Consider the following 144,179-nt stretch of genomic DNA (forward strand, 5'->3'; position numbering starts at 1 on the left):
TATTCCCCCGGAATAACATTTAGGAGATAGGAAACCAACTATACAAAACAGCATACAAATTAGCTAAGGTTAAGTTTTCTCGTTTGAATTATTTCACATTTGTAATATCAGTATCTATTATAGCTGACAATTCGGTATGGGGTTTGCTCATTGTTGAAGGCGTATGATGACCTGTTAATTTATGTGTCATTTGGTCTCTTGTGGAGAGTTGTCTCATTGGCAATCATACTTCATAAATTTGATGCGTACAAAACACTTTTCTGGATTAACCACCACCAGGAACACTCAAAGATAAGGTTCAACTTGTATTAGGGAGCTGGGAATCTTTAGTTAGTAACTTTCTTATAAATGTAGAATTAATTGAGGGCTATCAACCTCAGATTGCCGCATTCGTACAACGTTTCTGTTAAATCTTTCGGTGCGCTGAAATAAATAAATCTTTTTATATAGATAGGCAAAATATATGAAAAGGGGACTTATAAAATCTGATTGAAATCGTCTTTGGTAAGAAAAACTGTGACTTTCTTAACAGCTGTAAACTGTCAGCAAAATTTTTTTTTATCTAGTGAAGTCTAGTAAAATGAATGGGACTGTGTCGTGTGAAAAGCAGTAATGATTTTGGTACTTATTGTGAAGTTCAGAATAAAAGTTTACAGAAGTCCTACCAGTTATTCATCATCTTTATTCAGATGGAAGACTGGAAGACTTAAAGAAGAATACAAGCCAACACACATGTGTTAACGTACGTTTAGAATTTAAATATTGCATAATTTTAATCACACTTATATGTATTGATATTATCATACATCAAAGGAATTTATTTTATTTATAATTTACAATTTTGACAAAATAAAAAAAAAATAAAAATTATGAAAAATAATATGAAATGAAAAAAAAAGCTTCATAACTATATCTTAATCTATTTTAAATCACTGGAACATATGACAAACATTTACATGTATAATAAATATATTAATCATGCTCTGAAAGGATGAAATATTCACAAATAAATAGTAATCCAATCTTATCGATGTATAGGTCATAATTGCTGGAATATTTTCTAAACATACAATGAAGCCAAACCGAAAGAAAGGAAGATAAGGGGAGACTACAACTTTAAGGGATGATCTCTGATCATCAATTATCATAATTTTAAATTAAAAAGAAAGTGGAGTTTTACAACTACTTTCATTGACAAATCGAAATCATACACAAAAGTAAAGAAAGCAGAAAAACAACTAGAACTCTTGTATACTTGACACTATTATATACTTTAAGAACTTACAAATTTTGGAACCCCGTGATATTTATACCAGTAGAAAATAGTAGATAGAAACAAATTTGAGAAAAAAAATCAAAGAATATGTGAACCATCTGATGAAAAGGTAATAGAGAAATTTTATCAAAAGGATGAGATGTAAATTTATGGCTGTGTAAAGAACAGAGTATTATTGGTGAAATTTAAGGAAGTCAAAATACCACATACTTGTCAGAAGTACATCCTAGACTTTACATTTGTTTTTTGCACACTGCAGAAATGGTTAAAAGCGTAATTACCACGAGTACTGTCACCATATAAGATAGTGAGTTTTTATAACGGTTGTAATTCTAAAGGCTTGACGAATATAAAAATCAAGCATGATGCTGGATCGAAAAATAAATAATTAAACTGAAACATACCAAAAGTACGGGAGAGACGGAAGATATAAAACTGACATCACCATGGTAAAATACTAAACAGGAAAAATAACAAAAATACAAACAACAGTATACAAAACACTAAAAACAACACAAACACCACCGAAGATACAATACACACCACCGAAGATACAATACACCACCGAAGATACAACACACACCACCGAAGATACAACACACACCACCGAAGATACAATACACACCACCGAAGATACAACACACACCATCGAAGATACAATACACACCACCGAAGATACAACACACACCACCGAAGATACAATACACAACACAAACACCACCGAAGATACAACACACACCACCGAAGATACAATACACACCACCGAAGATACAACACACACCACCGAAGATACAATACACACCACCGAAGATACAACACACACCATCGAAGATACAATAAACACCACCGAAGATACAACACACACCACCGAAGATACAATACACAACACAAACACCACCGAAGATACAACACACACCACCGAAGATACAATACACACCACCGAAGATACAACACACACCACCGAAGATACAATACACAACACAAACACCACCGAAGATACAATACATGTACCATTGAAGACTGAGTAACAAGGACCCCAACAAAAACAATAACAGCAACTAACCAACTCATAAAAATGACATATAAACAAAGACAGACAAATAGACAGACCCATTGGTTGCCTTCGGCTGTTGTTTGCTCTATGGTCGGATGGTTGTCGCTTTGACATATTCACCATTTCCTTTCTCAATTTTAAATAAAAGATAGTTCCGAAAGCCTGGCGTGAAACAGACAAATAATATGGATTAAACCAGTTTTCGTGCTCAGAAACATTCACATTTGTCGATGTAGACAAAATGTCGCAAAGCTTAAACCAAAACATGCAATAAACAACTGCACAATGCAGCTATCTACGGCTATCAACAGGATAACCGCTTACTTAAACATAAAAGCATATATATTAACAAACTAGGTAAATTTGTATTTGCTTCTCGAGAAATGTACAAGAGAATCATGTTTCCTGAATTAGTGAGTCTATCACAATGTAGCCCTTGCTATTATCTATGTTCTTTCGAATCATACAGCAAAGCAATTTGACATGGTAGATTTTGAAGTTTCTATTAATTTCAAAACTAATGCAAGACATATTTCGACAATATATTCAAAGAGTTTTACAATATACCAAAAAGATATTTTCATAAAAAAAGTTTTGCAGCAAATTTGTTTCCCAATATATTTTAAGATATATTTTTTTCGTGTTTTTTTTTTGCTGTAAATATCGAGCTTTCCCCCGTCTAATCATGATACATCTAAAGTACTTATAGATCATTACTAAAGGTCACAGTTGTCATGACATGTTGAACTAGAAACATACTTATTCGCAATAATTTATGGTAAAATATATTTAATTATATACCAATTGAAGGCTTACAAAAACATAGTCTAGATGTATATATCTTTCTTTTACAGAAAGATGCTTTAAAATATACAATTTGAATTGCTACTTAAGAGTTGAATAATGTGTTTTGTTATGTGAAAAGTACATCCCTACCACTTGCCGGGTCTCAGATCTGGGTATAAGGTCAAATAAAGGTCACATCTTTATATATACTAATCTTGTTCTATTTGTTAGCGTAGACTTATATTAAAGTGACTTGAACAGCATCGTTTAAATTTAACATTTAAATTGTATACTATACTTCAAAATTAATTTCCCATCAACGACCTCCGTGACCTTGAGTTTAGATAATAGAAACCTACAGACCTAAGATCATATGTCCCTGTCATTACCTACGTCTAATCATAGGTCACTATGCATTATAAAGAAATGTGTATTGCTTCTCTTTAGATCCTTTGAAGTCCGACACCGGGTTCTCTAGGTAAAGAAACGTTTAATGGCAAGACCAAGATCTATTTTTTTGTACGTCGACGTCAACAAATGTCAATTGATATGGGACAGATAATTGTCAGTCTGACCGGTGTCCAGCTGGTTTTGAGGTGTTATAAAATGATAAGTATAAGTTGTACTTTCCACATGTTCTCTTTATTGGACAACTTTTCCCAGTAATATACATGATGTTTGAAGACGGCAGAAGATCTACTGTGCACTGAAAAAGATCCCCCCTTCCCCGTTTTGCCATGTAGTATTGCTTATTAAACATTTTCTTTTCTTTTATTCACCGTATTCTATTTTCAGTAACAGCTAGAGAACCTTAGAACTAGGGAAATCACATTTTAAGTATGTGCCCTAATAATAAGTAATAATATGTATGGGTCTATAGTACACGGATGCCCCACTCGCACTTCAGTGTACTGTTAAATGGCATGAGGTAAAAACTCCAATTTGGTCTTAACATTAGTAAGTAGTATCATGGGAAACATTGTACTAAGTTTCAAGTTGATTGGACTTCAACTTCATCAAACACTACTTTGACCAAAAAGATAAACATGAAAAACTTTAATTGAAGCAGGACCGAGTGACGAATACCGGACGAACGAACGAACTCATACTATAATCAATTATGGTTAAGGTCACCTTGAGAGTTGATCATAATGACCAGTTATACTGTACCAGTGTCCAGCTGTCATGATAACAAGCCAGACAATAGATATTGTAGATGATTGTCAAGTTAACAGTTTGAAGTTCAACCATATTTATTTCATATATCTTTGAAAATTTGTTTCTGGTTCAAGTGGACTTAACACATATATCAGAAATATGGCCGTAAGAAAAGTAAATAAAAACAAATTTGATATGTTGTTAACATATAGACACTAAATAAAGTCAGCATAATCTTAATGAGGGGTTTAGTGGATTCTATTTTGTTAGCAATATATAAGCACTAACTTGAGTTCAGCATACATTGTACTCTTAAGGAGGGAGTAAGTGGATGCAACTAATATGATTTATTTCGCCAGGCTCTAACTTCGATTATAGAGTAGCAGAAAAACACCTCTAAAAATGGCAACTCAAAAATATATTTGAACTGGGAAAAAATAAAAAGATATAAATAATATATAATAATAAAATGGTTTTCAAAGTACATGACACAAAAATTCTAACAAAATATCAACACAATGTAAAAAGTAGTACAACAATAACATTCAGCCATTGTATAACCATACAGCTCAATCGTATAGTACTAGTATGGTAGAATCATAGCCATAAAACTTATTGGTTTTGGGGTTATTACTAACGTTTTTTTTTCTTTCATTTTTACGGACTTCCCCTTTTTTGATTGACCTTGGAGTTCGATATTTTTATGTAATTCTTTCTGACGAACGGGCGACAACTCTAACATATTTCTAAATCCCTATCACCGAATACCGCGACTGTCCTGAACATCAAAGAAATAAATTAACATTGGGTTATATAAATTGAATATATCATGTACAACTGTACATTTATTAAGCTGGAGATTGATCAAAAAGAAAACTAAATCTGGACAGCCGCCTGAATATTCCTTTGATGTCTACCTTTAACTAACAAGAGGAGATAATTGTAGGTAATTTATATTGACGAGAGTATCTTGACAGGGATAAAAATCGCATTAATAAATCAATTTTCACCTTTCATCGGATACGAGGACACAGACATACTAATATATCCTGTAACGTAATTAAGGTTCAGACTTTCATATCACCATTTCTATAGGCGTTTGATCGCCACCTAATAAAGTCAGATATATTTAGTCTGATCAGTCCCTCCTTGTCAATTTTCATCAGTTCACATCTGGAGTTCATTGGCTTTATTACCACCTAATAAAGTCAGAAATATTTAGTCTGACAGTCCTTGCCAATTCTCATCCGTTCCCGTCTGGAGTACATTTCCTTTATTGTATACAGAACATTTTATTATAGGAGTAGTGTCAATACAGAAGGCTATTTTTAACTCTAAATCCTATCCCTGACATTCACTTGTCAACATAAAACTCTCAAACATGAATAAAACATAACTCTTACTTCAACTGTTACTACTTACAACTTCAACAGTAGCACAATAATATTGGAAGAATTTCAAATAGTATCAATTTGTTTTTTAGGTACAAGATCATCTCGGATTCTAGCAGTTTACATTTGAGAATCACAGACGAATCTTAGCTGGAAAAGACAAAACATTCGTTTGACGTACTAAACAATAAGTCATGTCGTCACCTTCGATTTCTTTTGATATAAATCAACAGTTAGTGCATACTGTGTATGGTCTTGGTATCAATCCTGTAATTTTGGATTTTAAGACCAATAAAATATCTCATCTTATCTTATCTTACACATACAAATTGAGAATGAAAACGGGAAATGTGTCAGAGACAACAACTTTAAAAGAGCAGAAAACATCCCAAGTCTTTCTTCCTCTATGTCTCACTATATCACTTGGTTTGTACATTTAATTTCAGCCAAAAGAAACAATGTGCACTTGTGGGACACCTCGTATGTCAAAGTTTATCTGTTTATCTGAACCAGTAAAATACCGTACACCTGTAATTATAGTGACAAGGGTGAATGGAAGCTTTAAGCTTAATCAAATTAACATGTACTATTAGTTGACAGAGCTAAACAACTATGCTCCTAGCTGTTCACTAAATCTTTATTTTGTTTGAAGTTTTTCATTGATAAAAATTATCGCTGAGCAAAAAGCAAAGTTGTCTGAATAAATCATGTAATCTGGGATAAATATTTAAAGTAAGTAAGGTATTGATAAAGAAAGTCTAAAATAAACGACAGATTTCAGTGATCAATTGATTGGAACAGAAACTCTAACCTAATGTGTGTATGAGGATTACGAGGAAAGATAATGAAACAATGATGTTATGAACTTATAATCACCGCTTTTTTAATTTAAAACTTTTTCATGGGAAAATATTTTGAGTTATCATGTATCCTAATACAGAAAGGCCACAAGTGCAGAGGTTATGTATACAAGCAATGTCAAGGCACCATTCATTGCATTGCAAGGATCGAGTTTTTTACTTTTAAATATATCCATTAATCTTATTTGCAATTTATATCGGCTGCTGCGGAATGCTTTCGATTTATAAAGATTTCGAATCTTAGATGACATAAGATAAACTTATTCTTAGATGAGGATTTGAAACACGTCTACATTGTTAACTAAAACCAATCAAATATTGATGACTTATGCTAGGAGAAAACATTTAACTAGTTAATTAAAAGCGTGGACGATGAAACACCAGTGCAAAGATGTTAATGGAAAATTAATTGTCTTCTTAAAATAACTGAATTCATAGTTAAGCTATCACTTTGAGGTATACTTTTACGTTTAAATATAGAGACCTCGTCGATGTGAATAGTAGACAAAACAAAAAAGAAATGTATCATGCCAAACTCAAGTTGCCGACACTGTATTGTAGGCAACAGAAGTGAACCACATAACATACTGACAACAATATACCAATGAAACAATCGTTTTTAAAAGAACTTTTACATAGAACATAAATAAAAGCAACAGTAGTATACATGTGTTCAAAAGTCATAAATCGATTGAGAGACAACAAAACCGGGTTACAAAATAAAGCCGAGGGAAACACATCAACTATAAGGATAACAAAGGAACAATACAATACACCAACATAGATAGAAACGAACTATTTGATAACAACTGCCATTTTCCTGACTTGGTGCAGGACATTTTAAGAAAAATGGTGGATTGAACTTGGTTTTATGGCTAGCTAACCCTCCCGCTTATATGGCAATGTTAAATAAATAAACCAGTTGTTCTTATGTAAATTATTTATAGTTTATTATAATGCCTCTTAAATAAATAAAAAATGTGGAAGACTTATGACTTGTATAGACAAATGTTATGGTAGAGGTCTATGATATAATTTATACTTTAGACCCTTGTACACCGACTTCATTTCCTTAAACCTTATATCTACATTATCGAATCCGTGTTTGATACCATGTAACATAATCTGACATGTTCTGTGGGTGATCGGAGATATGTCTGTCGTATTGTCGTAGAGTTCTTCCAAGCTCATCCATTTGCAATGACTGATTTCATTTTCACAATGCATAATATCGAACGTCAGAGGCTTCAATCTACATACAATAAAAATATCTGATCGACCAAAGGCCCCTGGTTGCTGATGTTGCTGACGGAAAGCCAAGATCGACAAGAACTCTGCAATAAATTTTAAGACTAGAAATAAATTACATGAATATTAGTCAAGATTAGTTTACTGATCTATTTTGTAGACTTTAATATCAAAATTCTGCAAGGGTATTTAAAAATGCAAAAAATACAAACGACAGCAAAAATGAATTAAAATATTTTACATATAATAGTATATACAGGTAAGCCAAAATATATTTCGATCTATATATTGTGCAATAAAATTTGGAATTTAATTCATGAAATAAACACCCACGTACGAATCAACGGTAAAACCCATCAATGGAATCAGCTAAATCAGCAATTTAAAACTTTTTATCTTCATTGATTTTTCAAGTATAACTTATGTAAAATTATGCAAACATGAAGAACTAAATCATTTCGACACTTTATACCTTTAATTCAAACACAGACATATTTACTTATATCACATATACTTTATGATATTGGTGAATTGTCACTTCACCTAATAAATATTCTTTCCACTATCTTAATTTGATTTTGTCTACATACAAAGAATGAATGTCATTAAGACATCCTGGTTGTGAACATACCTATGTTCACATCAAACTTTTTATTTCATCCTCTCGTATTTTATGATATACTTGTACAACATTTCTATTGGCCCAATAAAAATGAGCATCGTTCTTATATAATATATTCAATGACCTTGCGCAGAAGTTTACAAGTTTCCGGGATTGGTTTATGATTATTGCAGAATGTAGAGAAGTCGAAGCGCTCGCGTCAACAAAATATATGGTGTTCATAAACTATGTAAAAATCAATTAATCTTCAAAGCACTTTACCAAAAACAGGATTACGACTGAATACGAGTATTCTCCCCTTCAAAAGGTTTAGATATGTTGGTTGCAATAAGGAGCCAAGTTACATGCTGGTATTTGTACCCAGCTTAAGTCTTATATTTTTTGGGGCACATATTTTTGATAATGTTTTTTTTTTATTTCTAAAAATTCTAATACAAAGACGAAGGGCGTGCTCATTCCCAAATCTCTCCTTTCATCAATTTTCTTCTCAGATCCCAATTTTTCAAAACTTTATTATATTCAACATCCCTATTGTTTACTCCCTCAACCCAGCATCCGCTGCTAAGCTCACATGTGCAGTGCGTAAGTATTCTGTCTCTCTAAGGACATACTGGTTTAAATCAACTCGAATCAATATATACTATCAGGGTATATAATATAGGACTTTAGAATATAAATTACGGCATGGTCTATGTTAAATCCTGGGACTAATGAATTCATTGTATTGAAAGAGTACGTTGAATAACTATGGTGAATACTGTCTTCTCAAAATGTTAAAAAGCAGTTTACCTTTTTTATAAAACAAACAAATCACAAGAAGTTGGAAGATACAATCGTATAAATCCGTCTATATATAAAAGTCAGTTCGAATTTTTGAAAATGTCAACTCCGACATGATAGTTATTTATCAAAGATACAAGGCTTACAATTGAATACGCCAGTCACGCGTTTTGGCTACATAAGACTCACCAGTGACGCTCAGATCAAAATAGTAAGAAAGCTAAATAAGTATAAAGTTGAATAGCATTGAGGACCCACAATTCCAAACAAAATGTGCAAAATACGGGTTGTTGTGTTATGTTATGTTACAGTAAAGGAGAGGCGAAAGATACCAAAAGGAACACTCACACTCATAAGTCGAAAACAAACTGACAATGCTGTAGGAAAAAAGACAAACAGCAGAATCAAAACACAACATCGAAAACGAAATGTGCACCAAACAAAAATCAGGAGTGATCTTCGCTGATTAGGGAATCTGAGATTTAAACTATAAATTAAGCGCATAAGCCTCTCCATTTACGAACCCTTTACCAAATACTTTAATTATTTCATTTCATCCAACTTTTTAACGTTTGATTTTGTATAAAAAGAAAGATAACTCAGTTCAAATCAATTCTTTTGACTTTTCAACAAGTTGGATTTAGTCGTACAACAATATTATTTTTTTTCAGCCTTCTTTTTTACCGACACATTCAATAATGTCTTTAGAAATGTTGACATTATATATTGCCTGTTGTTCTATTTGATCATTTTTTTTTAAAGAAAGCAGGAGAGATTACTTCTCTAACCGTACTTGATATCAATGAAAATTGAATACTGGACGTTTTGATCGTTGAGTTTGGTAGACTGGTGACTCAATAGACAGTCGTTTTTTTTTAAGTATCAATTGTGCATCACAACTTGCCACCTTGCTTTTGTATTAACCATACAGACCCTTCTCAAAGACAAAACGAAAAGTCATCTCGTTGAGTTCCTTATCTTTACTTTCAAATATATTATTGATGTTGTCCCTCAATACCCAATACATCTTGTATATAATAGTAGATCAGCGCCATATATATATCATGTTCGCTATTTCAATACTGACTACGAAGGACGATTTCAAATAAGTGATGACTTCTTTTTCCAATTGACACTAATTGAACTTACCATTTCTCAGCGGTTAACTTATATACACTCTCAGGCTCTTAGTGTTTCATCGTGTGATGTTTACATATCTTAGTCAATATGTTACGATGGAGCATGTTCACACTATACGAACTTAATAGGGTTGTGCTCCTGAAGACCAACAGCTCAAACAGAGGAATGGAGATGAACGACTGACATCGACACTCACATGGCCAAATGTATTATATTTTGCGATCATCATAATCACGAACTTGTTTACCGATTAGATGTGGTAATGTCTCAATCATCATAATCACGATCATCATAATCACGAACTTGTTTACCGATTACATGTGGTAATGTCTCAACTCACCATTTACATGTTTCCATGGTCTAAAATCTTTAGATACAAGTATGGTAGTCTGTTTTATAATTTTACCGAGTGTGTACTTTCCCCAATTACTTCACTGATGATTTGCATGGTGGGTAATGCAGACATAATAGACACTTACTATGTAGAAACACGCGGTATTGCTCCTTTTAGAATGCATGTAATTCCCTGAGTTTGTGTCTGTTACCTTGATTGCTCTTCTTAATTGACTTGGTTTATGAAAATGTTGGTTTAAATCATGTTAACTCGAATCAATATATACTATAAGGGTATATAATATAGGACTTTAGAATAAATTACGGCATGGTCTGAGTTAAATCCTGGGACTAATGAATTCATTGGATTGAACGAGTACGTTGAATAACTATGGTGAATACTGTCTTCTCAAAATGTTAAAAAGCAGTTTACCTTTTTAATATAACAAACAAATCACAAGAAGTTGGAAGATACAATCGTATAAATCCGTCTATATATAAAAGTCAGTTATAATTTTACTCAGGTCCTCTAGCAGGGAAGGCATCATCTGCTCCTCTAGTGTTCCATGGCTTTATATAGCTAAGAGTGTACTCAGGTCCTCTAGCAGGAAGGAATCATCTGGTCCTCTAGTGTTCCATGGCTTTATATAGCTAAGAGTGTACTCAGTTCCTCTAGCAGGGAAAGCATCATCTGCTCCTCTAGTGTTCCCTGGCTTTATATAGCTAAGAGTGTTCTCATGTCCTCCAGCAGGGAAATCATCATCTGGTCCTCTTATGGCCCATGGTTAAGAGTGTACTCAGGTCCTCTAGCAGGGAAGGCATCATCTGCTTCTCTAGTGTTCCATGGCTTTATATAGCTAAGAGTGTACTCAGGTCCTCTAGCAGGGAAGGCATCATCTGCTCCTCTAGTGTTCCATGGCTTTATATAGCTAAGAGTGTACTCAGGTCCTCTAGCAGGAAGGAATCATCTGCTCCTCTAGTGTTCCATGGCTTTATATAGCTAAAAGTGTACTCAGGTCCTCTAGCAGGAAGGCATCATCTGCTCCTCTAGTGTTCCATGGCTTTATATAGCTAAAAGTGTACTCAGGTCCTCTAGAAGGGAAGGCATCATCTGCTCCTCTAGTGTTCCATGGCTTTATATGGTTTTATATAGCTAAAAGCGTACTCAGTTCCTCTAGCAGGGAAAGCATCATCTGCTCATCTAGTGTTCCCTGGCTTTATATAGCTAAGAGTGTACTCATGTCCTCTAGCAGGGAAAGCATCATCTGCTCCTCTTATGGCCCATGGTTAAGGGTGTACTCAGGTCCTCTAGCAGGGAAGGCATCATCTGCTCCTTTAGTGTCCATGGCTTTATATAGCTAAGAGTGTACTCAGGTCCTCTAGCAGGGAAGGCATCATCTGCTCCTCTAGTGTTCCATGACTATATATAGCTAAGAGTGTACTCAGGATTCTAGCAGGGAAGGCATCATCTAATCTACTAGTGGCTCCTGGCTTAGAGTGAACTCAGCATTTGCTTTACTAGTGGAACATGGCTAAGGGTGAACTCGTGTGCTATAGCAAGGTTAGGAGCACCTGATCCACTAGTGGCACATGGCTAAGACTGAACTCATGTGATCTTTCAGTGTAGACAGCATCTGCCCTTTTAGTGGCATCTGGCTAAGTGTAAAGTCGGTCATTTAGCATGGTAGGTAGTATCTGTTCTACTAGTTGTATATTCTTGTACAAATGATGATGATATAAAATTGAGAATGGAATACATTTATCATTAATTTATCAATTTGAATATTTAAAAAAAAAGCATTCTTAAAGTTTTTCTTATACTATAAATTGTCCCCTTCCAAATTCTATGCTTATCTAAGTTACATTTGTATCGTTTATGAGACAAGCAAGAGCATAAGCTAAGGTTGTTACTGATGAGCAAGAGCATAAGCTAAGGTTGTTACTGATGAGCAATCGCTGGACTTGAAAAACAGAACTCAAACTATTCTGTAACTTCCTATGCTATAACTGTATACCAAATTCTTATAAATTGATTCAGACATAACAAGAGTGAGCAGGGAAAAGCAGTTGTCCTTCTCCACCAGAACGGTATAGATCAATAAGAAATTTAGTAACACAACCCATGTTTAATACAAAAATATCAATAGTTATGATCTTGACAATAAATTTTGAAAAAAAATGTGTTTGTATTTTGCGGCTGTCAACATCAACAAGAACAGAAATTTGAATTTAATTAGTTGGCAGTCAGTTTAGCCAATTTTTTTTTAAACATTTGTGAAAGCATTGTTTATATTGCCTATTGAACTTTTGTAATCCTGAAATACATTTAAGTATGCTTTAAATGAAAGAGAAGAGGACTGTTTTTGGCCAAAGTAATTCAAGATTTTGATAATTATTTTAAATTTGCACAAATTGGAAGTATTACATCATGAAAGAGGGGCGAAAGATACCAGAGGGACAGTCAAACTCATAAATTGAAAATAAACTGACAATGCCATGGCTAAAAATGAAAAAGACAAACAAACAATAGTACACATGACACAACATAGAAAACTAAAGAATAAACAACATGAACCCCACCAAAAACTGGGGGTGATATGCACCTTTTTCTGAAAAATCTTTATACATAATCTCAAGTTTGATGCAATGTAAAAAGTAAGATCACAAAAATACTGAACTTACAGAAAAATCAATTTGGAAAGTCCATAATCACATGGCAAAAACTGTTAACTTGTAAGATTTATTGTTAGACAATAATGTGTCCAAAGTACATGGATACCCCATTCACACTCTTATTTTCAATGTTCAGTGGACTGTGAAAATGGGGTAAAATCTCTAATTTGCCATAAAAATTAAAAAAAAATCATATCATAGGGAACATGTGTACTAGGTTTTAGGTTGATTTGACTTCAACTTCATCAAAAACTACCTTGACCAAAAACTTGAATCTGAAGTGGGACAGGCCGACGGAAGAAACGTAAGGAAGAGGGAGCAAATGAATGGAGGCACAGATCAGAAAACATAATGCCCATAAATTGGACATAAAAATTTGTCATTGTATGCCTAATGTATTTTTAGAACACATTTTACCTAGTGTAGTTTGAACATATTTAAAAATTGCACTCATACTTGGGCCAACTTAGGTCTTTATTGTCCCTACTCCTGAGAATATGAGAATTTGAGTCAATTGTCAGATTTGAATGTGAATGTTGCTTTATAATGAGAATTTAAAGCTTCATGAAATACAGATTTTAAATTTGTATTGATCTACAATTAAAAATAACATCAGTAGAAATCAACAAGCTCAAATAATTATCAAATCTTTTTGCTCACAAATATTTTTATAAAAAATCCTTCTCACCTGACTTTATCCCTGTTTCTTCTAAAATTTCTCTTTCTGCAGTGTCGGCTACAAAATACAAAATTTCCACTAAAGCATACCTGCCAAGTTTTGAAAGTGCCCATGGGGGTTTTAGTGCGCGACACCAATTTCAAAGGTTACAATTCTTTGCGACGACTAGGGGTATCCCCTCAATGTAAGGACATTAAAAACACTTTTTAAGTAAAAATGTGCACATCTTCTGATATTCATATTATTTGAAGAAACTTTTCCCAAAGAATTGTACATCTTATGATCTACATTGTATCTGGTATAATATGGTCAACACATGTCCAAGAATTTTGGTATGTTCTTGGCCTAATATATCATGTATATCTTCTTTATTTTTCAAAATAATTGGACCCTACATTTAGAAAAAGTAGTTCTAAATATAATGTCAGAATTTCCCATTTTTAAGTTATAAAATCTACATTTTTCACAGAAGTAAAATGCCCCCTTGACTAAGGGAAGTGCCTCATTTAAGGGATTCCTCATGTGGGTTTTTTTTGTTTTGTCCATGTGAAAAATAAAAAAAAGTACATTAAATGATTTGGTATTTTAATCAAATACATATCATTTGTTACAGCAAGAGTAATATCAATAAATTAGTGAATAAACTTCTAGTTATTATCTTAATGGTAGTACTGCATCATTGAAGTTTGTCAATCAGTCATGCTTTTATTCTTATTCTGTATAAGAACCTTGCAGGTAAAAAAACATTTGCCATTTTCACGATTTTAAAAAACAGAGGAAATCAACACAAGTTCAAAATCTAGGATGTTAGAATTATCTTGAGAGAAAACGTTTTTGATTGGCTGATTAATTTGATCATGAGAAACATAGAATTTGATTGGCTGAACACGAATGTCTTCCTTGGACACAGTTCAAAATCGGGAACCATCATATTTTTCGTGTAGATTTTCACAAAATCGTGTTTTAGAGGGTTTTTCACGATCACGATCGTGCAATCGTGACAAAGGGTCAAAATCGTGTAATACACGCCTAAATCGTGAAAGTTGGCAGGTATGCTAAAGGTAAAGATCCTACTATTTGTATAACATATTTTTTGTTGCAATGTCATTCAGGGTAAGCTCAGATGAACTGTTGGCTATACTCTATTTGCAGATAAACTACAACTAAAAATATTTAGAAAGAACAGAACATGTGCCTCACAGTTTTAATACACAGATGAAGCTATTTGCCATAGACTTGTAAAATGTAATGAACATGTTAATGACATTTTTCAGAGATAACTATAGTACATATGGCAAAAAGTAGAGAATTAAAGGAAATGAAAATTTGTTGCACAGTAAGGAGTAACAGGTGAAAATCTATGTCTTGTAAATGCTGTGAAAAATGCTACATTAATGCTAAATAAATGATTTACAGAGAGGTAGACAGCAGTAATCCAATTCAACCACTCATTAGAGCTAAGATATAATAAAAACATACCTGTAACATTCACCACCATTTCATGTCAAAATGTAAATCCATAGATTATTTATTGTATAATTATGATCATATTCAAAATAAAGGCTATCCTTTTGAAATAATGAATACTATAAAAACTTAATAAAACAAATTAGTCTTACCTATATCCTCTTCTAAATCAGACAACCCTCCAGGAAACTTCCAGTACGAAAACTAAAAATAAATCCAAATTTACCGTACAGTGTATATAGTTCAATGTATACAAACAATTCCTGTGTAAAAAATTAGAATGTTCATCCCAAGATATTTCAATCAACATCCTGGTGAACAGTGAAATTTAAAATACCAGCTTGATTTAAAAAAACAATTGCACCACATTCATCACAAAATTTATAAAAGAAAAATTCAGATATCATAATATTCAAGAAATGTAGCATCATATTACCATGATATTAAAAGGCACCTGGAGAGGACACAGTAATGGTGAAAGGAAATATAACTAAACAGCATTCAATGATTTGCAAATAAACTCATCATAGATTTCCTTTTCATCATAAATCCAAAAATTAATTACCATGTTATGGAATTACTCAAAGTTATATATCTATGTAAGGTTAAATATTATTTTAATGCTATAAAAATAATTAAGAGTTATTTCTCTTGATATATTATATATATATATATATATATGAGTATACAATGCCATTTAGATTACAAAATGTGTTCATCATGTCCATTGAAGGTGTGTCTGATTTGGTCTTCTTTCTTGGTTTAAAATTAAAAAGAGTTGTTTAATAAATATATAATTACCTGACTATTTTTGTCTTTTACAACTAAAATTTCTTTTGTTTCTTCTCTATAAACCATCCCTAGGATACATTATTATTATGTGAAAAATACAAAAAAAAAGAAATCTAAATTCTAACATGTCCAATGACAATTATACTTGAACATATTATGTCTGCATGCATTGTACTGAATCTCAAGACATGCATATCATGATAAAGAAGTTTCAAGATAGTAAACAGTAGAATAATAACACCAGTACTGTTCAAAGGTAATAAACAGATAAAGAGAAAACAAATCCGGGTTACAAACTAAACTCAAGGGAAACACATCAACTACAAGAGGAAAGCAACAGAACATCAAAAGCACTGAGAGCTGCAACAAAATCAAACGCCAACTAACTATAGGTTAACAACAGCCATACTCCTTACTTGCTACAGGATATTAAAAAAAAATGGTAAGTTGAACCTGTTTTTTGGCTAGACAAACCTCTCACTTATTATAGGCAATGTTAAAAAAATATTGCTAAAATGACAACATTTAAAACTTGACAGAAATACAGTACAAACAAATGCAAGGATATTCAGCACAGAGAAATGTATAAATATATAACTTAACAGTACATTTCAAGCTGCAATCCACAGAATAACAACAGACATCTCCCATTAACGTAGTTTCTCCATGCAAGTCATCATATAATTTAAACACACACCAGTCATGAGCTTCATTTATCAAGCTAGGAATGATTTCAATCAATAGCATTTTGGCTACTTTAAAAGATTACCATGTGAGTTGTGCTTTCTGACCATCCATTTTCAGCAGGTTATGGGTCAATATAGAAAAATGGTTGACTATTTTTGAAGTGAAATCAATTCTATTTTCTAAATTTTTTTGTAAGAAAAACTAAGCAAATGCCTAGATGTCATGTGATACATCATGTAATATCTTGTAATGTAATATAACTATGTGATATAACTTATAGTTGATTTAACAGCTATTCTAGACAAAGGAAGATAACTCAAATTTTTTAAGATGAGGTTAACAATGACATAATTTATATTTTTAAGAAACATATAGATTTATTATTTAGATTACTGCAATGTAATTTCGTTTTGTGCCTTGAATATCTGAGCATATAGTACATCGATAAATTTCTGGAGATGTTCATGGATAGGATGTATGGAATGTTATGATCAATGCATTAAATTTTGTGTATCAAAAGGGTAGTGACCAGCCTTGGAACATTTAAGTCAGTCCCATAAGGTTTTGATTGCATTTCCTGCAATCTTTACATAAAAATTTCTCACAGTCCTTTATTTACTAAAGCCTGAAGTATACTCAGACACAAGCAGCATTTTATTGGCACCTTAAATAAAATACACTTTTAAAGTTAAGTTTGATATATTCTAAAACAGGTTATGACTTATTTTCCTTTACATTAAACATGTTACAGAAGGTACAACTTACCTGAGACACCTATCTGATGAGTGGCAAATCTTGGTGTTCTATCTTCACAACTGGTATTCAGCCATAACTTTAGCAGTGACATCTGGTGTTCAGCATGGTGGAACAGGAAACCATTATTAGCAGCAGAAGATATGAATGCACTTTTATGTATTGGTACTTTTAACCATACACAGGATCTTCCCTCTTGTCTCCACTTTGATAAAGATTCTGGAATTGATATAATCACTTAATCAAGTTCCTCTATTCCTAAATTGCTAGTTTAAAAGACTAAATAAGAGTTAGCAATTGTTTAATAATGTTCAAAAAAGTAAAACCATTTACAATATAAGAACCAAGGTATAAACTTCAAAAGGGGACATGCGATGAGAACAGAAAGTACCAGAACTAGTGGCAACTTTTTTAAAATGTTTTTTTTAAATACAATTGAATCTAAATTTACAGATACAATGAACATGTTGTTGTTAAAAAAAATGAAAGATAAAAACTAACTATTCAACAATGTAAAGTGACTACACAGTATAAATGTAAATTGGAGAAACCTGTTGTCAGTAGAAAATTTGTGAATGGCTACCATATTCCTTTATTATATGTAGCTTTAATTTTGGCACTTAAACCTTTTTCCTGAAGGACAATACTTTATTCTTTAATACACATACACCAAGTAAAAAAATAGTTATTGTATAGCATACAAAAGTTACAACAACTCTGATCTTTAATTCAACAAATTTATAGTTTTTGTAGACCCTCTATTTTATTGTTTTATTTAATCAATTATTTTATTTTGCTCATAAATGTTCCTGATTAATATCAAATGTATATTTATTTTCAATTGAAAATGAACTTTAATAAGTATGTATAAACATGATACATTTTAAAAGAGTTCTGAGTAAGGTTTTAATGTTTAGCAGTCAGGGGACTTATTGACTTATTTGAGTAGCAAATTCGAAGTTTTGTCAGAAAAAGTGATTTTGTCGTTTTACCAAAATGTTAAACACATAGGTTTAAATAATATATTTTCATTAGTAAAATTGAAAAAATGAACTTTTTGCTTCTTTTTAGTGGCAAGGTTTATGCCTTTGATAATTTAATAGCTGCAAATTCTATTTCAGTTGAAAACATGCTATAATAATGGTTTTACATAATGAAGTGATACTTTCTTAACAGATTTTTCCCAGCAGTGAGAGTATTTTTCCTGTAAAGTTCAAGGTTTTGTCTTTCAGATTAAGTAATAAAACTCTACTGTTTCCTATAAAAATTTCACTGTTCAGGGGTGTTGAAATTAGTGGGGTTATAAAAATAATGATACTTAAAGAAGTGATTTTTTGGGAAGGAAATTGAGGTATGATACTTGAACAAGTGATTTTTATGTCATTATCCTAGATTCAATACAAGGTCATCACCTGAAATGACCTGGTCATCCTATTAACACAGATGTTGGTTCTGATAATTTTAGAAACAAAATTAGTCACTGGATCATTAGTATTCTATATTTAAAGCTACAATAAAATTAAATCACTTCTTCTAGTGATTATTTTGTACTACTTAAACAGGCGATTATTAAAGAAAGACAACTCTTACTTCCAACCATTATAGAAATAATGTTATTTGAATCAGTGATTTAGAAAATCACTCATTTAAGTAAGTCCTCTGACTGTTTAGTACTATACAAAAAAAACATGTTAATATTATTTTGATACTTACCAGTAAGTAGAGAGTTAAATTGTATATCAGTACAATCTTCAGATAGGTCACCAAGGTCAACGGTCAGCCCATTGTGTTTGTCTACCTGACCAGCAGGTAATATGGTATCAGGACCAGTACTCACTTGTCTTACACTAATCAATGGCAAGCTATCTGTCTTGAACTGTGCTGCAAGCATGGGTCCATTAACTGACCATATTGAATTTGAAGTCTGCTTTTGTTTTCCATTTGTATTGAATCTGGTCCCTGAATTTCTACACAAGGTAGAAAAAGTTGATGTATTACAACTTCTGGTTAGTTTAGTCTGTCCTTTGAATACTCTCATTGTAGATATAGAAAACATGGTGTCATAACTGATTCCTTGTATCTGTTTGAGCAGGGATATGTTTTTACATCTGATGCAAACATGTCTATTCATAGCTATGGATATATATATGAAGTCAGCCTTCACAAAACTGTTGCATGTCCTATGATGTATAAAGTTTATTCCTGCCTAAAAATTAAAATAATCATGACAATCATGATAATGCTCATCCTGAAATATCACATCAATATCAAAATTATTTATTAAGTCAGGAGCCTGTAATTCAGTGGTTGTTGTTTGTTGCTAAATGTTACATATGTGTTTTTTCCTTCATTTTTTAACTTAAATTTGGTCGTTAGTTTTCTCATTAGAATTGTTTTACATTTGTAATTTCCGGGTCTTTTGTAGCTGACTAAATCACTATGCAGTATGGGCTTTGCTCATTGTTGAAGATCATACTGTGTCGTATAAGCTATAGTTGTAAATTTCTGTGTCATTTTGTCTCAAGTAGAAAGTTCTCTCATTGGCAATCATACAACAGGTAAATTTTTAATTAATTGAAAATACTTAATTCCATCTCGGATGCTTTCAACATTACTCGTTACCTGTTTGTACAAAATTTATCGTTCGTAATTTAATCGCATTTGATTGGTTAATAGAAATACATTGTACCTGTTCACTTCAGGTAAATTTTCATACAAATATTCCCTGGTCATTTCGAATAGTGTACTGGTCAATTCAACACGTTAAATTCAGCTTTTCACAGTAAAGTTCCTTCCGAGTTAATACAATTTCACGGGGATTGGCGTAGTGACGCATATAAAGTTTATTTAGAGTTTGACTTACATGACAAATTGTCTATTTCACGAGCTATGGCTGATGAAATTCTGAATTAATATTGTTTGTTTACCTTATCTTATTTTATTTTTTGTAGACTTTGTGTCAAAAAATAAGTTTTTGTTGCTGTCAGATTCCACTTGTAAATATGTCAATAATATTAACTGGCTGGATTGCAATGCTATATCTGGTGCTAATATATACACTCTTCAACAATTTGTAAAAGACAACAAATCACTTTTAAGAAAATATTATACACATTTGTTATTGCATGTAGGCACAAACGATGTTGGGAATGGTTTATCCAGTAAATTGATTATTCAATATTATAATAATTTAATTGATTTTATTTGCAATGTTTTTCCTTAGTTAAAGATAATATTTTCAGCAATTTTGCCAAGACCCATAGATTTTGATGACACAAAACAAACTGTAATAGACTGTAATAAAGCTTTGGCAAAGTTATCTTTGAAGAAAACTATTTTATTTGTCAAAACTTATCAGCAATTTGTTCAGCAACCAGGATCAATTTGTAAAAGTAAATGTTTTTGTAAAGATAGATTACATGTAAGTTATTTTGGTGTTTCAGTTTTAAGAAACTTTTTTATAGGTGTAGTTAATCATTTGTAATTATAGAATATTGTATTTACATGTATTTTTCAAGATACTTTGTGGTTTTTAATTTTATTTTTCAGAAGATGATGGTCAAGAAAGCTAGGCTAGACCATTACTTCTACATCTGGTTTACCTGTGAACCTATATTAGTTTGCAGGATTCCAGTAGTTGTTGTTTGTATTATCAGGTATGTTTATATTGTAATGTAGTTTTTTCTTTAACACTGAACACTTTATAGTGGCCGTTGGTTTGGTGCATTTATATATTTTGGAAATTAATAATTATCAAGAATATGGACTTAAAATGAGAAATTATTTATGACATATGTATGATTGTAAATTTTTTATTTATGCCAAAATATGATTATCATTACTTATGTGTTGAGTTTTGTTTTATTACATCGAAATGGGAGTGGAGGGAGTTGGTAAATTTTTAATTAATTAAAAATACATAATTCCATCTCGGATACTTTTGACATTACTCGTTACCTGTTTGTACAAAATTTATCGTTCGTAATTTAATCGCATTTGATTGGTTAATAGAAATACCTGTTCACTTCAGGTTAATTTTCATACAAATATTCCCTGGTCATTTCGAATAGTGTACTGGTCAATTCAACACGTTAAATTTACCCTTCCTCCCGCCCAATTTATTTTGTATTATTTGATTTTGTACATGAGTTATACCTTATTAAATCGAAGAAGTTAGTCTTTTTCAGATAATGCAGATTGATGAATGTGATGTCTGTTTGGGAAGTGACTAGTGCATTTATATATTTTGGAAATAAATAATTATCAAGAATATGGACTTAAAATGAGAATTTATTTATGACATATGTATGATTGTAAATTTTTTATTTATGCCAAAATATGATTATCATTACTTATGTGTTGAGTTTTGTTTTTTTACATCGAAATGGGAGTGGAGGGAATTTCTTTTTTTAATGTAAGCTAAGGCATGTAAGGATGCAATTTTCTTTTGCAAAGTTGACACAAGATATTTTATTTTTGTTCATACATCATTTGTACATGTTCTTTGACCTATAATCATGTAATGATGCCCTGGTTTACTTTTTACACATTTTGGCTAGAATGGAAAGTTGTCTCATTGGCACATATACCACATCTTCTTATGTCTACATGTATGTAGCTGACTTCTTCATGACTTTGGCTGTAAACTCAAACTGTCCACTATAAGGGTTACAAGTAAAGGGGGCAATGCTTTTGATATTCTTTTAAGGATTTTTTTTCATACAGCTTATAATACATTTACTACCAACAGATATTTCATAAAGCATCCTAGTAAACAGTAAGTTTGAAATTGCATCTTGTATCTAAAAATTATAGCATGACATCCAAAGCAAATCTGTAAGAAAATCAATTCATTCAAGACATATAACATCACATTACCATGATACCAAAAAGCCTTTGGGAGAAACTTGTACCAAATTTTGACATGCCATGATGGCTGTTTTCTCCACAATATTTATCTAACTGTATTTTTGTAAAAAATTATCTTTCTGAGCGTTATTTATGAAATTTATTATTCTTATATTTGGTCATGTTAGTGGAAACAAACATCATTTATTCTGTGTATTCTGTAAATTTCACACTTGCCATTGAACAAGCTCATATAATGTCTAGTTCGAGTAGTTGTCTACTTACAGTACTATCCATAAAATTGTTAACAACATGTACAGTCAGGGTGGTACTTAAACAAGTGATTTCAAAATCACTTCTTTGAGTGATATTGGCTGTGAAATATTTAAAATTTTCGCACAGACTTTTCAAAATCACTGAAACAAGTAATTTGAGAAGTTAAAATTTAATCACTTCAATAAGTGTTTGTAACAATTTTAGGATATTTTTCCCACAAGCTTGATTTTTTTATTGGTAAAAAGACCAGAATTCCATTGAAAAAAACAACTATGTACATGCAGAAATTGTCCTTTGCTTAATAAGCCTGCCAGTTTTTACAGTATATTTGAATATGCAAAAACTGGAATAATTTGTAGATTAGGACATAACCTTGAAATTAATTATTCTAATTCTAAAGAAAACCAATCAGGTCACCTAATATTGTTGACCTTTGTCTGATAGTAAGAGTAGTTAATGAATATTTGATTACAGAACAAATCCCAAGGGTACTTTTAAAAGCTTTAGCCACTAACTTACTGCCCAAGCCCACTGGTGAAATTGATATCCAAAGATAAAAGATTTATGAAGCAAAATGAGGATGTTAAATTTGATGTATCCCTTTTTGTGCTTCTTCGTTACATTTGTTGTTTTTATAGTGATTAAGATGATAACACAATATTGACTGCTGTACCCTTATTTTTGACATTTCACTCTTTGAGTATGTTTGTTTTGTTCACGCATTGTTGACAATGTTATGGAATTTGATGCAACTGTCATACAAATGAGAGGTTTAGCTAGCTATAAAACCAGGTTCAATCCACCATTTTCTACTTAAGAAAATGCCTGTACCAAGTCAGAAATATGACAGTTGTTATCCATTCGTTTGATGTGTTTGAGCTTTTGATTTTGCCATTTCATTATGACGTATATCTAGAAATTGACTATGAGGGTCCGTTGAAAACAAAACTTTACGACAAAAGAGATGATTTCAGCTTCCCAGTTGTGAATTTCATTTTTAAACCAAGAGTTCCAAATAGTGAAGTTGAAATCATCACTTTGTAAATTTTACGGACGCCATCACGAGTTGGATGACCGTTATGGAATATCAGTATCACAGATTATAACGGATATGTTCCTTATGTCGTAACTACAATCCTGTTCCCTTTTCACGAATGTGACCTACCGAATTAGACTATTTGGTACCGCTATTTGTGACATTTTTACCTATTATTGTTTTTGTTTGTTTTGTTCACACATCGTTGTCAATATAATGGAATTATATGCGACTGTCATACAAGTGAGAGGTTTAGCTAGCTTTAAAACCAGGTTCAATCCACCATTTTCTACATTAGAAAATGCCTGTACCAAGTCAGGAATATGACAGTTGTTATCCATTTGTTTGATGTGTTTGGACTTTTGATTTTGCCTTTTGATTTTGGACTTTCCTTTCTTAATTTTCCTCGGAGTTCAGTGTTTTTGTGTTTTTACTTTTTTTTTTAATAGAAAAGTTTGTGAAAATATGGAAAATCAATGAAATTAGCATTTGAAGATCAAAGAAAATACCAAAATCACTTAAATAGGTGATAACTGACTATAAAAAGTCACTGAAATTAGGTGATAATGAAATCTCTTGTTTAAGTAGCACCCCTGACTGATGTACATTGTATAATGAAATCTTCTCATAAGATCAGCCATCATTTTTTACATTTAAGGTGGCATGATTTCATATTTTAAGGAAAACTGCCCAGGCGAAGTGACCTTGGTGGGACATTATAAATTGATTATTGTAACAGCATAACATATTTTAAAGAATAAACTTGTAAATTCATATGGAAAGTATTATAACCCATCTGGTCTATTTGTACCAGGTCCAGCGTTGTAACAATGAATAGGGAGCTCGGAAAAGTCTACTTGAAAAGTGTTTACACATAGAATGAATGACATTACAGGTGAATTCATAAAAACATTCTAGATATTGACCTCTTGTTTACTTATGCAATGAATGATTTTAATCAATACATCTACAGTAGTACGCATTGAATAATACTGTGACTTAAATTTTGTCTTCAGATCTTTCAGTTTTTGAAATTTGACAATCTTACCTTCACTCTGCAATAACTGCGAATCAGCAAGAATGTAAACTTTTGTACAATATTGGCTCCACTGAGTGTACTGACAAAGAGAAGTTAACTTAAGGGAGGGAAATTAACTGTTTGTGATCTAATGTTTTGTACTTGACACTTCAACGTCTTAGGAGCACCTCTTACCTAAATAAGAACATAATGTTATGCTTTTTAAGATATATATTTTTTTAAATCTTAAGATACATCATTGTAAATATCAACTAGTTGATGATTAATTACTGCACTTTACATACGTTAAGTTGAATTCCTTATCATTTATATTCATTTTTTCCTAGAACAATAAGGTTGTGGAATTCCCTACCATACCAAGTAGCCTGTAGCCCAGATTTAGAAGCTTTTAAGTCTGGTGCAAAACCACATATGTATTGCTAAACCAAACCATATTTTTATCTATATCCAAAAAAAAAAAAAAATTTAAAAAAAAAATGTTTTTTTGCAATTATTGTAAATATGTTAGTTTAATTTGTTTCCCTAGTATGTGCCTTCTTGTAATCTTCGACATATTGAAGTTAAGAAGTATGATGTAGATGTTAACCAATACATTTTAATTTGATGAAAAATTCAGTCAGCTATTTTCTTGGACTATTATACTAGACTAAGTACTTAGCAGAGACATATAATATGTATTATATGTTTCTGTGCTTAGTATAATAGTCCCAGCTATTTTTATTTTTTTTATGATGTAGACCTACAAATTATTTGACAATGAGTGCAGATGAAGTAAATAGGTGCTTGGATTACAAATATATATTATACAAGAGGTTTTATATTTGATTGAGAATGTATAAAAAAGCAGAAGTGAACCCTAATGGTGTCTACCAAGGAGACTGAATTTATAAAATTCAATATAATGGGTATTGTGTTCCATTGCGGTCTGTAATGTCAACCGGAAAAAAAATGAGTGTCATTGTGTATCTTTGAATGTATATATATGTCACAGTGAATTTGTAAAATCAGAGATTTTGTAAGATCCCTGGAATAATTAGTGATTTTGTAAAATCACTATCAGTGATTTTTATCAGGAATTTTATAGATTCACTGAACATATTGTTAGGGATTTTGTAAAATCCCTCATTAGTAAATTCAGAGACATATATACATATGTATATGTTACAGGCATTTTCTAAATTTAGGCATTTTGTAAAATGCCTGAAAATTTTAGGCAATCTATAAAATGCCTGCAAGATTCAGTCATTTTACATAATGACTAATTTTTCTAGGCATTTTACAAAATACCTGGAAAAGTTGCAAGGCATTTTACAAAATGCCTGAAATTATTTTAAAGAAAGAAATATCAAAAATAAAAACAAACGAAAGCTTTGAACACCAGAACGGTTTTATTTATGATAATTATTACTGAATGAAAAAAGAGGAGTTTAAAAAATCAAGAACAAATTTTACTGAATTATTCCAAAAAACTCGACAATTATTTATCATTTCTCAAAATGTTTGATGACAGAACTGTTACACAATATTTGTCCTGAACTTTTGTAAATACATAATTGTTTGCTGTAAAATCTGGTTTTAGTACTTCAACCATATATGGAGAAACTTGAATCATCACACATTCGCAATAAGCAATTGTCAATTGACACCTTATGGAGTTATTGCTCATTATAGTAAATTTTCAAAATTTTTGTAATCTTTTTCACAAATAAATGTAAACCTAGCCACAATTTCCAATAGGCTATCTTGATTGAAAACTGTATCCGACGACACAACCAACCATATCTTTGCATCACATCAAAACACAGCCTCGTATGACAAAACCCATATTGCACAGGGAAATCTGTTTAGATGTGGGTGTATAACATTAAAATTCTCATTATTTGGGGATATTAAATATTGTCATACGTTAGTAAAATGCAATACTGTTTTCACGTTAAGAATTTTTCATTTTCTTTATTTTTCTTTATGGCTGTTCTGCTGGTGGAATTTTCTGTCCATATCCAAAATACCTTCATTGCAATTGCAAGCGTCTGTCCTTTATTCGGGTCAATCCCCTACAGAACTAACCCATATGGATTATAACCAATTTGTTCTTGTCTAAAAAAGCATTAGACCGTTGGTTTTCCCGTTTGAATGGTTTTACACTAGTAATTTTGGGGCCCTTTATAGCTTGTTGTTCGGTGTGAGCCAAGGCTCCGTGTTGAAGGCCGTACATTGACCTATAATGGTTTACTTTTTTTTTAATTGTTATTTGGATGGAGATTTGTCTCATTGGCACTCACACCACATCTTCCTATATCTATGACATATTTGCGACTGAAAGCAAACAACAAACAATCAGTCAAAAAAAATTTTTTTTCTCTGATATATTCCTATGTTTTATTTTAATTTACTTTTTTTTAACCCAGAATTTCTAAAATTTCTATTGTAAATTTTGTTCTATTGACAGAACAATGTGTCCTGTCATTTTGACAAAATAATCACAAATATACTACTGGTATCTGAAATACAGAGTGAGTATGTACTTTATGTAGTTTCACAAAAAAGTACACATCATCTGATATACCACCCTTTCCAGCTGGTTTTTGGAAAATAAATTAATTCTAATGAACCATAAGTTATTTTCTTTGCAATATATTGTGATTTTGTCCACTTTTTTCAATGATAACCTTCTTCTACAAATTGCCTGAAACTGAACAGGCAATTTGTAGAATTTTGCTTCAAAATTTCAGTCATTTTACAATATGACTAGGTATTTTTAGTCATTTTGTATAATGCCTGTCAAGGTTAGGCATTTTACAAATTGCCTGAATATTCAGTCATTTTACAAAATGCCTAAATTTAGAAAATACCTGTAACATATATATGTCTCTGGTAAATTTAAACTTAACATTAGAAATGTATTTTTCTTCATACACATAAAACCAATGATTTTGAAATACATTTCTTAATAAATAATACTAGTGAAAACTATTGTACAGTAATTATGAATCATATATTGTTATAGGCATAGAAACTGATATAAAAAATTAAAAATTACGTATTATTCTTCATATTTCTCCCAGTTCAATATGTTGGATTTTAACTTCGAGATTTCCCTCAATTGTGTGTTAGACATATTTGCCTCAGCCATGTAAACATTGGTTACATTTATTTGAGTGAAAATATTCCAAAATATTCACCGATAACTTTTTTATGGTATTTATTTCAGAAATAAAGTAATTTCTATTTGAACGTTTCCTACTGTCTAAATGAGCTAATTCAATACTTTTTATCATATCTAATTTTACACATGTATATACATGGGAACTCTTCCGAAACACGGTTGTATTCACATTGACTTTATTTAAAGCAATACACAAGAACTGGTCGATTTATTTCCATTGTTACTTTTATCAGACCTAAATTTCAATTAAGTCGCTAGGAGGAATACAAACAAAAAGTGATTTAATAATTAATTAAAAATTGTGCACATGTTGTGTGTAGGAAATCATTGGCAATGTATTTATCCAGCAATGGTTATGGATAAGACGAATAACATTTATGCATGGATATGATGCTCACCTATTTCCTGTTAGCCAGTCTGGCTTTTGTTTCAATTGGTAAGTATACATTGAGATCGACATAAAACAGATATATTAAATATTCAATACGACTGGTCTTCAGATATATAAATAGATCTATGTATTATCATTTATATTTGCATTTTTTTTGGGCAACTGCACATATAGCTACACGATGCACGACACTTACGAGTGAACCACTTATGAGATAAATGCACCAACAGATGGAAATCACTTAAAATACTCATTTGACAACTTGACGATATATTTGACATCTATTTTATTAATACAGTGATGCATTTTACTATAAGGCATACACAATAAAAAATGGCTAGCTCAATAGAATAAACACCTTTAATTTAATATGCAATAGAAATCATAAAAGACGGCTCTTACTGTACAAAATCTATAATGTATAAAATTGAGAATGGAAATGGGGAATGTGTCAAAGAGACAACAACCCGACCAAATAAAAAACAACAGCCGAGGGTCACCAACAGGTCTTCAATGTAGCGAGAAATTCCCGCACCCGGAGGCGTCCTTCAGCTGGCTCATAGCATGCATAGCATATATGTACACTCTGAAAAAATATCGGACGATGAAGTGAGTGAAATGATATACTGTATATGGTATAACACATCCTGTATGTTGAGCTCTAGATTTTTTTAAAATCTTGTGTTGTTGGGTTGCTGTTTAATTTACCCCATGCCTTCTTTTATTAAAACACTAAATAATGTTATATAATGGTCCATAAGGTATAGAACCACTAATTCGGGACAGGTCAGAAAGAACATAAGTAAGTAGTACATATTTTAAACAGAATAGTTCCTACGCATAGCTGTAACTATCAATTAGTATTTTGATAGATTTGGTATCAAATAAAAACTTTAAAACTTGTGATCAATGCAAGAGCTTTCGGCCTAGCCACAATCAGATGTGCATTTTGTGTTTCACATGAATCAAAAATGAGTATCACCTCAGGGAAAAACTCTTTTGATATTTTGGTTCAAAAATGGTTTTAATTATGAAAAATTGCCATCGTTAGGCTAACACTGGAAGCATTTATATAATTACATGCAGTTTTTGAAAGAAATATTTAATATTTTTATTAAATAAATGGTGTTTAAAAACTGTATAATTTTCTTTAATGGTTGCCTTCAAGACATGGTCACCAGTGACAGATTTTTGGTCAATGACAAAGACAACAAAATATGTTTAGAATTATTGAATATCAAACATTTTAATTGAAAAAAAAAATAACAAGAACATGTTTGACTCACAGTTATTTCATACAACAGTAGCTTTCTTTGATCATTAATCTTATCTGATAAAACTGTATCTAAAATTATCTATAAATAACAAAACTTCCAAAAGAACCCTTTCTTTTGGTGTATAGAACATTAAAATAACTTAATGCATATTCTTACAATAAACAATCAAACTTAGCAATACGATTTATATGTTTTGTCTACGGACAAGACATTGTATTCATATTTAATGAAATGCATTATTAAAACCTAATTTTGATATAGCTGAAAGTGTTATCTTGAAAAAAAAACCATACATTTTATCAGGTTTATCTATCAAATGATGCTTAACTTCGAGGAAAATGGAAACAAATACATTTTGATAATGTCTACGGACAAGACATTTTATTGATATTCAATTAAATGCTTTCAAAGATGATTGTTAAAGTTAAGATTAAAAGTTACTAATTAAGTTTTAAGCGGTGTTTTTTAATTTTGGAAAATATAAAAATGTACCCATAATTCTTTACATATCTCAATAATTTATTGATTAAGCCAAAACGAAGACACATTCTTTTAACTGAAATCCATATATCTGACTGTTTAAAACAATCAAACTATTATTAAAACTCAATTTTGACATAGTTAAATGTGTTCTCTTGAAAAAATAACATACATTTTACCTATCAAATTAGGCTGAACTCAAGAAAATTGGATACAAATATATTGTGGCAATGTCTACGGACAAGACAATTTCAGTTAAAAAAAAATCTGTTAGAATTAATTGTGACTATATTTATGTTGAAAATACTGAGTTTTAATTTGAATAGATAACTTTCATCACCTATAAATAAGATTTAAGTTCCATAAGCAGACAAATATCTGAATTTAATACTTGTTATGTACAAGTGTCTTGTCCGTAGACACTTCCTCATCTGCTGTTAATACTGAAATGCAAAAGATAAAGTTAGAGAGAGAGAAATACTTTTTCTTCATTTGATTTAGTTAATCTTTTAAGGTATGCAGCAACTGGAATAAACAATATTGAAGTAAAATAAGGTTTGCTTTTTATGACTGATAATCTGACACTTTTTAAAATCCACTCCTGTAAAGTAATTTTACAAAAATTGAGAACACTTAAGTTACCATTTATTTATTAAAAATAAGATATTTCTAAGTTTAAACAACACATAGGACTAATTAAGACCCACAAAACCAAGCAATATTGATAAAAAGACATGTCTACGGACAAGACATGTGTCTACGGACAAGACATTCTGACATATTTTTGAATTTTTTCCTCTATTAATAGATGGTAGAAAAAAAATGTTAGTAGTGTTTTCATATCTACAAAAGAACAGGAACTTAGCAATGCAACATTAATGTAATTATGCTTCCAGTTTACTAGGGAATGCATGTCTACGGACAAGACATTTTTTCACTTTATTTGTATATCCAACTTTGATGGCATATATCTCCAGCTAGTGTACTTCAATTGTACTTCAATTTTCATAAATGAGGTAGTTTTTGATAATGTATATACTAGAAGAGAAAACAAAACACATAATAGCATAAATTTGATTTATTTTTCTCTTTTATCACTACACTGAGCAAGCTAAAAACAAAAGTACAAAATTTCATAACAAGCGCATAGTATTCAACTTTTTATCATAACTTTGTAACCACTGAAGATTTTTTGTTGCAACAAACAGTAAAAGAAAGATGAATAAATTGTCTATAGCAATGAACCAATAATGTAGTTCAAACTAAGCTCACTTATTAACTATCAATTGATAAAAACAGCGAAATTTTAAATGAAACAACATAACGTGAAATTTTGCCCATTTTCAGCGTGTATTTTAGTGTTTTTTTTTTTCAAAACGGTAACACCTATACATGATATTTGATATTCATTGTGAAGCCCTACATTCTCTTCTTCAGTTCAAAGATGTATGACTTATGTAAAGTTTATCTTCTTGTCTTTACAAGCCTATAACATAGACCCAATATGAAATGCACATCTGATCTTGGCTAGGCCGTTTGTTAAAAGTTTATTTGGAATAGTACAAACATATAATGAAATTATGATAAAAGGGCACATTTGCCCTGTTGTTCAGCCGGTCCGACGTACATGTTTTTGAACTACCAAACTTCTGGGAACCTAATATGCAATAAAGGTGTGTTGAATTTTTCAGAAGTCAGGATAGAGGATACATTGTAGTTTAAACATAATATAACTGCCAGTTTATTTAAACTTAAAACACAATAGCCACAAATACTTGCAACAAAAACCATATTTGTATTAAACATTCCATTCTCAAATATCTTTTTTTGTAGAGGGTGCCTAGCTGTGCCCCTCTGAATTTAGAAGATATTATACATACATATCTCTTTATTTTGTAGAGAACACATGTGGAGGTAAAATAACAAAAAATATCTAACTCCAAGGTATTCAAAACGGAATTTTCCTTAATAATTGGCAAAACTAACTGTCATATTCCTGACTTGATACATGTATTTCCTTATGCGTTTCCCATTGAAATGAGTGGAGATGAAAGATATATATTTCTATTTTTTATTTTGTAGAGGGCGCCTGTGAGTTTCCCGCTGAATTGAGAGGATATGATTGGTACACGACTAGTAATGGGAAAGTAACAATACCATCTGATGGCAGTACTATAGTAAACTTTGAATCAGCAATACAGAGCGCGACGTTTACTTTAACCTGTTCAGAATATGACAATGACACAGACCGTTATATTAGCACGTGAGTAGAACGTATTCTAATAGGGATTCAAGACTGTCTATTGTTGCTTTTAACTTAACAATCAATATTTTAGGTGTCATACCACCAATTAAAAGTCCCTATCTGTTCAAACAAATTTTACAATTTTCACAGCTTTCTAAATATTTTACCTTAAGTTTAACTTCATAGAAACCAGGTATATCCTGAATCGTACATGTATCAGCTTTATACATGCCAATTTTCAACAGATGTTTAAAATCATACAAAAAAAGAAAAGGTCTTCCGAATAAAAGTAACACTAAAAATAACCCCTGGTTTTCTGGAAATCTTAAATTAGTATACTATGGAGTGCATTAATCCTCAATTTTGAATGCAAACTCATAAACAAGTAAATTTTAGCTCAAAAAGGTGGCATATTAAAGTTTAATTTTTGTGGTGTGAAGAGAAGAGTTATACAGGTATAACACATTCCCGCGTCTTTCTTTAAACTAAAAGTTAATTTCTGTTGGCAAAACTTGAAATGTTAATGATCTATTCCATGCGAGAATTTAGAATATTTAAGAAAACAAAACAAATGTCTAAATTTTTAACATTGTCAATTTAAACCCTGCTTTGTACTAAACTGAGTCGGACACACTGTTCGTACGCACTATATTATACACTCGACTGCGGCTATCATACTACCAAATAAACTCATCATAGATACCAGGACTAAATTTTGCATATATGCCAGACGCTCGTTTCGTCTTCAAAAGACTCATCAGTGACGCTCGAATCCAAAAAAGTTAAAAAGGCCAAATAAAGTACGAAGTTGAAGAGCATTGAGGACCAAAATTCCTAAAAGATTTGCCAAATACAGCTAAGGTAATCTATGCCTGAGGTAGAAAAGCCTTAGTATATCAAAAATTCAAAATTTTGTAAACAGTTTAAATAGACTAAATTTTGCATATACGCCAGACGCGCGTTTCGTTTTATTATTTAGTGTATTGTATTTGCGTTTGTCGTAGAATTTTAAAAACGTTGTGATTTTATCAATAAATTATTGAAATAAACATTTGAAGCATTTGTTAAAAAGCAATACTTTTCGTGCATGCAAATGTCAAAATTTCATCCCAAATTTCATTTCAGGGTACAGTTTAAATTATTTAGTGCAGTGGACAATTTCAAAGCCTTTTTCTGTATGAAGTTTACCAAAATAACGTCAATGAAGTATATTATGACGTATGACACAAGTAAGTTCATTATACATTCAGACATATGGCATTTGTATTCCAGATTGTTGTGGCTTTGTATTCATGACACACGACGTATGATACATTGCCATGCCGTTCGCGATTCCATATTGAAATCTGTATCATACAATGTCATATCCTACGCGATACCCTATCATAGTCTACATAATATTCCAGCAGATTCGACATGGTCTCCGAGCATATTACACTTGACAGTATGTCATATCGTACCTGAAACCATGGTATATCTTACTCAATACCGTGTCATATCCTTCATTAAAACTTAGTATATTTCCTTTTTGATACTCTAATATATCCTTGTTGATACCCTGAATAATTGTTTTACATATATACATTGTACATTGTACTTGTACTCTGACACTCTGGAATATTTAACTTGATAACATGGCATATATTTATGAAATCATTTTACAAATCCTATATGAGTAATGATACACTGAAATATCCTTCATTATACTCTATCACATCTGCTCCTTCGCTTTTTTGTGTGTTTTTGTTGTTGTTGTACATGTTATGTCATGGATGGATGGATTGCTCATATCCTTTTTGGCTCACCGGAGCCCGAAAGGACCCATGTGCGCTTATGCCATCGATTGACGTCCGTCGTTGTCCGTCGTCTGTCGTCGTTAACTATTTCAAAAAAATATCTCCTCTGAAACTACTGGACCAAATACCTTCAAACTTTCACTAAATGTTCCTTAGGGTATTTAGTTTATAAAGTGTATCCGGAGTTTTAATCCATCGACAAACATTGCCACCATGGCTAAAAATAGAACATAGGGGTCAAATGCCATCGAATTGGTAGTTTTAACAAAATTTTGCAGTTTTTGTTATTAGCTTGAATATTATCATAGATAGATATAAAATGTAAACTGCAATAATGTTCAGCAAAGTAAGATCTACAAAAACTTTAATATGACCAAAATTGTCAATTGACCTTCTAAGGAGTTATTGCCCTTTAAAGACAGTTTTACGCAATTTATTTATCAAATTTGCTAATATTTAAAAAAATTTTCATCTGAAATACAGGTGAGCGATTCAGGCTCTTGAGAGCCTCTTGTTATATTTGTTGATAATGTGACATATCCAATTTAATACCTTACAAAATATCCTAGCATGTCCTGCCTGGTACGATGTACATGTACCCAAACATACCTTACAAAATATCATAGAATACCCTACCTGATACCCGAACATAACTTACAAAATACCACAGAATATCCTAATTGATTACAAGACATACTTTACAAAATACCTTAGCATATCCTTCCTAATACCAAAACATACCTTACAAAATACCTTAGCATATCCTTCCTAATACCAAAACATACCTTACAAAATACCTTAGCATATCCTTCCTAATACCAAAACATACCTTACAAAATACCTTAGCATATCCTTCCTAATACCAAAACATACCTTACAAAATACCTTAGCATATCCTTCCTAATACCAAAACATACCTTACAAAATACCTTAGCATATCCTTCCTAATACCAAAACATACCTTACAAAATACCTTAGCATATCCTTCCTAATACCAAAACATACCTCACAAAATACCTTAGCATATCCTTCCTAATACCAAAACATACCTTACAAAATATAATAGCATTTCATACCTGATACCAAGGCAAACCATACAAAATATCCTAGCATATCCAGACATACTTTGAAAAAAATGCACAATACAATATTACAATATTACACTATTTACAATAAATTAACTATATATATACCATATTACCAAAAGACCATTTTAAGACAATTGCTCTCACTAACGACAGTTCATGTACTAGCACGCTACTGTATTATCCTTCTCGTTACTCTGCTATACTCAGCAACACAGAGTGCAACGTGTACGTGGCACAAACTAAGAAAACTGTCAGTGTCGATATTTACTGTTGTTATGTGCTTGCCCAAAAGAATGCAGTATAACTGTTCATCATCGTATGAATACAGTTCGACAAATAATTGCAATGGAAACCTTTCAATAATGAAATCCCACCATGCATCTCTGATTGATTGAGTACCACAAACACTACAACACGCATGTACGTACACATCTAGACCTAGTTGAAGTTCTCAAGTCTAAAATACGCTTGACTATAAAGTGTTGAAAACAATTCAACGTTGGTATATCGTTTGACTTTAAATAAGTCCACATTTCACAACCACACAGTACAGTAGGTAACACAATAGACTTGTACAGTTTAAGTAGAACGCATGGATTTGCTGACTTGAGACATATATCGTTAAGAGCGAAAACTAATTGCGAATACAAAATTCTACTCGGGACAATATTCCCCAATATTCATGCAATAACCCTATAGTATATACTACCTGACACCTAGACATCCCAGCATATCATATTTGAGACCACAATTAAAAATATTTTGGTTTACCCAAACCCTACCCAAGGTTGAGACAGTGGGTAGGTAGGTAGGCATTTTTTTTTTCTTTTTTAAAGAAATTTACGTATCAGATGTTTATTAGTCTTTGCCTATCTGATTAAAACACCTTCCTCAAATCAGGACAATAAAAGAATTTGAGTAGGCAGCTTTTTTCTGGGTATGTAGGGTTTGGGCAAACAAACCTATTCTTTTTTATGGCCTGATATCAAGACATATTTTACATGATACCCTAATATATTCTACATGATACCCTAGTATATTCTACATGATACACCATTTGTATCTTATATAGACTTAGATAATTAAAATAAAAATAGATACATCTTGATATATAGTTTATTTATACTTTTATGAGTACTTATGAATTTACATACTCTTTACTTGTATCTTTACATTGTTCAAATCCGTGCGTTTCTCAGGCTGAGAACGATGTCTATCAACTTAATTCGTTTAATGTGTACTTATTGCTGCTTTAGTCTGATGGATCAGGGCCAATTTATTAGTTGTAAATGGCTTTGTGTCGATTTACTTTTTGTAAGTTATTTCTTTTGATGATCTGTTAGTAAGATGAGTTATTTGCAACTGAATTTACAGTTTATTCTTTTGTTGTGCCGTTAAAAATTGTCTTATGCAAAATGGACGAGAACTCACAAACTTGTTCAAGCACTACACATTATTGGTTTGCCTATTCCGAGTCAATGGGTGCCAATTGTTCGTGTCTGTCGTATATTTATATACAGTTCATGTTGCTCAAACTTCAGTTTTTGTGCAGTGTTTTTTGGACTGCTGTTTGTCTTTTCATTGTTTACTATGGCAAACAATGTCTCTAACAAATTCCAATGACTATCTACGCATACAGTATTGTACATGCTATCACATTCACATATACCAAGCAATGCACAAATGATCTTTTTAACTAATTGATTATTACATCACAAATATATAAGACTATGTGTGGATAATTCGTCTTGTGTCTATGCTATAAGCCACGAATGTAATTTACAGCAAGAGTTCGAGCATTTGATTTTAAGAATGCAATAAGGGAAAAACAGTGAACTTGTTAATTTGTGAAATAACAAAGCTTTGTTCATGCAGAATCAGTAGACTTGAATTGAAAAGTCTGATTTTTATCAAAAACATCTTTTTAGAACTGTTTTAGCCTTTTTATAAAACTCCATAAGGATCCATAAATGCGTAGATGAATGGATTAGCTATATTATTGATAAAATAAGTGTGATACAAAACCAACATTACGGACATGTCCGCACTAGCCAGTCTCTCCCAAAAATCAGGAAAAAATCCTTCCATTAATAAAAAAGTTCCTACTGGCGAATAACACAATAAAAATACCAGTGTAATAACCATAAACATAATAGTTGCTAGAAAGATACATTCCGCTTTCGTCGAAGCTTTGCTTACGTTCCACATCTATATGTCTATCATCGAAGCGTAAACCGGGTAAAGCATTGTTTCGTTTAATAGACAATGGAATCCGACGTCTCGATAAACGTGCGAATGCTTTTCTAAATTTATGCGTTCGTAAATGACCAAATATAAAGCAACCAATTTTGCCGTACAGAGGCACTGGATACTATAACAATGGCACACGCAATGCCATAAGCGTCCCTTGTAATTTTACTGTCATATTTCAGTTTTCTACACCGTTTCCCGATAATGTCTCCATCACTTTCTAAGTCAACATACCATACTTGAGGGCCAGCGGTATTGAACATGCAACTGATAAAACAAATGCCACGACAACTAGTCTTCTTCTCCATTTGATTTCAAGTGTTTGTTTTCTACAAATAGTATGTCATTATTGTTCTATCAGTCACTACTATGCTTATCCAGAATTCTGTTGTATTTCTATTTGTCATAGTTTCTTATGATGTGACATATATATATATATATATATATATATATATATATATATATATATATATTGTTGAATATCATTGCACAAAGATGGAAAAACTGAACAGATGATATAAATTATACAATAATTGCAAATATTTCGGCTCAACAAATGGCCTTCTTCGGTGACAAAAGTTTTCACAATAATGAGATATAATGTATAAGGTGTAAACATAGATCACTAATAATACAGGTAAGTTTTGGTCATTGATTTTAATCCAAAATCCTGAATATAATAATATAAACACTAGACTGTAAATTTAATTATTTCTTTCTATTGATTCCATCTGGATGGATAACAGCTAGTGTTTTTATCCAAAACCTCTCCCGATTTTCTCTTTGCCTATTTTGCCATGTACAATCCTGTTCGATCACAAGGATCTTCATGTGATCAAAATCTTTCAGATTGTGATCTGGTAACCTGAAATGTTGGCTGACAGGAATATACGGTTTTTTTGTGAGGTCACTCCTGTGGCCATTGAGGCGTTTGTGAAATGGCTGCATAGATTCACCAACATATTGGAGACCACATCTAGGACACTCAAGAACGTAAATCACGTTTGAGCTTTTGCAGTTGACATTGCAGAAGATCTTGTATGTCTTTTCTGTGGTCTTACTGTGAAATGTTGATGAATGCTGCAATTGGTTGCAACATTTGCAGCGCTTATCCCCACAAGGCTGACAATTACCTACAGTATGGTTAGGTTTGGAAAGGTCAGCACGGACAAGTATATTTCTCAGGCTGTTAGGTTGTTTGAAGGCAATCATGGGAGGCTCAGGAAAGATTTTGGATAACTTCGAATGTTTCTCGATTGCTGTCCAATGATCACGAATGGTCTTGAAACTATTTCTCAGGCATAAGTTATCCAAAATCTTTCCTGAGCCTCCCATGATTGCCATCATTGATGGCGATCCGATGGATACATCTGTTGTAGAGTTGTCACTGACTCAGACGTACTTATAAATATAATTATTTTCTGTGACTGTATATTACATTAATTTGTAGGATCCTTTACTATAGATAATTTAGCTGATCTGTAACAATAACATCTTCATGCCTTATATATCATATACTGTAGTACGCCGCTAGATTAAAACTGACGAGGAAAAGTAACACACGGCCAGCGAAAGCTCTTTTTTTTGAGAGCCCAGGTGGTCGTGTGGTCTAGCGGGACGGCTGCAGTGCAGGCGATTTGGTGTCACGATATCACAGTAGCATGGGTTCGAATCCCGGCGAGGGAAGAACCAAAAATTTGCGAAAGCAAATTAACAGATCTAACATTGTTGGGTTGATGTTTAGACGAGTTGTATATATATATATATATATATATATATATATATATATATATATATATATAATATTGATGGCGATCCGATGGATACATCTGTTGTAGAGTTGTCACTGACTCAGACGTACTTATAAATATAATTATTTTCTGTGACTGTATATTACATTAATTTGTAGGATCCTTTACTATAGATAATTTAGCTGATCTGTAACAATAACATCTTCATGCCTTATATATCATGTACTGTAGTACGCCGCTAGATTAAAACTGACGAGGAAAGGTAACACACGGCCAGCGAAAGCTCTTTTTTGAGAGCCCAGGTGGTCGTGTGGTCTAGCGGGACGGCTGCAGTGCAGGCGATTTGGTGTCACGATATCACAATAGCATGGGTTCGAATCCCGGCGAGGGAAGAACCAAAAATTTGCGAAAGCAAATTTACAGATCTAACATTGTTGGGTTGATGTTTAGACGAGTTATATATATATAAAAATCAACCTAACAATGTAAGAGTATTTCAGATTCTTTACTTCCTCCATAATATATATATATACATATATTAATATATGTTTATTAATATAAATCAAGATGTCTATATTTGTTTCAAGTACTTGAACAATGAAAATTAACTAGGAAAAAAGTAACAGAAAGGCAACATTAGGTATTTTGATTTATGTAATAATAATACACATAAAATCATACAGTCATACAGAACAAATAATCATGACATTAACTTTTTTAATACCCGAAAGATATATTACGACAAGGACAGTCCCAGTACCATGAAAAGACCAGAACATAATATAAACATATTAGTAAACTCCTTTTGCTGTCTCTCCTCTAATGTCATCTTTTTAATTATCCACCATTGTTTGTTTGTCTTGCTTGATGATGAATGATAGAACAAAGGGTCTGAAAAGTGACGTTTTCCGGATTTGCATATAGTTGTAAATAAAAACTTACGATACTAATCTCCTTATAAATAACTGGTTTTAAGGAGGCTCGAGGGAATAAAAATTTCAGAAAAAAAATAAACATTTGTTTTTCATTACAAATTTTATTTATTACCTTTTGTAGTTGTTACTTTATCATATGGTACAAAAATCATTCAAAGCTATCAATTCGTGTTAGCCCCAGATGACTTTTAAAATGTATACATCATTGAAAAAATTCCAAATTATCTCCCTTGGGTGGAAAAATGCCTTGTTTTGGCTTTAAAATTGAAATATCTTTTTAAACTCATCGGTGACCTATATTTTTTAATATAATTTTCATATAAGATGTACTTAAACTAAATTATTGTAAAATTTGAGCGATTTCTGTAATAAATTTCTTTTTTTATTTCGATATCATCTTTATTTCTCCTATTACTTCAACAGAAAAAAACCACCTTTACAAAAATGTATGCTTCTTTCGAAGGCAGATTGTGAGCGCAAATGAACGGTGACCCCACTTTTTTATTGTATTTTTATATTAACTATAAGATAAAGTTCATTTATAGAAAAATATAGAGAAATCCTATATAAATGATTTAGACCTGCGACCCCCCTTAAGTATAATTAACAAGTATGCGTCAATAGTCTCAGTTCTGTTGGTTTTTTTTTAACTTACACCAAATATAGTTCGTTGAATGGGTAAATGAATAAAGGGATGATCATATATTTTACGTCAACATTGTACTAAAAGCGCGAAAATCACTATGTGATCCGTGTAAACTCATCGAACCTTTAAACAAACTTATAAGTAAAGGATATCTTACCAATGTTGTAATTAGATCTTTGAATATAGTTTACATTGGCACAAATATCGATTTTGTCATCAGCAAATTAAAACAAAACTAAATTAATATTCTTTTCAAGCGGAGTTCATTTTTTTTTATAAAGCAGTTAACTCCTAACTATCCTACTGCCTGTCAATACATCTTTTTTGGCATTGCACAAGTCATGTCTTCTTTGACTGTCCATGACGTCAAAATACTTAATCCCCGGGATGTGTTTTAGTTGATTTAAGTCTCTGATGCTTGAATTCTTTTTATTAATAATTGTTTTTGGCTTTTGAATAGCTGTCAGTAACTGCGAGTACTCTCAAATCGTACTTTCTTGTTAATTTGGCCTGTTGAAATTTTTTTTTTAATTTACTGTTTACTTAATCAGGATTATATCTGTCTATATATCAACTTTGATAAGGGTTTGGTATTACTATGAATTTTCACCTTTTCGTACTATAAACAACAAAATTATTTATTTAATATTTTCAATCTTCATTTAAACTGTTTACATTACCATCAAATTATTTTCATTTACCAGTTTATACAATTTTATGTGGCGCCTTTTTGTTCAAGGTTATTTTTTATGCCCCACCTACGATAGTAGAGGGGCATTATGTTTTCTGGTCTATGCCTCCGTTCGTCCGTGCGTCCGTTCGTCCGTGCGTCCGTTCGTCCGTTCGTCCGTCTCTGCGTCCGTCCGTTCGCTTCAGGTTAACGTTTTTGGTCAAGGTAGTTTTTGAAGAAGTTGAAGTTTAATCAACTTGAAACTTAGTACACATGTTCTCTATGATATGATCTTTCTAATTTTAATTCCAAATTAAAGTTTTGACCCTAATTTCACGGTGCACTGAACATTAGACCGTTGGTTTTCCCGTTTGAATGGTTTTATACTAGTAATTTTGGGGCCCTTTATAGCTTGTTGTTCGGTGTGAGCCAAGGCTCCGTGTTGAAGGCCGTACTTTAACCTATAATGGTTTACTTTTTTAAATTGTTATTTGGATGGAGAGTTGTCTCATTGGCACTCACACCACATCTGCCTTTATCTATAGAAAATGATAGTGCGAGTGGGGCATCCGTGTACTTGGGACACATTCTTGTTTTAAAATTGTTTAACATCTCACATCGGAATACTACTGTTGCCTTTATTTATTCAACCCTTATGTTATTGATTTTGTATTTACATTGTATCATAGATCACATTTATTCGTTAAGTGTATGTTCACTTGTGTTAAATGTGTCATTTGATTGAGTAAAGCCATTTCATTTGATATTTTATAGTATGTCTTTCTTTGTTGTGATCTAACGCGATTGTTTCAGATAAGGGTGAAGGTTTGTACCTTTTAATTACATAATACATATATAACTATCTTTTAAAAAGACGCAGCAGGGCTGCATTGAATTCTGCATCCAAACAAGCATAGACAAAGGGATTAACAATACTGTTGACAATGAATAAATGGTAGAATGGAATGACGATAGCCAGCCCTGTCGGATATAGCCCCTCCCAAAATGTGGGGTTTATACCTTCTAACACAACAATTGATCCAACGGGGAAATAACATAGGAGAGAAACGGAGGTAATGATGATAAACATGATAGAGAAATTCCGTTTTACACGTCTGTTTCTTTTCTCCAAAGGATCTTCCTTTACTTTATTGCTTACAATAGCAACTGCTTCTTTTCCACTACTAGAATCAGTGCATACTTTTGATACTATTTTATGCTGTTTCTTTGAATTCATTTCTATTAGGTTTCCGTTCCTCTCAGAGGCGTTTTCTGTCTTACACATTGTGCCCAAGTTATTCTCATTTTCTGTGCTTTCTATATCTGTATTGACTTGACTATCTGAAACAACATCCTTATCTTCAATATGTGTATCAGGGTTTTCTTCAGATCCCGATTTTGGGGTAGTGCTGTTCGACGGTTGTGTACTCTTACATTTATCGGACTTGAAATGATGGAATATTTTTAAACCAACTTTACCATAGAGAAATGTTAATGCAACAACAGTTAAAATCATCAAAACCCCAAACAATATTGCATAAGCAAATCCAGCTTCATAATAAGCATACTCTTTTAGCCTACCACACTGGCTCCCATACTTAATTCCATCTACAAGAAAGTCATTTGATCCATATAAGACAAGGTATGGAAAACATAGAATAACAGAGATAATACAGATGGATACAACCATGATCCGGCGAACTTTTAAACTTAAGGTATGGTCTCGGCAAATTTTAAAGTATCTTTGTACAGCAATACATTGTAGAAGCCATAAAGATAAGGAGGCCGGTACGGTTAGACCGCAGAATGTTAGTTTACATAAAATGTTATGTGAGAACTTGATCTGATTTACGTCCCAGATAATAGCTGCCACCGAACACACAACGGACGCAAACATGTCTGCAATTGCTAACTTTGGAATGAAATATCTTTCATCTGAAGTACCTTTCATCTCATATCTATAGACCAATAGAACTACGGAATTTCCAATAATTCCAACGATGATATACAGCAAAAGTAATGCCATATCAGGTATAAGGTTTCTTTCAACTAATTTTATCCAGTCTTCTACAATTTTGTCAGTCATATTGAGCTCTTTTGCATCTGAATTCTCCGGCATGCTTCCGTTAGCATTTGTCAATGAACGCATGGTTACTTTGGTCCACAGTGTCCTAGAAACAAAACAACATGCATAAAATACAAGACATTAAGAAATTAAATCTTAAAACGTGAACGTTGTCATGAGATAAGGGCTAAACAATGTAGAAAATGTATGATTGTTTGTTTCGCATCACGGTGCGAAGCTATTAGTTTCAGTCGACATACACGCCATCTTGAATTAATCACTTAATATCACATAAAGGTTCTGATTGGTTGCAATATGATGCGGCTGCGATATAGGAACAGCTATTGGCTTAAACGAGATAAAGAATAATTTGCTTTTCCCGTCTGAGAATGAGACATCAAATGCCCGAAAATTTACTATGTGTATTTCAGTTCCGATCAACTGTTATTAATTCATGTTAATTTTTTTCATGTTTTTTTATGCATATATTTCACAGATAAATTCAATATCGAAATATCAGTTTATTTGCTTTTTTTAATCTGCAATATGCACGATTTGCTTTGCTAAACAATTTTCATATACAATGTTTGCAAAAATGCATTTCATAACTGTATTTTATAACTTCTGACAATCTAGGCACACCTCCAGAGAGGAACACCCAAGAGTCGTTTCTATTTGTAATTATTTTAATTTTCAGCAAGTAGTTACAAAATCTTTAAGGCACACTCTTAAAGTAAATCTGTTTTGTATTAATCAATATCTAAAAATACCACATTTTCAATACTAAATCAACAACCATATGCACACACATTTTACCTTAAATTATGATAGAACGAAGCAGTCCATGGCTTTTTAGAAAGCTCAAACTTGTTGCTTCATTACTTTCAATGCAAACAGCTATGACGGCTTAGTTTGATTACATTAATCATTACACAGGCGTAAAACCGCATATCCTGTTTATTTTAATTCATTTTTTGCACATCTTTAAATCCTAATATGTGAGTTTAGTCCACATACAATTTATAAATTCCGGGATCATTGACATTGTATTTTCGTGTTTTGCTGGACAGGATCTATTAGGAAATTTAACAACTAGTATTTATAAGTTATTTAAATATTTATGAATTTTGTATTTAATGTGAAATAATAATGAAAAATGGTTCAAAGAACTAGAATATTCATTATAACTTTCAAATTGCTTTAGGCCACTAGGGTCGGTAATTTATTGATATTAATATATGATTTAGTTTATTCAATCCGTGAGTGTACGAATTCAAATCCCCTGGCAAGGTCCTTCAAGGTTACAAGAGATGTATTAAATGCGTAACACCTCCATCAGGAGGGAGGTAAAGGATTTGCCGTTGGTACAGGTCTTTCTTTTGAGGAATCAACCCGAACGATACCAAATTTCATTTTTGGTTTAAGAAATAACATAAAACCCTGTGTAAGATCATTATTTTCTTTTGATTAAAATTTACTTGAACATTTTATTCATTTGATAGTGTTAGTGTGTTGTGGATTAAGGCAAAACAATCCGTTTATGGTCTACCCCGCTTCAGATTTTATTTAGAATTTTCCCGTTTTTATTCACGTTGATTATCATCTCTTTACTAGTTATTGGATAAAACCGAACTAGTTTTTTTATTGTTTTCGTAGTCAGTTTTTGTTTTATGATATGTACAATGTATCAACATCTCATAAACTTTTATGTCTTTACATAAATAATTAATGTTATGTAGTTTTGAATTTTTGCATTTATTATATTTTGCAATATCCGTAAAAGACGATTTTCACAGTCTTGATATCTACATTTAAGAAAAATAAGGACAGTATATTTTTTTAGAAAACACGGTTTGTTTATTAGTTGTAATTGGCTTTCAACTAGCTGCTAGTAACTGCTAGTATTCTAATTTCGGTGTATTGCGTATTTTGTGTTTTGTAAGTTGTATAATCTTTTCTGGCTAATTTCGGTGTATTGCGTATTTTGTGTTTTGACTTAAGAAGAACAGGTTTTGATACTGCTATTTATTATCAATGTGTTTGTTGTTTGATATTTTAATTATGTTTTGGCTCTGATTCTGAATGCGCCTGTCCAAAGTCAGAAGACTGTAATACAATGGTTATCGTTGTCTGTCATAGTTGTAGTCGTTAATTGTTTTGTTATAAATTAGGCTGCCAATTTTGTATAATTGAAATGTTTAACATCTTTTATGCTGAGACCTTTTTTAGCCGACTATATGGCCTTTCTCGGTGTTGAAGGCCATACCGTTGTCTATTATTGCTTACATCTACCTTATTTAAACTTTGGTGGATAGTTGTTGCATTGGCAATGATACCACATCTCATAATATGTGAATAATAGAAAGTACTTACTTGATGGCCAAGAATAATCATCCACAATTTCGAAACGATATAGCTGAGTTTGAAGCAGAAAATTTATTTTATTTTCTCTATGGACCTTATTATATGTAAATGTATATTGGTATTAATGAAATTGATTTCAGTGAATCACCGTTCTTGGTAAAAGCTTGTTTGCCCTGTAGAAATGCATATCAACAATCTATAGAAACTGATGACTACTTGCTTATTTACTAAGTTAGGCAGGATTTTAGCGTCACAATCAATGACGACATTACAGCCCACTTATCACTCATAAAACAAGATAACACTGATTAAGTAACAACTCAAGCCATTGATATCAATTTTTGAAATAACAAGTCAGATTGAATACGGAAAATCGTAGATATAGGTGTCTGAATTAGATACATTAACATGATTAAGTTCATATTTATTGGAATATTTTTTGACTGTTTTGATAACATGATAACAAACTGAATTAATATCATCTGTATCAAGTAGTTCATATTTTGATATTTTCTTCGGTGGATATATTTTTGTGAATAAAATGTTTATAAATTAGACATGGTTTTTCAAAAAAACCTTGCACAAAGAGCTGGAATCAATCTGCGTATATAATAGTGCTTACATAATCTGTTGAGGTAAATATCAAAATAGGCGTTGTGTGTATAGAAATCAACTTTTAGTGACTGTTCTTTTTTTAAAGCCTCTGAACTATAATATTATTGTGCGAAATAGATTACATATACATGTAGCAAGGAAAACAATATTGTTTTTTAGTATTGCTGTTCGTTCCAAATATAAAAAAATCAAAGACAGGATAACAATAAGTAAGTTTTAACATTTATTAGTAAAACAAAATAATCAATAAAGCACCCTGGATTCTGTTGGATACTTGACAATCATACATCATGTCCTTAATTCATATTGTCCGTCTAAGGAAGAATTTACAATCATACATCATGTCCTTAATTCATATTGTCCGTCTAAGGAAGAATTTACAATCATACATCATGTCCTTAATTCATATTGTCCGTCTAAGGAAGAATTTACAATCATACATCATGTCCTTAATTCATATTGTCCGTCTAAGGAAGAATTTACAATCATACATCATGTCCTTAATTCATATTGTCAGTCTAAGGAAGAATTTACAATCATACATCATGTCCTTAATTCATATTGTCAGTCTAAGGAAGAATTTACAATCATACATCATGTCCTTAATTCATATTGTCAGTCTAAGGAAGAATTTACAATCATACATCATGTCCTTAATTCATATTGTCAGTCTAAGGAAGAATTTACAATCATACATCATGTCCTTAATTCATATTGTCAGTCTAAGGAAGAATTTACAATCATACATCATATCCTTAATTTATATTGTCCGTCTAAGGAAGAATTTACAATCATACATCATGTCCTTAATTCATATTGTCCGTCTAAGGAAGAATTTACAATCATACATCATGTCCTTAATTCATATTGTCCGTCTAAGGAAGAATTTACAATCATACATCATGTCCTTAATTCATATTGTCCGTCTAAGGAAGAATTTACAATCATACATCATGTCCTTAATTCATATTGTCAGTCTAAGGAAGAATTTACAATCATACATCATGTCCTTAATTCATATTGTCAGTCTAAGGAAGAATTTTAATCGTTAACATTGACAGAGTACACGTATTAATCATTCATTTCTGCCAATGGAAACATCCATCGACAATACGTTTGTGGTGAAAGGTATAATTGCATATTGTCCTTGAAACCATATGGTTAAGTTATGTTCCTGTGATTTGTGTGGTGCAATTCAAACTAACTTAGAAATGAAAACGGTTGTTTCGTAGTTTGAGAATAACTATCATGTTAATTTTCTAATAACTCTGTCTTCCTAATCATCACATGTTCACATGGACTATTTCCTGACGGAGGAAATAATTATACGAAAAATAAAGAGAAAACATGTAATGAAATGTATATCTCATCAATTACTCGGTGCTTAATTTGAAAATAATGAAAAATAATTAACCAGACAGATGTTTTGATATTAGGATTCATTGCAGCTTAAAGTACATGTATTTGAAACCCCTTGTAGAAAACATGATGTAATAAGTAACATGATACGAATAAGAATATAACGCTTACAGTGTAAAACGATCGGTACTTTTCTATAAAACAAACATATAGGAACCTGTTGTTTGAAATGGTTGTCGTAGTTTTTTGGGGGTTGAGGATCATAAGCGATTTCGTTTTTTCTTTTTTTTATATAGATTAGACTGTTGGGTTTCTTGTTTGAATTTAATTGTTTTACACAATTCTTTTGGAGTCCGTTATAGCTTGTTGTTGGTGTGAGCCAAGACTTTGTGTTAAAGGCCGTACTTTGACATAAAAAAGTTTACTTTTTATCTTTTTTGTGACTAAGATAAAGAGTTGGCACTTATACTACATCTTTTTATTTATATTATAAATTTCACCTTCATTTAAGTCAATCTTGTATAAAATGAGATGTGGGACACTATATTAAACATCTGAAGGTTACATATTGTCTTTAATAGTAGCTAAGTGCAGTTAATTTCAAATAAACTAAAGCGTTGGTTTTCTAATTTATAGACATAATGGTGTTTGAGTTTATCGTCAATATCTAACCATGGGAGTAAAATCAATATATGTTCAATCCACCACTTTCTGCAATAGAAAACGCCTGTACCATGTGTACCAAGTTAGGAATATGACAGTTGTTATCTATTCGTTTGATGTGTTTTGTCATTTGATTTTGCCTTGTTATTTTGGACTGTCCGATTGAATTTTCCTCAGAGTTCAGTATTTGTGTGATTTTACTTTTATCAAAATAATACTTCCATGATCCAACACACTTTTATAAAGTTAGCTATTTATCATTGTAATGTTAAAGTCATGAGTAACACTTTTAACAGGAACTTCTTTACCCGTTCGAAATAACTACATCCCAGTTTGGGTTTTTTTTTCTTACAAAACTTTTCTTTATGGTGGCATCGAACTTGTTGTCTTAAGCTATGCAATACAATGTCAAGGTTTCAGTCTTGAATTGCGTTGCTGTATATGATTATTTTTAGTAATTAAATTAAAAATCAGGCAATCAATTTATGTTCTTCTTAACTGTATTATTAACCTAAAAAAAAAATGAAAGTGGAACCATATCCCTTTGCAGATTTTCATTCGCATTAAATTTTCTTTTCTTTGAAATATTTTCCTTCAAATATGGTTTGTATTATGTAGTTATTCTGTACAGCTGAATATAATACAGAAAGTTAAAAAAAAAAATGATGACATGTATTTCGATAAAAAAAGACTTTTGATTTTTTTATTATTAATTGTTTTTGGCTTTTAACTAGCTGTCAGTAACTGCGAGTACTCTCAAATCGTATTTTCTTGTTAATAATCGACCTGTTGATACTGTTTACAATACTTTTTTGTTATTATATATTTATATGGATCTTGTCTATATACCAGCTTTGATTATTTGGAATATATTCTAAGTTTCACTTCTTCTTACTACATTTGTATAAACTTCAAGATTTACCTGTATTTTTTTAAAACCGTTTTTTTTTTCTAAAGTGAATATTTTCGAAGGGTTAAATATTTCGCAGTGGTAACTTGCAATGGCTCTGTTTGGACTTATTTGCTTGCTTTTTGGCCTTGAATGTTTGTCCCTAATATTTTATTAACTGTGCATGGAGAGTTCTCATTGGCACTCACACCACATCTTCCTATATCTATTTATATCTATTTTGTGTTTTACAAAATTTAAGTCAATTGGATTACGCTAGTAAAGCCAGTGTTGAATTTAATACTAACAGAATAGCACTTTGAGTTTTACCTGAGTTATGAATATCTATATAGATTCAATATACTCATTTGCACCTGACAATTCGTCTACAATTATTATATATTATATGAATTTCGTGCGTCCGGAGCCTTTTCGGGGATTGTCGTTCACAAGAAACGTTCAAACCCAAATATTAAAAAACATAGATGTTAGAAGCTAAATTACAGAATGGACATGAACAGAACTTGATAATCATTTTTGATGAAATATTCCATTCAAACAGAAAGATGTGGGCATAATTAAAGCATGCTAAAATTTAGGTTAAAACCGGTCATAAGTCGTTTATAATTTATTAGTGCTGTCAAGTCACAATTTCAGAAATTTGGAAAATCATTGTAAATATTGTAGCCATGGGGAGACATCACTACTTAATTCTAATGCAATTATTTTGTATCAATGGTTCTGATTGGATGACAGTTGGCGTAAATTCTCTATCTCCTTGTCTGTAACTAAGGAAGCCGACATTTTGAATTGCTGAACGTATTGACATGTAGTTTCTACAATAATAATAATAAAAAAAAACTCACATTTTGCACAAAAAAATCTTCTTTTTATCAAATTTTATTACATTTTGAAACGGCACAGAAGCCAGAATACACCCGGTGTTTATGTTTGACGCCGGAAGCATACCTATGACGTCACCTAGTGTAAGGATCAAAGAAGATAACATCTTTTCGCGGAATTTCCTTTAATAAAGATATTACACTGAAATAATGATTTAAATTTAATTATGAGCTTGTTTTGCATTAGAATAGAGATAACTGTATTGTACTTGAAGCTTTGCGGACGTCCATCGGTAGTTTTACTGTCGCAAATACCCGTTTACCTGTCTCCGCTACGCGTCGCCAGGTAAACTAAATTTGCGACAGTAAAACTACCGATGGACGTCATTAAAGCTTCAACTACAATACAGTTATCTCTTAATTGATAGGAGGTACCGCTGGGGATCTGTTACCTCACCTTTTTCATATAATTTAGATATAAAACTGTCACCTTTTCCTATATTGTTTGGTTTATAGTTTCAAAATTAGGAAATAATGTGTGTGCTTCAAAATATACAAAAATATAATGGTTGAACTACTACATAATACTTTTTACTTTTTCTATTACCAAAACAAGATTTCTTTATTCTTGAATCTAATGAACTTTTTTACTGTAAAAAATAATACTCTTCGTTTTACTTTTATTAATTAGTTTTAGATTTTTAAATATGTATGTCGGGAGCGTATGAAGAGACATTTATTTTCGCAATGCAGATCTTGTGCAGTAAAACTGATATTGTTTCAAATTTTCAAGCAATTTCAAATATGACGTCACTTGGCGTTGAGGTTTTGACTTATTCAGATGTGTCCATTTTTTTTGTGTTGGATTTTGTCGGGTTATGTTATGTATTTCGGTTGTTTCCTGTAATTAGTTAATACTTCAGTTTTACCATGTATATCTTTTATATAGTCATTTTATAAAATTTACTGTTTGCAAAAGTATAAATTATTCTAAATTATAGGGATGTTCTGGTACCTAACTGAAAACCCTGGCCGTTTTTGGCACAACTTTTTTGAACTTTTGGTCCTTTATGTTGTTCAACTTTGTACTTGTTTCTGCTTTCAAGTTTTGTATCTGGGCGTCACTAGTAAGTCTTGTGTGGACAAAATGCACTTCTGGCGTATTAAAATTTTAAACCTGTTGCCTTTTGTTATCTGTTTTTCGTGTGTTTCTTTGTCAATTGTGTTCTCCTGTTTGTTTGTATTATAGTCCTGTAATGTTGTGTTGTCATTTTAATGTTATATTTTACATGGCCATAAAAGAGGGAGTTTTGGCATACTACAAAACCAGGTTCAACCCACCATTTTTTTCTTTAAAAGATATCCTGTACCAAGTCTGGAATATGGTCATTGTTATATTATAGTTCGTTTTAGTGTGTGTTACGTTTTAACGTTGTGTTTCTTTTGTGTCGTATGTTTCTTCTTATATTTGAGTGTGAATTCCCATTATAATAAGACGTGTACTTTTCTATCTCAAATTCAGGTATTTAGTTTTGATGTTATTTTTGTTATTCGCATCGGATTTTGTCTAATGGTTAGTTCGTTTCTGTGTGTGTTACATTTGAATGTTGTGGCGTCATTTTCTTGTATTTAATGCTTTTCCCTCGGTTTTGGTTTATGAACCGGATTTGTTTTTGTCTATCGATTTATGAGTTTTGAACATCGGTATACTACTGTTGCCTTTATTGTTAATTTCATGTCTTCAGATTAATCATATCTCGTCAAAAAAATCTTTACTTGTGATGAAATTTTAAAATACGGCCAATTTTGTATATTTTATGCTGGCAAATAACATGTGTTCTTTGAAATCCAAGTCGTTACAGATAATTCGCGAATATCGAATTATTCGGCAATTATACTATGGTCTTTTTCTATTCATTTGAAATTTTATCCATAGTATATTTCGTGTTTCCTTGTTTTGATGTCTCATTGTTATGTACTAGTTACATCTTGCTTATTGCATAACAGGTTTTAGTTGAATATAAAATTTCATTAGTAGCATAATAAGTTCTTCCTGTTTATTGGAAATCAAAAAATTAAACTATTAACCAATTAGATCGGGGTTTTCATGTGATACTCAGGCTATATACTGACTCAAAGAATCATTTGTGCCCCCCCTCGTCCACAATCTTCTTGACCGCGTGTCCATTCGTCAATATCAAAATATTGATTTGTTTGGATGTTAGTTTTATACCATTTATAAGTGTGTTAAATTGCAAGTTAAACGAATCCATACAATGTTGTCTTAAACATTTTTTTGGCATATTGGTTTACATTTGCACAATATATTACGTACTTGTGAATAGAAGGAATAAATCAGACAGACCTTCGAAACATGATGATTGCAGTATAATGATGATTATTATAAGTGTATCACCATGACATTTCTGTCTTTTCGTTGTTTTTACCAGAAAATTGTCAGTTTTGTGTACGACGTATGAGTTTTTAATATTCCTCATGTATCTTCAGTCTCTCTTTTATCCGCTTTCATTGAGCTGTCAGACCACCAATTACAATAAAAGTAGCCGTACTTTGACACAAACTAGTGCTTTTGATGTCCTTGTTTACTTAAACTAACCAACAATTTTGCAGAAATAAAACTTTTGGTAAAAGAGAAATATATCTAGACTATTTTGAGTCAAAATTAATTGTCTGTGGATTTGCATTAAAAATTGAGAATTAATGCGGTCCATAGTATACTAATTTAAGATTTCCAGAAAACCAGGGGTTATTTTTGGAGGACCTCTGTTCGAAGGTCAGTTATTTTGTTAAAAGGCTTCAAAGGTATGGTGAAAATTGGCAGGTAGAAAGCTGTTACATGTACAATTCAAAATATACCTGGTTTCTATGAAGTTAAACTTAAGGTAAAATATCTGGAAAGCTGTGAAAATTGCAAAATTTGGTTGAACAGATGGGGATTTTTAATTGGTGGTCTTACACTTTGATATTGGTGATTTTGTTTATGTTCTTTATTTTATAATTACAAAAACATATGACATGAACCGTTCTATTGAGTAACTTTTTAATTTGAACCAGACATCTAGCCAAAGTAAGTGCTTACGACTTATAAAAGCTTAAGGGACACCAACATGTACGCATATAATATAAGGAGCAACGGATCACCTATAGAAAACCCTTAATTGAGTAAGAGCATCATTGTATAGAAGTTAAAGTGTGAATTGATCGATCTAAATTACTATCAAGCACACTTTTTGTTTTTAACTAAACATGTATAACACGAACATTAATGCAGAGGTGGGGAACGACACGCGAACATATAAGGTTGAACTATAGTCATAATAGACAAAAATGTATGCATTTCATTTGTAACATTATAACTTCTTCCTCTTTGTTGCAAATGAAAACTGAAAACTCTTGCCTGATGTAGGATAGAGTTATATGAAAATAATACGCTATGCTTTAAAATAATCGTGATCATATACATAACTGTATACACAAAATCGTGGCGTGGGGCTTTCAATAAACAATGCAAGTTTTAGTTAATTAAAAATTTATACCACCAAAATACCTCATTTGTTATATATTTTCCCTTATAAAAAACTATTTAGAATGAGATGAGGAGATGTGGATATTTTACACTTGTACCGTATTTAAAAATCCAGATAAGTTTTGTCGGTGGATAAAAAAAAAACACTAGGAATTTTCGTCCTCTGGATAAGTACACTGGCTGAATCAAACTATTGTTTCATGTCTGTCTGGCAGGTTTTATATGTCATTGATCTCATTTTCATAGTCAATGATAAGATTATTATGGTTTCATCTGTTTTTTAGGTATTATAAGCACTAAGTCAAATATACTTGATTTTTAAGCAGTTAAGCTGCTTTATGCGAGCACCCTAGATTTCTGATCTACCCAATAAATGCTGAAATATGTGCCACTTTTATTATCTGGCTGGCTATCATGTTATTTATAACTAATTGGACACTTTTTTCATACTTTTTATTCTGGAATATAAAAAACATTACCATAAAAACCTTAAATGATCGTCGAATCACCCAAAAGTTTTGAAGTTGCACATAGGAAGTAGTGCTCGATAGAAATCCTTCTGTAGTTTATTATCCCCTGTGCTGATGGCTAAGATGTCAAAGAACAATTGTATGAAATATTTGATCGCCGAAAATCTATAAAGATGAGTCGTTTACATTTCCCAAATGGCAAAAGTCGTAGGAATATTGTTTGTCATCGATACGTATTACATGCGTCAGTAGTCTATTAATCAGCTGATATAAGTTGGCGGCAATTTCTAATTACATACATTGTAGAAGACGAAATTTACGTACCTTTTAAATTGGGAGGATTCTGATGATACATAGGTACATTATTATTAATCATTTCATACTTTTTTTGTCTGAAATGATTGAGATTATTTAAATCATCTTAATTCAGTAATCTTAAATGTATGCTCATTTGTATTCTTGTTAATATTATTCCGTTATCTCGTAAATGACCTTCATGCTTGTCAAATAAAGTTGTTGTTATTGTAATTTTCTCATTGGTCGATGTCAACAGGTCATGGTCATTTCAAGATTGTTTGGCTTTTGTGTTACATAATGCTACACGTGCTTTGATTTAGCTCAATGTGTTTCAATAAATACTGAGATTAAAAATTTAACAACCGTTTTCTAAAGGACGGCATTATTTAACTTCCAAAGTCGCATATTTTTGTAAAATATTAAGTCCGAATCTGTGACGCGTATTACACCGTAATTGTTTTTGATTTACAAGGACTTTTCGACTTCCGGTACAGAAAAATACAACATTTTTCAATGTTTCTTTTTATAATTTTTCACATTTAAACACTCGTAAAGAGTTATTGAATCATTTCTATGTGGTTCCTTCAGCAACTTGATGTTGGTAAACGATTTTCCCATGAAAATGATACGAAAAGAAATCGTATGATACGATAAAAAGGTAACGAGGCTCGAGAAACGTTTATGTTTTCAACAAGTTGAAGTTACAAACAAGTTTTTCATAATTCCTACTATTTACAGTTATTTAAAGTTTAAATAAATGGTTTTTTTTTAATTATGATATTAGTAATAGAAGACAGTTAAACCGTAATCAAGATATTTTAATTCAGTTATAATTTGAGACGTTAATAAAATTGAGAATGAAAATGGGGAATGTGTCAAAGAGCCAATAACCTGATCTAATAGCAGACAACAGTCGAAGGTTACCAATGGATCTTCAACAGGTTGGGAACAAACTCCCTGTATGGTGATTATACCTGTATAGAAGGATAATCCTTCTTTAGAGGGATAAAATTATCCCTCTACAGAGGGGTAGTTTTGTTTGCACTGGATTTAAAGCAAATTAGGACAGAATGGCATTTTCTAGTTATATTGGCCAAAATCTCTAGCATTATATGCATTAACATATGCACTTTATTAAAAATTGGGATAACCAGTTTTCTGCTAAAGTGACAAAACTTGCAATCTATTGTATGCCTACCTGAACACCTGATCAACAACAAAAGGAATAGTTGACCTTTAAATTTCATGTTAAATCTAAAAATAGACATTCTGTTCAGTGAGGCATAAGTGAGTAGAATTTACCTGATCATCACAGCTTTCAATCATTATGAACAATAGATTTTATATTTAGTCAGATAAGCATCAAACTGGGCATGTGCATATTAAATTAATTACATCAATTGGTGCATCAACTGTTCCAGGTTACTGCCATAATAAGTAGAAAATGCCATTCTGCCCTATTTTGATTTAAATCCAGTCTTAACAAAAATGCCCCTCTATAGAGGGATAATTTTACCCCTCTATAGACATGATAGAAGGATTATCCCTCTATACAGGTATAATCACCATATAGAGGGTTTGTTCCCAACCTGTTGAATGCAGGGAGAAACTCCCACACCCGGTTTTCTTTCGCTGTCCCCTTAACATAGTAACAACAAGGTATACTATTTCAGTGATAATCATTGATAATGGACATCATACTAAAATCAGAAGTATACACAAGAAATTAAAATCTAAAAAAATGTACATAACAATTATGAAAAATAAATATGATATACAGCAACAATCACCACATTAGTGGGTCCTCACTATGGACAGGTACATACAGTGTGGCGGCTTAAATGTCTTAACTGGCATAAAACTCTCCCCTAACATGGGACAGTGTATGTGCATAATCTCAGACATTGGAATCTTTATGAATATAAATTGGCAATAACTTTTGAAAGTGGTAGGATTGCATAGCGTAAACATTACTGTACAAGCATTATTTGATACTTTAGAAATAGCTGAGAACAATGCCTGAGATAAATATTTTCACTAATTCTTTACACTATTCATCTGAACTTGGCCAAGTTTGCCTTTGGGTTTTTGATTAACTGCCTATAGCACCCTTGGTGCTTTGATTAGGTGTTTGTTTGTGCTGTATTTATGTAATGAAGTGTTATCATTTGAGCGATATTTGTTAACATTGCCATATAAGCGGGAGGTTTGGCTACCCATAAAACTAGATTCAATCCACTATTTCATCGTAGAATGCCCTGTACCTAGTCAGGAAAATGGTAGTTGTTATCAAATAGTTTGTTTCTTTGATTGCTGGCGTTTGTTTTTGTTACTTTAGAGATTCTGTTGTTCCTTTGTTTTTCTCTCAATCGATTTATAACCATTGAACAGCGATATATTACTGTTCCATAAAAAACTTTATTCATTCTTTACGTGATTTTGAATATGCTTAATATTTTGCATGAGGTCATTCTTTTTGTGAATCCCCATATCATGTAGGAATTGGTTGTTGTTTTCATTGAATCTATTTCGTTCTGGAACAGTTTTATCATCAGAGGGAGACAACAAGGTTCACAAACGGTTAACATTGGCCCTTAATGTTTGATGTTTTGTTTTCAAATTGGTTACATATTTCAAATATAAATAATACAATTAAGGATGTACTTAGGTGAGGTTAGGTAAACAGTAAGAAATTAAGAAATTAAAATTGATACTATAAGCTTGCAGAGCATCAATTAAGGATAAAGATAAGCTAAAAATATTGATAGGTCATGGACCTCCTTTTCGAGATATTGGAGATTTAAAATATGGCGGGAAAAGGGTGACTCGGACTATTAACTTATATTTGCATTGGTATTACTTGGGTCTCAAAACAAAAGAAAGAAAATCAAGAATCTTAAATTTTGGTAAATGATTTTTAATGAGCTATTAAGTCTTATATGAGAAAATAAACGGGTATTATGGGGCAAAATATTTTACATTGTATTGTATGGAAAAACACCACGGACATTTGACACAAATTCTAAAACCTCACCTAAGTATATGTTTTTTGCACCCTCCTTTAAAATTTATGAAGCTATGACACCTTAAATAAACATTATTTGTATTTAAAGGTAACTTTTATTCCATAATATTAATTGTTTTTGGCACAATCAACCTTGGCCGACATCTACGAGCCAAAAAGTGTTTATATTGAAGATTTCTGTATCAAAATTGGAATCTTTTGATTACAACATATTTTTGATACTTTTATGAAAAGAAATGATTTGTTTAGCATTAAGGGGGCTCCTGGGTATAAATCAATTTTTTTTTCTTATATAGGATTTCGCTATATTTTTTTATAAATGAACTTTATCATATACTTAAAAGAAAAATGAAATAAAAAATGGGGTCACCGTTCATTTAAGCTCACAATCTGCCTCCGGAAGAAGCATACATTTTTGTTAATGTCCTTTTTTTCTGTTGAACTAATAGGAGAAATAGAGGTGATATCGAAATAAAAAAATAACCTAATTACAGAAATCGCTTAAATTTTACAATTATTTAGTGTATGTACAGCTTATATGAAAACAATAATAAAAAATATAGGTCACCGATGAGTTAAAAAAGATATTTCAAATAATGCCAAAAAATGGCATTTTTGCATCAAAGGGAGATAATTTGGAGCTTTTTCAATGATATAAACATATCTTTAAAGTAATAACTAATAGTGTAATAAATAAAATTTGTAATGAAAAAATAAAAGTTCAATTTTTTGCTGAAATTTTTGTACCCACGAGCCACCTTAAGACTTTTGGAATAGACCCATTTACGAACCAACATGTGGCCGTTTTGGGATTTTTGATGAAGTTGATATTTAAGGCCATTTTTTGCCATAAGTGAACCTTGTCCTTTGCCAAACAATAGTGTTTTTTACTACCTTTCTTCCATCTCCTTTACAATGTATTATGTTATATATAGAACATGACACAAAGTACGAATAACAAGTTTTATTTTCCAATTTGAAGCCACAAAACACACAACATACATCTAATTCTAAACAATGTAATAATTTAAAAACATAAAATAAAATATTAAAGACAACTGGTATACAAGTATATTACATGGAACTTTGTGTAAATTAAAAATCGGTGTTCATGTGTAGTACCACCATTGATTTCCCGTATCAATCTTTGTTAAATTGGAACTTTAAAAAAACGGTGCAGAATTCATATTTGTATAAAATAGAGAAATATTTTGCGCGAGTAGAGATTTATCCTGTCCAGTACTATGGAATAAACTTCACATAATCTTTCATTGCATATAGGAAAATAACAATCACTGATGGTTAACCAATCAAAGTTACACACTTTTTTCTTACTGTAAACAAGCTTTAGTATCCCTGTAACTTCAAGTTTCCAAAATATTCTATAGAAACACCAAATAAAAAAAAAATAATGGTGCTTTGAAACACACATTGGCAAGATATATGTAGATGACACAGCTTTTATTTACTGCAATGAAATGTGCAGACGATTGATTGATTTATTGTTGGTTGCTTAACGTCCAGTGGCAAATATTTCATGCATATTTAGGAAAAGAACAAGTTAACAATAAATACAATAGGTAGGTACTGTCATAATAGAGGCCATCCGGGATGATGGTCGGGGAAATTTGGAATGCCACTGGAAAATGAGGGCATATTGGATATGGACCGAAATTTTGCCTTATAACAGGTCACCTACGGACCCAAATTTAATTTTTATTTTTTAAGATTACATATTTTGAGATAATTACCAATGCATATAAGATATAAAGAAATCTATATATATGATATAGGGTGGTTTAATTAAACACATTCATGCAGGTTTTATTCCTAAATAAGGAATTAATTCAAAATATGTTACAGAAAATTTTCAAAACAAAAGAAATGTCACGAAAAATGTAAATTCACAAAAATACAACGAAAATATAAAAAGTTGGACTTAACCTGATTTTGTACCTAGCTAAACCTTTCACTTGTATGCTAGTCGCATAGAGTTATATCAAATTGACAATTAAAATCAAGTAGAGATGTTCGATATAATAATGTTAACCTATACTTGGTATTACCACCGTATACTTGATATTACCACTAGTTTGAATTAAAATAATAAATTTCTTAGGCTGAAAAATTAGTTAGACAATTTACCTTGCATCTGAAACGAAATGAACATAATTGTCTCATTCGCAATGATAATAACTTGCTTTGGCGGGAAAAAGATTTAGACGATTAACCTTGCATCTGAAACGAAAATACATAATTGTCTCCTTCGAAATTATACCACATCTTCTTTTCTAGTATAAAACATTGCACGCATGCTTCAAGACATGCACATTTTGAGAAGTTTGTTATTTTTCATCAATTATACTCATTTTTGGAAGCATCTTTGATAAAGTCTTTTTAATCCATTGTAAAACTCGATATCCAGAAAAGCGTAGATGATTGGATTAGCGATGCTGTTGATAATATACGACCGATAGAACCATACCACAATAATGAGCTCCATCTGAGTAAGATTATCCCAGAACTCCGGAATAAACCCTTCTAACATCACGATTGCCCCAACTGGCAAATAACAAACTATAGATACACTGGTTACTACTACAAACATCAACGAAAACTTGGTCTTAAACCGCCTGTTTCTTTTGTTACGGGTATCTTTTCTGCCACTTTGTGTTGAAGGTTCCTTTTTGGAAACTGTAGACTCCACTGATGGTAACTCTGGTTTTATGGTCTGTGTATCATATTTTTTGTTTCTCTGCAATGCTTCATCATTATGATGGTCTGTTGATGGAAAGTTGACGTCTTCTTGGGTGATTGAGTTAATCTTTATCTCGCATTTCTTTGCTGGGGTATCTTCTGTTCGGTCATTTGACTTCTTATCGGACAAGCTTCTCGTATATTCTCTAGACGAATCTTTCATTTGCAATTTCTTCTTTTTTGACTGAGAATTAAAATGCCCGAATATTGTGCAACCGATTTTGCCATAAAAGATGACTAGACATGTGCAAGTCATTTGCATAATAACTCCGAACACAATGGAGTGCGCAACCGCAACAGGGTAAACATCTTCTCGTTTGAGTCTGCCACATCGTTGACCCCCTGATCTTCCTTCAACAGAAAACGCATTGATACCGTACGTCAATGTGAATGGTATTGCCATACCTATTCCAAGGATGGCAGAAACACCAATCATGATTCGTCGCTGCAGCAAGTTCAGTTGATACTTGCGACATATCAATAAATATCGTTGGAATGCAATGCAAAGGAAAAGGAACAGACAGAATGATGCGCTGCTTGCAATTGAAAACAGGATGACTTTACAAAGGTTATTACTTGTAAAACTCGATTGTAGGGAATTCCATATTGTACAAGTTATACAACCAACGATCGTCGCCAAAATATCTGCCCCAGCTAGAACTGGAATAAAGTATCGTTCTGTAGAAGTGTCCTTCATTTCCAATTTATACACAGCCACAACAATAGCATTCCCTATTACTCCTATAACCATGCAGACGGCTAAAAACACACTGTTACCAATCAAGTACGTCTCAACAACCTTTGGCCAGTCGTCAAGGTCGTTTGTTGCATTAAGCTGCATATCTTCTGTGACACTTTCATTAGCTTCCATGATGGAGGTGTTCATTCTTGTATCGCATATATACACGATATATTAGTCTGTGTCTATAAAATTAAATTAAAAAAAAACTAGATATATAAATGATTAAATATATGCATCAAGAGACAAATAGTTAAAGTCTAACTTCGGATATGACTGTTATCCTCTTTTATCTGGAAAATTATATAATAGCAAAATTCAGGAACACAATTGATGAATAAGGTACAGAATGAAAAAAAATCATTATTAATAGTTACATACAAATTGATAAATGCTAAAGTTTTTTTTTAAATATACACTTATATGCATACTTTACCTTTGGGTGTCTTAATGTAATCACATGTATTGGTTGTTTGGTTGTAAGTTAACTTATTCTTTATATAACCCTCGCATCCTTTACGTCAGAGAAAGGTGGCTATCCAATAAATGACTGATTTCATAATTGAATTTGATAGATGATAGTTGTACCATCTTAATGGAAGTAATTGTCTCGTCAATGGTGTATAAATTACGAGAAACCACTTATAACAAAACCCTTGAAGATAACGGAAGAACTGGTATAGCTTTTAGATACCCTTGTATTATATAAATATAAGCTTGCCATCTTATATTTATATAATTTGTTTATGAAAGAATATTAAAAAATCATCAAAGGCACTAATGAGTAGGAGTATGAAAGAGAGGCAAAAGATACCAAAGGGATATGGAAACTCATGAGTCGAAAATAGTCAATGGCATGGCAAAAAAATACAAAACGACCAAACAACAATCAACAGTATACGAAAAAAAAAACAACATAAAAAAAGTACTGAGCAACACAACCCCACTAAAACCCGAAGAAAGTATGTGTGGTTTTTTATTTATAAATTTATCTTTTAATAAAAAATATGCAAACCTAAATCATGCCTTGTATACAGTGAGAAATTGAAATAGTTACAGAAAAGAAAAGAACATAAATGATAATCTACATTATGATAGATTTTAAAGTTTTTCCGACGTAGTCGGTATAGTTTCGGTTTGTGCCCTTTGAACTTAAGGACGCTTAACTATGGCAACAGAATACGCATGCTCGAAAATCCTTTCTGTGATTGGACAAAATGCTGTCATGGTGGGTGATTTGGTTGTGTTTGAAAAAACGTCTCGTTAATTATATCGTGATGGAAAGCAAGTGAAAAACTATAAATATTTGAACTTGATCTTACAAAGATTTATATTTTTATTAAAGTAATTGTTTCTCCAATAGCTCTTTGCATCCGTGACAGCTGTTTATTCGGGACAATTATATAATTTTTAATGTAAACTTTGTTGTACGAACGTACATGACTTTTAGAACGCACCTACGCATGTGATATTTCCGTGGGGTTTTGGTGAATGTAAACAGAAAGATACGAGGACCGAGAATACTGAACACAAACAGAGAAAACGTTATTTAAATGTTATCTTTGTGCTTCTGAAGGTTATCGAAATGATAGTTTTAAATATATACTCAAATTTTAATACGTCGGATATCTTTTTTAAAGATAGTTCTTGTTATCTACATACTTTTACCTACGTGCGCCTTAATCTAATCACATTTATAGTCTGTAAGCCCTTTGACAAGAAATGTTGTCTCCACCTTACTTTTAATATACATTGTTACCCATGCATCCTTTAAGCCAGAGAAGGATTTATCCCCAGACAATTATTCGATATAAGATACTGAAGTTCGATTAATGAAGGTGTTATTCCCAGAATATTATACTAAAATCCATCAATATAAAGGAAGTATATTTTTGACATATCATATAATTTCGCTATGCAAACGGATTAGAGAATGATTTCAATTAGTGTCTATTATTAATGAGTAATTTCATCTTTAATTTGACATCTGATAGAAAAGGTCGTGTCATTAAGTCATTATTTTCATAGTAACATTCTGAAACCCAAGAAAATAACGGAATTATATGTTTTACATTATCTCCTGTAAACTTGTCATCCAGCAGTTACATTACATATTATTGTCAAGTTTAGCCCAACAATGTTAGAACTGCAAATTAGCGTTAGAAAATGTTTGTTCGTCCCTCAACAAGATTCGAACCTCTGCATCTGAGACACCATCATGACAACACAAATCGTCACTGGTCTACGACCTTTCGCTTAACGTATTATTGAGATATTGGTCGGTGCACTTTGTATGAATGCGTACGATAAGAAACTTCTATCGTTTTGATAATTGGAAAAGTAAAATACTTCCTTTGCAGTTTAATACCATGAATTCAAGCCACTTTTCTCTATCCACCTATGAACAGTAGGGATATCATTTGTCTAAACTTTTCTTTACAAATACATTATAAAATATTGTCAATTATTTATGAACTTGTTTTGTTGCATTTATGGAAATCTCTACGTATCATTTGTTGCCTCATGTTTAACATATATAGTTTGCATGGTTCCATATGATATAAACAAGGGTAACAGTAAAATCTATAGACTAGACCACCTCATACAGTTAATGCAACAATCCAACAGGGAAAGCTTCTTAGACAGTACAATAAAAAAACAGTTTATAGAAATATCATCTTACTTTAAAAAGTTTATAGAAATATCATCTTACTTTAAAAAGTTTATAGAAATATCATCTTACTTTAAAAAGTTTATAGAAATATCATCTTACTTTAAAGATTGTATATATTTGATAGAGTCTTAATTTGAATTGACATGATTCATTTGTCATCGTGCTATTACCGAGGAAGGATATCTGTTATCCGAAATATCTAACATATTGTTCGTTTTATTGTGTTTTTGGTGATGTTGTACCCTTTTAGACTTGTTATCTATACTATTAAACGAGAAGACCTCATTGTGTGTGTCGCTTCTCTTCCTTCCACAATAAACCAATCATCATAAAATTGAGAAAGGAAATGGTGAATATGTCAAAGCGACAACCACCCGACCATAGAGCAAACAACAGCCGAAGGCAACCAATGGGTCTTCAATGTAGCGAGAATTCCCGCACCCGTAGGTGTCCTTCAGCTGGCCCCTAAAATATGCATAATAGTACAGTGATAATGGACGTCATACTAAACTCCGAATTATACACAAGAAACTAAAAATTAAAATCATACAAGACTAACAAAGGCCAGAGGCTCCTGACTTGGGACAGGCGCAAAATTGCGGCGGGGTTAAACATGTTTATGAGATCTCAACCCTCCCCCTATACCTCTAGCCAATGTAGAAAAGTAAAAGAATAACAATACGCACATTAAAATTCAGTTCAAGAGAAATCCGAGTCTGATGTCAAAAGATGTAACAAAAGAAAATAAATAAAATGACAATAATACATAAATAACAACATCCTCTATGTCCTATAGGTTACATGCATAGTCGCATTTGTCATCCATTCTTATGATTATTCAGATTGCGTTATTTTGGGAGAAAAACGACAAAAAAGGAGTCCGGATATGATTCCGTCATCAGACTGACTTTTAGTCATAGATATGATTTCCGGTTTGAAACATGCATAAATACAACCAATCGTATGATAGATAACAAAAATGAAAAATAGATAAGCCAATCAGAGCGTTCTCCATATAATGGTGTTTAGATCGCAAGAACCACAACTATTATACCTCCTTAGAGAGGACAATTATTTTTCGCGTTTATCTACATGTAAACTACGATTATACTACTTTAATATATAGAGACTCTCTGTATTCTTTCAGGGACTTTCTATGTTAGTATAGAAAGTCCCTGATTCTGTCTACTGTTTCTTTGAAATGTTTACTATTTAAGGGGTCATACCACTTGCATATATATATTAAAATAAGTAAAACATGCTCAACTTCATCTAAAACTACCTCGACCAAAAACTTTAACCTGAAGCGGGACAGACGGACGGACGGTCGACCGAACGCATGGATGCACAGACTAGAACACATAATGCCCATAAATAGGGCAAAACAAAATATTGTTTAAAGGGAAAATAGTGATTTGGCAGAAATCAAAGTAAGGTAGAGATTAGAGGGAGACAGAACCTTTTTCGGGGCGTCGGGATCGTGTGTTTTTAAGCTCGGGATTTGGGAATTGATCCTTACGGGATCAAGGAACATATATTTCGATTTCGGGATATGAATTTCTTTAAATTCTGTATCTCGGGATTTCATGGTTATAAGCCCGGGATTTTGGGATCAGGACCCCACCGACCACCCCTCAAATTAGCCTTAGTCGGTCTTAGTCATTTATACATGATTCATATCCTACCAATGGCATGTAAATAAGGCTCTTAAAAGAAAAAGCACTAATGGGTTGTCCTAGAAGCATATTTTGTTAGACTCATAATGGTCTTTATACAAGCAGTTACATTTATTACATACTTACCATCACCATCATAGATCACAACGAGGATTGGTCAAAGGCCGACAGACTTGCTCGGGAAAGCTTTTGGATAAGAAAGCTCAGGACAGTTTCCCCAGAGGGCATTAATGAAAAAACATAGAAGAGTCACTCATTTTCCCTACCATCACTAACTTCCTGACATCACCCGTGTCAAGTTACTCCGGCTTCCGTACTGGACACTTACACTTTTCAGGAATTTTTTAATTATACTAGTTTTAGTTACAGTTGGCGGGGATGTGTAAATACACAGCCACGTTCTATTACTTAACCTTAGTAAAAATTTATTACTCATTTTTCTTATTATCAAATTACTATATATTTGGCATGTTTAAATACGCAGTCTCTGTTGCAATTTTTCTACCGCTGTCATATTTTAAATATTATACCAGCGTAGATCGATCAGGACTGTTTATTGAGACTGTATTCCTACGCAGTTGTTTAACATCTCAACTATCACCACCTTTGGGAATTTAGAGTTGTGCCACTTAACATCGTAAATAACTATTTTTATTTTGGCATATCTCTGTAGTCTTTGCGCCGTGTTTGGAAATTTTAAAATTGTTCCAGCGTTCGCTTAAATTGTATTAATTTCAAGATTTTGATAGAGTCTTAATTTGAATTGACATGATTCATTTGTCATCGTGCTATTACCGAGCAAGGATATCTGTTATCCGAAATATCTAACATATTGTTCGTTTTATTGTGTTTTTGTTGATGTTGTACCCTTTTAGACTTGTTATATATTATATTTTGTAGTGTACTGAATCATAATTATATGATCTTTCGCCCCGTAAGATTTATCGTTGACTATTTATTCAGTCATTTAATATATATAAGATGTGTAAATTGGCCTTCTTTAAATTATTCTTTTGTCATTTGCACTTGCCAGTCTAAATTTGAAAGAACAAGCGAGAGGGTTAGCTTTAATCCACCATTTTCTACATTTGAAAATGCCTGTACCAAGTCAGGAATATGGCAGTTCTTGTCCATTCGTTTTTGATGCGTTTTGTTATTTGATTTTGCCATGTGATTATGGACTTTCCGAATAGATTTTCCTTTAAATTCAGTATTTTCGTAATTTTACTTTTTAGTCAGTATCTCTCCATATAGTTACCATATGTTTCAGAAGCACTATATAGACAATTGCATATTTTTCGAACAGTCTGTCATGGCCGTACGGATATACATCTATTATTTTATGAAAACGATAAATGGAATAATAAGAAAAAATGCTATAGATAGTCAGGTAAAAATTAATGAGATATCTCAAAATAACTCGCTATAAAAATTAATATGCATAATTTTATGCATAATTGAATTCGAAGCGAGGATATTATGTTGGGTGGTAAATTTAGATACCACTTCAACATACCATAATTTTCACATTTCTTATGCAAGGATTGCCGATCAAATTCAAATGTTGAGGGTTGGAAAATATCGTGTTGGACACGGTTCATTGGATATTTTGACTACATGTATAGTAGACACATTCTTTGTTTCAATAATATGCAAAATATTTGTTATTATTATATGACGTCCTCATGCATGCTAGTCATTTTTGGATTATTTCTGATGAAAAACTGACATCAAACAAATTACATGTTAAATATTAAAAAATCCAACCGATCGTGAAATCTAGCTGAGTTTTGAACAGCATCGAAATCCAAATACGTGAAAATATCTCAAACGTGTCGGCAAAAAGTCAGTTATCACGTAAACAAACTCTATAAGAAGTGTTTAGCAAATCATGAATTTATTGATATCTACATATTAATGTTATACAACATAGATCATTATGTTGCAGTTAGTGAATAAGGATGATTTGAACGAACTAAGAGTCAGATAATAACACTTTCATTTTTCACATCGTGCCGCAGCATTGTTTAAAAAGCTTTTTTGCTGCATTACGAAATTCAATATCCATAAAAGCATAAATCAGCGGGTTTGATATATTGTTTATGATGAATGTTCGATACAACCAAATCACTATATTAACCTGTGAACTTGATAGTTTTTCCCAGAAGTCTGGATAGAATCCTTCCAAGGTTAAAATAGTTGAAACAGGAATGAAGCATATAAGAAATACTGTTGTAACTATCATAAACATGAAAGAGAATTTGTTCATTAGACGTCTGCTCCGCTTCCGTTTCCGCTGTTTCTTCTTCGATGGTTTTGATATAGTTGTTGAATAGGTTTTTGTAGTTGAAAGAGAGTCTGAAGATATGTCTGACATTGGGCACGTGATTTGAAGCGAATCAATAGATTGGTCGTCCGTCATAACTCCATTATCAACTGTTCGAAAGTCTACTGTCATCGATGTATTTTTAATCTTTTGAAATCTGACTAAGTCTACATCCGGGAACGCAATGTTCTGTAATCCTTTTGCCTTCATATTTTTGTCGGATATCATATCGTGTAATGACGATTTTCTGACATGGCCTTTGTTAGTATCCCCAAATGTTTGGAACGTTAGATTGTTACCCGTCTCACTGTTTTCTGATTGTGCACGATCCTCGTATGATTCCTCACTTTTGCTCGGTTTGGAATTTCTTGGCGTTGAATCTTTTGGATAATGTGCATGTGTATGTTTGAACTGGTGGGTTTTAAAGTGATGATAAATTGCGTATCCAATCTTCCCATATAAAAATATGAAAGATAAATACACAAGGAAAATAAACGAAGAAACGACAATTCCGTAAAGGGCGCCAAATATTTTGTTACCGTATTTTAACTTACTACAGTGCGATGTAATCACATGTCCATTTTTCTTGAAATGTACAATTCCGTATGTTAAACACAGCGGTATAGTAAAGCATACTGCACACACTAAACATATAAAAATCATAATGCGCCTACATTGTAAACTCAAAGTACGCTTCCGACATATTTTCAAGTATCTTTGAACTGCAATGCAAAGCAATAAGAAAATAGACATATATGTTGTATTTCCCATGAAATAGTACACTATCTTACATAGCGCTACGTTTGTAAAGTTTTCTTGGTGGTAGTTCCAAACTATTCCAAGCGAGGAGCTGACAACGCATGCTATAAGATCTGCTAGTGCCAGTATTGGTATGAAATATCTCTCTTCGGATGCCTTGGTTATATGAAATTTGTAAACTAGAATAACTATAGTGTTTCCAACTAGACCTATTATTATGTACAGCGACAGCGTCACAAAATCTGGGATCGTATCTCTTTGCCAATCGAAGTTATCCGAGGAGACAGCAATGGCTGTCGAATTATGTGACATGTTGAGTCGATATACGTGTTTTAGCTATAACATAGAAAGAGAATTAACATTTCATATATAAACAACATGTTTCAACGATATGATAGTTTTATAGGTGCCTATGGGATAGTGTAAAAACAATTAATTGATACCAGGAAGTTGAATGTAACTAAATTAAACAAGTGTTTCAAGAATAGAGTATCAATCAAACCTAAATATGTTAAGAGTTCTACTCAAGAGTTTTAGCTTTGTCTGATACGTTCTATGATAATATTTAGACTAATTATCCCTCATTATCCCTCTAAATACCTCTTATTTCCTGATACAATATGAGGCATAATATACGCTTTGTTTATTTTTTAAATATTTTTTTACAAACAGGAAAGAATACATAACTGAAATAGGAAAAGTAAACGTCAACATTTGATGAAAGGTTTTCCGGCAATGAACGAGATTACTAGTACACCCCCTCGACTTCGCAAGTCCGTGACTGAATTTGAGTACCTGTGCCTTATTTTTTGCCTAAATTTGACATATGATAAATTCATGCTGATCGTATTGTGCACTATTGTCTTTTCTTTCACAATCTGTCTGTTTTTACCCGTCCTGGACAGTGGTTTTCTTACTACAATAGAATAACAAGCAACTATTTCAATTTTATCAAATTTAATAGTATTGAGATGAAGAAAAACATACTATAATAAAAATATCTTTATTTAAAGAGAGTAACTCATTTGGATTAAACTAATTTCAATACGGGTCTCTACATACAATGTTCACAATATGAATAAAACATAATTAATATACTATTACACACATGTAAACAATAGATGTATATAAAGTAATATAACAACAACAACAAAAACGCCTATGGTATACATTGTGGTTTAACTTATAAATTTAACACTTTAAAAAATAAAATGACGTGTAAGAGTTTTTGAATGCAGATCTACTTTTTGATTTTTTAATTTCACTGGACAGTGAATTCCACAGTTTTGGACCACTAAAAGAAAAACTTGATTTGTATAATTCTGTATTTGATTTAGGCAGCAACCATTTGATTTTCTGGGGGGGGCTATGGTTTTTTTTGGAAAAAAAAGTTTGTTTCCAGTTTTTGGAGAAAAAAATAATTTGTTTTTGATTCTGAGAAAAAAAAATTGTTTGTTTCACCCTCAGCTGCCACTATATGTAATGCTAAAATTGAAAGAAAAAAATTGTTTTTGACTTGTTGCGAAAAAAATAGATTGTTTTTCGCCGCAGGCGAAAAAAAAAGTTTGTACAGAAAAAAAAACCATAGCCCCCCCCAGAAAATCAAATGGTTGCTGCCTTAGGGACAATAAAATTATCCTATGATGAAAGTCGAGTATTGTACGATTGTTTTCTACTTGTAGGCACAATAAGATTGGATAAATATTTTGGTGACAGTTGGTGTTTTGATTTATACATTAATAATGATTTGTGGTAAAATATTCTCTTAGTAACAGGAATAATTCCAGATTCCTTGAATAGTTCAAAAGATGGTTTATGAATATCGTGTTCGTTTAAAATAATTTAAGCTGCCTTTTTTTGCAATTTTAGTAAACTGTCAACTAAAAACCGAACAACAGTAATCCAAATGTGGAAGAATATACGCATTGTAAAATAAAATTCTTGCATTGTGATTCAAGTATTTCTTGATTCTTTTTTAATAAAGCTAATGAAGAATTAACTTTTTTGATTATATGATTAATTTGATCATACCAATAGTGTAACATAGTGTACTATAGTGTGACATAGTGTACTATAGTGTAACATAGTGTACTATATCGAAACATAGTCTACTACACTAGTGTAACATCAATATAAAACATCTAGGGTCCAGAAAAATTCAATGCTGTCCTGATAGACGAGGGATTTACAGAGGATATCGAACTCGAAATTGTAATACTAATAAAGTGTGAAATAAAAAGGTCTGGAATGATGCAATTTTAACAATACCGTTGTTTTATATCAGATATGTAAGTAGTACAAATAATTATGACGTCTAGGAAGGCTATTTTAAATTTTTGCTTTGACGCCTTCGTCGATGTAAGGCGCCAATGAAAAAAAATATAGCCTTTCAAGACGTCATTATTATTTTGACTTATATGTAGGAGTCTAAGGTACAATGGGCCATTCCAGTTAATAATCTGCTAAAGGGGGTTGGATGATCCTTTCTGAGGAGTGTAAAATTTACACACCTTAGGGGTGAAAATTTGGGGTTTTTCATCTGACACGTACACTTATATGCAAAAAACTTCTGAGGGTCTTGCAGCAGTAAATACTTTAAAATAATTACATCTTAGGGGTTACAAAAATGCCTATGTCAGATCTTATGGGTGCTTTTGAATGTAGACAGTTACGTATCATGCATTATCTGTTATTGTATTTAAAAAATTCTGATGGGTACAATCCTTGCAGTAAAAAATTCTGATAGGTCATTTTTTCCCATGAAAGCCCATCCACCTAATATGAACAGAAACTCTACATCTGATAGGTCTTAATTCTTAGATCTGATAGGCAGTTTTTCATGATGTTTTTTTTCTGATACGTATAAACAAAATTCTCCCCATCCATCCCCACCTGTCAGAAATTAACTGGAATGGCCCAATGCGATTGTGACGCTGAAGTTCAATTGTCATGCTATGCGATGGTCTACACCGAAATGCATTGGTCCATACGCGGATGTGCGATGTTCTATATGACGCATCGTTGATAGTTTAAAATCTACAGATATTCAATTATCATAAGAAGTAGATTAGTACATTGATATAAATTTACATTTATTATTTCTATGGCTGTCCGTATCTACAGTTGTATACTTAATGAGAGATCGTCCTTTTTGATATGTGGACATAATTCTGCTATTGGCATTTTATATAGGACTCTGACCCTTGATGGTACTCCGAACCGCGATAGTCACGCTGTTGTGTGATTATTTGACGCTGAAGTACGATGGTGTCATTGTGACGCTATATTTCTTGTCGATGACTTCTCTGAAGTGCAACCAATTTCGTAAACCATTATGTCAATGTTTTTTTTCATATTTGAATTTGTTGAAGAAATAAATGTTTTATTTTATGTAAACCTATTGATTTCAAGCAGTCATTGAATATCCAGTCCTCATTGACTATAGTTGTAGTGTATATTATACTTTGTAGATAGCAAACAGTAGTCATTCAATCGTTCAAAACTTGACATTTTTTTAAAGCAGTACTACACATGTATTTACAATGATTAAAATTGAAGTGTGGTAGTTGTTTGAAGTGAAAATAATTTAAGTTTGTCACAACGAAACAACTTAAGCGAAAAACGGATAATGCTCTAGTGAAAAATAACAATTGAATGTTTTGTATGCATATAACACCTTATACAAAATCTAGCTCTCATAATAATTGAAAATCTGTTAGTTTTAAACTAGCCATAACGCGTCTTATAGACACACATCAGCGACAGGACCATCGTACATCAGCGAAATGATCAAAACCATCCCACTTCAATAGGGTTGTCATCGCACTTCAGCGTCCCAATCACACATGAGTCCTACATATATAACTAGTATACGGTGATTTCATTAAAATTGTACAGTATATACAATTATTGTCGAAATTTATCATGCTATAATAATTGTTGAATACTTATAGAATTGAGAGGATTTGCAGAATAACATCATTTATATACTTTGTTGCATGTGCCTATGTGTGATTCGCCTATAAAAAATCAAACCCAGCTGACAACTTTAAAAAACGATATAAATAAAAATGTATATAAAACGCGGGGTATTGAGAGGGGACCTTTCATATATATTTTTTTCGTAATTCTATATAGCCGCACATTTTTTTTGACAGATATCGATAGTACATCTTTAGTTAGAGTAATTGTGATCAACAATGTCACAGGAACCCTCACACCAAGTCAAGCATGCGCATTAACTAGTTCACAGCCGGTGGGTACACAGGAATTACTAGTTCGTTCAGGTATGTTTAACACAAAGGTTTAAATATGGACAATATTAACGCGATATAATGGGAGAAGCTGATTCAGAATATCTTAGTTAAGCCCCACTCCCACTAGACCACGATCGCACTACGCTCACCGCGTTCTTAAATTTATTCAGATCGTAGTGAGGTCGCGGTATGAGCGGCATGAAAATGTTAATTTTTGCTGTTTTCACGATGATACGCTTCTACAACGACCCCGCTACGCTTTAAGCTAGGTTTACACTGCCGATCAGATCAACTCGATCAAACCCGATCAAGATAAACTAAGTGATCGGGAGACTGATCTGATTCAGGCAATCGACAAGGATGTTCGGGATAGTCTACTTTACTCGTCATCGATCTGACTTTCTACCCGATAGTTTTTGACATGGCAAAAACAATCGAATAAGGACCAAAAAGCAAGCCACTCGAGAAGAGATCGAGAATTCGTCGAGTAGCGGTCGAATTGATCGGAAAAAGATCGTGTAGAGATCGAGTTCGGTCGGAATACAAACAAATACCGATCAGTACCCGATCATTTCGACCTTTGCTCGAATAAAGTCCGATTATTTCCAGATTAACTCGACCAATGTCCGATCTCTTACAGATCACTTCGACTTCTATATTTATTTTATCCCAGACCAACTCGACCAATACCCGATCCCTTCGCGACCACATTCGACCACTCTTCGATCTCTACTCTCCCATACACGAGAACACATGACTGTTACACGATTCCCTAAAAGTGTGTGCAGATCTGATTAACTCTCATAACTCTGTCTCCCCAAAAATATATTGGCAACATCATATTTAACTGTACAATACAAAAATTCCTCTATCTACATTACGTGTGTTTTCCTGAATGGTTTTACACTAGTAATTTTGGGGCCCTTTATAGCTTGTTGTTCGGTGTGAGCCAAGGCTCCGTGTTGAAGGCCGTATATTGACAACGACGTAAGGGAAGAATAGCCTGCAAATTTGGCACCGGCGGATTTTTAAAATACGAAAGTAATTGAGCAATAACATTCATTATTAGACTGCTGACGACTAAATTATCTTTCGAAGTTGGTTTATAAGAGCATCGATCAAGATTATATTTACCTGTTTTATGGGATATTTTCTGTTTTTTCTGTCCGTATTTTTCGTTTGACTAGAAATGTTTGTACTAGTATAAAACAAAGATGTAGTACAATTGCCGACGAGACAGCTCTTCACAGAACACCAAATGACATAGAAATGATTAATAACAACTATATATAGGTCACATTACTGTTTTCATTGGAACTTTTTTTACGTAATTTCAAACAAAAAGGAGACGATAGACAAATATTTTTTTTTATGTGGAGCGAATTTCATTCTTACACTAGCGGTAAAAACAGTTCAGTGTGCACATGTTTAGATAATTTGTTTCTAACATACTTTTGCAAAGTTTGCATAAACCTATTTTTACGCGTAATAAGTTCAAATAACAACAAAATTCGTTTTTGACAGTTCAAACAGGGTCAGCAAACTCCATTTAAATGATGCATTTGTTTCTACAAATAACGTAGTAACGTGAAACAAACTATAACAAATGGCACTCAACGTTGACCGAACTTTGGTTAGAAAGAAATGCACTCTTGATCTCTTGAGAGATACATGTAAAGTTGTAAACAGTTTCAGAAAAGGTATTTCTCCAGGGGAATGAAATTCTACTTTTGGTAAATTTTGGGGTAGTATGTGACATCTTTGTCCTCTTTTTGCAATATGTTTAAGCAAAAACATGCAGGTTGTTGCCATACAGAAAAAAGAAAATAAGTATCTTTAACCATTCAACTACTGGATATCAAATCTATGGAAAATACTGATTACATACTTATGCACATATATTACACAAACAGTATGCTTTATTTGTATGAAAGCAAGGAAAAAGTGATGGTAAAGTTTATGTATATTGCTATCTAACATTAAGTACTAATCCAGTGACAAATCTCAATTTGTGGTGTCATTTCCCAAAAAGAGCAATACAACTATCATTACATATCAGTGTCTACTAGGAGGAAGATTTTAAAAGCATTAGGTTCCTCTTTGTTAAGTTAGTGCAAGTCTCTCATACTGCCCACATTTGGTCGGCGTGTCAGCCACTGCCTCACCTAGATTTCTCGGCGCCCGTTGCTGGGTACACCTTCTTGTTCGTCTTCTTTTCACTCTCCAAGCTCCGTTACAGCTGTTAATCTGTTTCTTCTGTCTCTCTGAGCTCATATCACCTTGCCCACAAATCTAATTGCTTTATTTCTATATAGATATTTTTAAATGTATAATTTTACTCGGAACTTCTATTGAATATAACTAAATATACGGAAAATGTGTCCAGGGGACAGATAATACCCCAGCTATCATATATAACATTATAAAGGGTAATTACTCAAGAACGGCCACCCAAATTCGCTTTTGAACTGTGTTTTATGGCAATACACCATTCTGGATACGGCGTTTCATAAAATTTGGTTGAGGCAAAATAAAATAAGAAAACGGAAACTAATATTGTTTGGACGTACATGTACGCACATACGTACGGACGAACAAGGGTAACACGTAATGCTCACTCCGAAGCGGCGGAGAATAAAAGTTTCGGACGTTTTTATACCCGATTATCCCTACAACCCACATACGATCAGGTCGATCTGGTCTGGTCAAGATCAGACTGAGATCGTTAAAAGGATGATTTGGTCTAGCTAGTCGAGTAAAGATCGTATAAAGATCGCGAATGGATCGGAATTATCGAATTAGTATTCATTTTGTTGTCGGGATGGAGTCCTGATGGGGTCGTTAATTGTCGAGTAAAGGTTGTGTACAGTCGGATGGCGGTCGGGTAGAAGTCATAAACAGGCCCGATTAAGTTATTGGTTGAGCTTGGTCGTGGAAATTTGGACAATCGGGTTCATCGAGTTAATCTGATCGGCAGTGTGAACCTAGCTTTAACCACGTTCTCACCATGCTCTTTCTACGATTATCACGATCTTACTACGCTCATCAGGTTCCCACTACGACCATACCACGAGTTGTCGGATTGCGACACGATCTTACCACGCTTTTATTGCGATTATAGCACGATCTTACTACGATTATACTACGATCATACCGCGATCTCACTAAGATCATAGCAATAACGTCAACATCGTGTTCCTTATAAATACTGTTCCATTTCTGCTATTTCTGATTAATACGTATATTTCTCAGAAACAACACAGTAGTGCCATCAACATCTACCAGAACACTTGGGCGTGGTGGTAGAGGAAGATGTTGAGGCTGAGGGAGCTCTGACATTAACGAATCCTGATCCAGCAGAGGTGTCGGACCGACCAATCAAACCTGAATCACAACCTATTGCTGGTCAATCAAGCTCAAATGACGATGTTTAGTGAATGATAGCAGGGATGACACAGATGTATCAAGCATGGTTGTGGCGCCGTTAGAGAAAAAGGACAAGATGTCCAAATTACAAACAAACAAACTAAACCTTGAGAGCTTAAATAAATTTTATGATGATCGTAGTATGAACGTAGTGAGGGCGTATTAACAGCGTGATAAGGACAGAATGGGTGTGCTAGCATCGTACTATGGTATTGAACAGCGTGGTACAAACGTGGTTTACTAGTAGTCGTAATTGAAGCGTAGTTGGTGGTGGTGAGAACGTGATGGTCGTAGTGAGGTCGTTATGACGTCGCTGTGAGATCGTAGCGCAGTCTCTCCGAATATAATCATGCTTTTGCTGCGCTCTCGCTACGATGTTATTGCGACCTTTGCGATCTTACCACGACTTTACTGCGCTCTAACTGCACTTCTACTACGACCTGATTTCGCCACGACCGCACCACGATTGTTTTGATTGTTTTGAACATGTTCAAAGTTGGCCACGCTCATCACGATCATGAAGACCTCATCACGACCATACTACGACCTTTCTGCGATCTGCACGATCGCTTTACGATTGTCAAATTTTTCATTTTTTTCACAGATCGTAGTGCGATCGTGGCCTAGTGGGACTGCGGTATAACAAAAAGGGTCATATTTTTTTCTTGATTATAAAATTCATTCTTTTCGGTAAAAAGAGGCTTTATACTGTTTAACTAAACATTTTTGAAACCGCGAAAAAGGAAAAGACGAAAGCAGCACTATATAAATCTCAAGCGTCCGAAGCGTATTTTTTTTTATTTCATCAGAAACGCTCAAAGCCGAAAACCTAAGATATATTAGAACCGAAACTGTTAAAGAACTATTTGACGAAGTCACTGACAACTTGCTCATCCGATTTCTTGTTAATTATGTTTTGAATGTGAACTTGATAAGTTAACACTAATGAACCTTTATTGATATATAACGCAGTTTTATAACAAAGTATTTAATTTTAGATGCTGTGTCTCCGTCAGCTATAAGCTGTCCAGCATCTATTCAGTATTATTTAAGTGCCACCATTCAGTCCAGTGGATGTGTTGAGAACTACATTGATGGGACTGCTAAAGCTTCACAGCATACATACACATATGCATCATGTGTCACTTCAAAGTACACGTGTAAGTTATATGGAAAGTGTGTCTGGGTGTTAATTAACTAGCCCTTAGTGTCAAAGTCTCTTCATCAACAGTATTATGCAGTAATGGATGTTTTGTTTTAATACGGATTATTGCTGTTTTATCCATACAAATATTTCAAATTTATGTGTAAAAGCACTTAATTCGTATTCGATTTAAAGAGGTAATTTGAAATCCGGAGTTTTATTGGTATTTTTTCACAGCGTGTTGGGAAGTTGTTGCAAACATATTTTTACGTTTATATTCCAAGTAATATCTTGGTTTTCTTTCCAAAACCATTAATTTATAAAATATAGTGTTTTCGATTTTTTTTTATTTCATTTTACCAGGAGGAATGAAGTTAGAAATGTCAGAGCCCGGGATGTATGATTACGTAACGAGCCAAATCACCGAAAAATAAAATAAAAAATCAAACACGATAACTCTATTAGGTCATCCTAATTCAAGTTATACAAATTCTTCATAAGTTCAGAATCAGGCATAATAGTTTCCGAATTTTTGAATACACAAAGTTGACGATTGTTTGTTTCATCTTCTTTTCTTACTGCTACTAATTGTAAATAGTAACTTCGAAAATAATAACTTCACTCTTCACCCCCCCCCCCCCCCAAAAAAAAAAGACCAACAACAACAAAAATTTATTATATGAAGTTGGTACCCACACAACGTCATTTTTGGATAACGATCATTAGAGATCTTGAGATTAAAAGTTTGGAAAGCCAATAATGTTTTATGTTTTGAAATCAAAGAAGCCAAGAAAACAGCATTAACAAAATAGCCCCACATGTTCATGTAAACTCTGTTTGACGGAGTTGTAACCAATATACTACTTTTAAGCACAACTGCACAACATTGTATGTACCGAAAATTTACAAACAAATATCATTCACAATATGCAGTGGCAAATATATCATGCTTATTCAGGAACATTTGTCCTTAAATATGAGTTGTGTAAGCGATATATGCATTGAAATCATGATATTCGTTGTTTGTCTACCCTTAGTTGATTTAGTGGACAATCATTCACCAAGAATACGGTTCATCTAATAGGCACTGCTACAATGTATGATTCATATTGTGAATGATATTTGTTTGTAAATTACCTTTTCGTTGAGTTATGAAATATTTATTACTCTACGAAAAGGAAATGATGTAACTTTCAAAAGCTTTGCAAAATTTACAAAATACAAGGTATTACATTTTGAAGATGAAATATGAAGCACAAACTAACATGGCAAAAGAACAATGCTTTAAATTGTTTAGTCAAATTTACAAGTTACTGAAGTTCAAATAATGGAATAGACGTAACTGACAGTAAGATTAAGACGCTGACGATATGTATAGATAATGTTGCCTTATTTATTCATCGATAAATGCTATATATGACAACAAATGAAATAAGAAAGTCATAGTTTCACAAAGTTAAAATTTTGAAATTTTTCTAATAGAATTTGTTAAGCTAAAAACATTAAATGAAAAAAAGTAAATACAAAACAGACAAACACAGGCTATTAACTGAACCCTTTGAAGAAAATTTAATAGAGAGAAAAGATGAAAAATGATTTATCTAAATAAATATGCCTTTGCTAAAAACTATCATTGTTTTTAATATATATATTTTTTTTATAGCTGGTGGTAAATTTGATTGTATGTATTCAGTCACAGAAGAACCATATACTTATCTGACTGTATTTAACAATGATACAACGGTTGATGAATCTGCAACATTTAGATATTTATGCTATGCAAGTATACTTTTGTTTTACATCGAATCTACAAAAAATGGCGATTAAATCTCACAAATGCATCAAAGTACTGTCAATAATTTATACTATTCCCTATAACACAAACATATCGTTAAGGTATAACCAAAGGCAATCAAAATTATCAGTTGAAGTTAAATAAGAGAAACAAAAGACGATCATCAATTTTACACTTGTTTTTTTTTTCATTTTTTCTGATAGTGTGTGAACATTTCATGTAACAATTTTCACAATACTTGATTGTTAAGAACCAAAGACAAACGTTACACTATACCACATAACTTTACAGTTTTCGGGATGACACCCGACTAAAAAACCATTATGGCGGTGAACCATTTTTTTTTAATTAAAAAGTGAAAAAAGACAACTCCATGGTTTAGTATTTCCGCTTCAGATCCTTCCCTGAAAAAAACCAAACAAAACAAACAAAAAAAAAAACAAAAAAAAAACAAACAAACAAAAAACAAAAACAAAAACATGTTCAAATCTACAGGTTATAAACATGAATAATTATTATCTTTCTACTACATGCATTCACATTTAGAAAATTTCCTAATAGGTAATTTGGAGTTATGGTCATGTTGTATACTATACATATCATCCCCAAATCTGTCAACCCCTGCAGACACCAATTCGGACGGCAACTGATGGAGTGGCCGTTGTAGCTTCTAATAGTAAGTATGACATATTTAAAAACATAAATGAAAAATGAAATATTCAACATATGTTCTAGTATATTTTTTCACTTTATATTTTTTGGGGCATCTTCCTCAATTGGTTTTTAAGCATAAATAAAAGTAAAACTAAACAAAATGTGAATGATTATAAGCTTTTGCTATTTGTGCAGTGGCAGATAGGTCGTGCAATTTTTTATGACGAAACCAATTTCACAATTAAAAAGATAAGTAGCGTCTGCAAGATATGGGTTGGAGGACGGAGCTTAGGCATATCCATCAGAAATTTAAATGTTGATCGGGTTCAGAATGTCATTCTTCCGATTGTCTAAATAATCAAAACGAATTCGTTGATATGTTGGCGAATACATCGGTGCCTACGACTGACTAACCAGTCTCCCCAAACACTCGCATAAACTCAAAACGAAAAATAAGGTAGCCGTAAGTACACTGTGTATAATTAGCAGACGAACACATTTTTTCTTCTTCTAGATATGTCAAATGATGTTGGTAGCCAAATAGCTGTTGGCGTAATACTGAGTCTACTGCTGCTTGCCTTGATTGTGTTGACTATTGTTTTGTTAGTCCTTTTCCTGCTAGGACAAAGGCGTCAAAAAGCAGTCAGAATTATCGAAGAGAAAAAAGTTAGAAAAAGCAAATCAGAATCTAAATCAAAGTCTTCTGATGGAAAAGCAAAACATGATGAAAAGAAGAAACACAAGAAAACTAAAAAGAAGAAGACAGACAATGAGCAAAAAACGGATCAAAACCAGAATATGAATGTTTCTTTAAGACGAACAGAATCAATGAAAGAAAAAGTGAGTAATGTAATATAGTGTGCACGATTCAAACTTTTCTGTTTTCTGTAATCTCCTGGTTAATTAACAAGCACAGCGTTACCACATTTTGAAAAATAATTTGACATGACGTTTAATGTTTATGCGTCTGCGTACATGTATCACAGCAGTCAGAGTTCTTTTTTGATTTTTTCCAAATTTTGGCAGATGTCATGTATTATAGTTTACTACAAAATGCACACAGTATGTGTTTTGCTCATTGTTAAAGGCCGTTCAATCCTCTATTATAAGTTATATAGTTTGCTATAGGTCCACTACGGATCCATAGAGGATAAGTAAAATACATAGAGGATTCTATAGAACTCTATTTATCTATAGGTATTCAGTAACGAACCGTATACAAAAATTATTGCATACATGACTTTTGCATAAAAAAAACCCCAGTAAAATACAAAAACAAAAAAACACAAACATACAACGCGCTGAACCAAGAGTACTCAAAATTACTGAAATCTATTTCAATCTTAAATAATAATCAAACCATATTTTCCAGACAACAAATATTATACAGTACGATTCGAAGGGATTTGGTGTAAAAACATTATATTTGTAAACAGTGTTCGAAGAAAAAAAAATGACCTCGCGCAATATCAAAACAAAAGTATCGACAGGAAGTGTGGAGGATGTAAATGTTTTTACCTTTATAAACATTGGGATACTTATCAAAACCAGCTCATCAAATGAACAGTGCTTTTGTTACATATATGTATTTCCATTGATAATTGAAATTATCCTTTTACATGTACAACGTTTCGTTGTGTGAATCAGTTATGCATATGACTTTGAATAATTTCATTATTTGACAGGCTAAAGAAACAAAACTAAAATGGACAGATTTTGTTGGTATTAGTGGAAATGTAAATGGTTTTGATAAACCGGTAAGTAATGCATGCAATTATAAACCTATAAATGCGATAAATCTTAATCACTTCTCAAATCTGGATATAAATTATGAATATAGACGTACTTAAGTACATTAATGGTACCAATTTTTCTGTATATGTCTAAAAGCTTCAACACAAACGATCAAAAGATGAACTATTCAGTATTAAAGGTAATGCATAAATTTATACAATTCAAATTTTGAAATCCTTTTTTAAAAAAAGATTAAGGGAAAAAAATCGTGAAGGGAAAAGCATAATTCACATACTAGAATGGATCCCAATGTCATGTCTTCATAAGTTTAAAAAAAACAACCTTTTTAGCCTCAATTGATTTTTTCACCAAAAAACAAATAGAGCTAGTACATTCATAAATATATATACATCTTGGATTCATCTTGATTCAGTATCTAGAAAGCGTGACATAATCAATATATCAAATAAAGTGCAACGTACAGTACACGTAGATTTTTGTTTATATATTTGGGACGTCCGAATTTTACTAAATTTACTGTGATCACGAACGCCCTCTCTCCATTCCCCTCCAAAAAATAATAATTTAAAAATGAGACTGAATGAATATTCTCATCCAAAATATTTTTAAACCGTTACGTTACCTTTTTAAATGGTAAGGTAGAGTATTTATTTAAACATTTAAAAAAGAAAAATATACTTTAAAAAACACAGTAAAATAACTCTACAAACGAAAAGTCCGTAGGCAAATGGAAAAATCAAAAGCCCAAACACCTCAAACGAATGGAAAACAGCTGCCATATTCCTGACTTATATAGATCAATGTACATTTTAAGCAATGGCAGGTACGATGGGAACAACACAGGGATCCTGATTGGACTAAATCTATAAGTTATGAAGATTCAGAGACGGCGAGGAGCACTGATTCTATTACCAGTACAAGTAAGATAATATGGGTGACGCCAGAGAAAGAAGAACTTGAAACAGCTAGATCATTATGGGAAAGGGTATACCGATTGTGGTATGAACCTAGAAAAACTATTCCTGATAATAAATTTCAAGAAATGCAGAAATTGACAAAACTTTCGATGCCAAAACATGTCAGATTCAAAGGAAATGATAAATGATTTTTTTTTAAGTTCACAAATATTCCCGACACTATATTAGTTCTGATCTTACCAATGCATCACCAACTTTGTTTGTACAGTTGTCATATCGTAATGTTGTTTATTTATTTATTTATTTATTTGTTTGTTTTAATTTATTTTCAGTTTCCTTTAACTATTTATATGATGAATATTTGATTTGCATACAATTAATTATGATTTGTTTTATTCGTACTCTTTGTTTTGTTCGTATTGAAAAGAACAATCTGTTCATTATTATGTATTCAATTTTTCAAAATAAAAAAAAGGTTGTAATTTTATTCATTTATTTAAAAACAAAATATTTTACAATTTTAGAATCATATTTGCTACTAATATTAAAAACAATCATTGAACAGATTCAGAGGCTTGCGTTTTTGTTGCAACGTCATCAAATCTATAATCCTCATTGGTTTTACGTTTTTTACAATTAAGACCAAGTCTTTTACGCTGCCAATGTAAGACGAATATTATGACACAGGTTACACTAATAAATACAACCAATACAATCACTGCAATCACACCTGAACTTGAGTGACTTTCTAACTTCTTATCTGTTGTGATAGTACCGATATCTTTAGTAGCTGAAAAAGATAATGCAAGAAAAAAGTTACCAAGGAAAATAAAACCCTTAGTCGGAAAAGCAATACTTTATGTAGTCATATTCAATATAAATAAAGAAAATCAAATTGAATGGAGATAAAGTTTATGAAATTCATCATAAAATGTAATGCAGCTTTCTAAAAGCAAAATATAAAGTTATTGAAGGACACACTAAAAATAACCCGTTTATTTAGAAGACATAAATTTAAGATGTCAATAAAGAAATAAGTCAAGAACATTATCTCAAAACAAATAAAAGAAAACACATACATAAAAGCATTTACATTTCATCAATGAAATGAAGATAATACATCTTATAGAAAAAAAGTAACTGAACATTAACTAATTTTACATCTATGTATATTGAAGCATTAGTAATTTCAACGTGATCTGGAAAGGAAATATAAATTGATTACAAAAGCAGAGTGGTGTTAGGGGTGAAACAAGCACTATGCTATTAAATAATATATAGATAAAAAGAAAAAAAGAAATTCATTTACAGTATTAATTACATTAGGCAGAGTTGTTAAGTTCTATGCAAAATCTTGCAATTGTTTGTACTAATAAAGAAAAAAATTCAAAAAAAAATTAGTTTAACCTAATGAAGTCAGTGCTTTACTTTGTTATGTAAAAGTTCACGACTGTGAAAACGTAAATTTCAATTTAAAACAAATGTCTCTTTAAAACGGATTAAAAAATGTTTATGCTTAGTCAGTTCTTATATAATGTCACAGTTGATGAAATCATAAAGTATGAATAAATGGTATTGACTTTCACATTTTTTACAATGAGTATACAGTTATACAGGTAGTCATATTTTTATCAACACACAAATCTTATTTTGAACATATAGAATGCCATTGAATATTAATTTCACTATTAATTAGATTTGAACCCCTTTGACTCATGGATTGGTTACATTTGATTTGTAACATTTATAAAACCTACAATTCGAAAGATCTGTTTTTATTTAAAAGAAACGCGCGTCTGACATACACAACTATAAACCTGTGGTATCTTTGGTGAAATTTAACATAAATTTTATGAATAATAAAAATTATTAATTGACTCAAATATTTGTACTTACTGTCTTCAAAGCATTTATCTAACAAACAAATAATGAACCATAAACAATAGTATTATAACAAGTAAGAAGCGAAAACTGTCCAGTTATACGAAGTTATCGAAGATGTGTTATTTTATTTCGAACTAAAGATGACCGAGTTTACATTGCAACAGATGAATAAAAACGTAGTTGGACGCATTTTTAGTATGGTTCCTTTTATAGTTCTTTCTTCTGATTTCTTTCTTTGACAGTGGTTCCTCCTTTTTTGTGAAATAACATAAACGGTACCAATGTTTCGTAAAGCTTTGTTTTAGATAATCATAGCGTGTAAAATCCGAAAGTTACGTGTTAGTCACTGGTAGGTGTATGGTATTTCTTTAAAGTCTAATTAAATATAAATGTAAGGTTCATTGCAAATGATTATATTTCAAAAATATTGTTGATAACATGGTTTCCAGGAAAAATATGCAGTTAGCAACTATTTTCCTTTTTGTGAGGACTGTTAGGTTTCCTGCCGCAGGTCGGTGGGTCCTTCTTGACACTCCAGTTTACTCCAAAATTAGTTTGACCGTGATGGTATAGTTCATAGAGTAATGTAAGTGGCGTTAAAATCAATAATTAATCACTCAATATTTTGTAATCTTTTATGCCTGGCGAAAGGACAAAATAGAAATAGTTAAAAAAAAACAAAAAAACTTACCAAGTACATCTTGTAATTGAAAAATGAGAATTGTATTATCAGCTTTACTACACAGATCAGGATGTATGGACATTCTAACGACACCGTTAACTTGGGAAACATTCTGTAAAATATGTTAAAATACACTTTTAACCCTTATAATATATATATCACATACAGTCATATACAGGTATATTAAGAGAACTATTAATGGCATGCACATGCACAACTTTTGGTTTTTGTTTTACTAAATGGCTCCTTATCTCGAAACAGAAAATTTTCTTTTCTCTTTCTTGCTGTTTATTTTTGTCAAATTCTCCATTTATGTTTGGTTTAACAGAATATTCATTTGTTTTATAGTCTTCATTGATGGAAGTAATGTTTAATTTTCTATGTCGACATCTAATTCTTCTACACAACAATCCATCTTTTAATTAAAGAAATATGCTCTTTTATGTTTCATATCATTACGAATTTGAATAAGGTATAAGTTATATCTTGTTAGTATATATTAATTACTTAAACGCTTACCATACAGAAAAATCCAAAAGGTGAAAACTGGTAAAGCTTCGCATTGTCTGCCCACGCATATAAATGACTTCCACTATCTTCGATATAATGAACACAAGTAAAAGTTGTATTTCCTAAGAAACAATTATATAACAAACATTGTGATTGAAATCATTTAAACTGGTCAGACCTTTAATGAATACATAGAATTGCAGCTTAGTTCATCCACTAAACGGAATCTTAAAGTATTATCACAAAACACATTTCAGCTGTTACTTAATCAAAATGAAACACAAATTAATATAAAGTTGAAATAGATGATCGATTAAAGTTTTACATTGCGTAAACTGAAATAAAAAAAAAAAAAGATTAATAACGTGACATAATCATTGTATTGAAAAGTAAAATCACAAAAATAATGAACTTAGAGGAAAATCTAAAAGGAAGGTCCATAATCACATGGCAAAATCAAATAACAAAACACATAAAAAATTAATGGACAAGAAATGTCATATGCCCGACTTGGTACAGGCATTTTCAAATGTATAAAATGGTGGATTAAACCTGGTTTTATAGCGCTAACCCTCTCACTTTGATGACAGTCTCATCAAATTCCGTTATATATACAATGATGCGTGAACTAAACAGACATGATAAATAAAAAGTCAAAATATGGGTACAGCAGTCATTATCGTGTAACAATTTTAAAAGGAACAATTTAACAGAACACAAAAACATCTATCTACAAACACATGTATTGAATTATGCTACAGCTCTCAAGACAACATTTGATTTCAAAGTCATTTTTATGTATTGATACTGCACTAGAGTCTTTCTAAATGCTTTCTCTAGCACACCAGATTAAAGTTATTTATGCAACGTTATTTTTAAACAAAGAATACATTGTCATATGTTTGTGTACCAATCAAATACTAACAATTTGTTACCATATTTAGAATAATTACCAAACATATTTGAACAGTCATTGTCAATATCCAATTTAAAATGAGTTGACTGTTCACAAGAATCAAAGTAGCCATCACTGCACATTCCATGATCTGTACTGTCTTGCGTTATGTTGCCATAGAAACCTTGAATAATCTGAGGACACAATGACCCTAAGGATCTTTGCATCAACGAAACTGAAAAAGAAGAAATAAAACATTTGACACACTATACTTTATTCTAAAAGTATTTTTTTTAACTTGTTATTCAAGAGAAGAAAGGAGAATTCAAGTTTATTGTAAATTTTTCTAATAAGTCATTTAACATGTTTAATATTTGTCAGTACATGATATCTACAAATTAACCCATTTCCCTGACGTCAGTCTATTGTTCTAATAGTGGATTATTTATCACGAATCCATTTACCACCATGTAAACTTAAGATAACTTATATCATAACTTTAAACTTTTAACTTACGATATGTTATTCTCTCAAAAACGAGTGACTAATTAAGGTTCGAACTCGCGCGTATTTTGGACAGTAAAGTCTGTAGAATATGCATGATACCACTTAACCACGAGTGCTGATATAAATTATTATTTAAATATCACTCTTATAGCGTATAGCTGTCAATGCATGTCAATAAAATGTATTTCTGTCTTTTTGTTATCGAATAAAATACATAAACACTATAAAATCAAGGAATTGTAAATATTACTTATTAGTACAATTCCTTGATAAAATAACATCACTTATCACTTTTAACGTACAAGGCCTTTCCCTTTTCATCATAGCAAATGCTTACTTTTGGTTTCAGATTATAATGATATCATACTATGATCACTTAGTTTTTTTTTGTTTAATTATAAATGGTCCAAATATTTATCAACATTTAACTGACTGTTATGTGAATAAAGTGTGATAAGCTACGACTGTAAAACTAATTCATTGATGGATAAACTAGAAACAAAATCGTCAACTTTATAGTAAAAATGAAATATTGATACCTCTAAGATTAAAAACAATATTTTGGTAGAGAAAAACATAACAAAAAATAATCATTCGGGGTACTAGGCTCGAACTTTGCACTTTTAATATCACAGTTATTTCTTTCGATACCAACGACTAAACGATCACGGCTGTGAACAGCTTACAATTTGACATAATTATATATTGTACGTTTGTAGCAAAAGCAATTCTGTTTGGGTTTCAGAATGCGTACCACACATAACAGTTATCAAAGGTACCAGGATTATAATTTAGTACGCCAGACGCGCGTTTCGTCTACATAAGACTCATCAGTGACGCTCATATCAAAATATTTAGAAAGCCAAACACGTACAAAGTTAAAGAGCATTGAGTATCCAAAATTCCCAAAAGTGGTGCCAAATACGGCTAAGGTAATCTATACCTGTGATAAGAAAATTCTTAGTTTTTCGAAAATTTCAGTTTTGTAAACAGGAAATTTAATAAAATGACCACATTATTAATACTAGTTCATTAACTGATTGACGATGAATGCCAAATGAAATAACGTTAAAATATTCAAAACATAATGAAAGGGAACCAGTTTACATAAAATTTATATATAATATTTCAATTCAGACCAATCATTGTATCTATTTTATCATCAACTAATGTCTAGTGAAGCGGTATAATTGTGAAACTGACACTTCATTCAGATGTTAAATGTTTTTAGTCATTTTATATGTGGGTTGTAAATTCGATCATATGGGAGATATAAATGATACTTACTTGCTCCATAGGTTGCAAAATAGTATATATGTAAATAGTTTCTAAATGTTGGTAAATTTTTTTTTTAACTTTTCAAAAAAGATAAAAAAAATTCCATATATTACTTATATGTCTTTTTGAATGAATTATAAATACTAACATCCAATCAATATAATTTATTTGTAATGATTAAACATTAAATGAAATAATTATTTACAAATATAAAATTTGGTAATATACAGGGGAGATAACAACACATTTAAGTTAAATTTAACTTATATTAAGTTAAATATAAATGTGAACCGTGTGGACCTAATCATTTCCAGCTATTAAAGAAGAAAAAAGACAAAATACGAAATTATTTTCATGAAATTTCGTTGATTCATTGTCAGATCATGATACAGATAGTCGTTTTACTAATAATGGCTTAAGCTAGAGAATTGATAAGAATAAGACTAAAGTCACTCGTTGATTATCGTTTACGAATCCACTACTTCTTATCAATTCTCTACTACGTACATGTACATTCATATTCAACAATCTGCAATAACACGCGCATATATTTGATGATTTTAATCAAGATAACGTGTATATTTGCCCTTAGTAGAGTTGAATTTGACTGGAATTTATTCTTCGTTGTCTTACTTTGATCGTACAGAAATATTTCATTTTTCATACTTACCATTTCGCACCAGTAATATTTCATTTCCCAAACCAGGAACACAGACTTCGTCTAAAGTACTAGTATTGGTCTTGACATGTCCTTTCATAAATTCGTTCAAATAACTGTCGAAATCTATTAAAAGACATAGTTCAATTTAAGTTTTGTCCTGAAATGCAGCCATATGTATTTGAACTTTCAACAAAAACTGATATATCTCCCATATGATACGATATTCCCGTGCTTGCATTTCCAATCATGATTTTCTTGATAGAGGGTTGCTGCTCAGAAGGAAGCTATTAAACCAATAGTTCCAATTGTTGAAGTTGAAATCATCCCTTCATAAATTTTACGGACGCCAACACGAGTTGGTTGACTGTAATGGAATAACCGTTTCACAAATGATATCGGATATCTTCACCCCCTTGCCTTTCATGAATGTGACCTACCGAATTAGACTTTTTACCGGATTTGTTATAACATAAGCCACACGACGGGTGGCACATGTGGAGCAGGATCTGCTTACCATTCCGGATAACTTCAGATCACCCCTAGTGTTTGGTGGGGTTCGTGTTGCTTATTCTTTAGTTTTCTATGTTGTGTCATGTGTTCTATTGTTTGTCTGTTTGTCTTTTTCATTTTTAGTCAGGTGCTGTCAGTTCATTTTCGATTTATGAGTTTGAATATCCCTCTGGTATCTTTTGTCCACCTTTTAAGTTGTGACAAATGGCAAAATACTTTAGTCAGTCAAGACATGTATATATCAGCTTGTGTTTTAGATTTTTGTATTAAATGGCCATATTATATCATGCTTTGCTTTATCGAAAAAAAATCAAAGAGTAGAATTATTTTGATTTTTAGTTATTCTGGTCTAAGAAGGTGATTATGGTGTAAAACTATCATTGTTTTCTCCCTATAAGCCTCTATTGAATTTGCACATTTTTCAAAAAATTGTGTAGAATACTTCCGCTTTTAAATAAACAAAATAAATTGCATGAGTAAAGTTTTATCCTGTCCAGTACAACGTACTTCTTACAGAATTTCCCATAACATTTCATTGCGTATAAGATAATAACCAGTACTGGAAGTTAACCATGTTACCTCAGGTTTCTAAGTATTCTATATAAACACCTTAGATATATGTTTATGACTTAAATTTTTATTATATGTAGGATTAATTTCCTTCAATTTTCAAATTCAAGGGAATATTTATTTCGATCATTTTTCGTTTACAACCAGATATTATGTACTATGATTTGATGATACAACGCCTTATCAAGCTTCTATTTTTTCTTTTGTTTATATTTATTTCTTCTTTCCGTCTAAATAATATTGCCTCACCTGTTCGTATGTAGTATTGAAACACAGAACCTGACTGCTGTTCCATTTCCAAACACATGTACACATGTACCTCATGTCCAAATACTTTTAAAACGTGTGAAGACCTTTAAAAAGGGGAAATAAGTTTGTAATATAATCAATTATTTTTCTGTATAACGTTAGCCTGGACTCTGGCAAACTAATTTTACCACTAAAGACTAATAGAACACATAACATATCTCATCATTGTCATTGTCTCCATGATTTTGTTTCTGTTATTCATTATGTTTCTTAATGCCCTGAGAATTGAGAACAATTTCATGAAGTTAAAAATTTTCATTAATATGTCCCTAGATTCAAAACAATAAATACGCTCCGTTTAATGTTAAAACTGGAAACAAATCAATTTCCTACGAACTTCATGTTTGCACCAAGTTTTAAAAATGTATTAAAAAAACGTATGTAGTGGGCATTGTTTTACACATGTTTAAAATTTTGATAAAGGATCATGTGCTCTAATTAGTTATAAGAGAAAAAAAAGAGTCTTTTATCACGGGAAAATATTTTGTACGTGGCGTGTTTATAAGAATATTAAGAAAACAGTACTAAGTTCCTATGTTATTGTATCTGCATAACTGAAATGTGAGAAACTATACATCTAATAAGGAAATTAGCTTGTGAGTTTAAATGAAGATGACATAGATATGTGGTTAAAATTAGTGAGACAACAACCCAACACCAACATAATTCCTCAAATATGTATGGAGAACTACTTACAACCGTCTTCCGTACAAGGTTTCTACATAATGTGTCAAACTCCAAAATATTGACAAAGTGACGAATAACTCCATACATACATAGAGGCAACAATAATATACCGATGGTCAAAAGTCATGAATCGATTGAAAAAAACCAACAAATCTTAGTTACATACTAAAACCGGAAAATCACATCAACTAACTGTAAAAGGAAAACAACGGAAGAACATGAAGTGCAACAAAAACCAACGCCAATTCAACATACACAGAAACGAACTTTTTGACAACAACTGTCATAATTCTGACTTTGTAAAAGACATTTCAAGAAAAAAATGAACCTTGTTTAATGGCAAGCCAAACCTCCCGCTTATATGACAATGTTAAAAATACCGATAAAACGATAACTTTATGTGACAGGAATGCAGTACAAATAATTGCAAGAACATTGAGGGAAGAGAAATACATAAATGAATAATATAGCAGAACATTTCGACATGTAAACCACATAATAACAAGGAACACTTAAAATTAATCTACGACAGTGCAGCAAAATATAATTATTGACTGTGCGTCACACGGATGTATCTTGCATATAATAGTTCTTTGAATATAATTGTCTTACATTTTAGGAGTAAAATGATGTTTCATGTCAAGAAAATAAGATGTAACTGTCAATGATAAAGTCATAAGTTTGTAAAACACATATTATATTGAAAGCGTTTTATGAATATACTTACTTTAATATATAGAATGTAGAATTTCTTTTCACACAATTCAGATTTAACGTCTGAATATTTGGTATAGATGTATTATATCCAGAGATAGAGGAAGACCCGAAAACCATTGGACCGTTATAAAGACTGATCCAAACTCCTCGTAATTCATCAGGAAAGCTGCAAACACCATCTGCAATAAAGAGAGTCGATTAAATCGTTGGGTTAGAGTATTTGTTTGACACGTTTATAGTACGCCATCTGTGCGCCTGATGACAATAAAGTATGTCAGTACGTTAAGCAAAGCGTTTTATAATGATTAATATTAGTATCAAAGCGTTAACTTATATTCTCTTCGTATACACATAGTAAATAAATAGAATGAAAAACGAATCCCCCGAACCCCCTCCCCCGAAAAATAGTATACACGTTTGATTAAAGGTTAACAGATATTTCAAAACAGTAATCGGTAAAGTAGACGACATACACATGTGTCCAATTGTAAACTTACCACATAATGGTATAAATGTCAAAAGAAGATACGTGCCAAAGAAATCAGTTATAAACATGGCAACTTTTACATGGAAAACACACGCACAAATGTTCAATAATGATTCCGTAATAACTGATTTTTATGAATGACCTCATCATAGCATTATAACAAAAGAATTGAAAATTTCGTTAAACTTCATATAAAGAATGAATCAAATTATAATTTTAACATATACCTTGTGATGCTCAATTGATTTCAAACAGTAAACACCTGTTTATTATCCACAGCGCCTATAAATATGTTCATTGTATTTTTTATAGGGTACGAACGCATGTTAATTATTTAAATGTTAACAAATTCACAAGTGTAATGAAGATGTTAATCTACTATTATATATTTGTTTGTAAATTAGATTAAAAAAACTCTTTGAAAAATTAACGTTTATAAAACCTGTATTCGATTTAACATCATATTTTTCAACATGTATATAAACCCAGCATTACAAATTGTGGGGTTCGCAGTCCTCTGGAATTATCTCAATTTTCGAAAGAACATTCAAAAGTGTTTCAATATTTTTTTCCATATACTAGTACACGATTATAAGGAAGAAATGGACTGTAGATATTTTATTTTAATATTAGATAGTGTATATATAGGCGAGTGACATTTTCAGAAAAGACGCTTAGTTAGTGACTTTAATGCACCCACCTAACACACAGCTGAATTTTTAATATGTTATAGTATAATATCTTAACTTCCATTTTTGGTCGGTCGTAAAAATGGATTCTAACCATTATTTTCTTTCGAATGATATATAATATAGCTGTGCATTAAAAATATTTTTTAGGTCTGAATGTCACTCGCCTAATATACATTAATATTATTTGATGCGATTGTTCAATTAGTCATTTGTATTAAAACATCTTTAAAGATTTATACAACGATAATGACAATACCTTTACACGTGACAATATCTGATATTTTAAGCAAAGTATTCTAGCACTTCAACATCGATCTTTTTCACGATAGAACAATTTTTGTTTTACACATTGACTTATTCTCACTTAGAAACACGACGAATACAGACAAATGCTTTTTGTTGTTCTAAAATATTTGTCCTTTAGAACGATATAGTATAAATTCCTTGAATATGTAGTATTTTCATTTTGTTACGATCGAATGAGTTTTAAACCCATATCATCCCCTGCACAGATTCATATTTTGGCTATTGGTTAGTTTAACAGATTAAACGGTAGAAACACCACCGCAAACATTTGTTGAAATCACCCAACTGTGTCACATAATTATAGCTGATTACTTCCGTATATTTTCTCATCACTCAAGTTTCCTTTAGAGGAATATTGCAAACAATAGATATTTATTCTTTCTAATTTAGTGAATGGTATCGCACAATTAGTCTTTATATGGCATAATGTGACAAACACTCTTTTGTCGCGTTTTAAAATAGTGCATTTTTTACTTGTTAACATACTCAGCAACCTGTTTGAATCGTGTTAAAACATAAGCCTTGAATATTCTTTTTCTAACGGTGACAGCATTAACACGAACGGTTCATTATAAAATCAAACAAATACATGTTAAATTATCTAATGTTTATCCTAAATGTTATAGAAAATGCCTTTTTATATGAAACATGTCATCCCTACAAAGACCTTTTATGTATCTACTTTCAACAGTCAAACTCAATCCTAAACATTTGCAAGTTCGGAATACGTGGAATGCTACAATGCTATGGGTTGAATGATATAAAAAAGATACCTTCCAGAGTCTTAAAAAAATACCAGTAGATACAACATTCAATAGTGGATTGCCTTCATAAGATACATTTTGGACCACAAGCATCACTAGATTAACATTCTATGTTCATCTATAATGATTGTAAAACAGTTTTCTACCCGGTATGATTTTAATGATGTGTTCCAAACTAATATAACCTGTTTGTTCTTATACTGTAATGTTGCATTACTGTTAAGATATATAAACCAGCCACATAAGGTATGTATAAAAAAGAAGATGTGGTATAATTGCCAATGAGACAACTCTCCACTAGAGCCCAACATACATAGAAATTAACAACTATAGGTCACCGTGTGACCTTCAACAATGAGCAAAGCCCATACCTCATAGTCGTATTTAAAGGCCCCCAAATAACAATTTGAACAATTTCAAAAGTTGTCAAACGAAAAAACTGACGGCATAATTTATTTGAAATGAACGAAAACCAATATGTAACAAATAAACAAACGACAATCACTGAATTACAGATTTCTGACTTGGGACAGGCACATATTTTGAGAATCTGGCGGTGTCAAACATGTTAGCGGGATCCAAACCCTCACCTTACCTGGGACAGTGGTGTAATAGTACAACATAAGAGCGAACTAACTAAAATCAATTGGAAAAGGCTTAACACATCAGATGGATAAAATACAAATACTACAAAAAAGATGACGTTGCCGGGTATTTGTACATCCAACATCAAAACACACTAAGAACAGATCTGAGAGAACTCTCAGTTACTGACAACTAGTTGAAAGCAACCAACAAATAATACCAAAAATCATGCATATAAGACTAAATGTGACTGTTTCATGTTAGAAGCCTATAATTCACTGGTTGTCGTTAATCGTTGTCTATCATAGTTGTTTTTCGATTTTCAGCTTCTTTATACGCGATAAGTCTGCTTCGATTAAGTATACGGATCACAACTTATATTAAGTCATGTAAAAAAGAGTAGAAAATACGAAATAAAAGTCGATTCATGATTTTGAACTCTATTTTAGCATTATTGACCAACATATAATTGTTCATTTTAATGTTTATAGAGAGAACAACAATTTAATTCAAAATACACATTATCGACCTGTTATAATCTTCGTCAAATTTGTAATTTGTAAAACTGGACACAATTTAATTTAAAATCAGATTATGTTAATTGTTGAAAAAAGGACTTTGCAATGTTTCATAAAAAGGCAACAGTAATATACCTGTTCAAAGGTGAAAAATCAATTGAAGAGAAAAAAATTCGGGTTACAAACTAAAACCGATGACAACACTAAATAATACATTCTATAAAAATATACTTTATTTTTAAGCAATGTGAATAAAAAGAATAAACTAAATGTATATACTAGTTAGATGTGTTAAAAGCATATTAAACAAAATTTTAGTTTGAAATTAGACCAGTATAAAAATTATATTAATACCAACAGATTATACATATATTCTGGGAATTTTTACTTTTTTATGGTATTATTTAATGAATCGTTGAACGATAACTGAACTTTGTCCTATCATTTATTATTATGAAAAATATGACATTTAAACCAATGGTATGTTTTTTTTAAATCGGTTTATCAAGTCCCGTTGTTAACAGTTGCTGGTTGGTGCTATTTTTTGTCTATCTAAATGAAATGTCATGCACGCACATCCATATTTTCGATACCAATATCTTCCAAACAATGTCGCCAAAATAGTCGTCACCACAAACGGAACAAATAGCAATGCATATAGACCAGCAAGACTAGATGGAGCGTCTGTTGTCATTACATGACGATTGCATGAATCCTCTTCTGGTTTTGCTACAATATTTCAAAGTAGTTTAGATAATCTCATATCACAACAATCACACAATGTATATCCAGCGGTGGTTTGGTCCAATATTTAGGGGTCAAACTTGTTATATATGAAGGACTCTAAAGTGCGATGGTCAAAAGGGTAATGTTAAAGGGCTAAAAACGTTATAGAACACGGATGTAATAAATAGTCTTTTTACAAAAGCTACGGTATTATAAGGTTTTATAACATATATATGTGATAGGCTTTATAATTAGCCTTAAGTGATTGTTTCTAAATGAAGAAGAAATTCGGGCGTATCAAATATTGGATAATTGATGAAGCTTGCCGCTCACACAGTCTATCACTGATTTGCATATCTCCCCTTAACGTCGTCATTGTAAATTACGAATACAAATCCTTTATTGTGAAACATTAATTTGTTTAAAACATTCTTAATTTAAACTGAGACAACTATAACACAGTGTTATAGTAGTCTCAGATTTAAATGAGAGAAATGCAATGTTCTCCGACCTTTCTTCTTTTTTCACAGCGAATACATATACAGGTTGTATTTTCCTACAATGTACAAACTATTTTTTAGCAGACAATTTATGATTTACGCATGAAAACATGTACTTTTATTTTACCGACTTTAATTTTCAACAAAATCAACAATATTGTCATGGGGACAACAAAGTAAACTGCTACATAAACAATGATTTCCGTTAGCTTCAAATAGAAACAGGATAAAGGATACTTATGCGCATACTTTTGTATCTGTATAGTAAGATGGTCGACTGCAGGACAAAAGTCCTTCTTCCAGCACCCGAATAAAAACCCAACATTTCCATCAGCCGACAAAACACGATTATATTTAAAATGAGTAGGTTATGGACATTTGCTTTAAAGTTGTTAATCAAATATTCTACATTTATCTTTCGGCATGTTCATTTTTTGTTTGTGTACTATAAAAGACTGTAAACGTCATAATCCAAATGCGTTTATTACGCACCACTTTTATTCCCCTTTAAAAGTGTCCTGTACCAAGTCAGGAAGATGGTCATTGTTATATATTGTTCGTTTCTCTTTGTGTTGCATTTTAACGTTGAGTCGTTTGTGTTTTCTCTTATTTTTGAGATATTGAGATAAGACGTGGCACGGTACTTGTCTATCCCAAATTCATGTATTTGGTTTTCATGTTACATTTGTTATTCTCGTGGTGTTTTGTCTGATGATTGGTCTGTTTCTGTGTGTGTTGCGTTTCGATGTTGTGTCGTTGTTCTCCTCTTATATTTAATGCGTTTCGCTCGGTTTTGGTTTGTTACCCCGATTTTGTTTTTTGTCCATGGATTTATGAGTTTTGAACAGCGGTATACTACTGTTGCCTTTATCTATACTTTCGCGGACCATCGCACTTTAGCGTGTGCAGGCATCGCACTTTACCTTGGACCATCGCACTTTAGCGTAACCATCGTACTTTAGCGTCCCCATCGCACTTTAGAGTCCTACATATATTTAGTGTATTATCGTATGATGTTTTTTTTTATGGTTTTTGAAATGAAACAATCTTCTTGCTTTAAAATGATAATTGAACTGTAATTATTATTTCAATTTTGTATATTTGTTTGTCATATGTCCTAAAAATTGAAGAACTCTTTATAATATAGGCAAGGCGTTGTAACCAAAATTATTGACAAAAATATAATTCAAATACGCAAAAGTTTAACCAGTGATGTAGCAGCTTGGTGACACGAAAGCTTGAAATTGGTTGGTTACAAAATTAAAAAAACCCCAGAGCTAAACATGCTAAAATATCCTTTAATCATATACATGTTGTAGTAAAACATGTAGTCAGTTATGTTTATGATATTTATGAAATTTGTTAAACTATGTTAAGTTACACATACTTATCACAAGTTTAACGCCACCTGTTTCAGCTTTAGAAGATGTTGTCGTATTACTACAGAATGTTGGAGTTTCTGTAGCATAAATAGTATCACCAGTTCTTTTAAAAGCCTAATGAACGAAACAATTGATCAACAGTACAGATAACAATATTGTTTGTATTCAACATGACATGTAATAAAAAAACTCATGATAAACCAAACGGAATACATCCAAAACATGCATATAGAGTTCCTCGTTCGTCATTAAATTTTACATAATTACTCAAATGGTATCAAACATAAACATTATTTCAAAAATGTTTAATTTTTGCACATCTTTATAAAGACAACAAAAGGCGACACACACACACAAAAGAAATTGGTTTTACTACAAAAAGAGCAAGACCATGTGACGGTGTCGACAATTTCAGTATTTCGTGCTATAAATTCATCATCTGCGATCGACAATCAATTTACTATTTCTTTTACCGTTACATTTATTTAGTGTCCATTGCAGTCACTCTTCCTAATTACTTTGATGTGGTTCGATATTATGAAAGGAGCACACCTCTGCTAATTGAGCTCTTTAAGTGCGAACATCTACCTCAGGCATAGATTACCTTAGCTGTATTTGGCAAAACTTTCAGGAATTTCGGTCCTCAATGCTCTTCAACTTCGTAATTTATTTAGCCCTTTTAACTTTTTTTGGATTCGAGCGTCACTGATGAGTCTTTTGTAGACGAAACGCGCGTCTGGCGTATATACTAAATTTAGTCCTGGTATCTATGATGAGTTTATATGCAGGAGTGTATCATTTTAACAAATTATTTGAGATATGCCAACGCCATTTGATGGTTCAAGGTTATGTCAGCGCTATGCATTGTTAAATTGACAATTTGAAAATTTTAATCATTGTGTTTTACAGAGATCCTAGTTTAAAGTCGTCTTATTTGTTTCATTATCGAGAAATTGATAGAATTGGCTTGTGTCAAACTGGCATTTCGCAGAAAAAAAAATTAAACCTATCAAATGAGAAAAGACAAGTAGAAATAAACAAAGTGTGTTTACGACAAATACTTTTTTGTTATACATATTTCAGAAACTTCATTTTTAAATTATAAAAGTAATCGATGAAGCTTTTATAATTTGTCTTGATCACGAAAAGTCAATCCAATCCGGTTAACAGAGGCGTTTTTAACCATAATGCCAAATACTTGTTGTCTTTTCTCTTACATATATGCTACGTCAGTCTTTTAATCATTTTCTGTTTCTTCACAATCGTTATATTAATCATAATCATATTTGAGCTAACCACAAAGAAAATATATAAGGGCAGAAAAAAATGACAATTTTCTCTACATGTCTGTACATTTTCAATAACATACCAGACAATTAAACGGATTTGCTACACCTGGATCGTCGTTCCATATTGACAAGTATGTATCTGATCCGTCTTTTATACTATGTATACAGCGGTATACTCCTAGATCTGAATAAGATCACACATCATAATATACGGAGAACATTTATCATTTATTACGAATCGGCTATAATCTCTATGGGGTATTGCTTGCTCCTTGTCTTTCCTAAGTGTCATAAGTTCATTTATTGAATAAATCTATCTCAAAATATAAATTATATCCTCTGCATAGTTGTTTTTAATTAACAAAACATTTATACATGTACCTTATGCCGAACTAGAAATTGTTATTCAAGTAAAAAATGTATTTCCAATTATGTTACTGAAATCATAATATTAATGGGACTTCAATATTAAACTATTTCTACATTAAATTTTGTATTTTTCGTATTCATAATAAAACACATATAAGTATATACTCAATTATACTTCTAAATAAGTGTTACGTAAATTTTGTTTATCGGACATTCCCTTCCAAAAAATGAATGAATGAGTGATTGATTGGTTAGTTGGTTGTTCGAATAAACACATTTGACCGAGCTTCTATGCAGGTCATTGATGTTGGAGCGTGCAAACCATTGTTTCACTACTAAATTGTCTGTTTTACTTACTAGTACACTCGGTACAATAAAAAACCTGATAATAAATTGTTCAAATAAAGCCTTTGAAAATAGTGGAATTAATTACTTTTGGAGTGTCAAAAACTCGTTGGAAGTACTTGATAAATTGCATGCATATATTGGTGATTTTGAATCTGTTCAAAGTTTTGATTTTTCTACCCTTTATACCACTTTGCCTCATAGTCTTATTAAGAAAAAATTCACATCCCTTATTAACTGGGCATTTAAAAAGCCAGAATGCGAGTATATATGTTCAAACTCTTTTAGGTCATTTTTTAGTAGCAATAAACAAAAGAACTATGTCAATTGGACATGCTTTGATACTATATATGCACTTGAATTTTTACTTGATAACATTTTTGTTCGGTTTGGAGATTCCCTATATCGTCAAGTTATTGGAATTCCAATGGGGACTAACTCTGCACCACTTATTGCGGACCTGTTTTTGTATTACAATGTATTATGAGTTACATCGAAACAACATTTGATACAAAAATGTAACAATACTTTTAGATATTTGAATGATATATTGGCTCTCAATAATGACGACTTCAGTATGTATACTAAAGAAATTTATCCTGTTGAACTTACTTAAGATAAAGCTAATACTAACAATGACCACTGCCCTTTCCTCGATCTTAATATCTTTATCATTAACGGGAAGCTTAATACAAAAATTTATGATAAAAGAGATGATTTTTCATTTCTTATCCGTTAATTATTCATTTTTAGATGGTGACGTTCCCTTGTCACCATCTTATGGTGTTTATATATCTCAACTTGTACGATTCGCTCGTGTATGTAACAACGTATTAGATTTTAACGAGAGAAATTTATGTATTACTGAAAAATTATTACACCAGGGTTTTCGATATCACAAACTGGTCAAAACATTTACTAAATTTTATCACCAGTATAAGGAAATAATTCGTAAATATAACTCAACATGCAGACATCTTATACGTTCAGGTATTTCACATCCAATCTTTTATGGTAATATTCTTTACAAAGCACAAAAATGTCATTATTCACCTTAAAAACAGACTTACTAAGAAGGGATATAGTTACGATACTGTTGTCAGGTCATTAAAGATTGCATATTTTGGTTTTAATTTTGATTCACTTATAGGGTCTTTGCACCGGAACTAAACACATTTATTATTTTTTTTTTAAAACAGTTGTTGGCATGACACGGGTTATGTTCTTCGCATATATTTTATGATAGTATGATACTAAACCTCTAACGGGAGGGATTGTGCCTGATATTCATATGATGAAGACATAATCTTTCAATCAGTTTAATTGAGGTTTGGAGCTGGCATGTCAGTTAACTGCTAGTAGTCTGTTGTTATTGATGTATTATTGTCATTTAATTTATTTTCTTTTGTTACATCTTTTGACATCGGACTCGGACTTCTCTTGGACTTAATTTTAATGTGCGTATTGTTATGCGTTTACTTTTCTACATTGGCTAGAGGTATAGGGGGAGGGTTGAGATCTCATAAACATGTTTAACCCCACCGCAATTTTGCGCCTGTCCTAAGTCAGGAGCCTCTGGCCTTTGTTAGTCTTGTATGATTTTTAATTTTAGTTTCTTGTGTAAAATTTGGAGTTTAGTATGACGTCCATTATCACTGCACTAGTATACATATGTTTAGGGGCCAGCTGAATGACACCTACGGGTGCGGGAATTCTCGCTACATTGAAGACCTATTGGTGGCCTTCGGCTGTTGTCGGCTCTATGGTCGGGTTGTTGTCGCTTTGACACTTTCGCCATTTACTTTCTCAATTTTATGTTATTTTTTTGTACGCATATTCAAAGGAGCATAGATTTGAATTTAAAGGCATGTTTAGAAATTTGAATGTAGGATTTCACTAATGTTAACGAACTTGAGAGTGATTAATATGTAATGGATTTTAATTTTTTAATCCAGTACAAGCCTGCAAGCAGACCTGCTAAAGTGAATATAATTTATTCATTCATTCTACAGGTAAAGGGTCATGGAACCCATCACAATATGATGCGTATCATTTTGACAAATACTTTCAAGTTCTTTCATGTTCCTACTAATATTTTAGTAAATTGTTTTTATCAAGATCTATAACTCTTTGTGAGTAACAACTGTATTGAAGTCCTCTTGATGGCCTTCGGCTGTTTTATAATGTGTATTCGGGACGCTGTCCCCTTGACACATTCCCCATTCCCATTCTCAATTTTACTACATACATTATACATTGTTTTAAAATATGTTTAAAATATAAACCTGAAAATGTCTTGTCAGTCGACGAATTTGTACACGTGTCATTATAAGTTATGTTGATCAAAGTGTTATCTGTACAGGCATCCAATACTGTTTCTAAGCATGCTGATGCGTTTTCGTTGCCATAGTGCTGAATAGAAACTTTATCGAACTGTTCTAGCAGGTCTTCTGGACAGGTTTTTCTAAGACTGTCATCGGCGATTGAACCTTTTCAAAATCACATCAAACAAGTATTTGCCAATAATCGTCTTTTCTCGACCAAAACATATTTTTAACTACTTTTCGTTACACGGTAAAAAGTAAAATAACAAATATATCGAACTCTAAGGAAAATTCAAAACGGAATGGCTAAATGGCAAAATCAAAAGCTCAAATACATCAACCCCTTGGAACACAAATGATATATTCCTGACTATATAGAAAATGGTGGAATAACCTGGTTGTAACTGGTTGCTAGCTTAACATCTCACTTGTATGAAAGTCCCAAGTAATTCCATTGTGATGACAACAACGTGTAAGCAAAACAAACAGACATAAAAGGTAAAATTGGGGGAAAATGGAAAACATCAGTCAACGATGTGTTGGGTTCCATTATCGTCCAGAGTACTTCAATTCTAGGAGAATATTTCAACTGTTTAGAGTCTAAAATTTCGCTGAAATATGACTATTGCGATCCACTTCAACGTTAACGAAATCTTTTTAGCCTCAATATAACTGTTATTGCATGCACAGGATTACTATTTGACTATTTATTTTTATGAACATACTTTTGGCAGTTGATATATCAGCGATTAACACATTATTCATGTTTACCAGAGCAATATTATTTGTAAAAAGTCCTAAAACAAAATTTGAGGAAACATATCTACTTCTGAGGACAGGTGAACGATATCAAAGCCAATTTCAAACTTATAAGTTAAAAACATACTGATAATGACATAGAAGAAAACCGAAAAATGACAAACAACAAAAACTTAACAGAGAAAACAAAGGACTTAGCAACACGACACTCAACACAAACTGGTGTGATCTCAGTATGCTCTGAACGGATAGGCATATCCTGCTCTTTATGTGGCCCCCTCCCTGTTTTTTTTTACGAATGTGACTTACCGAATAACACTATCACCGGGTTCGTTATTAATTGAGCAAGCGACCGGTGACATATCTGAATAACCTTGGCAATGGTCGTTTTAATGATATTTTGATGATATTTGTTTGTGCTTCTTTTTGCAAAACTGTTGGAAAGTGATGACAGTATCTTTATGTTTTGTCGTAGTTGGAGGACCCGTTTGAGAAATCGAGAAATGTGAGATTATTTAATATATGGACTGAAGACTATATATTGAAGCTAACTATAGTTAGAATAATAGAAAACAAGGCTTTTTAGTATTCTATCTAAAATGTTCTGGGGTCAAACATATACCTACCATCTCGAACTATTGTAATGAAGTTACGACTGACTAATGTCCTGCTGCATACGTTGTTAAAAGTAGCTCCGTTGTTAGCATCTCCAAATATGTTATCTTGCAAAAATGGATCATATTCTAATAAATAAATAGATACATGATATTTGTATTAGTTTTTAGTGAATTTGCACTAGCTGTCAGTAATTGCAAGTACTCTTATATCTGTATTTGTAGTTGGGATGTACTACTAACTGTCCACATCCACTTGTATTTGTAGTATTTGTATTTTTATCCATATGATGAGTTAAGCATTTTTCAATTGATTTTTATAGTTCGTTCTTATGTTGTACTGTTACACCACTGTCCCAGATTTGGGGAGAGTTGGAACCCAGCTAACATGTTCAACCGCGCCACATTCTCCGTTGGTTTTCTTGTTTGAATTGTTTACATTGTTATTTCGGGACTTTCTATAGCTAAATATGCTGTATGGGCTTTGCCTATTGTTGAAGGCCGTTCGGTGACCTATAGTTGTTTTTTTTTGTGTCTTTTTGGTCTCTTGTGGAGAGTTGCCTCGTTATCAATCATAGCACATCTTCTTTTTTAAGGATAAAGAAAAAATAAAACCAATTATGTACTGTATAAAAATTAGCTATTACTATGACATAATGTGTTACATAGAAGTGGTATATGTTTCATGCATTTGTATACAGTGTCAATTACAGTTGAGATCTTCTTACCCTTCCTGAGCAGCTGATGTCACCCCTAGTTTTTGGTGGTCTTCGTATTGCTTAGTTTTTAGTTTTCTGTATGCAGTTTTATTTGTTTATTTGTGTCTTTTTCATTTTTAGACATGATTTTGTCTGTTTATTATCGACATATGAGTTTGTATGTACTTCTAGTATCTTTCGTCCCTTTTAAAAAAGAACTTGATGTGGACAAATCACAATATATGTCATTTCAGAACGGTAAATATTCTGATCTGAAACGGTTAATCGTAGTTAACAAAAATTAAAAACAGGGAGAATAAAGATCTGTATAAAAAAACGATTATACCCATCACGTTTGTATTTGTATTACTACCTCAACAGTAGTTTTCTTAAACATATTAAAATCACAAAAAATACTGAACTCCGAGGAAAATCTGAAAAGGAAAGTACCGAATCAAATGGCAAAATCGAAAGAGGAAACACTTCATACGAATGGATAACAACTGGCATATTTCTGACTTGGAACAAGCATGCAAATGTAAATGTTTTCGTAAGTTGGAAATTGGTTTTGCATTGTAAATCGTTATTTGCTTTTGCAAATCTTAATTCATTATTTACATATTGTTTTGCTATCTTTTTATTGTTGAAGAATGCATATCGCCCTCATACATGTACGTCATTTGCAATTGTTTTTTGTTTGTTTGTTGTTGTTGTTAAGTCACTATTTATTTGATTATATCCAACATTTCCATTATTCAGATGCATGATGTAATGTTTTTATTCAGTAGCATTTAATATGCATGCACTTCCCATACAAATGTAGAAATAACAAACGGTAAAAATAATTCCAAACATCCATCAGTGTTTTACCAATTTGCTTGCTGTGATGAATGGTTCCAGATTATCCAACTCTCTGAATTTTGTGTTCACTGTGCTCTCGCATAGTTATAAGATGTACTGAGATTAATATACCATTGAATCACCAGAAATGAGTAAAAAAGGTAAAAGACATTATTAAAAATATTCACTTGTGTATCAGGGCAAAAAATATTTAATTAGGTAATTAATGATTAATATTTAACAATTCGGTAAAGTATGATTATAAGGTAAACAGTTATTCCCTGTATAATGACGAAGTTAAGATGTGATTATAACCCGTGTTTATTGCAAATCCCGAATACACCGTATTGCTATGCACCTGATAGAGGCATAACCTACAGATTAGGTTACAGGGATCATTTAGTTTTGTGACATATGCTAATTGAATCGATATCAGATTCGACCAAGAACTTGTCAATTATTAGTTATATTAATTATGTTGAAAACAAAAGGGCCTGGAATGGTGTAATTTGTAGTATAAATAAACTTATCACAGATACCAGGATTGAAATTTAGTATTAACGCAAGACGCGTATTTCGTCTACAAAAGACTCATTAGTGACGCTTGAATGAAAAATGTTACAAGGCCAAATAAAGTACGAGGTTGGAGAGCATTGATGACCAAAAGCTCATAAACGTTTTGCCAAATACAGCTTATCTAAGGTAATATATTATTGAGGTAGAACAGTCTGAGTAAAAGACTCATCAGTGACGCTCAAAACAATGCAGTTTAAAATCTATTCCCGAGGTAGAATAGCCCCCAAAAAATAATGTAACATGTCAAAACAGTTAATTCATCAACACTCACCTGTTAACTGGTAGTAGTAGGCAATGTCACTATCAACGACATGTATTTCTAAACACATATAGAAATAGAGAATTAAACCAAAAATGTTGTTCGTTTGTTCTGCTCTGAAATATTGAATAGTTTGTTATGAGAATTTGTATACCGGAATATCTTCATTCAGTCTTTAAATTAAAGAGCTTGAGCAGTTATTTGTAAGAGGTCATACGTCACCTGCATAGAAAATATTTGTTTATCTTTTCCAATAACTTTGTAGCCATAAATATTCAGTCACACAGGTGTTATTTACCATTATTAACAATTTTAATAATTATTGATTGTTTTCCAACTGTTTGTATATAGTTATCAAAAGTACCAGGATTTTAATTTTATACGTCAGACGCGCGTTTCGTCTACATAAGACTCATCAGTGACGCTCAAATCAAAATAGTTAAAAAGCCAAATAAATACAAAGTTGAAGAGCATTGAGGATCCAAAATTTCAAAAAGTTGTGCCAAATACGGCTAAGGTAATTTGTATTCGAGAAGCTACTGACAAGTCTCATGTATTCAAAATGTACGTCTGGAGTATCATGTATTAAAAGCATGGTATCGTGTGTCCGAAAAGCGCATCGTGGACTTTAATAACTTTTAATCTCTCGAAGAATGATTTCAGTCTAAAAGCAGTCGAAATATATATTTCAATAGAAATTTAAAAGACAATATTGTTTCGTTGCTGCGTTGAAGATCCACATATAGTCGTTGGCTGTTGTCTGCTCTTTGGTCGGGTTGGTGTCTCTTTGACAGATTCCCCATTTCCATTCTAAATTTTTACGTAATACAGCTAACATATATTTCCGAGATATTGATTTGGTTGTTTAATATCTAAATTTTTAATATGACCTAATGAAAATGTTTTTTTTTCATTCATAAGATTCATCCCTCAATACATATAATTATATTTTTTCTATTTTAAAAACTTGACAATAGTGACCTGGCTACGATTATGTGGATATTATGTTTCCCGCATCAATATAAATGATTACAACAAATATCAGTTTTAAAAATAATTTTCTATCATAATTTTAACTTCCTATTACCTCAAGTAGTATAAAGTCCCTGCACTGTTTTGCTCTTCACAGTAAAAATTTAAAGAACTGACCCCAGGAATATTTACTTTATAAAATTGTATATATGTAGAATTAACAAAAGTCATGTCACCTCTGTCAGCCCCTTTCCACACTCCTATAAGCTGTGATGGAAAATTACATTGACATGCTGAAAAAAGATGGCAAAAAATATAATTGTTAGAAAAGTTATAAATCACATTAGTCTATCATTTGTGTAGATTTGTCCCAAGATTTGCATAAGCAATGGTCATTATAGAAATCCGATGAGACGAACTATTATTGAAATGTTCGTCATGCTTATAAGTTTACTGTTCACTGTTTACAAAACTTGGATATTTTGTAATAAAAAAGGAGTAGGTCCGATAAGGGCCGATTTTGGCATCAAATTTCAAGTTCATCTGACAAAAGACTTTAGACACTTTTTAAACACTTAAGTGTCTATTTCAGTTGATTCAATAAGTTTATGTGAAAGATTTTAACTGATTTACTCATTAAAAACGCTCCAATTCTAGCTTAAATATGAAAAATCCATCAAGCATTAAAAGAATTAAGACAAGATCACGATGAGTTACACAGAGGGGTTGAGGCTATGGAACTCAATGTTCAATCTCTGGAGGTAGAGAAGTTAGAGTCAATGAGGCAGAGTTTTGAGACTGACATGAAAAATGTAAAAGAAAAGCAGTTCCGTCTTGAAAAACATGACCGCAAATATAACGTTTTAGTGTATGGCATGCCTGAAAAAATGATGAAAACATCTGGAAAGTAATTGATGACCTGATGATAAATGATTAGAAATGGAAAAACCTAAGGTAGAGAGCTTCCCATTTGCAAATGCTCATAGAATACCAGCTAGGCAGAATTCAGGAGAGAGAAAACGACCAAATCCCATAATAATTAGATTCATACATTATGCCGATAAAGAACTATTCTTATCACATGGCTCCCGTTTAGCCGGAAAGAATATCCGCATTGTAAATGATCTGCTTCCATGCATGAAGGAAGCCCGAAATGAAGTTGCAAAAATTGCATACAAGATTAGGTCTGATGAAAAACTAAAAATACTCATGCGTCACTTAGGAGTCACTGTAATACTTGAAACACGCACTAGTTCAAGAGACTAGTGGCATATTCGCAAGCAATTCTGTTGTAGCTAACTTGCATCACATACTGTTATCACTATTGACAAGTTTACAGACTTTGCTTCAGATATCTGCTTGTTGTCTCCAGTAAAATACATATACTATGCATGCATATTTGTACATATCTACAATTTCTGATTTATTGATTTTTGGTTTTATACATTTTAGAATACTACAATGAGTGTAAGCATATGTGTGTTGAGTTGTTCTTACATGTATTTTTTTGCGCTTTTAGTTTATAATGCAAACGAACAATGGATACAATCCTAAAACTATCTACTTACATGTAACTCTCATTTAAATAATCAAAAATACAGAATATCTCTCTCATATTACTTATATATATATAATCAAATATTAATGAATCAATGAAAAATAATTTTAAAGAAAGATCATAGAAAAGGGAATCAGTTCTCTTTTTCAGACAACTTTCTAAATATGCATTTATATATTTGTTTTTCATTTGGATATTTAACCACGGGCTGAAATTTTAATGCCTTAATTAATAAATTACTTCTGAGAGAATAGTTGTAGTTTAGGGTTGAACCCAAGTTGTAATTATTGGCTACAGCCATTTTATTTTATTTGCTTTAGGCTTGGAATGCTTACATTGTAACTGTTAACATGTTTGCAATTGCTTGTGTTCATTTATATGAAAGTGCATGCTACTTTATGCTAAATTGATTTTTTGTGTTGCTTTGTTCAATTTGTTGGTTAATTTTTTTGTTGTTATTGTAGTACATTTTGTACATGTAGTTTGCATCCTCCTTATAATTAACCAACATATATAAGAAAAACATTTTAAAGTATTAAAATATGTGTCCATTTTAAGGTTATGAGACCAATGTCTTTCTTTGGACAATAGGAAAAAATGAAATCAAAATAAGACTTTGAAAATAACCATAATAAACTGACTAAAACTTTGACAAACACATATGGTTTGCAATCTTACAATTAATGGGAAATACTTTTTTGGATTGTCTCTCGTTGATTGTTGAAATTTAGTTTGAGTGGGTATAAATTTGTTGGGTATTTTCTCCATTAACCACTTTCTTTGGAAACAGGTAATCCAAAATTTGTTTTTATTTATAAAAATCAGAAAACATATCATAATATGACAATCATGATTGTTGTTACTTTTGCTTTTTTTTTTATTTATTTCAATTCTTACGATGTTTGACAAATTTTTTATAAAGATTTATTTATGCACGAAGGTAGATTTATATATCAACTTGTTTATTCAGATATAATATTACAGCTTTGTATTTTCATAGACAGGTGTATGAGTCAAAGTGTAATTAAAGGAATGAAAATCATAAATGTAAAGTTTATGCTATATCTAAGCTATTTAAATGACCAAGGATTCATTAAAAATTTTCTTATACAACTGACAAAGTTTAAATTCTAGAGAGAAACGGAGAGATGTGTTCGAATACTTAAAATAAAAACCTTGACATATTTACTGTCTTCAAGACACACACTTTACTGAAAAAGATGAATCATTTATTAGAAACAAATGGGGAGAAGAATGCATTTTTAATTCTTTTGCTTCCAATCAAAGAGGAGTTGCCATTCTATTTGTAAATAATTTTGAATATAAAATAAAGAAAATAAAGAAAGATAATAATGGAAATTTCCTTGGTGTAGATATTACAATTGAAGGTAAAAATATAACACTTGTTAATTTATATGGACCAAATAATGACTCACCATCTTTTTATAATAAAAAATGAAATAATAGAAAACTTTAACTACCAACAAGATATTCTGACAGGAGATTTTAACTTAGTTCAAAATCAGGCATTAGATACACACAACTACCTAAATATAAATAATCCACGAGCAAGAGAAACAAATCTTAGAACTTATTGAAACTTATGATCTAATTGATCCCTTTCGAGAATACTACCCAGACAAGAAACAATTAACATGGAGAAAAGTTAATCCTCTGAATCAAGCTAGACTTGATTTTTTTTCTTATATCTCTGAGTTTTTATCAAAATGTAAAAGAAGTAGAGATCAAAACAGCTACAGATCTGATCATTTACCAATAGTTCTACACTTTAAAATAAGTGATTTCAATATTGAGAATGGTTTGTGGAAATTTAATAATAGTTTATTGTATGATATAGAATATGTTAGATCTATTAAAGAAAAAATAAAACAAGTAAAAGATCAATATGCAGCTTAAGTATACAATAGAGATTCACTAGACCAGATTGATTGCTCAGATATTCAATTCACAATAAATGATCAGCTGTTCTTAGAAACATTAATGACAGAAATAAGGGGTAAAATAATTTCCTTTGCATCTTATAAAAAAAAATAAAAAATAAAATTGGAAAATGCTTTAGTAAATGAAGTTCAAAAATTGGATGAAAATATACAAACCACAGAAGCTCTTGAAGATCTGAACCAAAAGAAATCTGAATAACAAATTTTAAGACAAGAGAAAATGCGTGGTCATTATGTACGTTCAAAAATGCAATGAGTAGAAGAAGGAGAAAGATCCTCAAAATATTTTCTCAACTTTAATACTAAGAACTTTGTTAGTAAAATAATTCCAAGACTTGTCGATAATGAAGGCTGTTTAATAAACGCACAAGAACATTTCTATTGGTAGCTAAAAACTTCTATAAGGATTTGTATTCAAAGAAAGATACAATAAATAGTGTTAATATAAATGAGGAAATTCCATTTTTAGACGTTTCCAAGTTAACAAATGAAATAATGGATACCCTTGAAGGAAAAATCTCCTATGCAGAATTAACAGCTGCTATTAAGAGAATGAAAAGTAATAAGAGCCCAGGATATGATGGGTGTTCCAGTGAGTTTTTTAAATTCTTTTGGATAGATTTAGGTAAATTTGTTCTTAGATCAATCAACTATGGGTATGATATGGATGAAAAGTCAGTATCCCAAAATGGAGGGATAATTACTTGTATACCAAAGGGGGATAAACTACGACACTATATTAAAAACTGGCAACCAATGAGTCATTTAAACACAATATATTAACTTGGGTCTAGCTGTATCACAGAGCGTTTGAAGTCTATTTTAATACTTCTAATAAGTAATGATCAAACAGGGTTCATTTCTGGAAGATATATTGGTGAAAGTACTAGACTAATTTATGATATTTTATTGTTTACAGACGAAAATGATATACCTGGTATTCTCCTCCTTATTGATTTTGAAAAGGCGTTTGATTCTAGATAAATATGCAGATTTATCAGGTCTTAATATAAAATTAGACAAGACCAAGGTTGTTTCGATTGAGAAGAAAAAGTTTGCCAAGAAACTATGTGTGTTAAGTGGGGATTAGAGTGGGGTTCCAGCAAATTTACACTTCTTGGGATAAATGTCTCAGTGGATATTAGTGAAATTAAAAATTTAAACTATAACCCCAGGTTGAAAGAAATCGAAAACATTATAAAAATTTGACTAATCAAATACTCTCACCAATTGGAACAATAACTGATAAAAACACTTATAATATAAAAATTAAACCATCTATTCCTGTCCATACCTAGTCCAAATGGCACAAAGCTTAAAATTTTTACTGAAAAAATATTTTCCTTTATATGGGATAACAAACCAGATACAGTCAATAGAGACACCTTTTCCAAACCCCACTGTTTAGGAGGACTAAAAATGATAAATATTGAAAACTACATAAAAGGTCTTAAATTAACCTGGATAAGAAGAGTTAATAGAAATAATTCAAAACTAGTGAAACTATTTCCTTTTTTCAGAAAATTTGAATTTTTTGGAAATGCAGTTTCTTGGTCCTTATAAAAAGTTAAATAATCCATTTTGGAAAGAAATATTTGATGCTTGGCAAGATCTTAAAAATGTACAACATAACTCTCAAATTAACACATGCCCTTTATTGAAGAATGATGGAATAAAGATTGGTAACCATTCAATTTTATATAAAGATTGGGCCAAAAAAGGGGTTTGGCTGATTAATGACTTGTTACAGGAAGGTGGAAATGTTAGGACTTTTGATCACTTTAATAATGTATGCAATATTTAAACTAATTTTCTCACATATCAAGGCCTAATTTCCGCAATAAAAAAGTATTTAAAAGAATTTCAAGTATGTCCAAATGACATAAAGAGAGAAAACGGTCCAGTTTTGTCCTCAGTGTTAAAGGTTTTTTTTTTAAATCTCAGAAAGGTTCAAAAGATATGTATAATATTTTGATTGGTAAAAAGTCAAATCCTCAACAAAAATGTGAACAAAAATGGTCATTAATTCTCAATGCAAACTTCAATTGAAAAAATATCCATGTATTGCTCTTTTATATAACAAAAAAATCAAAATTACAATGGTTTCAATACAGAATAATACATCGAGTTTTAGGCACGAATGAACTTCTCCTTAAAATAAAAGTTATAGATACAAATATATGTAGTTTTGGGTGCGGAGGGGTCGAAACAATAGAACATATATTCTGGACGTGTCCATATATATTAACCCTATGGGAAGACCTTAACTCCTGGATATTTGAGAAGACAGAAAAAGAACTAACTTTAAATATTGATTTGGTTTTATTTGGTATTCTAACAAAAACAGATAAAAATTTCCACCAGTCAATATCTATTTTGTTATCAAAATATTAAAAATCAGTATTAAATGTTATTTCCTATGCCTTTATGATGTATAGATATTAATTAAAAGCAAAGGTCAAAATCTAGAACGTGCAAATTACCTATGACCTTGACAACAATTTAAAGGTCATAAACCAAGGATCTCAAATCAAAAGACCCTAGGTCTTTATTATGTATGGTAAATGAGTTATATTACTTTACTCATAATTCTAAATATAAGATGGGCGAAAACTCCTATTTATTGTTTACGCACCCTTTCAACCAAATTTTATAAGTAACGCCATCTCGCAACTAACAATTTAGTGAAAATAAGATGTTGATATGTTATAAGGTTTTGAAAACTAGTAAAAATAAGCCAAAATAAAATTTAAGAATGTGACCTTGACCTTTGACATTGACCTTATTTTAATTTTTTTGGACCAAGGATCTCAAATCAAAAGACCCTAGGTCTCTATCACTTATGGTTTACCAGTTAGAAATGCAAATCATTTATATCATATACATAAGGGGAAATAACTTTCATATGGAGTCTCCGGATAGCTTCGGTCAAAATTAAACTCCGAATCCTGAAGATGTAAAGAGCAATTTGGTAAAATAAATTTGTCGTAATCTTTTATGGTTGCGAAGGAGTAGTGGCCACAAGAAAAACAGTGTTTTGGGAGATAACTCTTACAACGTAAAGTATTTGGTTACGCAGTTATCAGTTTTAAAAGCGCATACGCTTTACGATATCATATTCCAAATATCTAAGCGACATCTTTTGAAACGTCAATATTACGCAAGAAAAAAATTAGGCGGAAGAAAAAAAAATAATAATCAGAACGAAATCAATAGGTCTTTCCACGGAAAAGTGGAAAGACCGAATGATTTAAGAAACTTAATACTTCTGTTAACAAAATTCTACATTTATAAAAGCAAACTATCTATAGAACAAACCAATATAATAGCACTAAAATATTATTTAAAAGAAAACTAATTCATAGAAAAAATATATTCTATAAAAATGAATTACTCAGTAGGGCAGAAAACTGCTGGAATCCCTGGACTCCTTTACTTTCATAAAAGTAGAAAACAAAAAAAAAAAAAAAAACAAATAGACTCCACATATAGTGTATATATATATTTCATATCCAACAAACAGCCTCTGTCTTAAAATCTTTTTCTGTAATGTATCAAACAGCTGTGTATATCAAATGTATTATATATCTTCTGTTTAGTGTATATAACTAGGATGCAAACAAATGTGTATAACTCATTATGTTCATGTGCAAATAAGAAAAAAATAAAATTTAATATAAAAAACTATATATATATATTTTTTCAAAACCTGTGCATTTGTTATACTTGATTATTATTGTAGGTACATGTATAATACTAACAAAGATTAACAACTGAATAAATATGTTTATTTGCTTATATTAGCGAGGCCGGGATAAGGTACCGGTACTTGATGTTTCAAACTAATAAAGGTACAGATTTCAATAAAATATGATAAATTAAAAAACAAAAAAACAAAACTGAAAGTATTCATTTTTACAATTTTGTAAAACTGCTATATTTTGGGGCCAATAAGGGGGTCTTACTGAACCTACTCCTTTCTACCCCAGCAGAACAATAGCTTAACTAGCGCTGTAATTGGCATTTTTTTTAGGAATTTAGGGTCCTCAATGATCTTCAACTTTGTCTTTTTTGGCCCATTTTTTATTGAAAAGTCACTAGTGGGTCTTTTTATACGACACGCGCGTCCGGCGTACATGATGTCAATCCTGATATCTATGATGAATTTATTGAACATTGTCAGTGAAATACACAATTATTTTTGATAAACCAAGAAAGCATAAATTTGAGGCTTTTACTGCCCCTTGCCCGTTTTCTTTACTTTTCTTTTCTTTTTAATTTAAACCACTTACCTACATCAGGCAAAATTGAAAAGCCAACAACTAAAAAGAGTTGCAGTATATTAAAACAGAACATTTTCCTACATAAAACTGTTCTATCACTAGAGTTCAAACGTGATAATTTAAATACACTTTGACCATTGGTTTTGAAATTGCATGACCAATATGATTATAACAAACATTCTATGGTTGTGTCAAAGGAGAAAGTGATTTTCGTCTTAGATTTTTTTTACCGATAATATAAAACCACTGTACACTTCTAAAATAATTAAAGATACATTCCTAACTATATCTAATTATAATTGTATTATCTAATTTCGTAAATCAATTTAAATTTTACACGCAATAACATGCGTTTTCTTTTGACAAGCTATCAAATCTAATATGATCACCATATCAATAAGGTTGATACTGATCTTAGGAAGTGCCTAATTTAAGTTTTAAACAAAAGAAAAACTTTAAAACCCCTCCGCCACATGTATAAAAAAAAAATAAATAAAAAAACATATTAAAGCAGAGAGAGATTATAATATCGTGTGTAAAAATTTTCATGTACTGCCTTCATTTTCGTTCCTTTCCTTATTCACTTAAATGTGCATAAACCAGATTTTGTTTTCAGTTGATTTATTTATTTACAATAGATTTTCTGCTAGTTCAAACTGATTAAGTCAAGGCAGACACTGTACGCTTCTCTTTGTAGCATCTGCCATGCAAATTTAATGACAATAATATGTATTACACTATTATATACGAGTATATCAAATTAACAGATAAGATGAATGATTTGGTACTGTATGTCGATTTTGGACCGCGAAACATCTTTCATGAATTGAGACGAAAACATGCGTTCTTTGGTGATCGATCTACGTTTAGGAGACCGTCCACTAAATATTAAAATAAATCTTGATTTGCAGAAGAAATGAAATTACTATGGTATAAGTCAAGGTCGCTAGTATATATGAAACAAAACCCCAGCTGAAATGAACGTTATAGGGAAATATAAACAGATCAATACTTACATGTTTGTCAGGGTTGTTATTGTTAATTAAGAACAGTTCTGTGTGCAATGTGCTTCATTTCATTTGAAGACATGCTACATGAATAGAACATATGTATATATTTTACCATATTTTTTTTATATTTTGCAAAGGATGTATCGTGAACTATTTTGTCGATCTTTTCGTTGAGCTTGATACAGATAAGGGTACATTCTAAGGAAGAAAAGATATTAAATTGCAACAGAACACGGATCCTGAATGGACTAAAGCTATAAGTAATGGAGGCTCTGATATTACAAGAATCATTTATTCTACTACTAGCACAAGTAAAACCATAAACGTGATGCCGGAAAATGAAGAACACCTGATAAATAATCTCATTATTGTAACAGATGTATTAAGTGTAATATGAACATTAAAAACTATTCTTGATTATAAATAAAAAACACCAAAACTGATACGATTTTTATGCCTGAACCGGTCTGATTGAAAAAGAAATGGTACATAAATTCTTAATTTACATTGTTTGCAATATTCCTGAAACTATAATTTCTGATCTTGTCAATGCAGAAGGTGTGTTGTGTACATCTGTTATCTCTTACATGTAATTCTTTATTTTTTTTACTTTACAAATTATGACTTAGATCGATACTTGTCTCATTGGCACTCAATTCACATCTTCGTATATCTAGGCAATGTCAATCAAAGAGAAATCGGCATTTCTTAAGATTATGTTCTGGCCACAATCTTTCTTTTACAGAATTAAAAACTAAAACACCGTAAAGCCGTCTAGCTAGAGAAATAGTTTCTATAAGGGTTAGAATGATGATTTTATGCGCGCTCACTTTTTTTTTGTTGAATTTAATTTGCTGACATTTGTGTTGTTCTTTTGCGGTTTTTGTTTAACAGATTATAATGTTTTCACCAATTCTTTACCATTACATATCAAAGTAGGGGCTTCTACATTGAGCCTTGGCTCACACCGAACAGCAAGCTATAATGTAAATACAAAAGCAATACAAATAAGGGGTGATATGTTAAATGATATCAGTAAGACAACAATAAACTTTGACAACATGCCGCCAAATAAAAAAATGAACACAGGTTACTGAAAATAATTTTGTTAAGGTATACAGAAATGGAACAAGGAAATATTTGATCATAGTACAGAACAGAATTGAAAATTTATAGTCATACCAAACACTTATCAAAGCTAGTATATATTAAAAATAGAGAGACGTAAATTATAGTCATATGTAACGAGTGACTGGTGAAAAAAAATTGTTATCCAATTCTTGAACCAATGCATGTATATATCATAAGCTTAGTTTTCTGTGCACGATGGTATCATTCATTGACGCATCAAATCATATAATCGTGAACAAAAACAATCTGAACGTATGTAGCCGTAGTTGTACTTAGTAAATAATCAACGAAGAGGCATGGATATTGAGCACGTGTATAACATGTATATTAAGATAATAGTGCATTTTAATGACAGATCCATGCGTATTGCGATAACCGGAGTTTTACGAGAACGGTCATTCAGAGTTCACTGTATCCGGAAACATATCGGCGATTTGTTTACTGGAATTAAACAAGTTAGAGAAAGTAAATCTTTTCAAGATATGGACAAATTACGGAAAATACTGGAGAACAAATAAATATTTAAAATAAAACTAGCCATTTAGTTATATAAAACATAAGTGAATAATACATCATTGATATTTCTTAAGCTTTTAATGACAAACGTGAACCATAATGGCTGCAAAAAGCAAATTATTGTTTCACTATTTCACTTTCTTAAACCAATAACCAGCTGTTTGCATTTTAGAGCTGCACGAAACAAATATAGAATAACAATAAAAATGTATAACTTTGCAACGTACGTGTATAATGCATAGTTTATCGTCTCGAATTTGTCTTAAAATAATGGTCAGGAAATGAAAACTATTGTTACATGTTTTATGACGAAAACTATTGGTAAAGGAAGAAAAATCACCGACTTTAAACTTAATATTAACTTTGATAAAAACAAATAATGATTTAATGAGGATACGTTACAGTGGTTTTGGCTACGCACATGTTTCTGGCATATTCATTCGATCGATAAGGCAAACAAATGTTTGGAATTAATGAAGTTTTTGGGGCAAAAGGTTGGATTAACTGCTAAAACAAAAACGCTAATCAAACGAATTAAGAGTATACATGATGATATCACATTAAAAGAGAGGGACGAAATTTACCAGAGGGACAGTCATAAATCATAAATCGAAAATAAACTGACAAGGCTTGGCAAAAAATGAAAAAGACAAACAGACAAATAATAGAACCCATGACACAACATAGAAAACTAAAGAATAAGCAACACAAACCCCACCAAAAACTAGGGGTGATCTCATGTGCTCCCGAAGGGTAAGCAGATTCTGCTTCACATGTGTTGCTTATGTTATAAAGCGTATACAATATCAATATCACCCACACGACGTTGAATTAGGCCAGCGACTAACCAATATACCAATAACCAACAAACAGACTATTACTGATTATATTCAACTTTTCAGTAGGTTAAAACAACGACTCGTTGGCTAAAACATTTTCAGCCCGATTATAGTTATGCACACAAGTCTAGAATATATGCTTAGAAAACAAGATATCAAAATCAACATTCTTCACTTGTCAAGTAATCCAGTGATTGGCCGCAGTTTGTTGATGCCAGGGATGATTTCTGTTAAGCAGCATGAATTTAAACAGTTGTTACAACTGCTTTATTATATAATCAACAACTCGGACATAAATCAGTATATATCTGTATACATGCAGACTTTTTTCCTTCCGTTAACGTTTTCTTTGCTATAAGATATTTTCCTGGTTTGAAATAAAAGTGATCTTTCCAGCTTTGAATGCTTACTAGTATATTTCTTCAACATAATTTTCCATGAGAAAACTATAAAGTTTCATAATTTCCTGCAAAACACTTTGTATTTAGTTTTTGTTAAATAGATAGGATCACTAAATCTCATAAATGGAATATATAAACTGACAACCATATTTGAATAATAACAAAAAAAAAACCCACAAACAAACAACCATATCACATGGTAACAAACAAAACTAAAGCCTGTGCAACACGACCCCTCCAAGAACTAGAGAAAATCTCAGATACTCCGGAACTGTTAGCATATCATGCATCAGATCTGTCTCATAAGTGGCATCCGTTGTTTATGCAATTTAAACTCAGTGATAAGTCTTATTCGGAAGAATCAATTTTGATATACATAGGACAGGATTGGGGTTAAGATAATTGAAAATTATCTCTCATCATATGTGTAATATATACCAAAACGGTCAACTAACATGTGATGGTGGCGTATGTAAAATTTTCGAAGAGATGATTTCAGCTCGAACACTTAGAACACCAGGATTGATAGCTTCCTTGTGAGATCATGATAGAAAAAGCAAGCCTTGACTATTGTATCAACTGGAAGATATATATTCCATATACAGGTGCTGAGGGGACGCTGTTACATAGAAAAAGAAAGTCAGCAATTGGTAAGCTGAAAATTCTTATTTTCTCGTAAAGCTTCGTCTTCAACCGAATTTTTTTCGCTTTTTATAATTTTTCATATTGTACTACACTTCTCTTTTTGGGGCGCATTATACAGCTACAAGAAGTTACTGACATGCCAATTCCAGGCCTCAATTAAACTCATTGAAATATTTTGTCTTCGTCATATAAAATATAGCACAATTCCTCCCGTGAGGGGTTTATCACATATCATCATAAAATATATGAGAAGAACATAACCCGTATCATGCCAACAACTAGTTTTAGAATAAATGTATTACACCGTTGGTTTTCCCGTTTGAATTGTTATACACTAGTAATTTTGGGGGCCTTTCTAGCTTGCTGTTCGGTGTGAGCCTAGGCTTCGTGTTGAAGACCATACCTTGACCTATAAGGGTCATTTTCTGTACCAAGTCAGAAATATGACAATTGTTGTCCATTCGTTTGGTGTGTTTTATCATTTGAGTTTTTAATTTGATTAGGGAACTTTCCCTTTTGAATTTTCCTCGGAGTTCTGTATTTTTGAGATTTTACTTTTTCTTTATAAATTGTGACTTTGATGGTGAGTTTTATCATTGGCATTCATGCCACACCCTCCTATATCTATACATGTCTTATGTAAGTATCTTATTTATGAATCAATATTAAAACGATAACATATTCTAGAGCTTGCATTTTCTATCAGGATTTCCGTAATGCGTATAAAGAACTATTCGACCCAAGAGTTTCAAGTAGTGAAGTTAAAAAAAGCGCCTCATGAGTTGGTCGACTGTCATGGAATATCTGTATCAAAGATGACGCGAATGTGATTTATATCGAATTAGACATATCACTGGGTTTGTACTTACATGAGCATTTCTACAGGTGTTACATGTTGAGTAGGATCAACTTACTTTCCAGGGCGCTTAAGACCACTCCGTTTTTCGTTGGGTTCCTGTTTGGTAGTCTCTACTTTTCTATATAATGTCTTTGTTTTTTCGTTTTTGCATGTTAGGCTTTAGATTCAAACTTATGAGCCTTCAATAAATGACATGCATATTTTACCTTATCTATATTTAGGAAAGAAGTCACAAACCATATGAAATAAATATTTCATATATTTAAAAAACAAATATGTTGATTAAAATGATAGAGAACTATATTTCAAATACAGATCATTACGAAAGTAATATATGTACAACATTAATCTTTCTGTCGAGATCTTTTCAATACTTTAATCCTTATACCAATGTCACAAACATCGCGTCCAAATTAACTTGCATGTGAAGAGGTGAACGAGACCCATGGTTATCTCCCCTTGTGTCAAAAACCATGGGTTTAACTTTCGGTGTGATTGGCTTCTTGTGCAAACAAACACAACCATACTTTTTGTAGAGACAAGCAGATATAACACAAATCAATGCAATCACAAGGCAAGTAGCCAAATAATACAACCACGTTAAATCTACCGTTGACGCAGTTATAACTAAAAAAAGAAAGACAATATTATGTAAAAGTGCATTAAAACTATATAGAAGCAAATCACTAGTACATTTTGTTACTGCCAAAGACATTACAATCGAACTATTTATACCAACGCATAGAACATAGATGGATGACTTAGACAGATGTTTATAGTGAAACATATAATTACATTTGTACTAGTTACAGAGTTTTATTGTTTCTCTCAAATTTATGTATATGCATTTATAAAAGTATTTTATTACATCTCTATCCTTTGGTCTCTATACGACAAGGATTAATTATATTTGTATGTATTCGTCTGATTCAGCTTATTTTCTCCCGATAAGATGTTAAATGACATTTAAACATTCGTGACAACTAAGCACAATCAGAAGTGTTCCTTGACCACTTATAACTTGCTCATTCACGTTTTATATTGATCCCCATAGATGTGTAGACAAATAAACGGTTATTAGAACTATGTCCTAGGCTTTTTAATAAATCGAGATGTTCACTAACGACAATGAGAATGCATCCATACTTCTCAACAAATAAAGAGGTTTCTTAAGTTTGAATCTGTTATTGAAAGCTGCATGTCGATAGATATCTTATTGATCATCTGCTAAATGATTTCAGATCCAGGAAAACAGATGCAATCATAAAAACAGAAGCTTCACCATTAAAATATTTAAACGTTAAACAACGTACCTGGAATGTTTACTCTATCATGACACCTCAATACAAAAAATATATGTTAAATTAGAATATTTCTATCATATAAAATACACAATGTAAGGGCGTTAAACGGCTAATGGGAATTGATTTTTAACCAATAACAGGTGCATTGAGTAATAGCAGTTGAAAATATTAAAAAATAAGCAAGAGACATTGCTTGCATTGTAACAATTCCATTATGATATTTATTAACAATAGTTGTTATTCATAAATATTGCAGCAAAATTAAAATATCGTTCACTAACGGAGTACAGATCACCCAACTGATACGATATTATACTAGTGGTTGTATTTCCTGTCATGATTTATTTGATAGATGGTTACTGCTCGAAAGAAAGCTATTTAATTAAGAGTTTCAAAATGTTGAAGTTGACATTATTTCTTCTTAATTTCTGCAAACGTCATCATGAGTTTTTTTTACCATTAAGACCTGTAATATTCATAGAATTTTTGTTTTGTTTATTGATTGTTCCTTTCCGCAATATAAATGTCATGTAAAAACCCTGAAAAAAATTCCCCCTTTCATAAACTAGGTTTATACAATAAAATACTTAAAACGCGACTTGTAATTTTGATACCCGGTAACAATTCATTTGTGTTTTGCGTCATGCATTTACTTCAATATCTGTATTGCAACTAGATAATTACTTCTAAAGTTTATTTTATTGCATTTGATTTCAAATCATAAATGAGCCGTATGGCGTATTTATAACTCAAACGCGTCGGAAAAGAATATCCCACTTTAGAGTGGTCGATAAATTAGATGCAAATCCTGCAAATCTTTGTTTTGACAGAACATAAAGTCAGATAATGCATATCTAAAAAGTTTTCTTGTCGAATACTACAGCGAGTTGTGTGTTATACCACAGGAAAAACCTTAAAATATGCATTATCTATAACGGATACAAAGTATCTTAAGCAATCGCAAGCAAGCATGCGTTTTGGAAGGGCACAATATCAGTATGTAAGATTCGACAGATGTTTATTTTCAAAGTCTTTTTCAGTACTACATAAAAGATGTTCCAACTGATCTTACGTCTACAGCGCGTTTATTTGCAGGTGACAATATAGTGTATGTTGCTATTGAATCAAACTCAGATGCATCGTCATTACAAAAAAATCTTTAAAAATTTGCATCATGAAAAAGGCATTCCAACCATATAAGTGTAATGTTATTTCAGTCATCAGAAAAAGCAATCACAGTAAACTGCACATTACACAGTCCCAGAAAAATATCTACGGGTATCCAAAAGCTCTAATCTCAAATTGGATATTAATGCAAAAAAGCTTATATAACTCAATTTCCTAAATAATCCATCAAAGGCTTAAGATCATCATTATGGTATGCTATTCTGCTTGGCACCCTTACTTACATGTACAACACGACATTGATAGTATATTGAAAAAGTTCAAAGGAGGACTGCCCTTTTTGTCTCCAATAAATACACGTCTCAAGGGTTGTTTACATGTTTAAACACCTTAAATAGCACAAAGTACCTACACGTGTAGATCTACCAGGAGAACAGATTCTCGATTGGGAATGATATATAAATAGAACCAGGAAAATATTCAAATACTTAAGAACAATAAATTATTACAACAAATAAGACATTCAAACTTTGCACAATACATTAAATTAAATGTTCGTAGATATGCTGTCATTAACTGAGCAGTTGTCTCGAGAACTTGTAAATACAAGTTGCTTTGGATTTCCTATGTTACAAACCGTATCTCTATTATATGGTTATTTAACTGGAAACGAAATATAGTTAAATATATTTTCAAAATCCTTTTCTTTTTATAGATATTTCAAAATGATAACAACTAATGTAACAAATAGTTTGAAACGCAAATCAATGAGAATGGTAATATTTTGTATAATTTTCTTCTTTTACTTGTTTTACTACTTTTTTTCAACTTGGAAGAAATTTCCATTGTTTACATTATTTTTCATGATTGTCAGATGTCTAATAGAACATATAGCCAATTTGTATAGGAATGTTTGATCTGAATCTTTAAAAAAATAGTTTGTTTGTTAAGGTTACAGTCTTGTAATTGACTGCTCCATAGGCTCACATGTTAAACAGCTGATCTTTGAAAATATAAAAATAAAAAATGTTACATAGAAAACAAATTTCATGTTCATATCATGTATGTACTTATATGAAATTGTGAATTAATAAAAAAAAAAAGTGGGTCATGCCACGAAGAATAAAAAGTTACGTAATCCTGAAGTCAAAACATTTTTATTTTCTACTTTCTGTTTGCTGTTTTTACTAGGCCGCACCACTTCCAGTAAACATGATATCCTTCCACTTTCCTGGATTGATGTTTCAAAAAAGATGCAAGATTTTTTTTAAATCTATATATATGTTTCAAAACAGCATAAACCTATAGTCAAACAGAAAACAATGAGTCCAGAATTTTTTTAGAAAACATTGACTATTTTGTTACCCTCAATGTTTTGACATGCACCAGAAACTGGAGTTGTAATACAAGACTGGTACCTTAATAATTTGCATTTATACTTAATGCAGTGATCAATATAATGACATCATATTTGGACTTGTGGAGGAAATAGCATATTTCACAAGGAAGTCACTCTAACTTTGTGTTTGCCATTTGATTACGATCTTTCGTTTGTGAATTTTCCTCGGAGTTCGGTATTTGAATAATGAATAATAGAATAGGCAATTTAGTAGTGGACCAATGGCTTGAAGTCGAAATGAATCTTTATTTGTAAGGTGTTTTGTTCAGCTACGGAAGCCATTACATGGTTGGAACTAATGTATTTGTATAGAGGTAAGTAACAGTTTATGTTTTTTACATAATGTTTTATGTCATTTTCCGAAAATGGAGTCAGTTTGAATATTTTTGAATTGGTGATTTCTTTTTGCAGAACCTCAATGCAAAATTTACGTCAAACAATAATGATATTATAAGCAGCCTTTTTTCTCGTTTTATCCATTTTGAGAAGTAACTACGGAGTGATTTGTTGATTATGTTACGACACTTGTTCCAGTTAAGTATTGACGGTGGACGGTATTTAGGTCCTTTTCTGAGGAATGATTTTAAACCTCGGTCATGTACAATATTAAGGTCTCCTGTTATAACATATAGGAACTGTCATAACTGTTTTTGGTTTTACTGCATTTTCATGACGTATGTGTATTGTCACTGATAACATCTTTACACACTTTGCTATAATTGATGGTAGAATTGTTGGAAATATAACCATAAGAGAGAGTTTATTAACCAATAAGAGGAAGTTCATTATTATCAGAATATCCAGGAATTTGTTCTTAACAGATAATCCTTACTAATACCGGTAATATTAACAAAATCAAAACCTTTATTGACATTTTTGATTTTAATAAAATGTTTTTTTATGATCTTCAGGACGATTAATTAATAATATGCTAATAAAATTTGGACGATTTCGTACTAAGGACTGCAATCTGCAATTGTGTTTCAATTCTCTAAAATTTCATAGAACTTTTTAACAGGTAAAGAACACAGCTCAGTTAACAGATTATGTCTGCCGTTGTTTATCTTAATGAGAAATTAGGGCTGTATGTTTGGAATTGTTGGTACGAAATTTATTCTGATTGTGTTAAGATAGAAAGAAAACAGTAATACAGAAAAAAGGGAAGGAAGACGTCTACCGAGGTTAGTAGTTCTATGTTAATTTTACATTCATTTTGAAACCAGCACAGACTTTCAAACATTGTATTTCATATGTCTGAATATAATATAATGTTACAAAAAAGAAATGATAGGAATCTTCACGATTAACACATTTTTTGTTGTTTTGTTATCCGTTTTTCTAAATAAAAGTAGCAATGACTGGCGTCCATACTATAAACAACCACAGAGGAATTCAATATTTCATACTTTTTTCTAATAACCCTCTCTTGGTTGTTCATAATTTTAACGATGGCCAAGGTTTCTGGCTATTCGATGACCAAGATGACTGTATATAAAGGTAAAAGTAGTATAGCGCTGTTCAATCGTCATAATGCGATTAAGCAAATCAAAATCCGGGTTACAAACTAAAACCTCACAACAACAAGAAGGAAACAACGGATTAACAGAAACAATCTATTGAACCAAGAGTTCCAAGTGGTGATGTTGAAATAAGCCCTAAGCAAAATTTACGACACCATCACGAGTTGGTTGTTATAGAATATAAGTTTCAGAGATGACTATTGATATTTTCTAATTGTTGTAACTTCAATCTCGTTCTCTTTTTTCCGAATTTTTCTTAACGAATTAGATTTATCACTGGGTTTGAACTTGCGTGTCACTTGTAGACCAGGATCTGCATTACCATCTGGAGCACCTTTAGTGCTTTTGTGAGAATCGTTTTGCTCAGTATAGCTCTCGATAGGCCCACCCACGTACCTACCTATGTAGAGACCCGTTAGAGTCCCGCCGTAGTCATCGGTGGGTCGGCCTCGTACGTACCGCGGTAGAGACCCGCTGGCAGCCCATGATATGCCGGCCACGTACCTTCCCGCAGTAGTCCTCGATAAGCCGGCCAACGGACCTACTGCGGAAGAGACCCGCTAGAGTCCTACCATAGTCATCGATGATTCGGCTTCGTACGAACCGCGGTAGAGACCTGCGGGTAGCCCGCGATAGGCCGGCCACGTACCTTCCCGCCGTAGTCCTCGATAGGCCGGCCCACGTACTTACCGCGGTGGAGACCCGCTAGAGTACCGCTGTAATCATCGATGGCTCGGCCTCAAACGTACCGCGGTAGAGACCCGCGGTAGCCCGAGATAGGCCATTCACGTACCTACCCGCTGTAGAGACCCTCGATAGGCCGGCCACGTACCTAACCACGATAGAGACCCGCGGTAGCTTTATATGCCACCCACGTACCTTCCCGCGGTAGAGACCCGCGGTATCTCTCGATGGGCCAACCACATACCTACCAGCGGTGGAGACCCGCGGTAGCCCACGATAGGCCAGCCACGTACCTAAGCGCAGAAGAGACCCGCGGTAGCCCTCGATAGTCCGGCCACGTACCTACCAGCGCTAGAGACCCGCGGTAGCCCACAATAGGCCGGCCACGTACCAACCCGCGGTAGAGTCCCGTGATAGCCCTTCATAGACCGCCCACGTACTTTCCAGCGATACAGACCCGCGGTAGCCCTCGATAGGCCGGCCACGTATCTACCCGCGATAGAGACCCGATAAATGGCCGGGGTAAATAACGTATGAACGCTTCAGTACAGAAAAGTCATTGTTGTATTTGACGTCATAAACATATTGAAATTGACATATTTTACCCCAAAAATAGCCATTTAAAGTATGGTTTTTTAGCAAAATCGATATGAGAAACTGGTTTACATAAAAACAAAAGTTTTTTTTATATACATTGACGTCTTTATAAATAGTCCGGCCGATTAGTGCAGATATAGAGCAGAATTGCTCACTTGATGAGGAAAGCCTGAAACTTTGCGCAGTAGTTTTTGGTTAGATACCCTTTTATTTCAGCTATGGATCCACTCTGATAAAAATCCAATATAGCGGCCATTTTTAAGATGGCGGAAAAACGATATACATATTAAGATTGTCCGCAAGGTATTCTATATAATTTCGGAAATTAAAGTTATGAATCTTTGAAAATGGTCTTCCTGTTCTTGAATTTGTTATCAATTAATTTTATATATAAAATGTACAAAACATAATTCTGTCATTTCTATATCACATTCATTTGCAAATACATGTATGGCTGCATACACAAAAACATATAGTGAAATTCAAAATATTAATCAATATGTTATATGCTATTGCAATTGTTCTTTAAACGCTTTCAGTTTTATTGGTAGGAATGAATTAGGTTGAAGCGAGTCGATTGAACGTTAATATAGGTCAGTTAAATGTGGTGGAATATTAGGCAACTTATCTGAACTTTGAGGCAGTGCCGAGGGTTCCTTGTCTCGTGTCTCTTGAATGCCACGTCTTACGTCACTTATGGCGTTTTCATCTGTCGTACCCACTACATCGTCAAATTATTCTATGTTATCAATAGGTGTACCTTTCTGGTTAAGGGGCAATTATTTTTTTTTTTTTAAGACTTGAAATACATTTATTGAAAATCACCTGAATACAATTTTCCTTGTGTAACCCAGGGAAGAATACACAAGGGGCCCTGTGTTTACATTGATCCAACGTCCAGGGATAAACGGTGGACTCTTATAAAAAAAAAAAAAAAAAAAATCAATTTTATATTTTCCCATACATAAGTTATACATTCATATTTTAAAATTACACAGATTGAGTTTGCGTTTAAATTATTCACAATATTCTACCAGTAAATAAAATACATCAAAAGTCCCCCAAAACACACTATAATCTACACAATAATTTACCTTTACTTATATAATTGACATTTTATTTTTTGTACTTTTAACACCTGGATTACATTGTTATGTGTCGGTCAGTGATTTTATAGGTCACATGCTCGACCTTGTAAATGCGTGTATTGTATATTTCTATAGTTGGATGTATTATTATGTTCTAAAAAGAAAAGGAAAGTAAGTACAAATTATTACGTCACTTACTAATGTATAAGATTTATTACAAGTTTTATTTCAGCTGCAAAATTTTCTTTTTTAGATGATAATGATTTGTCCATAGATTCAATTAAACTGCTCAGTTCCCGTTTTGCATATGCTATCAATTGACTGGAAGTAAAACTTTTAGACTGATATTTGATTATATTCCTACATTTCCAAATAATCCATTTAACTGTATTCATAATCGTATTAGTTATGACATTGTACTTTTTGTTGTAATCGTACATTCCTAGTATGATAAGTTCTTCGCTCAATGGAATATATACAGTGTTATTAAGTACATTATATGTTTTAAGCGCATCAAAAATGTGTTCCCAAACAACCATTATAATGTTACAGCTGTGAAAAAGGTGTGTGAGAGTTTCGTTTTCAGTTTTACAAAAATGGCATTTGCCATTATTTGATTTGCCGATTCTAAATAGTTTTTGCTCCGTATAGATAATGTTATGAACAATTTTCCAGCTAATTTGATTTGCTTTCCTAGAGGACATACTTTTATTTAAATTTATCCAGATCTTTTTCCACAGTAATTTCGAATTATACTGAATATTCCATTTTATTTGACAGTTTGGAACTATATCTAAATTTAACGAATATTGGATTAATTTCAAAGATATCTCACTTGGGATTACTACTTTATTCTGTTTATCGTAAAATTCAAATGTATTTTTAATGTAATAACCATTTTTGGGGGGTTCTGGATCAACGTGGACGTTTTTTAGTCTGTCCTTGAACAATTTTGGAATAGCTAATTTCAGCCTTGTCCATTCCGAGATCCAGTTTCTCTTATCTTTAAGAGTATTGTATATAAAGTTGTCGCTTTTAATGTTTTTCGTTTCTTCATCCCAAATATCTTTTATTGTATGAATTCCACTTTTTCCGAAGTTAGCGAAAAAAATAGGTTTTTTGTTGTATTGAATTTTTATGTTTCCAAAAAGTTGTTGGTTTAGGATATCGTTTTTATTTATTGGACTTTGTATACTTAAAAATTTTGACCACGTTTTAATTAACTCAAGATAGTATTTTGGAAAATTTTCCATTTGTAATCCTCGTAAGTCCGAACACTTTGCTAAAAAATTATCACAATTATATTTGATATCAAACTTCTGTAGCCACCATTTGGCTATTGTATTCCAGTTATCGGTTTTTGATCTTAAAATTTTTTGCATACTTTTGATTTGTTTGGATTTAATGAACGAGTCTATATTGATCATACCAATCCCCCCTTCCTCTACCGGTAAGCAACACACGTCCCTTTTAATTAAATTTACTTTTCCCTCCCATATAAAATTCCACATGACATTGTTTATTTCTTTTTTATATTTTTCAGGTATACCTCGCATTTCGATTTCGAACCCTATTTTAGATATAATCAATGATTTTAATATTAAGACCCTGCCCTTCAATGTTAGGTCACGAGATTTCCAAACCTCAAGACACGCCTTAATCTTCTTTATTTTTTCTAACCATATAGCTTCTATATCAACACTGTATCCATGCATGACTCCCAATGCTTTAATTGGTTCGCTTGACCACCTAATTTTTTTTATATTTTGGTGTTTTATTTTTCCAACGACCCAAATATACCCCTACAGTCTTTGCATAATTTATCTTAGCACCCGATGCTTTCTCGTATATTTCTAAAACCTTGAATGTTTCCTCGATTGATTCCTCTGTTCTATTAAAAAATTGTGTATCGTCTGCAAACATGTTAATCTTAACCTCTTTCTTTTCATTTTCTATGTCAGGGTGGGGTAAATTTATTCCTTGAATTTTCGGATTAGCCCTAATTGTGGCTGCCATCGGCTCTGCTTGTAAAATGTATAGCATCGGCGATATTGGACAGCCCTGACGGATTGATCTAGAAATTGGGACGTATCTTGATTGAAAACCGTTAGTCATTAAACAAGTTTTAGCATTTTTTAGTAACATTTTAACCCATTCCCGAAAATTTTCCCCAAATTGAAATTTTTCTAAACATGCATCTAACCATTCCCATTCTGCATAGTCAAAAGCTTTTGTTTGATCAAGAAAAAGGATTGATCCTTCTTCGTCTTCCATATCTATAAAATCGAAAATATCTTGCAGCATTCTATTAGAATCAAAAATATTTCTGCCCTTAACAAACCCTTTTTGATCTGTTTCTATAATAGATGGTAAAACTATTTTCAAACGTTCAGCCAGAATTTTTGAGCAAATTTTATAGTCTACATTTAATAATGTTATAGGTCGCCAGTTTTTAATATCCTCCCTCTCCCCACTTTTATATAATAGGCTTATCATTCCAAGTCTCTGCGATTCGGAAAGTGTTTTATCAAAAAAGGTTTCTTTTAATATTTGCGTAAGCTCATCCTGTATCAAAAACCAATATTCCTGATAAAATTCTGCAGTTATGCCATCTTCCCCTGGTGATTTATCCCTTTTCATTAATTTAATTGCTTTGAAAATTTCATCTTTTGTAATTTCACTATCACATAACCGTTTTTCTGCTCCAGATAGAGTTTTATTTACATTATATAGTAATTTTTCCCCAGCCTCTCTATTACAACCACCCGAGGTAAAAAGTTTCTCATAATATTTTAATTGTTCACCTAAGATTTCATTAATATTATTTTTGTATGTGCCATTTTCGGCTTTTATTTTTGACCATAGTTTTTCTTTTCCTCGTTTTTGTTCTAATCTGAAAAAATAATTTGTGGATTTTTCACCTTTTTCATACCAATTTATTTTTGATCTTATGCGTGCTGCTTCTGCTTTTTGTTCGTAATATTTATATATATCATTTTTTAGTTTTTCAACCTCATTCAGATTTTGTTGTGTTCCATCATTTTCTAACAGATTTTCTAATTTATCTTCCCAATTTTTAATTTCATTTTCATTTAACCTAAGTTTCTTTGAAACAGTTATTGTTATGTCCTTTATTTTAGTTTTTGTTAAATCCCAGAACTCCTTTTTATCTTTAAAATTATTTATGTTAAGTTTCCAAGATTTCCAGAATGTTTCAAAAGTATTTTTGAAAAGGTCGGTTTTAATTATACTATTGTTCATTTTCCAATAACCCGGGCCTCTTTCTGGTTCGACGATGTTCATTGTAATTGTTACGCCGTCGTGATCGCTGAAGGGAAAATAAACAATTTTTGCATTGTTTACTCTACAATCGATATTCTCACTAGTGAATATATAATCTATTCTCGAGTATGATTGACCCCTTGAAAATGTATATTGTTTTTTGTTTGGATATCTGAGACGCCAAATGTCCGTCAGTTCATTTTTGTCGAGCCTTCGACTTTAGTCGAAAAAGCGAGACTAAGCGATCCTACATTCCGTCGGCAGCGACGTCCACAAATGTTCACTCTGTGGTTAAAGTTTTTGAAATTTTGATAACTTTCTTAAACTATACTGAATTTCTACCAAACTTGGACAGAAGCTTGTTTATGATCATAAGGAAGTATCCAGAAGTAAATTTTGTAAAAATAAAATTCCATTTTTTTCGTATTTTACTTATAAATTGACTTAGTTTTTCTGCGAGGAAGCATTACATTCACTCTGTGGTTAAAGTTTTTAAAATTTTAATAACTTTCATAAACTATCCTTGATTTGTACCAAACTTGGACAGAAGCTTGTTTATGATCATAAGATAGTAGCAAGAAGAAAATTTTGTAAAAATAAATTTCCACTTTTCCGTATTTTTCTTATAAATGGACTTAGTTTTTTTGCCAGAAACAAATCATTTACTTTGTGGTTTAAGTTTTTAAAATTTTTATAATGTTCTTAAACTATCCTGAATTTCTACCAAACTTAGACAAAAGCTTGTTTCTGATCATAAGATATTACTCAGAAGTAAATTTTGTAAAAAAAACATTCACTTTTTCCGTATTTTACTTATAAACGGACTTAGTTTTTCTTCCAGTTAACATTACATACAGTCTGCAGTTAAAGTTTATAAAACATTTATTAGATTCATAAACTATCCTGGATTTTTTTACCAAACTTGGAAGCTTCTTTCAATCAAAAGACAGTATCGAGAGGGAAATTTTTATTGATGTTTTTCCTCATTTTTGTTGAGTCTGCGATTAACAGCAAAAGTAGGCGAGACACTGGGTTCCGTGGAACCCTTACGAATTTTTTCAATGAAATTTTTTAGTTCATTATTTCCCGCATCTTCACGTTTGGGCATATGTTTTCTATCTAATTTCCTATTTAGACAACAATTAAAATCTCCCATAACGTAATTCACAATATCATTTTCTTTATCTATTTTTAACTTATTAAAGAAATGTTTTCTTTATTATATATTATTAAACAATATTTCTATGCCATTATTAGGGGCGTAGATATTAAAAATTCTAATAGTTTCGTTTGAGTCTAACTTGAATTCAACTATCAATTTCCTTCCCTCCGCATCTTTATATTTTTCTGTGATGTTTATATCTAGATTTGGTTTCACTAAAATTGCTACCCCTTTGGAAACGAAAGTCCCGTTACACCAAAAACTTGACCCTCCCCATTCTTTTTTCCATTCATTTTCTACAAATTTTGTACAATGAGTTTCCTGCAAACATATAAAATCAAAATTCTTTTTCTGACACCACTGGAATAATGCATTTCGTTTTGACTTACTTTATGGGAAAAAATAAATATGTATATTATTGTCTTCAAAATTCTGAATATTTAGTTTGCTATACAGTTCTCCGATTTCATTTATGTAATACAACATAATAAAAGTCCAACATATATTCAATATATTTACAACAAATGAATTTGCATGTGCACTTACAATGCATTTTTTTATAGAGTTATCTCCCATACCATATATTTCATATATAATCATTTTTTGCCTCCTTATTTCACCAACAAATACACATATTTGTATCACTAACATAATACAGTTCAATAATTTTCCAAAATATATTACAATAAATGCAAGATTTTGCATACACAATAATAGCATGGATTTTTTTTAAAGTTTTTCATTATATGATAAAAAATTATATTAATATATTATATACATTTTTACACAAAGTTCTCCATAGCTCGTTTAAGAAATGTGCCGGGATAATTTACTTAGAAACAGTTTCTTCCAAAGAAGAGTTTTGTCTTTTTGATTGCTGTTTCTCAGCTGATCCTGGTGTTGAAGCTGAACTTCGAGTTCTCTTTTTACCACTGGGTGTTACGTATTCGCCTAATCTGTCTATGCTCATAAAGTTCGTGACAAGAGAAACAAGTTGTTTTACTCCTTCTGGATTGATATGTACCCCGGATGGGTCATTTTTATCAAACAATGTTTTAATTGGGTTGACACCCATGCCTGGTCGACAGAAATCATCCCAAAGATCGATAAAAGATAGCCTTTGATCTTTTGAACATACCTTTTCCATATACAAATTAACAGAATGAGATGTTAAATTACATTTTGTTAAAGTTTGACCTTTGCCCTTTCTTGGCAGTATGCTGAATATGCATATATCCGCATTAGGAAACTCTGCTTTAACTTTATTTATAGCATTTGTCATGTTAACGCAAATCATTTCTTTATCTGTCATGTTTCTTGTGACGTCGTTTGTACCCAAACAAAAGATAACCTTCGACACATAATTTTTTTCAACACTTTTGTCCAGTGAGACTAAAAGTTTGTCAATGTCTTCTGCTGTACTACCAGAAACAGATGCATTGTGTATTCTGTTGTCAGATATCTTGAGACGGCAACAGTTTGATGCACCTAAAATGATTGTACTAGGGGGTAATGATAAACAATTGTCTTCGCTTTCAGGAACAGATTGTATATAAGCCGAGTGTTTAGTGGTATCGTTGTCAATGTAGACATTCAATTCCTCGATCTGATCTTGTTCCGTAGTTTCTCGTCCCTCCCTAATTTCATGAACATAGTCCCCGTATTCATTATCTTCGGTTATTTTCTCATTTTGCTCGTCTTTTCTAACGGTTTGTTCATTTTGATTGCAGTTTCGTTTGATATGACCTTCTTGACAGCATTCGAAACATACGTTATCTGTGTGCGGACAGTCTCGAATAATATGGTCGTGGCTACTGCAACGAAAACAGTATCGCTGTCGTTCTTGTCTTTGTGGTTTCATATCACAACGGTATGAAGGGTGGTCCGTTCGACTACAGTATCGACATTGGGTTCTAAGGGGCAATTATTTCGTTTTCCAACTAAGTGCGAAACCAATTCGCAACTAGTCAGCGAGCATGGTCCTAAAATGCACTCCTGGTCAGCACATCTATAAGTTGTAATGTTAACAGTCATTTCTGAGTTTGGCGGAACTGTGATGGTTCGTTTGTTGCAAACTTGCTGAGTTGAAATCTCGTTTCTACTGTTAACAAATGCCGCATTTATCACTTTATTGTTGATGGTAAGTTTGAGAGTACTCAGATTTATCACTGAGCTTAATGTGTTCAAAATATCTAGCCTATGTATAACATCGTCTGTTAATGGCTTGTGCACACATCCCATGGTATGTTTACACTATCAATGTCGAGGGTCGATTTTGTGATGACGTGATGTTTCATGGCCAATAAACTTGGGACTTCATTGTTGGGGTTACGCTTTGATTTGCTTGTTTAAATGTTTTTACTCTTTTAGTTTTCATTGGTGCATGCTTGTTTATAACTTGTTTATAAATCGTGCAGTATGTCCAAATTTGTTTAGATTGTTCATGAAAAAATACAATTTTTGTAGATGAAAAGAAATCAATGAGATAGATTTTTTAAAATAAAATATGACAACAAAGATTTTATAACATACATAAAAATAAAAAATGGTGTCACCGAACTTGTTTTCATGCTACAAATAATAAATGATAATTTCACAATCATTCTAGTATAAATTGTTTACTATAAGAGTTATCTCCCTATAAATGACCAAGTTGAAAATTGATTCTAAAAACATAAATTTTTGGTTTTGTTTAAACATTTTGGATAATGCAACAAATCACCTATTTTCCTTTATACAAATAAGTACTCCTGGCTGCAGTCTTACACACAAAATGCAAATCTGTCTCAAAATTTGAAGATTCAGGAAAATAACTGGACCAATTGTGTATTGCTATTGTACAATCTCAGATGGCAGTATACAGTGAATCTACAATAATCCAACTTAAAAGAGGAAGGGACCTCCTAACAAATTATGTCTTTTGTTACAAATGTCTTTCTGATTCGTTTCTCAAAAATTAATGAACACTTGTCAAATTTATAAAATTGCAATTTTCAACTCTCTTTAAAGTCATTTATAATTTGTAAGTTCGACGATACAGACGTTAAAATGTAAATACTACACTTTTAATTCTATGTAGTTGCGACTTATAGTCAAGATAGAACGGAATGGTCTCAAGTGAATTGTTCAAAACTGTTAATATTTCAGGCGGTCATTTAACTCTTAACGGTTTTCATCTTATAAAACGGCTCATCTTCTTTTGGTAATTTGGTAAAATTATGAAAACAATTTGCTTACATAAATATTTAAGATGAATACATTTTTACTTAATAAAACATACTATGGTTCAACTGTATTCCATCCGTGCTTATAATTTGTTTGGTAGTATTTTCCGTAATGGTGCAATTATGCTCTGTCACATTCCTACCGTACACTTCCACTTCACACAAAGTTAAAGCGTTGTCTGCATTATCTACAATATTTTCTTTGTATACCTGTAGATATCTTCCTTTTATGCAGGTTTGACAAGTTATATTTAATACAGTTGGCGATACCCCATTATGATGATAACAAAGGATATGTGTACTTTTGTTGAAGTCATCCCATGTGGGAATATCAGGATTATAAACTAATATATCAAAATCAGCAAGACGTTCCTCTACAAAGTAAAATCAAGTTATAATTACTATTGCATGGTTTCCTTTGTATTGCTCTATTAGTAATAACTAACGTCATTATATATACCACAACCTAAACGAGTAAGATATTGACAATAGATATAAGAAGATGTGGTATGAGTGCCAACGAGACAACTCTCCATCCAAGTCACAATTTTTAAAAGTAAAATATTATAGGTCAAAGTACAGTCCTCAATACGGAGCCTTGGTTCACACCGCCCAGTAAGCAATAAAGGGCCTCAAACAATGAATTGTGTAAAACAATTCAAACTGGAAAATTTATATAAAACGAGAAACAAGAAATACTTACAAACCACATCGACAAACTACAACCACTGAACATCAGATTCCTGACTTAGGACAGGTGCAAACAAATGCAGCGGGTTTAATCGTTTTAACAGATACCAATCATCACCCTTACCTGAAACAATAGTGTAACATCACAGCATAGAAAGACACACTATGAAATATCAATTGAAATGGCTTAACTCAATTACAATTTATTTATATAATTAAATGAATATACACTGAACTAATGAATTTGATCTATGACACAATGTAATACCAAATCAATAAAATAAGGGGTGATATGTTAAACAACTTCAGAAAAAAACAACCATAATCTGGAACAAAATGCTGACAGAATAGAATATTGTACACAGGTAAATGAAATTAATTTTGTAAGGTAATGGAGAACGGAAATATTTTTTTACATAATGAGAACAGGAGTGAAAGTTTGTTTTATACCATTCATATTCTGTTTGTCTTTTAAAAATGTCTTTCACAATACTTATGTACGCAACAAGGAGTGCAGTTTAAACATTTTGATTCACGTTCCCGTTAATTGTTCTGCAATTAATTGTGAGAGACAACCAACAAAATTATATATTACTTGGTTATATAACCTATATGTATTTATCTTTAGTTTATTTCAATTCTGATGAGTTAATGGGGGTATGTTATCTTACTCTTTTACATATATTTCTACGAAAACATAGGATTTTTCATATGTAAGAATTGCTTACTTGACTTAGTGATATAAAAAAAAAACAGGGGCCATCTTTGGCCTCCATATGATTTCAGTTCGAGAGTTATACCGGCTCTGAAGTGCAACATCCATATCGGTCCTATTCAATTTTGGAGAGTCGTGTACACTTTTTTGAGACTTTTAAAACCCTGCCATCTTAAAAAATTCAAAGAAATAAACTCATCTTTAGTATTAAAGTGACGTCTAATTTTATGACGTCGTTTCTAGAACCAATACGTATTAAATGATTGTCGGAGAAGACCAGGTATGGTTACGGGCATTTTTTAGGAATAACTATATCGTTATATAATGCGGAAAGGGGGGGGGGGGGGGGGGGGGTGGAGAATCAAGAAAGGAAAACAAAATGATTTAAAAACATTGTCTCTATTGAAATATTCATCCTTTTTTCTCGTTCTAATTAGGTAACTGATAAGTTGTTTCCTTGTTTCCTTTAGTATTCACAGGAAAAAAGGCGATGAAGAATTTCCGTCTTGATACTATATATCTTTATTCTATCTTGCCACATGCTCTAGACTTAGCATCTTCTGATTTTCTTACTTCATGTTTTTTCAGCAGTTAAAGAGATGATAGTAAACTTATTATGTTGAGCTGTTGCAGCCAGTGTTGTCTATTCGATGTGGACTCTTATAGATTCAAAACCTCTTCGCAATGATGGTCTTTACAAATTTTGTAGTAATATATATGTTCTTCTTTGTCATTCTCTTCAGAAGTTGAAAGATTTCATCTTATCTTTAAAAAGTAAGTTGTCACGTTGTGAATCGTTTCAACAACAACTACACAGAAGATGACCTCCAAAAGGCTAGACTCTTTGATCGACAACATATAGTTTAGTTTTGTGGGTTGAACAGTTATTTTTAAAATAGGTTCGAATTGTGAACCGCTACTGCCCGACATGCATTTTTTACTCATTTGAAGCAAAAAATCAACGAACATGATCAAAAACATAAAGAAAAAGCATCTTGCAACACGACGGTTGCCACATCTGGAGCAGGATCGGTGTACCCTTCCGGAGCACCCGAGATCACCCCAAGTTTTTTGTGGGTTTGTGTTGCTTAGTCTTCAGTTTTCTATGTTGTGTTTTGTGTACTGTTCTTTGTCTGTTTGTCTTTATTTAGCCATGGCGTTGTCAGTTTATTTTTCGACTGATGAATTTGAATGTCCCTTTGGTATCTTTCACCTCTCTCTTGCAATTTTCTTTAATTCCACTTTATATTTACGATATCCTTTTACTCAATAAACTAAATTTCAATTCGTGTTTGCATCTTATTTATCACAGTAAATTTGATATCATGAATACTGCCAAAATTAGAAGGACAGCGGTATATCTTGATATTTTACCGGATTTTTACATAAACGACTTATAACTATTATTCATGACAAACGTGATGATTTCAACTTTTCAATTGTCAACGCAAAATTTAAGAAAATATCGAATTATGTATCAAAATTTATTTTAACAGCCAAGAACAAACAACAGGAATATAACCACCTGGTTTGTTTGTTATTCATCTACATGTTACTGAACATTCTATTCTAGTATGACAACCATTACTTTTGCCAACGCGGAAAAGCATCATCCGACAAACACAAACTGTGTTGTGTTATAGCACAGTTGGTCTAGAGGTCTTCGAGAACGGAAGTAGCACGGGAGAAGTTACCACGGTGTTATATAATCATGGGTTCGAATTACTCTGGGGAACGACACCGGATTGTCTTCGATAGAAGCAGATATATCATTAATATCATTTTGTTAATAAAGTGAGCCTGAAACTTATGGTTGATACATTATGTTATATTATGATCATTTGATACATTACCACAGCAATCGTCACGGCCGTAAATGATGATGTTATCTATTATATACTGTTGTCCTAGGTCAACCGTCCACCAGTTCAATGTTTTATTCAGTGATGTGTGACTACAGCTATTTAGATAGATTTCCATACTTTGCTGCTTGTTGCCATCAACAGCATTTCCAGATAAAAATACTGATTCAGACCATATAGAATCCTGCCTCGTGTCTTTCCCTAGTGCTAAATTGGTCTGTCCTAATCGAGAAAGAAAACAGAATCGATTAATTAACACTTTATTCCTGATTTTGTTTAACATAACATAAGTTAAAATAAAATTTTAATTCGACATTCATTCCACGCACACATAATGTAAAACCATACTTAGTTATCAAATTTCGTCAAATAGACCACTATCACAATACACCCTTATATTTCTTTTAAATGTATAGTTTTAAACATTGTATGATTATCTATAAAAGAGAGACGAAAGATATCAAATAGACATCCAAACTCATAAGTCGAAAGTAAACGGAAAAGACCAACAGACAAACAGTAGTACACAAAACACAACATAGAGATTTAGGCCTGAGCAGTACGAAACCCACCAAACACTGGAGGTGATCTCAGGTGCTCCGGGAGGGTAAGCAGATCATGCTCCACATGTGGCAACCATCGTGTTGCTCATCTTAGTAAAAAGAGCACATTCGGAAAAGGGCACGGGATTGTAGATATGACATAAGAACATGTCCGCTATCATATGCGAAACGAATATTTCATAACTGTCAAGCAACTCGTGATGGTGTCCGTAAATTTTACGAAGGGATGATTTCAACTGCACTATTTGGAACTCTTGGTTAAATATCTTCCTCTATCAAGGAAAAAAAGATAGGAAATACAAGCCCAGGAATATCGTATCCTCAAGTCATATTGTAATGTTATTAAAGGAATTAAATTTAATATTCATCGAAATCTTAAAGGAAGAGCACGAGTTTCACTTGGTTCCTTGGTGGCCGAGGAGTCTATGTATTTCATCTACAGTGATAAAATTGAAAATGATCTCTATTTGCCTGTCCACTCTGAGATTGTGAGTTTTGTTCATTGTTCGTGGTAATGTGTGTCTTATTCCGATCGTATAATGTACATACATTGTAAATGCACTAAAGCATAAAAGTAACTGTTTACATTATTCTAGATTAAAATGGATTTCCGCGTATAACAGTTAAAATCCATGTAAGTCTTTTCACAAATTTGAACTTGGACATTTGGAAGTAAATAAGTAGTTATTGTATGTTTATTTACAAAAAATACCACTAAATTTAATTGTTTTTCCTTTTCAGATAAAAAAAACCCCACTTGAATATATAGATAAAAACTTAATGAATTGTATGCGTACAATGCGATTTTCTGGAAATGACCTCAACAAGAAAGGTCAAAAATAAATATTGAAAAGGCGAGGATTTATAAATTCCGAAATAAGTAAAGGGCTATAGCTTAGATACGATAATGATATGATTGTCCACTATTCAAATCTTCGTAGAGAGTACGGCCTTCAAAAATGAAAACATATGTTCTACTGCATTCCCGTTTAATTCTGTCTTCATACAATCACCACATTGTCAATTATGTCCGTCGGTACAAACACAAAATACCTTTGCTGCATACAAAGGCAAGGAGATATGGAATACTGTCAATGTTTCATGAGACAACTTTCTTCCGCAGCTAGTTTTGATCAAAAGGTAAGGTTAACGATAAACCTAAAATCAATAGCGGACAATAGATAGTACAAATTCCGTAATCACGTAATATGAGGAAACTGCAAAAGACAAATTGTCAAAATCAATGTATTTATATATTATTATTGTATAACTAATCATAATTAATAGCTAATATTTTTACTGTATAATTTCCCTGGTTAAACAGTAACTAATTTACAGGGATACTAGACTGAATGCTGTGAGTCGAGTAAGTTGTAAACAGCAGAGAAATGTGCAATAAAGGATTTATTTTATAAAAAAAAAAAAAAAGATAACGAGGAAGTGAACAACTACATATACTTAAAGTAGCACAATACAAAGATTTCGTTACTTCCAATCTCCAACCTTTAAAATGCTGTTACTGTCTCAAGACTATATACAAACTAATAAAAGAGGTATATATAGATAGATAAAAGATTAATCTTTTAAATAAATGCAATATTTTTGTTATACAATCATTGTGTAATCAATTATTATGCAATTAATGGCAAAATCTTGGTCTGTTCACTTGAATGAATTTAGCTTGATCATCTCTATAATAATACAAGATATTTTTAATGAAATCTTAATTAACACAGCAGGAGCTACCAAAGGAAGTCTCAAACTATCGCTATCGTATTCCGTGTTCTCTTAAATTCAGTGTACATTATGTATATATAACTAGTCTAAACATCAACCCAACAATGTTAGATCTGTAAATTTGCTTTCGCAAATTTTTTGTTCTTCCCTCGCCGGGATTCGAACCCATGCTACTGAGATATCGTGACACCAAATCGCCTGCACTCTAGCCGTCCCGCTAGACCACACGACCACCTTGGCTTCATAATAATAAAGCTTTCGGTGGCCGTGTGTTATATATAAGTGCCTATAAATAGCAGCACATGACATACAAATCTATGAGAGTGTGGATTAATCAGTACAGAGATTAATTCAATTACACAAATAAAATTATAGATTGCCTAACAATGTAATTTTAACACACTATTTAGTATGTAAATATAAGAATGTTTAAAATATTTACAAAATGATGAAAATAAACGCAATATTTTGCTAGACCAACTAGCTTTATCAAGCGTGCATCTATCCAGGTGAAATCGGATGTAGATGATAAGAAACTTTTGCAGCTCAACGTCTATGTTGCACTTAACTGCCTTTAAAATAAGAAAATTTTGCAGCTCAATTTCTATGAGCACTTGAATTTAGCTGCTTTGAAAAAAAGAATAAGTGTGCATGTAAAACAAATTTCGTTGTAGAAGGGCCTAAATACAGCACAAACAACATTTTACAAAAGACCAATAAATATATATATATATATTATGTACTGTATTACGACGTTAGATTAACACTGACAAGGAAAGGTAACATCCGGCCACCGAAAGATTAATTTTTGTGAAGCCAAGTTGGTCGAGTGGTCTAGCGCGCCGGATATAGTGCAGGCGATTTGGTGTCACGATATCTCAGAAGAAATGAGTTCGAATCCCGGCGAGGGAAGAACAAACATTTTCAAAGATACAAGTCAAAAACTGCTTGTTCTCCTCTATGTTCTATTTTAAGCCATGTCTGCTATGTCGGTTGGCAGGCAGGGTCACCGGACCCATTTTTAAAAACTAGCTACTTTAATGTTTATTTGTTTGGTAAAATTTGTCTCAGTTGTTGTAAACATTTACAATATTTTGTTACAAAAATTGACAATTCTTTTTTTAAATTTGACTTAAAAGGGCAATAATTCCTTATGGGATCAATTGACCATTTTTTATCATCTCGACCTATTGGTATATCTTACTTTGCTGAACATTATTGCTGTTTACAATTTATCTATATTTATAATAATATTAAAAGAAATAACCAAAAACAGCAAAATTTTCTTAAAGTTACTAACTCAGGGGCAGCAACGTAACAACAGTTTGTTTAATTCGTCTGAAAATATAAGGACAAATACACCTTAACCCGATGAACATATTTATCTTCGACAAATATGCTCTAGATGCTTTAGTTTCAGAGATATAAGCCAAAAACTGCATTTTACCCTATATTCTTTTTAGCTATATCGGCCATTTTGGTTGGGAGGTGGGCTCATCGGACACATGTTTTGAACTAAATACCCTAATAATGATTGTGACAAAGTTTGGTTAAATTTTTCTCACACATGATATTGACGTCATTGCTGAGATCGTAGTTAGATCGCGGTATGAACGTGGTCAGAGCATGCTTTAATCACAGAGGTAGCGTGATAAGATCTTGTTCCAATCGGATAAATTGTGGTGTGGTCGTAAATAATGAGAACGTGATGAGCGTAGTAAGATCGTGATAAGATAGTGAGGTCGCATTACAAGCGTGGGGAGGACGTGGTATAATCGTAGCGGGATCGCTGTAGACACGTAATACCGCTGTCCGACTAGGCCACGAGCATACTACGATGATAATTTGTGTAGATCGCAGTAAGGTCGTATCACGGTAGAGGTGAGGTCTTCCTTATCGTGAGGAGCGTAGTGTGGTCGTAGCGAAATCAGGTCTTAGTAGAAGCGTAGTTAGAGCGCAGTAAAGTCGTGAAAAGATAGCAAATGTAGCAATAATAAAATAGCAAGAGCGAAGCAAAAGCGTGATTATATTCGGAGAAACTGCGCTACGATCTCATAGTGACGTTACCACTACCTCACTACGACCATCACGTTCTCAGCGCGACCCAATTACGGTTTCACTACGACAATACTACGTTTACTCCACGCTGTTCAAGACCATAGTACGATTCTAGTACGCCCATGCCGTCCTTATCACACTATGTTACGACCTGACTAGGTTCATACTACGACCATCGTGCTCATTGTCATTTTCATATAAAATACATAAAAGCTCTCAAGGTTTAGTTTGTTTGTTTGTAATTTGTTGTGATTCAGGTTTGATTGGTCGGTCCGACATTTATGTTGGATCAGGATTCGATACTGTCAGAATTCCTTTAGCCTCAGCTTCTATCCTTACCATCCCGCCCGTGTGTTTAGTAAGATTTTGGTAGCATTACTGTTTTGTTTCCGAGAAATCTACGTTTTAATCAGAAATAAAAGGAATGGAACAGCATTGATACGGAACACAATGTTGACGTTATTACTAAGAACGTATTGAGATCGCACTTATGCACATAGTATAATCGTGGTAAGAACGTGCTATAATGGCAGCAGAAGCAAACATAATAAAAGTCAAAACCCAAACAAAAGATATGAAGATGAACAAATAAATATGTACACTTTACCTGTTTGTGAAATGCACATTATCAACATAGCGCAGACCAACAACAGTAAAAACCTATAGTAGAAATGCATACTTAAGAAACGTCTAGTATGAAGTATCCATAATCTCAATGCCTACATACATTTATAAGACAACAAACAAATGGTCAGTATGGAATGACGTGACGCAAAAAGTATTAAATTTGATTTAACGAAATTGATATGGATATGACATTACGGAAGACACAAGAATAAGGCGTATAATCTTAGCCATCCTTTTAGATAATAAGGGACTTTCCATTTTGAATTTTCCTCAGAGTTCCGTATTTTGTTGTTTTTCTTTTCATGTAAAAAAAATAATTGACACAATTATGCTACTATTCATTCTGTGTCATTTACTTATTTGCACAAAGTTTATATAGAGATTAAAACATGGCCTTTTCCATATCAGCCTGGGTATCATCCCGAGACCCCCATATCAGCCCGAGACGGAGTCGAGGTGCTGATATGGGTCGAGGGATGATACCCAGGCTGATATGGAAAAGGCCATGTATTAATCG

At 32.1% G+C, this 144,179-nt stretch overlaps 4 protein-coding genes across 5 annotated transcripts; 1 reads left to right on the forward strand and 3 right to left on the reverse strand.

The window, feature by feature from the left end:
- Positions 1-7,447: 7,447 nt before the first annotated feature.
- On the reverse strand, positions 7,448-28,488 carry LOC143084956 (nucleoside diphosphate-linked moiety X motif 6-like). 2 transcript variants are annotated; one of them, XM_076261053.1, is made up of 7 exons: positions 28,463-28,488; positions 19,413-19,905; positions 17,712-17,918; positions 16,269-16,327; positions 15,620-15,671; positions 14,010-14,057; positions 7,448-7,859 (listed from the first exon to the last, which is right to left on the reverse strand). In XM_076261053.1, the coding sequence occupies exons 2-7, from the start codon at positions 19,828-19,830 to the stop codon at positions 7,537-7,539; spliced, it is 1,107 nt and encodes a 368-aa protein (XP_076117168.1). In that variant the 5' UTR covers positions 19,831-19,905; positions 28,463-28,488; the 3' UTR covers positions 7,448-7,536. The 2 variants fall into 2 exon arrangements, with proteins under 2 accessions (XP_076117168.1, XP_076117167.1); XM_076261052.1 differs by lacking the exon at positions 28,463-28,488 and adding an exon at positions 24,908-25,058.
- Positions 28,317-83,174, forward strand: LOC143084955 (uncharacterized). The gene is made up of 10 exons (XM_076261051.1): positions 28,317-28,500; positions 32,295-32,475; positions 33,583-33,686; positions 72,818-72,946; positions 77,341-77,502; positions 79,150-79,265; positions 79,843-79,957; positions 80,450-80,775; positions 81,621-81,692; positions 82,505-83,174. The coding sequence occupies exons 1-10, from the start codon at positions 28,446-28,448 to the stop codon at positions 82,793-82,795; spliced, it is 1,551 nt and encodes a 516-aa protein (XP_076117166.1). The 5' UTR covers positions 28,317-28,445; the 3' UTR covers positions 82,796-83,174.
- LOC143084954 (uncharacterized) lies at positions 67,451-69,048 on the reverse strand. Its single transcript, XM_076261050.1, has one exon. It carries the CDS (start codon positions 68,970-68,972, stop codon positions 67,581-67,583), a length of 1,392 nt encoding a protein of 463 aa, XP_076117165.1. The 5' UTR covers positions 68,973-69,048; the 3' UTR covers positions 67,451-67,580.
- LOC143084958 (uncharacterized) lies at positions 83,088-92,398 on the reverse strand. The gene is made up of 9 exons (XM_076261054.1): positions 92,315-92,398; positions 91,828-91,996; positions 90,354-90,457; positions 89,034-89,147; positions 86,637-86,813; positions 85,693-85,805; positions 85,183-85,285; positions 84,504-84,521; positions 83,088-83,397 (listed from the first exon to the last, which is right to left on the reverse strand). The coding sequence occupies exons 1-9, from the start codon at positions 92,370-92,372 to the stop codon at positions 83,162-83,164; spliced, it is 1,092 nt and encodes a 363-aa protein (XP_076117169.1). The 5' UTR covers positions 92,373-92,398; the 3' UTR covers positions 83,088-83,161.
- Positions 92,399-144,179: the final 51,781 nt, after the last annotated feature.

This window comes from Mytilus galloprovincialis, chromosome 8, assembly GCF_965363235.1.
Source record: "Mytilus galloprovincialis chromosome 8, xbMytGall1.hap1.1, whole genome shotgun sequence".
Lineage (NCBI taxonomy): Eukaryota > Metazoa > Mollusca > Bivalvia > Mytilida > Mytilidae > Mytilus > Mytilus galloprovincialis.

Excerpts from the sequence above, each read along its gene's own strand:
- LOC143084956 (XM_076261053.1), bottom strand. The coding sequence starts at position 19,830 with ATGAATAGACATGTTTGCATCAGATGTAAAAACATATCCCTGCTCAAA. Across the intron at positions 17,919-19,412 it reads ATTTAACTCTCTACTTACTG|AATCTTTATCAAAGTGGAGA; the intron begins GTAAGTATCAAA and ends TATCAATTCCAG. Across the intron at positions 14,058-15,619 it reads TGATTTAGAAGAGGATATAG|CCGACACTGCAGAAAGAGAA; the intron begins GTAAGACTAATT and ends TGTATTTTGTAG.
- LOC143084955 (XM_076261051.1), top strand. The coding sequence starts at position 28,446 with ATGGATATGATGCTCACCTATTTCCTGTTAGCCAGTCTGGCTTTTGTT. Across the intron at positions 33,687-72,817 it reads TATTATGACGTATGACACAA|ATATCGATAGTACATCTTTA; the intron begins GTAAGTTCATTA and ends TTTTTTTGACAG. Across the intron at positions 72,947-77,340 it reads GGAATTACTAGTTCGTTCAG|ATGCTGTGTCTCCGTCAGCT; the intron begins GTATGTTTAACA and ends ATTTAATTTTAG.
- LOC143084954 (XM_076261050.1), bottom strand. The coding sequence starts at position 68,972 with ATGTCACATAATTCGACAGCCATTGCTGTCTCCTCGGATAACTTCGAT.
- LOC143084958 (XM_076261054.1), bottom strand. The coding sequence starts at position 92,372 with ATGTTTATAACTGATTTCTTTGGCACGTATCTTCTTTTGACATTTATA. Across the intron at positions 91,997-92,314 it reads GACATTTATACCATTATGTG|ATGGTGTTTGCAGCTTTCCT; the intron begins GTAAGTTTACAA and ends TCTTTATTGCAG. Across the intron at positions 90,458-91,827 it reads TCTACATTCTATATATTAAA|GTCTTCACACGTTTTAAAAG; the intron begins GTAAGTATATTC and ends CCCTTTTTAAAG.